Raw genomic sequence first — 106,523 nt, 5'->3', positions numbered from 1 at the left:
ATGATTAATTTTGTAGCATTAATGTGCAAAGTTGTTTTTTTTTTTTTAATGTACTCCAGCTCTTTTTGGTTCCGCACACCCAATCCCAGTAGTTTTCAGATGAAAATGTTTCCCACAAACCCTAAAAGAAAAAGATCATGTTTAGTGGAAACGAAAAATAACAATTTTTACATTCCAGTGTAATGAAGCAAGTGATGAAATACTTAAACACGTACTATCCCATTACCTCACCACTCAACCTCATTGGCTTGAAAATTGAAGGAGTGGTATTAAAAGGATGGTCAGGAAAAATAATTGATACTGAACCTAACTACAAGGGGTTTAGCTCAATTACCACAACATTGAAAATAAACACATTTACAGCACATACATTTCATTCATGGAAGGCGATTTTTGTGACAGTCCTGTGATCCTCCATTAACTGCTTTTAGAGGATGTGTGATACGATTTGTACAAATGTGTATTTGTACCATTGATTTGTTGCCTTTTAAGAAATGCCGTATGGGGCTACTGTACCTACTGTATACACAGATGCAATGCATCATGGGTTGTTGAAAAGTGACTGCTGCTAAGTGTGAAAGCCAGTGACTTGTGCTTGGAACAGATCTGTAAGTGAAACATACATTAAAATCCCTGTCTATGCATTCAGAATCTGTCTGAGTCTGAGTTTGTAAAAGGATAAAAAATAAATAAATCTTGTATGCTTTCATTTCATGGTACGCACATATTTAAAAAGAGTCAGATGCTGAGATGGAAGCTTTATTGCTAATCTGCTAAACTAGGCTAGTTACCTTGTTAGCAGGACTAGCTTAGCTTTTTTAACTTAAAGGATAACTTTCGTTTTTTACAACCTGGACCTTATTTCTAGCAGCACCAGCATATCATAACAAAAATATTGGAATATGAACGAGTTTCGCCGCAGATTATGCGTTATATAGAGGCTGCACATGGATGCCCGAGTACTCGCATTATACGGATATACACGCCGCTCCTCTGGGGCTAATTTCTTCAACACGACTCCAAATGCCACCAAACTTGTCTGGGTGAGTAAATGGGCATATTTAATGCTACAAATAAGGTCCAAGTTGTAAAAAACGAAAGTTATCCTTTAATGCCTGGATTTCACTGCTCCTTTATTTAAGCATAATAACAAATTAACGTATTGAGACTTTAATTCACCAAAATGTATTTTTTCAATTACAGGAAATGGCTATTGGGAACAAGTATATTCATCTTCAGTTGATGCTAGCTGTATCTAGCTAGCTTTAAATGTCTAAAGTTTGTAGTTGACTGTTTGGTTTTTAGCTGTGTTTTGTTGTAACTGGACATTTAACATGCTGCAGCACCCTTTGTTCCAAATTATCAATTTTTATGGCCTAAAAACATTTTATATGGTAAAATAACTATCACGGCAGATACTGGTATTAGCTCGAGTTTGTGTAGTTGCTCTCTTGTAATAGCTTTGTGGCTTCAGAGGTTTGTCATGAAATGTTAATTTCATAGTCTGCTACATGAGGCCTCTCTCGTCCTCTCCAAGGAATGCTGGGTAATTGAGGCTTGTGGTTTGGCTGCTGTAGCATTGTGCTGGAGGAGACCAGAGAGCAGAGCGAGAGCGGGAGCCCGGTGGTCAACCTCATTCAGGAGACAGTAGACAGAGTAAAAATGATGCGGTCAAACCAGGAACAAGGGACCGATTCAAAATAATGGGAGAGAAATTGCATGGATCACAAAGAGTGCTGAAAGATGCAGGCGGTGTTTCGATGTGGAAGGGTGGAAAAAACAAAGTGAAACTTGGCACAGGGTAGAAGAGGACAATTAAATCAGGGACGGACCGGAAGACAGCGGGCCACCATATTTAAAGCTAACACACATCTTTATGTCTGGTTTTAATTTCGCCAACGACATGAGAGCCAAAGCACATTAATGAAGATTGTGCTCAGTCCACATCCTCCTCGCTGCATGACTTTAGAGAGCTGTTGCCCATGCTTGCATGGAATGTGAAGGAGAGACTTGATAGAACAATGAGCCAGACGTGAAGCACACTGGTATGACTGACCTCATCCTTTCAATGTTGATTTATTAGAGCAGTGGCGGCAAAATAAACCTCTGAAGAGCACTGAAAAATAAAATGCTGATTGGAAAGTCTGCAAAGATTTATTAAGTGGTACACCTGCTGTGAATGCTGGATGCAAACTACGAGTGTCTTCACAGATTCGTAGCAGTTTGAACGGGTAAAGTGCTGCTAAAATCTTCATGTCGGAGGAAGATTTGCATATTTGCTGACACATCGTTATTGTTGGCAGAGATGGAATGACTATCATGGTTATTCAAAAAACCCCTGAAGTCATTTATATCTATCATGCTAGCAGCTCTAAAGCTAGGCACAGTGATGCTTTGAGCTAGATGCTAATGCTAGCATGCTAACGCACTCAAAATGACCATAGTAACTTGGTGTTAACGTTGGCACGCTAGAATTGTCAGGTGGATATCTTGTCCGACAGATATGCTAAGCATGTTCACCGTTGTAGTTTGGCGTATTTGCACGCTAACAATCGCTAATTAGCACTAAAGTGCAGCCGAGTCTGGTGGGAATGTGATTAGTTTTGCAGGTATTGATCCAGGGCGGAGGATGAGTGGCTTTACCCAACTGTATTCATCCAATAGTTGTTGAGACATTTCCCACAAAATCACAAACATCAGCCGCACGGTGGCGCTAGAGGAAAAATCAGGGCACCAACGCAGAGATGGGCAGGCCGACTAACTGACGGACCGACATTGCCGTTCCTCCAGCTTGTTAGCATGCTCTTAGCATGGCTAAAAAGTCAAAAACACTGTTGATCTCAGTGAGTTTCTGACTAGCACTGCTATCTCACAGGTGTCTGTCTCACTCCCATCCAAGGTGACCTCCTGTCACTGGCCTAAACTTAAACTCCAATAGTTATGCTGATAATTGATACGCTACTGCAGGTCATTGCAAATTACTTTAGTGAGTTTATAATGATGTCTTTTGGGAAAAAGTATTGTCAAATCAACAACCTCCTCATACCCATTATCCAAGGTGACCTGTGTCACCTTACGCCAAAGTGTTGAGTTAAGGTTTGAAATGCAGAGTGAGCGAGCGAGCGCACACACTGCCCTCCTGTCTGTCAGCACGAGTCTATTGTGCTTCTGTCTGTCAGTGCTCTCAGGAGGTTCACGTGCCCATTAAGTTCATGTTGTCCTTCAACATGTGTCGTAGGTGTGGAGAGTTTTCTTTACTTGTTTGAGCTTTTCACTCACTTTTCACCAAATATCTGGTAAATCTCTACTAGACCATTTGGGAATGGAAAACTGCAATTCAAAAAAAATATTTTGGAGATTAACTAAAAAAAAAAAAAAGGGTTAATCCCATTTCAAGTGAGTAGGACTCATGACCAACGAGCCAAATAAATTCATAATGATTCTGTAGTGCCAACTATGAGTGAGATTCAGCAGCATCTGCGATATGTCCACCCTGTCTCCTGAAAGATGGGTTTATATTGTGCAAATTTTTTTTGCTGGTTACATTTTGTAGGAAAATGTAATTGCTACGTGCACTGTGTTCACTGCCAACGTTTTTTTGTTTTTTTTTTTCGAGTGTGTGCAATGCTACAGTCGTGCATGTGTGGTTGCACATGTGGTTGCAATTTGCACAATGTGTTAAATAATTGTGGCATTTCATGTTAAATGGTGCATAGGAGAATAGCAGATATGGAATGTCACATAACAAATGAATGGTGTTTTTGCTATTTGCAATGTGGTGAAGGAAAAAGGAATTTAGCGTCTACACCACACAGCTCAAGAGTTATGAGTGCATACATGCAGAAAGTGCTTCATAGCGTATGTGCCTAGATGGTTTACTTGACCACTTGCATCTGTACCAAAATCAGATCAGCACTTTCTAGGCCCGTGGCTGGACTTCACAGCAAATTTCACCAAAATCTGAGTAGAAACAGACAATTGGAAACATTAGCTCCTCAGTGGAGGTAAAAACAAATTCAATGACACGCCGTGTCCATTCAGATATGCTGTTTGTTTTCATGACACGCACAGGAGGACGTCCAAAATTTAATCTCATCATGTAGTCACTGCACACTATATGATGTTTTAATTAACCCGTCTCTCGCACACACAGACGCTCTCACACAACTTACAGAAAGTGTGTAGAACAGGCCAGCATACACACACACACATCGTGGCGTGCAGCCTGTGAGCTTAACTAACAAAAACTTGTGTGGATAGATTTAGGGTGGCTTTACGAAGAAAACACCAAATAAATACACGCACACTCTCACTTTTCCCTCCTCACTTCATCATCATGATCTTTTCCTTGTATCTCGGTTGTGCATTTGTTTTGGATGCAGCGTCATACAGCATGAAGCATTTTGGCTGAATGTTTTCTTTGGACCACAACGTGGAAAAACAGACACAAATCATTAATGTAAAAAGGATTTTCCAGTTCCAGTCCTCCTCGGTCCTGTGGCCTCACATTGTTTCAGGAGTAAAATCAGGATGTTTGAGTTTGAGCAAGTCAAAGTCCCTGAGGTGCTGGAGCACAGCAGAGGGTGAGAGACCAAACTATACAATGAGGTCACCCTCCTCTTCGTGCCCTGGAGATGAGTGACGTGCAGATTATGAACAATTCACTCACTGTGAATGACTCATTTTAGCAGATCTGAGTGTGAGAGATTTGCTACAGATTTTAACGGCGAATTCTTCAAACCTGAATCTGACCCAGTTTGTTCAGTTCTGAAAAGATGTTCATGTTTTTCAGATCTCTTTCTGAAAAACACGGACTCAATCCTGAGCCTTCCTGGAGCATCAAAACAGAGTGCTGCAGCCCCTGAAGCCAAAGCACCACTGTTTATGAAACGTTGCAGACCCTCAAAGCCCGCATGACTGTGCAGACCGCAGTTGGTAATAATAAACAGGATGGAGAGCAGGATGGAGAGTATCTGGCAGTATGTGGAGAGCCAATAATTTTCCACTTTTGGGAAAATTCAGCCTGCAATTAGGGTCAAACATTGCCAGAAACTTGACATCCATGTTACTTGCATTAGTAATACATCTGATACTGGTCTGAGTTGAGAGTTTACCCCGACTCTGTCCATCACACAGCACAGTCCCCGAGCACGGCAGATGAAAAGGAAACTCACTGTCAGGAAGAAAACGTGGAAAGAGCAGAACAGACAGAGGGGAACATCATGAAAGTGTATTGCTCCTATACCTTTGAACATCTAGACTGATGCGTCATCTGGACAGGATACAAAATGGACTTCTGGGTATCAATATGAAAGACTTACACTAATAACCCAGTTTCACTCATTCACCCAGACCAGGTCACCAGTCCAACACAGCAGCTACTGCAGCAGTATTTCTGTTTCTGTTCACATTTCCACAGATTTTTATTCGCTAATAGTCTGAAATTGCCCCTTTTTAGTGTCTTGGCCCCTGGACTCTTTATTCAGATTGGGATGCTTGTAGAAATAAGAACAGCTCCTTCAGTTTCACCACTAAACAAGTTCTGCTTCCCATTCTCAAGAAGTCAGCAAACAGCAAGACAGTTTTTGATTTTCGGAGGCCCCACCCCTGCAGACTGCAGGACGGTGCTGTCGGGAACCTTTTCTCAGGCACTCATTTATGCTCAAATAATATGCTCTGCCTTGTTGCACAGGAGGACATGTTTGCACCAAAGTAGAAGGAGCACTGCTGATCAAGAGAGCTGCAAATTAAATCTGCTCTAACACGCCCAGTGACTCACGTCTAGTAAAAAAGATTATTTAAAAAAGAAGCAATAATGAGATACTGAGTATTTCACTGTTTCACCCCACACACCCTAATTAATCAGTTATTACCAATTCTCTTATTGGCATTAGTTCTCACTGTGTTCGATTCATCCAGTATCATTTCTTAGCTTTGATCAAAAGACCATAATAAAAATGGAAAGTAAATGTCAGGTGAATCTAATAATTGTGTACAGGTGTGTGTGTATATAGTCAGTATACTGCACATGATGGCACAGGGTTAGCACTGCCAGCTCCCTGCAAGAAGGGTTTGGGGTTCAAAGAAGTGCAGGTTTGCTTAAATGGTGAGTCATGAATGGTTGTCTGTGTCAGCAATGTGGCAGACTGGTAAACTGTCCAGTGTGCGCTGCCTTTCACCCAGTGCATGCTGGGATAGGATCCAGCAATCTTAATAGCCGAATAAAGGTCTTTTAAAGAACATTGGCAGAATATGGCAGAAGTTGAATCATATTCATAATTATGAAGATTATTATAATGAAAAGTCAAAAAAGTCTTGTGAAACTAAAGACATGCATAAACAATAAACAGCTACAGTTAAAGGTCCTGTGTGTAGGATTTAGGGGTATTCATTTATTAGTGTGGAATCACCCCAAAAGAAGAATTGTTGCATTTTTATTACCTTAGAATGAACCCTTTTTATCTACAGAGGGAGCAGGCCATCTTCCACCAGGTCCACCATGTCCCACCATGTTTCTACATTAGCCCAGAACAGACAAATCTTACACTGGTTCAGAGAGCACCTTGAGTGTTTTTCATAAGTTTTGTGGCCACCACCATAGTTCTCCTACAAGAGATAGGTGAGGCAGGGGATGGTCAGTTGGCTGCAATCTGTAACCTCACAGCTTGATCATTTGTTTGAATATGATGAGTGGGACTGATTTTAGTCAGTATTTGTGAGTGAGGCTGCATAAACACTTATCACTTATCTGCACACCAATAAACTGATTCTGTACCTGTAACCTGCAGGAACAGATTATTGGCCACTGAATACAATACAGATTTACAGTTGCCAGATACAAACTCTATGAAGAGATATGAGCTCTTTTTACTCTTTTGAAGTGCAGTACTGATGGATTCCAAGACGTTTCATCAGGACCTCTCACCACCACACTGACTAATGCTTTCAATCAGACTTGAAGCCCTGACCAACTCTGAACTTCTCACATCTGAGATGTGTGCAACACCTCAGCGTGTATCAGAATATCAATCACCAGTTAGCCATACAGGTGTAGCATTTACAAAGAACAGCAGTCAGCCCACAGCAGGATACTCTCTCAAAACTATACAAAAACCTCACACACAGTCCAGGATGAACTACAGAAAAGCCTCAACTCCTGAACAATCACCCTACACTGTTTACACTGTGAACATGCAGGGCTGAAAATATACCAGCACCAGATAGAAAAACAGCCTGGCAGCGCTAACAGCAAACACATGAAGTCAAATTCCTCCAGCTTGTCTTGTGGACTTCATCAGCAGCCCAGATGAGGACAGGAGTAATTACAAGTGAAGGATGGAGGGAGGAAGAGAGGGGGGGAAGGGAAGAGGAGGATGTGGGTGGGAAAGAAGTAGGCTGTTCAGGATTTTACCTTTAGCCAAACGGGAAATTGGAAGGAAGCATAAAGGCGATTAAAACAATGAAGAGGTGAAAGAAGAAAGCAACCAAACACATAAACACTGAAGCTGCTCAAGAAGTGGTTTCCAGCCTGGAATGAAGTTTGTGTGTCATTTAGTCACAAACTGTGGGCATGAAATATTATTAGCCGGAGTGAAAAAACAACAGTGAAATCCAGATTCTTAAGTATGAAACCGTGGCGCGTCTGTGTGCCATAACTGGGCCGTGGAATTCAATCTGGTGTTGTGGTCATTATTGTAAAGTAAAAGACTGAGCTCACTATTTTTGGCCTGCCGAGATACTTATGCATGAATTTCCCTCTCTTGAGCTTACAGTACGTGGCTGAGGTTAAAAGCACGGCACTGTGATTTTAGTTAGACTGGAACGGCAGAGGTCTCTGAGGGCAAACACACACATCAGTCATCCTTATTGAAACAGACGTGGACAGGCAACAATGAAAAATCACCTCATCCTCGCCAGAGTACAGCTCGTCAAGTGTAATGAGACGATGAGGAAACGTTTCCACTCAAATCGAGCCCATGTTCACGGACGTGCTGGATGACGTTCACGGCGTGAGTTGCGAGCAAGGTGCAAACTGACAGAGAGAGAAGGTATTGCTGCCCTGTGATTGGGCGCAACGCATTAACACATTTCTTGTCGTGTTTAGATTCTGGTGTTATTACACACATTCCAAAAGGGTTTTGAGACACGCTAGCAGCACGCCTCTAGGGTTGGAGAGTCAGTCCACCACTTTGGTCCAGACTGTAATATTACATGGATGACCTTTAAATTTGTGCAGACATGCACGGTGCCCAGAGGGTGAACCCTGCTGACTTCAGTTTTCCTCTGGCGCCATCAGAAGCTTTGCATTGTGGATTTTAGTGAAATGCCCGGACGGCTTTCAGATGTATTGCCATGAAATTTGGTTGAGCCGATGTCCTCCTCTGGGTGAATTAAAAACTTTGGAGATCCCCTTAACGTTTCATCTTGGGCCATTATGAAGTCAAAATTTTATTTCCCATCAGCCGCTGCTCTACTTTGGTTTGACTGCACACTGATATCTTGGTGCGCTCAGCAAATTACAGCCAATACAATAAAAGCCTTTGCTGTTTTAATATGCAAAATACACAAAACATATTTTTAGTGACAAACAGAGTTACTGTACTGTCACAGTGATAATCAAAAGAAATGAGTGGAATCATGCTAGTGTTAGCGTAACTATAGAAGTTTAGTCTTGTTTTAATGTAATAGGGGTGAATAACTCAAAACACAAAGGGCTGGATTTCTTTTCTCAAAAGGAAACACTGGCTCTCCAAGTGCAGACTCAAGTAACCCAAGGTTAGAAAGCCCAAAGTTAGAAGCTGCTCTGGTGGATTTCTTCATGCAGAGCGATGAATGACACACAATGACAGACAAAGTGTAGCTGTTTGAGAAAACATTAACAGAAAGGGGGAGAAAAAGAAAAAGATGTACTGCATTAGCCAATCAGATGCTCTGGGATCATCAATACAAAAAAAAAAGAAAAAAAGAAACCAGAGCAGCAGAGAAAGAGAAACAGCATTTGAAAACAAACATAAAACAAGGCAAAAATAAGCCATGTCCACAGATAGCCAGGTTCTGGAAGGGACCACCACTGCGCAGTCGTACTGCCTGACATCTGTTTTGCAGCTTGGCTGTGCACGGTGGTTTGTGTTGAGAAAGCAGTGTGTGTTTATCATCTTTGGCCCGGGTCCATGGGATTTTGACAGTTGGCTGCAGGCAAGGTTGTCTGATGAAAAAGTTAACCAGGAGGCAAGATGAGCTGTTCTCTGCAACACTTTCTCTCTTTGGTCAAGAGGTCAAAGGATACGCGAGAAGAAGGCCTGTGAATGTCCCCTTCACATCCAGCTTCCCTGCAGAACAACCCTGCAGAGAGGGCTCCTGACGTAAAACATGTTTGAAATGCGTCCATTTCTTGTTTCTCCTCTCGCCGTGCAAACCCCGCCTCTCATCCCATCGCTTTTATGCGACAGCACCATATGGAAGAAATTTGGTTCAGCTCTCCTGGAAATTGTGTTGAAAATTTCATCTGCCAAGATGATTTCGTGCCTGCAATTGTGCTGTGTGCTGTATGAAAGTGCACCGGATGTAAACTGAACAAATGCTTGACAGGAAGAGGTCAGAACGGGGCCAATTTATTTTTAGGATTTATGTTGCTTTTGAATTTGCACCAGTTCTTTGAAAACGCTTGATTTATTCGCACTGAATCACAGTAAAGATATTGTGCACGCCAAGAAACATTTGTCATTTCTGACTTGAATACATGCAAAGCAGGAAACGTTACAATTGAGGTCTGAAACTTTCACTTGAATTCATTAGCCCTCCGCATCGCAGCCCTCTCAGTAGTCCCTTTGTTCTGGTGTCAGACCCATTTAAAATGAATCTCTTTTCTGGACAAGTCTGGAAAAGTCGATGAGGCAAAAGATACGAGCATAAAAACATAAGTCCTTCACATAAATTCTGCATTTCTAGAATGCAACTGTGAAACAGCTTCATTTCTTTTCCCACTGTACAGATTGTGGTGCTGCACAGGAAACTGCTTTTACAACCTTACACAATTTAGATTTTTATTGTTTGATTTAGATGTTGAAACTCTCCGGCCGCAGTCTGCGCATGTATTACTTTTTATATTGAAATGATTCATTTCTTTCTAATTCTATCTCTTAAAAGTAACCTCCAGTGCATGTGCATGTTCTGAAGATGAAGTCGACTGTGACGACTGCAAACAATGACGTAGGAATTTTTGTAAAAGTTCATTTATTTATATATAAAAAAACCCCACAATAATTGTAACACAAATGATTATGCTGTTGGCAAAGCAAACCAGATGTTTATAGTTTAGAGAAAGCAAAAACATCCAGAAAAGCAAATACAAAAAGTATAATAAAAAGCGAACTTTGATTTCTGACACAGAAAAAGCCAATCGTTTACCAGGCAAGGCTCGTCGGCTGGACTTACGAGTGCTCAGCACCCTTTTTCAAAGATAAAAATTACACTTTCATTCAGTCCAGTTTGCATTAAAACGCACTCCTGGGAAACAATTCACTGAATTTAAAGAATCACCACACTTTGGGATAGTTTCTTGGGTATAAATAGATCAAACATGTAAATGAAAAGCAGGCAAAGGTAGAAGAGGATGATGCTATGTAACGTCAGGTCTTGAATGTTTTAAACTTTAGCTGCTCTGCTCTAACTATACACTAATAAACACAGTCAGAGCGTGAAGTCTCTCCACACACAAGATGTTTAACGCTCACAGCTTGTACATTCCATACTTTATTACATTTGCTGCAATTAATAACTGGACAGAGGTTGATTTAGAGCGTTTTGGTGATAGTGTTTCTGAAGTATGCAACCTAACTAATATTAACTCAATGCATAATGTGTCCCGCACAGAAAAAAAGCAAGATATTACATTTTCAATGTTTTAACATTGTCCACATGTTGTTCAATGCTGTGTCTGCCAGCTGGGAGCTCTGTCCAAAGTCTGGAGGATACTTGTGCTGCCACTGAATCAAACTAACAAAAGACAAAGGTAAAAGTTGGGGGTTAACGCAGGTAACAGCAACAGTTGTTCAGAGAGAGGGATCATATCGGACTAATGGAGCGAAATAAGAGTTCAGGAGCTTTAGATGAAGATCTCTCACGCCTGTGAAACCGTTTAAATCCTTTATCTCAGAGGCAGTTAATCCTTCACTTTAGTTCATCTGGGGACACAAAATAGGTCAAGTGAAAGCCCTCCTCTCCCGACACACACACACACACACACACACACATACACACACACACACACACACACACACACACACACACACACAGTATAAGGATAAGGATGTAAATAGGCATGAATGGTCTTTTTTGTAGTCTGAATAGCACAGGTCAATTTTACCATTAACTAAAATGGTGAAATTGTTGGACCAACAGAATGGCCAAATTTGGTTGTGGAGTTTCTTGAACTTTGTAATGTTCCTTTAGAAATAAGCATATGAGTTAGGCTGAAGACTGAAGGAGAATGTAATGACATTACAATTAAAGTCCATCACTTTCTAAATTACCACTGCTGCTTGTTACCGTCTCTTCCCCGAGCTTTCACACACAATCCTTTCAGCTTGCTCCGTCGTTGACATACATCACAGGCAGCAACATTTGGTTTACACAGAACTAAAAAACAAAAATCTATTTTTTTAGTCTCTTGGAGAGGACCTTTTTAAGTGGCGGGTTCTTCCGGTCCTGGGTCGTGTCCTGATCCGGGTGAGCTTGGGGCGTCTTTGGCTCGTAGAGCTGTTTGAGGCTGAGGGTCTGTTGCTCCTTCGTCGTTTCTCGTTGGGCCTGGCGTAGCTGACGTTTCATGGTCTTCACCTTTTCCCTCAGGTGGTCGTTGGCCTTCTCCAAGGAGCGCACCTGCTGGGAGAGAGTCCTGACCCTCTCCTCCTCCTCAAACAGAGCCTTCTGCACTGAGGAGCACAACAACTGCCAAGAGAAGAGGAACAGGTATAAGTCTTCCTATTTCAGTTTTAATGTAATCACATTTGAAATATCAGGAACAGCATGAGGACCTTCTGATTAAGTGCACTTTATGCGAACACGTGATTGACAATGACCCATTTAAACACTGACTCTAGCGATCAGCTACTTAAAGAAGGCCCGTATCGTCTTATATTCTGCAACAGACTGGAGACAGCGAGGGCATTTGAATGAAATTTATATTCCGTAACGGCTCACACTAAATACAAGTATCAGATTTAATGTTTTTGTAACATTTATGACGTAGCACCTGACAGATCTGCTGTTTTTGATGCTGGATTTCCTCTGGACAAGTCAAATGAGAGAACACTCTCTGGCATGCTCTTTGGGATGACAACAAGTGCCAACAGCTCGTAAGTCTTTCAGCATATTCCACTGTTGTGTACAAGTGAGTCAAAAAACGCAGTTTTTGGCGGCTATTTTGTGGTTATACTTTTCTTGTTGCGGAACATTTGGAAATGTACCTAAAGATACGAGCAGGTCGTTATGTACCAGCCAGTTTATATAAGCCAAAGACGACACACACTGTCGCTCCAGGCAGGGACCAAGCTGAATCTAAAGATTAAGACGGTGGTTACACAACTTCAGGCTCTGTCTGTTTCGGTGGGACGCCACAGCGAGATGAAACCAAACATGCCTGCGAACCTGCGACAGATGATCCAAAGGCCCGGACCTTTCATAGGTGAAAAAATTAGCTCCAGCTGCCTCTGACTGCATGCCTGTCTGCCTGAGTGTGGATTTCCTTCACAGATCCTAATGCTTCCACATGGGCCAGCGTGAAACACTGATGTATATTCCCTGCCATCAGATAACAACCGCTGAGGGTTTTGAGGAAATGTTAAAAATGTGCTGCTGGCTGCCGGCACACATCACTGGTTAGTACATTACCCGCTGTAATATTAGCTGTGGATTTCTTCCCATGTGCACTTACTTATGTCCCATAAGGGATTTGAAAGGGGTATGAAACTTTATAAAGCAAAGGATGAAGTTCAGGAGCAGAACAACCCACGTTATGTAAAGCAGAGGGTGTAAAACGACACATCACTCTTTCTGTGCATTCAGGTATGACTTTCACTCAAACACAAGACACCTTCAGTCAGTTCCTATGTCCACGTTTGCAGTGTTTTTGTAGGCTGAGCTGCAGTGTGATACTGAGGTAGTTGTCTATGAAAAAGTCTGGAGCTGAGACTGAGACACAGACGTACAACATAAACCTGCCTCTGACTGGTAGACGTATTTTCCTTATCATAAGCTTTTGTGCTTTATCAACGTGACATGGATATTCAAAGTAATAGATCAGAAAGGGGCAGCCATCCATCCATTCATCCATCCATCCAGCCATCCATCCATCCATCCATCCATCCATCTAGCCATCCTGCCATCCATCCATTCATCCATCCATCCATCTAGCCATCCTGCCATCCATCCATTCATCCATCCATCCATCCATCCATCTAGCCATCCAGCCATCCATCCATCCATCCATCCATCCATTTATCCATCCATCCAGCCATCCATCCATCCATCCATTTATCCATCCATCCAGCCATCCATCCATCCATCCATCCATTTATCCATCCATCCAGCCATCCATCCATCCATCATCAATCCAGCCATCTATCCATCCATCCATCCATTTATCCATCCAGCCATCCATCCAGCCATCCATCCATCCATCCATCCATTTATCCATCCATCCAGCCATCCATCCATTTATCCATCCATCCATCCATCCATCCATCCATTTATCCATCCATCCAGCCATCCATCCATCCATCATCAATCCAGCCATCTATCCATCCATCCATCCATTCATTCATCCATTCATCCATCCATCCATTCATTCATCCATCCATTCATTCATCCATCCATCCATCCATCCATTTATCCATCCATCCAGCCATCCATCCATCCATCCATCCATCCATTTATCCATCCATCCAGCCATCCATCCATCCATCCATCCATTTATCCATCCATCCAGCCATCCATCCATCCATCCATCCATCCATTTATCCATCCATCCAGCCATCCATCCATCCATCATCAATCCAGCCATCTATCCATCCATCCATTCATTCATCCATCCATTCATTCATCCATCCATCCATCCATCCATCCAGGCAGGTATGGTTTGGTAATATTGAGAAAAGTTGCAGAGTGGAATTTTGAATTTTAGGTGACTTTGCAAATTATTCCATGAGACCACTGCACTAACAGGAAACAGTCCTTCCTGCATTAGCTTTGATATATTGTTTCATAAGCACTGACGGATCATTTGGGCCGGTTTGTATGAACGAGAGTTCCAGAGCAGCAAAGATGAGATATGAAATGGCAATTCTCCAACAAGGGTTTTGTACATAAATATGTACCAGTGATTACGACGTCTGGCAAATCAATCTTATTTATCATAAAATGCTGCAGTGAGCATTTGAATGACCTCATCCCCAAACTTCAGAGTGAAAGTTTTAACAGAGTCTGACGGCATAGCATTTCAGTGAATCATATCTCCACAGTGCAGAACTGAGAGGAAAGAGAGGGAGGAAGGAGACATGCAAGTTATGGTCATCTATATCTCTGGATATTAAGAAATATACATTTTGTTTATTTGCATTAAATACAAATCTAACTAAAGGGATAGTTTGGGTTTTTAGAGTGGGGCTGTATGAGGTGCTTATGCATAGTCAGTGTGTTATCTACAGTGGATGGTGGTCAGCAGTTTGGGCACAAGAGCTACACAATGTGCTGCTGTGCACGGGGTCAGCAAAGAGCGTATGTCATCCACCTGAATAAATTTTAAAAATTACATGTTCGCTATATGAATGTTTTCAGCACATTACCTTCTAACAGACAGCACTTTCCTTTGACACAAGATTCTCAATCATGGAAGTTCTCTATTCCTACACGTGCCACAAACTGTATTATAGTGTGATCCAAACCGGTCAGCTGTTTAGCACAGAGTATCGACAGTTTATGGAAGGGATGACAAATACAATAAAGTGAAAACGAGCGATAACGACAGTGGCAATGATGAAATGTGGAGACCAGTGGACGCCTTCATGAATCAGAGGACACAGAAGAAGAGCTTTTGCAGATGGAGACTGAATGGGCCGAAAGAGAGAGAGAGGAAACATCTGTGGAAACCACAATTCTTTATGGTTGTTTGGAAAGTCATTTCATTCAATTGTATTATGTATTTAGTATTACCTGATGGTTGAGTACAGCAAGTGTCCAACTGGCTTATTTAGCCATGGTCTGGACCAGTGTGTAGTGTGTTGTTTATGGTTGAGAGAATATAGTGCCAACGGAGAGTGCTGTCTGACGACAAAGTAAAGTGGAGGAAATATAGTGCACACTTAAACAGATATTGATTAATTTACATGGGTATAACCCGTCCTGCTGCTGACCCTGTCCACAGCAGTGCACTGCTTAGCTTCTGTGAGAGTATTTAGCATTCATATAAATGGTAGTTGGTAAAGCAGACTGTCTGTCAAACATTTTTACTTTCCTGAGAGATTACTGAGATTACTTATGTGACTTACTAGAGAGTCACAAGAGTAATCTTCAGAAGACAACATGCAGCTGTTTTTACAGGCTCTGCAGCAGAAAAATGACCTTGACATTATTACTGCTCCTTCATGAAGTGGAGACAGATCAAAAAAGGATGGTCAAAATCAAAATCAAAACCAAAGGAACTTCCTGTCTTTTAGATACCAGTATAGTTCAAGCTCCAAGACCACTTATTCCTACATTTCCCACAATGCAACTCTGCTACATAGCACTCTCTTAAGACCCTTCTCGCCTGGTAAATGCCCACATCTTTTAAACTCCATATCCTCAGTATTTGACAGGCCCCAAAATGGATCCATGTGGCACACCCCCAGTATCAGGCAGGATTTTTATCAATCCTGATGTCATCCAAGCACAACTGCAACATGGACACAACAAAAGGGTTCATGTTTTATGCAGGACCGAAGCCTTTTCTATGTGTAATTTCCCATCTCAGAGGAGGCGTGTCTGAAACCATTCTGAGGAAAAACAGGTGAGTGTCTGCACATGTTGGGCAGGAAAGAAAATTTTAGTTAGAGCATGTTAACTGATGCTGAAATCTTGTGGACAGCAGTTAGTTTTGTCTTTGTCTCCAGCATCAAGTCAGAGCAGCATTCGTAGCCCCTAAGCAGTCATATTTATGCATTAGCTTTGGGAACATGAAACTGTGGGAAAAAACCCTTAGAATAATGTTTTTATTGCTGGTGCTGTTTGGTGTTAAATCTTAAGACGACTACGTGCCATTTAATTTACTGTACTCTAGTTGATACTGGACTATAAAACGTTATCTGTTCTGATGAGAGTTTGGGTCAGTTGTCCAAACAATGGTTGCGCAGTACCAGTAAAAACAATGTCTGTTTTTTATTTTGCTTGGAGGAAATCTAATCATGAGAATGATGTAAGAAAGCAGCGCTGATATCTACAAGTTGCTCTGTAATTATAATCACAGGCCTGACCCAAAAGTTTAAGTCTAATGGAAATACAAACCACGTTTTCATTCTCTTTAGCCATGGCAGAAATGTGCTTTTATGAGTAGTCAGAAAATGATTGGAAACAGACAGAGCAGGACTGACCTAAATCAGGGGGATTATGCCAAAGGTTTAGATTCATTAAGGGGGATAAAGCAGTGGTAAGTAATTGGAAACCATTTATGTACTGACACACAGAGTCTGAGACGAGATTCAGGAAACATGCAGAGTCACCAGGTGTTAGTCTTAGCCATTGGTGTTAAGGTGAAGAGGGTACAGAGGGTGCAAATGAATTCAGGTCATTTTGAAACCTGACATGCATCAATATGAGCGTTGTTAGCATTAAAGAGAGCAGTGACCTTCAGATCCTCTCATGCCGTCATCAGTCTGCATTGTCCTGTGTAATCCTGGAGCTATTTTGTGATTAAGAGTTGCAGTTTACTTTTATGATGTATCCGCTTTCCCTGGTTTTACTTCAGTTAGTGATTTTCTACATTTCCATAAATTCCTTTCATATCCCCCAGAGGATGGCCATGAAAATGTTGCGCTGGTTATATAAATAGGTGGAAAGTTTTTTCAGTCTACTAAATATTCATCATGTCTTGTGGCTGCATCTGTGTTCAGGTCGATCAGCGTTACTGTTTCTCTTTTGATTGCTGAACATTGTGTGCAACAGGACTGACGACCAAACGTACTGGTTTTGTAAGCTTTCAGGGACCACTGTAGATGCGCTGGACATGACTCCACATGATGCCACTTATTCTATGTTGGGGCTCTCGTCTTTTGGAATATTAAAATACTAAAAAGAAGGAAATGGTTTGCCTAGGAGATGGGAAAGACATGTGCTTTTTTAAATGTTTTTTTAAATAGATTTTTCCTTTCAACATTGTGAGTTTTATGTCTGGAAAAACCTCAGGAAATGTGTGTTTGGTTTCCCATGCATTAAGAACATATTTAACTTGCCAGCGCCTTCATAGTATTCCTTTGAAAACAACAGGATCCGATATTAAATCCTTTATGTGTATACCACAGTACCTCGAGCTACTGGGGCTCCTGTCTTTTTTTCCCAAGTCATTTGTGTAGCCACCATGAATACGCAACAACTGAATCAAAATAGTCCTTATCACGAACTGAGCGTGAGAAAGCCATTTCAGAAGAGGCTTTTCCTCAACAGCATGAACTGGTTTATGGTGGTGGTTCTGATGGGCTACATACCCGGCTATCCTCCTGAGCCTCCCACTCCGGGGTGTAGCGGTGGACCTGAGTACCAGACGTGCAGTTGGAAAACTGGAAAAGGCTGGCAAACATGCGGTGGACCTCGGCAGTGTCGGGGAAGATGGGGTCCTGGAAGTTCACTCCATGAGGGACAATATTGTAGTTCTCATCCATCCTAAAAACAGACGCAGATGCCACACACACACACACACACACAAGAAATTATGTATTAATGTTATCAATAGTCCATTCAAATGTAAGCAAATGGACAACTTTGACCTATTTATCCTATAAAGTCTGCAGACACATGTCAACAGTAAAAGTTTGAAAGCTTTGAGAAGAAAAAAATCCTCCATGCAGAATTGTTTGCAGGTCCAAGTTTATTTTTATGCAAATTCAAGCATTATGTGGATGAGGCAAGCCAGCAAATTACTAACCAAAGGGCTTTACTGTGCATGTTTCATATCTTCTCCTACGATGTGAAGTGTGTGAGGGTGGAAGTCTTGAAGCAACGTGTTTCCATACATCTGGATTCCATCTTGTATCCCTCGAGGGACGTCAAAAGTTTGGTTGTCCCTATCAGAGACTGTGTGTGTGTGTTTGTGTGTGCATGTGTGTGTGTACACAAAGGTATGTGTGCATGTTGAGATATCACAAAGAAAGTTGATGTTTTGCTTCAACTGAGAAGGTCAAGGGTCAGATATAAGCGACCAGGAGGTCAGAGGGAATTGTGGATGCAGAGGAACTTGTCTGGACTCCAGGATGATGGAAACATAACTAAATAGAGCACAGAAAAAATACACTGAGCACATCAATTGTGACATAAAACCCTTTTTACATTTGGTACATGTAACACAGTGCAATTCCATACAGGAGATGTTACAAAAACTGAGTGACAGTTGATTTTTCACCTGCTTTAAAGTTTGGAATCAAGTTGTGGAAGTGAAAAACACTTCCAGCGGCGAGATACAGATGGAGGTTTTTACATGGCTCAGGCAAAACGTTCAGTCTGTGTCATTTCAAGGTCCTGAGGGAGGTCCTCTGTTGCATTTTTCTCCATGCTATGCTCTGATTCGCCTCATCCTGAAGGCTTACACTCATGATTGATTGGAAAGACTATTTTGGTCTGAGATAGTGGTGTTTGTGCTTTTACAACAGGAAATAGACGTCCGCTGGAGACGGCGATGAGAACTTCTCAGTTTTGGCTTGTTCGTGCAGTGTCTGGGTCTCGGTGCTGCAGAGCGGCCACAACAGCCCTCCTTTGAAACTCTACACTGATCTGTTTCAGGTTTATGACGGGGACTCTCGTGGTTAGGGAATGCCACAGAGCAGGACATTTCCATAGCTATGTCTCAATGCTTTCAACCAACTGATGGGCAATTTTCACGAAAGTTGATGTTTGCTCTAATATTTGGGTGTGGTGTTGACAAATAACACACCAGGTAAACTTTCATTATGGAAAGTGCAATGCAGCATGACAGATCCACAGAAAATGAGTGTGATACATCTCGATACCAGTAGTTGAATAATAAATTGAAGGAATAGAGTTTGATGAGAAGATCAAACCACTGCCACATCTCTACAGTAAATATGAGGCTAAGGCCAGCAGATGGTTATCTTAGCTTAGCATGAAGACTGGAAAGGTAAAAAAAAATCTGCTTAGCAGCAACACTAAAGCTAATCAGCACGTCAGGTGTCCTGTGTTTATTCTGTACAGAAACTGATGTCTAAAACAGCAAGATGGACAGAGCCAAGCTAGCTGGTTCCTCCTGTCTCCAGTCTTTATGCTAAGCTAAGCTAGCAAGCTAGCACTAGCATTGTATGAAATGGACAGATGCAACTTAGGTATCCATCTTTTCATCTAACTCTGACAAAAAAAAGCAAGTGTGGTACTCAGATCTTATTATTATTTTTTTGTTAGCAGTCAGTTACAGGCCATAGGAGCATCATCTCCATCTTGTTAAGACAAGGATTGACAGATTGAAGATCAGGGGCCACCATGGAAAAAAGTCCTGGATTTTGTTGAGTTATCCCTGACAGTGTCTCATCCCATCCATCTCAACTATATGTGTTGTTTCCCATTGGTTTACATCCTTTGTGGGCTAAAGACTTCTGCGAATGTTGGGGGGTATTTTCAGTGCGTCGCTCTCTCCATTATTCCCCCGGTAAACACTGAGAGGAGATTACTGCTTTGGTTTACTGGAGCAATTGTTGCGTCTTAATTATAATCAGGTCTGCATTCAAACGGAGCCCTGTTCTGACTCTAGCTTCAGGAAGTTTCCGATGGTGGTCGCCTGGCTGATTACAGGGATAACGCCGGATGTTTTCACCGTCACATCGGGGGACAGCAAAGCCGTCCCTGGAGGTCTAATTAACTAGTGATTTCATCTTTAAAGTCTTTTTAGCTGTCAGCAATACACACATGTGAGTGTGACTCTGTGCATGTGATGTGTAACATATGCCATAAAGAACAGTGTTGTAGTTGGCCCTGCTGCAGACCCTCATATGGGACAGCCAAACATTACACTTCAGGAATGCTGTTCAGTGCCCCCCTCTGAATATCCAACTCTTCATCTGTTTCAGAGAAAAGGCAGAATATGAGGGAAATATCACCAGGGCCTGTCAGCACACGTCCCCTTCATCGAGCGGCACACTGGTGTGTTTCAGCAAGACAAAAGGTGGTCCCACCAACCGTCGGCGTGCCGATAACTCCCCTGAGTGAAAATTCTTTGTAGGTTTACCTTCAAGCTGTTGGGAAATGACTGGCTCTGTAATTACACTGGCTGGAATGCAATAGACGTTTCCTGAGTAACACTGTTGTTTCTGTCCAACACAGACATTTAAGAATTAACCTGCCATGTACGTTTTCGGAATCTGAGCAGAAAATTTGGCAGGTTATTAAATATGTCATTAACGTGAAATCACACGGACAGACACTGATTAAATGAGAATATGTGAGGATGCTGCCAATCCTCGGCTTTCCACTGCAAATGTTCCCTTACTGGCCGACGACTGATTCAACCCCCTTTACTGCCTTTCATGAAAGATCTCTGCAGGTCTGAGGAGTTGCTGGTTTCAATTGGAGAAACAAGCCAGACGCAGAGAGGAGGTGAGGTACAATCCATTATACTCATAGAAAATACATTCCTGGAGTGTCCTGGCCAACCAGTGATTAAGACACATGCAATACACGGTGATGACAACATCCCTGGTTCAGTTAAATGTCAGTCCTCCTCTCTCGTCCTTATTTTCTGACATCTTTCAACTCTTCACCATTAAATAAACACCTGAAAAAATTTGTAATATGACCTATGAAAATACATTTACATCACATCTGCACTGGATGTGGACTTTGCTCCAAATGTTTGGCCTTCTGGATGACCAGACTACTGATACTACTAATATTGAGTAAGGATGATTCTTAATTGCCTTTTAGACATTCCCCAATGGTTAACAACCACTTAATTGACTGATCTCTCCTGCAGTTTAAAATATCTAGCTCTCATAGATAGATGTATACTGTGTCAAAGAGGTTCCAAGCTCAGAGGGATGGACAGTTAAACCAATGATGACATAACTCAAGTGTCTCATTGTGAGATTTAGAGGCAGACTGCAGCCTTGTTTGATTTAACCCAAAATAAATTAACACTACTGTAAAATGCACATTTCAGTTCCTGGTCTTTCGTGTTCAGCTTTAACATGCTTTGCACTGAATTTGCAGTTTGATGGATGAAGTAAATAACTGGATATCTGGAGTGTGCAGCAGGGACTGATGGTGGAGCTCCATCCTTTGTGTGACATTTAGTTTTGCCAAAGACAACTTCACATCACATGCCTGACATTACTCGGCCGTTTGTTTCCCACGTTGATGGAGATTGAAATAGAGCGTGTCGTTTGCTTTTGCAGTCAGCGCCTATAAAATCATACGCTCGCTCGTCAACTTCTTGCCATTCATGGTAATGAATTCCCATAAAGAGGAGGCAGTCCTGACACTGGCCTCTTCACTGGCTCCGTTTACAAGCTGCCTTTTACAAAACTTGACAAAGCTGGTGCCAGATTCTCAAGCACCCAGTGACATTTGTGCAACATTAGCTTTTATCTGAAACAGAAAATGACTCATGTGCATGTGCACGTTGATCTGCAACAACAAAGAGAGGTTTGCTGCTGCAACACATTTGGACAAGAGCGCGCAAGCGGGTCATCCATGTCATGTCATCTCCGGGCAACAGTCACATAGCCAAAATGGACAGATCTTTCTCCTTTTAGAAATTAATAATAAAAAAGTTGTTTTTCTATAACTTTATTAACTGATGTATAAAAGTGGACTGGCTGAATGTAAAACTTAATGCATCTGTGAGAATAAATCACTTTGATGGTTGATTCGATCAATATGCAAATACCTGGGTTTCTCACCTTAGAAAGAAGTAGTAGTTGTTGTTTTTGGTGACACTGTAGGAGAAGCACGGGAAGTATCCCAGGCCGGTGACATTAAACCTGGAGCCGGCGGGGACCTCCAGCATGCTGCCCCACGCCTGGTCGCACAGCAGCTCAATCTCGGCGGAGAAGAACAGGTCGGTGTCGTACTGCCACGGCAGGTAGTTGTACACACTGTAAGACTCCTTGTGCAGTGCCAGCACCTTGGCAAAGACTATAATCTGCGCCAGCTCGGCACGGCACGCTTCTGTCTGCGGTCTCCAGTCGTGGGGCAGCTGACATCCCCAGCTCCCACCAGGACCGACCGCTGCCAGAATAAACGCCAAAGTAATCCACATGATCCGGCAGAGAGGAGACGACTGTGGGTCTGACGGACGGGGAGACGCACACGATGCTGCTGATGGAATAGCTGAGGAGAAAAAAGAAAGAAAGAAAAAGACTGCAGGGCCCTCACACCATGCGGATACTTCCACCAAAGCTGACTCAACTAATAATCACAGTAAGTCCAATTAAACAAAGGTTTTTAAACAACAAAAGAGCGCCGGACGGCTGGTGCTTTCTCTGCTCTCCGCTCCCTCCTCCAGCCACACTACCTGCGATCAGTGGACCAGCCCATTCACACCAGCATCCCCTGCAAAAACTTTACATGTCACCTTGGAAATGAGAGCGGGAGGAGCAAATTAAAAGTGTGCATTCAGGCCTGCGTGTGAAATTTCCGAAAAGTTTGAGGTGGCATTTGAGGAAACAATACAAAAAGAAAAAAAACCCCGAAGCATTGAGGTCTCTACAGCAAACGATAAGAGTACGTTTAAGAATTGAAATTTTGCCACGCATATTGCCACTAGAGGACGCCAGAGGACTGGCGTCCTCTAGTGGCAATATGCAAGTACAGTAACGATAGTGGGATGTAGCTTGAGCCGCCGGAAGTTATAGGACTGAGTTTTTATGCTCACTGAGAAATACGTCCAAACGTGCATTTTTGTTGGCGTACAGTAGGGGGACTCTGGTTCCAAAGGTCGCCGGTTCAATCCCAACATGGACCATATCTCCACTCACCTGAACTCTTACAAAGTGTTATGAATCGTTCAAAAATCACTTAAAAAGGAAAACACAAATAGAAACTTGGGTTATTTTGAATAGCAACATTTGAGAACCACACATACACACATGTAACTTTGTGTGTTTTCTTTAGAAATAGATGCAATTTAAGGATACAATCTAATTAACAACGAATGGAATAAAGCACTGCAACAATGCATCTGCCTTGTCTAGCTGACTGTACAATGTGGTACTGTTTGCAATACTTTTTGGTTCCTTTCTTGTTATGTCATTGTCTACTTGAGTTTGCAAAAAGCTTAACTTTCCCTGACTCCTATTTCTACAGATGTTTAGTAGAAATAATTCATTAGTAAATATATAAATATATTTGAAATATATTTCAAATTTATTAGAAAATATACACCTTAATTCTCGCTCTTGCACCCAATTGTAACCATAACACACACACAAATTAATTAAAGAAATATAGAAAATACATTTAATAAATAAACTGAATACAAATTATAATAATTAAAGCTAGAAAACACTGCTCTACAATATATATATATATATACTAAAACACAATATCGACACACTTTGCCAGGAAAACACATTATTTGTCAGTATATACAATATGTTATTTCTGTAATGCTGACTTTCCTGAAATACCAGACCCGTTACATGGGATGATAATTAAATTATTACAGCAATGGGCTGATAGAAGAAGCAGGCTGTGGGGCGTGGCTGTACAGGTGGGAGAGACACAGGGGCAGCAGGAATAGAGGCAGCAGGCAGGTTGACTCGTGCAGCAGAATACTACAATTCTGCCTCGTCAGTTGCTTGTTGTGCCACTGTCTGATTCACATCAAACAAGTGCAGGGTAGTGTTGTGCATGACCGACCATTACCCAGGACCAGCTGCCTGATCTTGCTGTAGTCTCTGAGAATCTGTGTCCATCTTGTCAGAGGTTAACTGCCCGTTTTTTAGGGCTCTTAATGTTACAGAGTCTGACAAAGTTGGACTCTACGAGACGACAACAGTCTGGCCACTTGGCAGGGGATCCTGTTGATGCTCAGACACAACATGTCATGCCCTCCACACCTGGTTTAAATTCAGGTTTCTTTTTTACAACAACTGAAGCGTCCTGTTGTCAGCCGCACGTGGTGCCATGCAGTGTATGCCACTCGCTGCTTTGTCAGCAGCGAGTGGTACAGGGCTTTGATGGTGGTGGCCTGCTGGTTGCTCGGTGTTTGTCCAGTTTGAGTCCTCAGCCCGATCAAATACTCTGCCAGGCTGTCCACTCGGTCCATCCCTGGGACACTGCGCTATTCCACACCCTGATAAATATAAGAGTACAGCAAAATCGAAAACACACAATATCACAGGCAGAAAAATAACACATCTGTCCGAGTGTAACTTGTCACAGCATCAGATTATTGTATTTCTGGATAAGAAAAATAACCTCATCATGATAACTGACCAGAGTAAACAGCAGGCGGCTGAAAAGAGGCCCCGCTTCCTCCCGAGCATCTCAACGCTGTAGATGTTGACACAGTGGACAAGGTCCCCTGAGTGGCTGAAAGCAGTGAGGGAGACTTCACTACCAGGGATGCAGCTTCACAGTCCTGGTTCATCTGTGGAGGCCCTCCGGGGGGATACAGCTGGAGATTCAGGCTGTTGCCTTCAGATAGTAACCATGTGATCAATAACTGTAGGTTAATTTGTTGTGTTTGGTTATTTAAAAGACATTCATTGTGTCACTATTTCCAGGATGATAATGATTATAATCATCATCATCATAAACACAATAATGATATTAAGAAGAACTGCAAGAGAACATGCTCTAACAGTATAACGTTACTGTAAGAACAATGAGGGTAATAAAACGTTATGTTTATGCATTGTTTTGTGAGGAAAACCAGCTAAATTTAACTTGACTGAAATTGCACGCTAGAAATAGGATTATAATTATGCGTCGCTATATGTGATTTTATCTGAATCTACACAGACAGGGACAGTAATTAACAGCGACACTCTCTGCACCGTCGTGCACCAAGACAGTGACGTTATGCAACGACAGTAATGCCAATAAAGCGATCGTCATATAGCGTAACAGCGTAATGAAGCTAGCTAGCTCGTCGTCAAAATCAAATAAATATAAAATACGTTCGCCAGCAGCAGCAGCTCACCTCTTTATGTCGGCGTATGAAACTTGAGAGCAGCAGAAGCGGACCGGGACACTTGAAGCGGCTTCAGACGTAAACACTGCGGCCGGCTCCCGTTGCCGGGTTTATTTTCGTACTGGAGCGGAAGCCGGCAGCGATTGGCCTCGGTGAAAGATGGAAATGGCGAGCCGCGATTGGCCGGGGAAAAGATGGAAATGAGGCGCCGCGATTGGCCGTCCGCCGAAAGATGGAAATGGTGAGCCGCGATTGGCCGGGGGTAAAGATGGAAATGGCGGCTCTCGATTGGCCGCCCCATAGTGATCACTCAGGGCAAAGCATTATTTCGTGTGGGCCAGTGGCGCAATGGATAACGCGTCTGACTACGGATCAGAAGATTCTAGGTTCGACTCCTGGCTGGCTCGACTTTTCACAGTCACTGTTGTGACTAGAATGATAACAATTTACAAATGAACAGGGGCCATTATCAAACCAACGTGAAGTACACTAATTAGTTCCTGTTCCATTATTAAACAGCACGCAGAGTTAAAGTTGCAGGCTTTACAAGGTCCAATGCTTTGGGTTGGTGGCTCAGGCCAAGGTGTTTGACGGTCTGGTGAAAGCGAAATCGCCTTTATTTGACGACCAGGGTATAAGACTCAACAACCTGCTGTTTCTAAGTGCTTCCAAAGGCAACTGGACTTGCGTGTAGTTCTAGAAGATGTTTCGCCTCTCATTCATGAAGCTTATTCAGTTCTAAGTGACAGGTGGGAGGTCTCGGGTATTTTACCTCTTGCTTAGAACCATGACCTGGACAGATTACTACCAACAATCAGCTGTCTTTTTCCAGAATCGCTTACTGCAGCCTTTAAAATTTTACTGAAAAGTCTGCAAAGTTAAAACCGGAAAATAACATGGTATCACAAGTTAGAGTGGAGCACAATAATTTTCCCATTTTTTGTATAACGCAGTAATCCTAAATTGCCTGTTACATCTCTCCTCTACGGTTGAAACATTTAACTCTCATGTGTGTGCACACTGTGTCAGAGAGGTCCCAAAGTCAGCGGCCACAGATTGAAGAGGCAGTACTCACATGATGTGATTCTGATACCGAGAAAGAGCCTGTAAGCGGGAACAAATTGAAAAATATATGAATGCGATGTTCATGGCGGGCCAGTGGCGCAATGGATAACGCGTCTGACTACGGATCAGAAGATTCTAGGTTCGACTCCTGGCTGGCTCGGCTCTTTTTCCATTTATGCAGAACGTTCACTTCGCTCTTCTATATTTACATTGTGTGTAATATCGTAGAATTCCGTTGTATTTGGTTATGATGACGTTGGGAAGTACTTGGTTAGCAATCAGCACTGTGCACTGACAGATAGCCAAAAATGCACGTCAAGTTTAGTGATCCGTGTATTTTACTTGTAACAAATCGCAGTTCTTCACTCGATTTACTTATAGGACTCACTAAACTGAACAGGAATTGGACTCTTATGCAAGTTTGAGTGCTTCAGTAACTATACTGATATACGTTAATATGGGTGATACAGAAATGGATCCCATGCAGTCACAGGTAATTTGAGATAAAAACGAATATACCTCTAGGTGGCAGCATTATCAAGCATCAAGGCCTTAATGCCTTGAGAGTTTAAGTACAGTTGGCCTCCATTACTTAGATGCTTTGATGCCATCATATCAAAATCCACTCACTTAATATTTCATAATTTCTGCTTCTCATCACTCAGTTGAACTATCACATAGAAAGCACTATTTGCAGAACATTTGATACAATTACAGGCACTGGGTGTAGATTTCCCCTGAGGCCATTCTGATAATTATTTAATTAAAATTAAATAATTTCATTGTTCAAAGTTCCATTGCTTGAACTCTGGAATTACCCACTGTACTTGAATGCTGCGGTGGCAGTTACAGTTTTTCTGTTCTGTTTGGATTCCATCATAGTGAGTCATAGTGAATCATAAATCTTCATACTGCAACAACAGTTACTTGTCACACAAAGTTTCTACATTTTGAATAGATCTTCAAAGTACTGAAACTCTTTCCAAACCAAAAGCTATTCTAGGGATTACATGCAAATGGCACAAACATTTTTCTCAACGCTCTCCAAAACCTTTCAAAACACAGTAGTGATAGTCATGATGTCTTCTCCACACACACACACACACACACATTTGTTCCCTCCCTACCGCTCAGTCCAAATCCATCCGATGGTTGTTGTCCCCTCGGGAATGTTGCTGGGACGGTGGTGGGCGTGGACATTTCTCAGGTGACAAACACAAAGTGCCAGGAGCAGCAAGGGGGCACAACACTCAAGTGTGTGAGTCTGCGTGAAGGACATGGCTGCAACACTGCTGACTGCGATGCTCATGATGCCCTACATCTGTGAGGGAGGTGAGATGCTTTTAAGACAGAGTATGACTGATATTTCAAACTCTCTGCTATTATCTGGGACATGAACATACCTGTGTCACCTGTTTATGCCATAGCACTGCTGAGAAAATCGACAGCGACAGACTTCCTTCAAAAAGTACGAGAGAAGCGTGCATCAGAGTGTTTTCCTGGAGGCTGCAGCACAGAGGTCAGCGAGGCTGGAGAAATGATAGAGGTGGCTGTTGAATATGTAAGTTCTCGGTCGATTGTACTTTCTTTCATATTTTAAAAGCATATTATAAGGATTATATTATATAATAATATATAATAATATATATATTATAAGGACAATTTTGGGGTACTTGTACTTTACTTGAGTATTTCCAGTTTCTGCTACTTTATATTCCACTTTTCTACTAGATTTATCTGACAGAAAAAAGTGTGTGGTTGCTTACAGATTCAGATGAATACAAAATATAACTAATATTCAACAACAATTAACTAATAAATTAGGATGTATTATGATTGATTATACTACCTGGCAGTATATAAACTAGTTTGAATTAGACACACTTTTAATTATTGATTTAATGAATCAATAATTATAATCCAATAATATTTGCAATTCTGAAATTGGCTATTCTGCATAATGAGTACTTTTACTTTTTACACTTTTGTGCTATATTTTGTTACTTCTGTACTCAAGTAAAAATTTTACTTGTAACAGAACATTTCTACACTGTGGTTTTGCTACTTCGACTTGTGGATGTGGATGCCCAGCTTTCACTCTGACAAACCAGAGCCTGGTCATTGTTATTTTCAAGATTCAAAACCTGGAATTGCTTAAATTGACATGAAAGTAGTCTTGATTTGTTTTGGGGTTTGGAAGAAACACAATCGTGTTGAAAAATCACTGTATGTCTTAATAATGTTTTTCCTTACAAACTTTCTATTAACTTATTATCTCTCAATATTCCACTTCGATCTAATTCAGGTCAATCTTTACTTTCTACTAAAAGCACATAAAAAATATCCACATTTCAAACCACAGATCTGATTTTTTCAGAATACTTACTGAAAATCTTCACACAGAATTCTTCTCTGCAAGTTGTTATTTTTGAAAACAAGTGTACAATGTCAGTAACTACAGAAGATATCAACAGGAAGATTTCAATGAAAAGTGGGCCATCACTCTGTTTGGGCTGCTGGGTCTCTGCACAGAGGGGGAGTTTTTCTACATGAAACTAAACATCATGAATAAAGACCATTACCAGAGACACGGAGTCACACTCAAGAGCTGAGAGGCCCTCCTCTGTTCGGCAGGGGTAAGGTGTAACTGAATCAAGCGAGTCACTGAGGCATTTACCATTACTGTGATCTTACATACCAGGCTTGCAATCTGAAGACAGAGTGAAGGCAGGCCATTAACATCGACTTTGTTACTTAGTGCACCTGCTGCAAATATCAGATGACCGCCATGAAAGCCAGCAGAGAGACGGAATGTGATCAACCAGGGTTTCTGTCATGTTGTGGGACGTTTAGGTGCATGTTGTTGCACATAAAACCGTGCTGTAGACCTTTTTAATAGAGTACTGCCCTGAAAAACACACCTCATGGATACTGCTAGCAATCAGAGTTAATATTGCTGTGCACAGTGTACTAAATTTGGAATAAATATAACAACTTATTTGTAGGAGGAGAGTTCCAACCTGCTGTATAATGGAGGTGCTGCCCAGAAGGAAATAAACTACGTAAGTTGTAATAGTTTGCTGTTGAATCTTAAGTTCATTATGTTAAAAGTCCTATTATTATTTATGAATAAAACCATCACAACAAAGCTTAAAAACCACTCTTGTCTTGCAGCAGAGCCCTGGAGGGGACGGTGTGTTGGATGAAGGATCTGGGATGTAGCCCAAAGGGAGAGCAAAAGGCGGCAATGTTGTTGTTGGCTCACAGTCAACTCGCATTACATTATAAATATAAAATATAATCACCAAGATGAACCACGGAACACAGGATTTATGTGATAAAAACATGTTTCAAGGATTCATTTGCATGCCTAATTTCCTTTCTTTTAAGTTAGCATATTAACCATAGCGATAAGGAAGATTTTTCTGTTGCCTCCATTTGTTATTGTTTTAAGTTTAACACTTGATGCTGTTACTTGGTATGACTCAGTAAGTTGGAAATAGGAAATAGAACTGAGAACATCTTGTAAACACAGTTTCAATATATATATGTATATATATATATATAGGTATATATATAGGTGTATTTAATTTTCTCAATAGCTTAAAAAGTACAGCAAAATTAGATCAATTGTTTTGTATATTATAGCTAACATTTGAATTTGTATGTTAAGTGCAAATTAACCACTCTCAACAGGGAACTTTATTTTAATAAATGTGTCATATTCATGTTTGTTCATGTTGTCTCATTTTGTAGAAAATGATAGATATAGATGGGTGACAGTTAAAAGGAAGACTACTGCAACATTAAGTGTCTTGGTAAGATGTTGGGCTGCCATGAGCCACCAGAACAGCTCAATGCTCTTAGATTCCCCAAGTCTCTGAAATCCACTGAAGGGATGAACACTGACCTCCTAAAAGATATCACCTCATTTGGTGTTTTGATGATTTTGGTATCTAACTATCAGTCCAAACTCTTCAATCGGTGTTCATTTGGGTTGAGATCTGGTTACCGTGTTACATTTTTATACTCAAATCATCAGTGACTTCTCCATTTGGTTGTTTTTTATCTGTTACCTGTCTGGTTGTTATGAAGGATGGATGTTTATCCACAAATTGACACGAGACAGGATCACTCCCTTTAATGAGTAAAACTCATTGTCAAAGTACCACAGAGTATCCACATAGGTTGATAAGCTATCCTGCCTCTTTATTGTTGCCTTCCAGTGCTCCAAAAAACAACTCATAACCCACATTCATCATTTTGAACTGTAATTACAAGTTCATGCTGTCACAGGGTGTGTACAAAATGCATAATTTGTCTCTTGGGTGTTTTCAGAGGCTTGTGAACAAACCCATGTGTAGTCATTTGGTCTGCAATCTGGACCTGTGTGTCCTGTATGCTTCGTTGATTTCTTTAGAGTTGGGTCCATCTCCTGGTTAAAACAATCCAGGGAATTTGCACACACTCAGTTGACCCACTGATTAATCGCCTTTGTGGAAAACTGACAGGAAAAACAGCAGCTCATGCCTTGACCTTAAGCCTGTTGCAGTTAAGTCAGATTTGTGAACTCTGGATGTTCTCTGAGACACAGAATGTCATTGTACTCCGTCTAGTTTCTATTTATAAGTCATCCTGTTGAGAGGACTGCAAGTCTGCAGGGGGCTGCTCCAAGCATTTCACATTTGAAGAACTAAAGCAATAGAAATCATTTTTGTCCATGTGAACTTCCTCAAGTACCAACACCTCGCCAGTTACTCCAGTTTAAATGGTGCGTCGCGTCGAAGGGCTCTTCTAACTTAAAAACATACACGTGAAGTTTTAGTTCCCATACTGTAGCGTTATGTCACATGCTGATCACGGGCTCTCCTCGCATATCTGCTAACGGTCACTGGAATGAATGAATGAAAAGTGAAATCACACAGATTTGAGGCGCTACTCTTCTATTTTAACCTTCTTCTCACATATTTCCAAGAATGAGCTCCCTTTAATGTTATTATCTTATCAAATGTTCAGCGTTAATAATATCAGCTACGCACACAGCGCGACTTGCTACTGCCTCTTTAATGTCGCGTTCAAGTGCCGACCGTAAGCTCATACGTTTACACAGCAAATAATAAATACGAGCTTTTTAATCCAATAAAATGTACCAAATGACATCAGCCGGTTTTTGGAAGATAATGTATTTGGGAAACCAAGTAAAACAGAGTCACTTTGTGCATTATTGTACAGTGAATAAGGGAAAAAACAATAATAGAAACTGGCGTTACAATTTAGGTTTTACCCGTGCTAAACGTCATTCTATATTCTATACTGTCTTAATGTCAACTGTCATCCCATCTTGATATATCGAATAGAAGGGGGAAACTCCCACTTTTACTTTTACTTGGTGCATGAATTGTCATGTGCAGACCTTTTACATTTATAATTTCCGACACCACATGAAGGCAACATAACAACCGACAGCAGTAACTGTTACGGCTTGACACATTAGCTTTAGCATACAGACAAGGAACAGCGGCGGTGTCGTTCACAGAAAGTTCATTTCACAATGTAAGTGTACTACGTTACTACCAAACGTTTTTAAAAGTCAAATGCTACTCGGTCCAACTTGTCTAACATGCCGGCCTTCCGGGTAGTTTGATGAAACAGGATCACAGAAAAAAAAGCAACGCCCAAAACTTTGCTGCTAGCATGCAACAAGTGCTAGGGCGTTTAGTTTTCGAGATTTAACATTAGCTAAGACAGCTGTCGCAGCGAGAATTAGAACTTTGCCTAACATAAATCATGTCAACGTCCCTTTGCTAGTTAATCAATAAACTGAATGAAAACAAACATGGTATGCTTGTTTATGACTGCAGCTGCGTAAACATGAATGTGGGACAATGAGCTTCATGCTAGTTTTGCCGTCTATGGTCACAAGCTAGCCGTCTCTCCGGGTCCGGCTTTTCTGTTTTCTGATCTACTTAACGTTGCCTATGTGTATGTATTCAGTTCAAATCAAACTTGCAACCGTTTGTAGTTAAGTAAAGTTCGTGGTTCTAAGTGTTGCAACTGTAATTGGAAATGTCGAGCTACAAGCAAAGTACAACAAGTGGTCAGTTTAGAACAGGAAACGTATTGATAGCTAACTTACCTGTTGTTTGTAGTCAATAATTGTCCGGTTATAGATATAGTAATTAAGGTGGGTTATATTTATTATGCAGTGTTTATTGAGCTATGGTCATGTTATAGAATAGAAATATATCATAAGCCAAATCCCTTGTTTCCTTTCCCATTAACCTCCCACATCCCCTCATCTGTTCCCACCCCACCCTGTACCACCCTGCACAGTAAGTCTGTCTAAGTTACAGGAATGTATTTCAAAATTGACAAGTTCAAATCAAGAACTCGATGTTCGAAGGTTGTTTTGCAGCCCTGATCAAATCTGTCTATAATGGAATGCTACTTGTTTGGCTGATGTTAATCCTGGCTGAAGGCAGTTCCAGACATAACGCTTTAACCTATGTTGTTAAGTCACAGTGTGGATGTTAAGGTGTAGAGAATGGATGTATGCCACAGGGCAAGCTTTAAGCCATTTGGACCCATTAATTTTGCATTTTCATCAACAAATAAGCAGATAAACATAAAAGGGAAACTAACTCCTATAACACAAATTGTAATGCAATTGCTGTGACGTTGGATTGTTAGCTTTACATCTGTGAACACGTCTTACACTTCTGGGGTTTTGAGACATTAAAAAGTCAAGTCCTGCTGTATTTACAATTAGATGAACATTTTGTGCTCACAGATTTATTTTAAATGGAGAAGTGAAAATATTTTTTAATTTAAGCACAGTGATGTGCCTCTACATCAAGAATCTGTGGTTGTCAATAGGCATTTTACCCAGCAGACATTTTGGCAAGTTAATTTAATTATTAGTTACTGAAATAATTGCTACAGTCCATTTATGTTGGCCAGTTTCAAGGCTCTGTTATTGTGCAAGGCGGCTCACCTGGCATGATTCACTGGAGCACCTGCATGTACTGTAGAATAGAGTTATCATTCATGTTATTTACACCATTCTTTGGTGCCGTGTTTTGTGTTTTTGAGGTTATTCATTTTGCATGTTTCACCTTTAAGCTAAAAAAAGATAGTGGATGGAAATGGAAAAATATTTTGCAACTGAAACCCAGTGGGTATTAAATACTCAAAAACAGGAAAGTGAATTAAAACATGTGGCTGTAAACTTGGAACTTTGCCTTCATTGGGCCTTGGGTTGGGTTTGGTGTTTGTTTGAAACACAATCGTTTTTCCTCAGGAAATGAAGTGGGTCAGGCTTACTAGCGTACGTTAGTGCAGTTTCGATAGGGTTGACCGCGATGTCGCCTTATGACATTTGACAACTGGAATGAAATGAGTTCTTGTATCTCACTCCTAGACTTATGCTGTATGCATCAGCAGCAGTCAGCTCTGAAAAAACAGATGTTTATATACTCTGATACACTGTAGCTGGTGGTGATGTTTGCACAGTGTCTCGGCCATTCTGTGGCAAGTAACAGCCAGGTTGCAGGATCAACCGACTGTTGAACAAATCTGTTTGTTTTCTGACTTTGTTATCAGACAATGTGCATCAGGTTTGTTCTCATATTGATACTATGCCAAAGCTGATAGCATGCTCCCACATCTGTTGTATGTCTCTAGTTTCTTGCTTCTTGATACCTTTTCTATCCCAGTAAATTTAACAGACTTTAGAGAGAGTGGAAGAAGAAGTTGCCTCAGAAATAATGAAACATCTCCTTTTTTTTTTACTGCTGTTTCTGCTTTCTCAAATATACAGTATGTCTAACATAAGCATAGTTTCATCTTATTGGTATAATCTTGAAACTAAAGGATGACCATCTTTCTGGAGAAAGAGAGAGACTGTCTCCCTGTCAAGAGAAATAAGAGAGAGGCTGGAAGGGTCTGAGTCCGTCAACAGTGTCCTGGTCAGAAAGTCAGCATAGGTGTTAGTTTAGGGGATGGGGTGATTCAATTTGCCAGCCTCATGTGAGAATCGGTGCAAAGCAGATCTAGTCTGCAGTGTACACATAAATTTCTACTGCTTAGCATCATGTTCTTTGCCCTTTTTTATCTCCCACTTTTGTTCCATACCTTGCTTTAATATTAATCTGATATTTTAATTTGGTTTTCAAAAAGGCATAATAAAGCTAGTGCCTTTCCTGCAATGGCAATTTATATTTGTAACCTTATTTGCTACAGGGGATGAAAAGAGATGTTTTGAACATGGTAAATGTTTTGTAGGTTTTGTTTTTGAAGTTTAGTAAGCATGGGTGTGCCCACTTGCGGTATGCAGTAACTGTTTTGCATGTTAGGGAAAAGGAGTGATCCATCTCTGGCTGTCTTGGCTGCCTTTAAATGTGGGCTGTGTCTAAGTATACGCTGTAAGCTGCCACATTTGACTCTGTTTTACTGAGTCATAATAAATCCTGTATAATCTCTACAGTTCGATGTAAACACCTTTCAACCATCTTACTGATTTTAGTTATCTAATGTCTATCTTAAGGTATGTGTGGTCAACGTACAGCAATGCAGTCTTGAGTCAGAGGGTGGCAGTAGCAAACCACTGTTAACAGAGCTGCAAGGACGAGGAATGCATATCAAATCTAGGAATCACAAATAAATTATCAATCTAAATAAACATGATCTTTTCCTTGTTCCAGTTTCCATGGTTTATATTTCTGTCATTTGTCAGAACCGTCTTCACAAGTTGTCGGGAAAGAACAAACTTAAATGAACTCAGAGACATGCTTGAAGTTTGAGGTGGGCTAGGTGCATGATGTTATTTTTATTTTTCCACATAATTTAGCTATCCATTGTCAGTTATTGACTGTTATGAAACACTGAAGCATTAATTCTGCAGCAAACCTCATGGCATCCCTTCATTCTTAAGGTATATGACCCAAAGTTCTCATGTGATTTATCTTTTGGAATTCCACTTCAGTCATCACACAGACATGAACATTTCATACTAAGGAAAGCGTACCAGTGTCCTTGATGAGTGCAGTTACTGGCAGAGGCACAAAATAGTGCATGAGCACTCAATATTTACATTAAAAAAACAGCTAGAATGCTGCGCCTCTTCCCAAGAATGGGTAATGCCAGTTAAATGACCACTCAGTATAATAGAGCTACTGTATCAGTGAGAGATTTTCAACATTATGTGAAGTTTTTGTGTTCATGACCAACTTTTTTTTTAGGTAGGTTAAGTTTTGAAGGCATTATTCTAATTTAGCTTTTGATCATCATGTAATTGTATGGGCCTCCCCATGACCTCCCTCAAAATAGAAGTTGTGTTGTGTAGCACACATTTACCTGTGACACAGAGTCAACCCTCCTTGCTTGAAAAACATCAAGATGTCCTTTTACAACAAATCTTCACATTTTACACAGTGTGGCATTTTATTTGATGGAATAATTTAATGTCCTGAAAAGAGAGGATTCTGTGTCAAGGAAGGTTGAGATGCTAAATTAGTTTACTGCCCTAATTTTTGGTTTGTTTTTTTTTTCAGAGATTTTCCTTCATACTGAATTCTGTTGCATTATTTATATATATACTGTTGTGAAATAAATAGCTGTTATATAGGTGGAACATTAGACTTTATTTTCAGCTGCAGTGTTTCTTTAACTAAGCCCAAAAAGTCACAGGTGTGTAAACATCAGTTTCTGGTTTCTTTTCTTTTTCTTTTTTTTTAAATTCTGTTTTTTTAGTTTTAGGGTTTTTTTTGACAATGGCTTTGAATTTCATTGAAAGATTGTTTAGCTGTGGGATTGACAAGAGAGTTAGTGTGATAAGAAAAAGGATTTTTGCAGTTGTGGTTAGGTTGTTTCCTTCAACTTACCATCAACTGCAGTCACATTTTTCTTAATATGATGATATGATGGTGCAGATTGAGTGACATGGTTTGCAAAATACATTTTTGGGAAATCTCACCAAAGTCTGATAATCTACGCCTACTTTTTATCATTTCACCAGGTCAGCAGCACTTGGTCCAGAAGGTTCTGGTGCAGCGTCAGGCAACAGGCGCCTGCAGCAAACCCAAGCCCAGGTGGATGAGGTATGATACATCCCTGATTACTTGCTTTCTATACTAACACTGGATAATGTTGATAATAATCCCCCAAAATGCATTCATAATAATCTTAATTTATGTGTGCCCTAACAGTGGAAATACAACACAAGTTCTTGATAATCATTTATTATTTTTAAAGAAAGCCCCCACATAAGACACCATTTTCACTCTGCCCTATGTCAGAGTCAATCGCATGTTATTTGTGAAGTCACTGGACTCTTATTATTGAAAGATTTGAAATCATGCAATGTAAGCAAGGCATGTTTAAATTCAGAGGCAGTTCTACCTGGTGTACCTTTCTCAGCGTACATCATTCCGCTCACCTCGTCTACTGTTATTATTAAACTCCAGTCTCTCCCCCCCTCTCTCTGTCTTCAGCCACTCTGTATGACTCCGTTCTTCCTTGACGTCTGCCTCTCGCAGAGACTTGCATAACACTTGGCAGCCGTGTAATGAATCACCACAATGTGGAATCAGTAGCTCTACCTCCACATGTCATATCACATGGGAGAGAACATTGGCCATTCCCTCTCCATTTTTTAGAAATTATATTAAAAACCATTTTAGTGAGGCCACCAGGAAAAAATGGCTGATGAGTCTCCTCCCTCCTGTTGTTTTACTCTCAATCCCCTAAACTGTTCTTCCACTCTCTTTCTCGGTTGTGGCCTCCTTGATGTTAGCCCCTCCTACACAGAACTTTAACCTCAGCGTGTCACACAAGGCCTGTGATTGGCTGTCAGAAGTTTATGTAATCACTAGGGTTATGTAAGGTCTGCATGGGCCTACACACTCCTCCCCACCCTGCCGCTCTGTCTGAGAGGAGGGGCAATAGTGGGGTTTGTGGATCAGTGGAACATATGGGTTATGTGTATTCTTTGATACGGCGTGTATGCACCTGTATCCCTGTCAGTAAACTCTGTTAAGCACAAGTGTGTATATTTTTTACCTTGTAAGGTGTGATCTCTCTTGATTGGTGGTTTTGTTAGGTAACATTGTTAGAGGTTACTTAACACTTAAAGCACTGATGTCATTATTCTGTGTGTACTGTATATTGGTGCATTTGTAATCCTTGTTTCTGTCCTCTATTAATCCAAAATAGTGTGCAGAATTTATGGGGATCTGTTAGTAGAAATGGAATTTAATATTCATAATTGTTTTCATTGGTGGTGGTGAAAACTTTATTTCACAATATTTTTCTGTTTTTAGCTGTGTGTCCACCTTTTGAGATGCTAATTTCTCTTTGGAGATGAATAAAGTATCTATCTATCTATCTATCTATCATCTGACATTATTGTATCACGGTATTAAACAAATTATAGGGATACTCCACTAAAAACATGATTTTGTCTTTTTACTCTAGTAACAGTGTAACAGAACATATCTTAACAAAGAAATATGATCGGATGCTGTGAGTAGATGAAGACTTATGTGTTGGTTAACAGAAAAATTGGCGTGCATTGCTCTTAAGGTTACCTTCCACATCTTATTGTTACCGGAGTCTTGGAGTTACAACGAGGAAATTAATAGTTACTGGATGTAACTCCAGTTCTATGAGTATGTGCGCAACTCTCTGGCTCCAGGTTATTGCAGCCACAGTAAAGCACATTTACATGCTAAAACTTTTATCACAGTAATGACGTTATTGCAAAATCCATATTGTGGTAGAACTAATTAGTGTATAATCACCTGAAAATAAAAATTGTTCTGTTTCTATTAGCTTAGCTCTTAACTTATAAGATCTTAATATCTACATAGGGAGTGGGTCCTGTTCCACAGACTCTGCTGTAGATGCTCCATAATGCTTGGAAAGGGAGAAATGAGCAGAGTGGTTTTCAGTTGGCTGCAATCTCTAACCTCATCACTAGATGCCACAAAATCCGACTCACTAATATTAAACCAAGTATTTTGTTCTTGTGTGTGTATTTGTATGTAGGTGGTGGATATTATGCGTGTTAATGTGGACAAAGTGCTGGAACGTGACCAGAAGTTGTCTGAACTGGATGACCGAGCAGATGCACTGCAGGCTGGAGCCTCCCAGTTTGAGACCAGTGCTGCCAAACTGAAAAGAAAGTACTGGTGGAAGAACTGCAAGGTGCCTAAACACAGTTTGATCACAAAAAAACCCCCACATCCCTTTTCCCCACAGTAAATGAAAATAACTAACTGATCTTAAATGAGCTTCATGTTAGGAGTGTCTAGGCTGGAAGTGGTCTGAATTATATTAGCCTCACAAAAGCCTTAAATGGCTCTTCATGTTCACCTAATCAATAGTTTAATTTTAGCAGCTTCAAAGATACATTGTTTGACAACATACATTATATACATACCATTTATAATAGCGAACTGGGGTGAAACAAACATGCAAAAAGGAAAAAGAATTTTAAAAAAATCTTATAAATGATAAGAGTTTTCCTTCAATTAATGTCAAGGTATCAAGGTTAATTATTTGTCATTTTACAACACAGAGCTGCACAATGAAATTGAAGCTGTAGCCTCCTCACACCAAGAACATACAGTATATACAAATATTTTAATTTGAATAGCATAAAATAAACTAGACATCTCCATTCCAGTTGATGTTTGTGGCACTGAATTTGTTGTACCTTTATCCCTTTCAGATGTGGGCCATCCTGATAGCTGTCATAGTGATCATCATCATCATCATTATTAGTGAGTATCAAGCCTGTGGTTTGAGAAGCTTGTCATTGACAGTTTTGACAGTATTGTTGCAGCTCCATCAAAAGGATCACTGGTATTTTAAATGAATTACTGCTCACAGCCCTTAATATTAAGTGTAGATTAGTGGAGTGTAGATTTAAGATATTATTGTTAGTTAAGTTTATTTAACTTAATAAAATGTAATGTTATTAAATGTATTTTAATTTATTGCTCCATTTGTTCTTATTTGCACTTTTATTGTTCTTGTTCTTCCTATTGTTCTTATTTTGCACCTTATTGTTCTTATTTGCACCTCCTTTTGCTTCCCCCCCTTGTGTGTTCTGAAGAGCTTCTGTAAGAGTGAATTTCTCCATTGTGAGATTGATAAAGTCGTATCTGATCTAACAAAGTCTAATCTAAAACATTTATAGACTTTCCTTTGTGAAATTAATTATATGAATCTTTCATCTAAAACAGGCATGTCCAAACTATTCCATAAAGGGCCGTGTGGCTGCAGGTTTTTGTTCCAACCAAGGAGGAGCACACCAGGCCAACCAATCAACATCAAGGGATCATTATTTATCAGCTGAAGACTGAGATCAGCTGATTAATTGATTCCAGCCTGGTGTGCTCCTCCTTGGTTGGAACGAAAACCTGCAGCCACACGGCCCTTTATGGAATAGTTTGGACATGGCTGATCTAAAAAATTCTTTCCTACTTAATTCACAGTTTGGAGTTACTCGTAAAACAGCAAACAGAAGAGGAGGAGGAGTGGAGGAAATGATGATGATGAAGAAGAGGAGAGGAGCAACAGCACAATTAATGTCTCAGAGGAAGGTCACACGATTACTGTCTACTGACAACATTTGTCCCCTCTTGCAGGGGATCTTCATTCTTTGTCCTGGTGTGTATGTGCATGTGCGTGTGTGTGTGTGCGCGCGTGTGTGTTCCACACCAAGTGCCAAAGAAACATACATACAGAAACGAGCTGATAATTAAACTCAAACTCAACCAAAACCCAGAAAAAAAAGTATAAATTCATCATCTTTGACTGTATGACAAGGCACACTCACTCACACACACACATACACACACACACACACACACTCCAACCTCAGGACTGGAAGTGAAGAATTGTTGTAAACTCTCCTCAAGTTATATTTGCTTTTTCATTTTTTATGTTTTATTAATAGCCATTGATTTTGTGTGCCAGACTTAGAGAAGTGCCTTTAAAGATATGCTGTTCTGTGTCAGTATCCCTGCATATCATTGAAGAGATGCCCCTTTCCAACAAATACACATTTGTACTTTTCAGAGTGCCAATATTTGGATTTTTCCCCCCTCATTTTAAAAAGATTTGCTCGTCTGTCGTTTCATGAATGCTTAAAGTTGACCAGAGAATGATGAGATCCAATGCCTTATTTTATTTATGCACATGATTGATTGCTAATTAAACTCTCTGTGTAAGACATTATTTTGGATTTAATAAAGAGGAATTTCATCAGTCACCCAACAACACAAAGCTGACCAGTAACACACTGTTGAACCACCTGATCATACCTGTCCTTGTGCATCTTCCTTTCAGGTGAGATGTGGTTACAGGAAAAACTAGAATAAGCTTGTGATTAGATAAGTGCCTAAATGCTCAGACAAATAGCCTCGCAGCTTGACAAGGCTAGAGAAACCTCTGTAAAATTCTTAAAAAAACAAAAAACAAAAAAAAAGAACAAGAAAGTGCTACACTGGGTTAAAAGTGGTGAATTGTCTCAGTCAAGTCTCAAGGATGTGCCAGACAGTTTGCCTTTGTGAAATATTCAAGTACAATATAGTAAGACAATAGTAGTAGTATATGCCTTAATAGGTTTCTCCAATGGAGAACAGCCAAAATACAGCCATGCCTTGTTGATCATATATACCAGCCAGTGTAAGAGTTTGCCTTCTGAATGCTGACTGTCCAAATACTGTACAGCTTGCTTATTCAGCTGAGCTTATTAACCTTTAACAAAATCTTCTGTTTAATCAAAATGGCATTTATCCCATCTGATTAATGTAAAGTACTTCTAGAGTGTGATATTTTAGTTACTATTCTTATAGCTAGCTTTTTAGCAATATAATATGTAGAACTAACCTTATGGAGACTGTATAGTATCTTTTGTCTAGGTGCTTACTGCTGCTGAGCATCATGTGTGTTTGAGTGTTGAGGAAAACTTTGTCCCCAGTGTGATAGACAGTATACAGTGCCATACCAACACTAGATGATTGTATTCCCTGCTGTTGCTTCCACCCGATTAAAATAAATGTATTTTAATGAGAACCACAATTTGGGATTACTTTTGACATTAATTTCACTCTCTGGAATTTATTGCTGCAAGTGGAACCTTCACAGTGCATGCATGATACTATATGAACTAAAATGAACATCGACAAGTATGGGCTCTTCAGACATCATTGTAGTATATAGCCAATCTGTAGCCATTAGGAAAATGTGTAATGTTTTCGAAGGCCTCTAACTTTAACTTTCAAGCCTCGCTCATACCTACCCTCAGAGAATGGATGTGAACCTACTATTCGGCCATAAATTCCTTTTGCTTGAATATAAATGATTTAACTCACATGTCAAAGCCTGAACTGATTTTTCTCTCTCTGATCAGTTGTGACAGAATAAATGCCAATGGTTGCTTTTCTTATAAGCAGCTGAGGGACATACTGTCTCACAGCTAGCCTTAGTCTAGCTTCATAGATTGTCAACGATTGCTCTGTTGAATTCAGATATTAGCCATTCTTTCTCACTAGGTCAATTAAAAAATCCTCTGAGCAGTTCACTGGCTGTCACCTGACTGTCACTGGCACCAAAAATATTGTAAGAAAGACAATTGTCAACCAATAAGATGCCATTTTATTGCTTGAATCTTTTCATAGAGAAAAAGGTTGTGGTCTATTACTACAAACACCACCTGTTAACCTCAGCTTTCTTCCTGAGCCTTTAATCTAAAAACTAACCAAACCCATGAGACCCACTCCCAACAACCATTCTATAACATGACGACGCCCATGAATTCAGCACTGAAAAGTTTTCTTAACTTTGCTATTGTCGCTATTATTATTATTACACTTTGTATTAAAAAGGATTAGTTGATGCTTGAGTGAGTTCGGGGCCCTAACTGACCCTTGCAATTAATCTATTTAGCACCAATATCATATGGTGAACCACCAGATTATGAAACTAACAAAACCTCAGGCACAGTCGGACTAACAATTGTGTTCAAACAGTTAATCAACGAATGGTTTGGTTCATAAAATGTCACAAATGGTAAAATGTCCATCACAATTTCTGAGCGCTTTAATTTATTAACAGAAAAAAATTACATTTTCAAGACTGGAACCAGTGACGTTTTGTCATTCTTACTTCGAAAATGATTAAAATTTTAAATTCAAATTGCTAATTGTCCCCATCTCTCTGTCATTCTTGACGTTTGATTCAACAAAACATATATTGTTATTGTGTCAGATAACAAACAATAACAAAAGTAATTCAGAGTCAAACCGGCAGCTCACACATGGCAGCATGTGTGAACTTCACTGCCTGGACTATACAGCGGCTCTGTTCATTCATCCAGTAGTAGAGGGCTGCATACAGCGGGCTTATAGTGAGTCGCTGCTTGAGCACTCGACACCGGACTTGTTGTCCCACTGTTGTGTAACATGGAGGTCCACGTGAACCGTCTGCAAGCGGATGACAGATCGTTGCGTTTAGACTTGCCCCCTGTCAGTCGCTGTGACCAATAATGCGATAGACGCTAAATTGGCCTGTCCAATCATAACGGAGTGGGCGGAGTTATCGTGCACCGGCCTCACGTTGCACAAATGTGTCAAGCGCTCCTGAGTGGATGACGATTACGTACGTGACTGGACCATAATTCAAAAAAAATACTGAAAATACGACCCGGCGATCAAAGAATTGTGTTCAATTTGTTTGGATATTGATGCTGAGACACACGTGGAGTCAAAAGGGTAAATATTCCATCAGAAGACAGAAAATTTGAGATGTCGTTAGCGAGTTGGCTAAGCTAACATAGCTAACCACCTCGCCCACGGCACCAACCAGAGAGAACAGAAGATGTAAACAAATGAAACTGAATTGTTGTCTTGTGTCCTAGTTTACTATTGTGAGTGTGTATTGTGTTGCATTAGTCGGACGCTTTATATCTCCTTACAGTAAAATATGACTTGTCTGTAAGTAGTGTGCGGGAGTGTATACTGCTAATGCTACATGACATGTCTACAATAAGTCAGAGGGTTGCAGTCAGCGAGTGGCGCTTAGGGAGCTATTAACAAACTGTAGCTGATGTTTCCCTGAGACGCTTGCATTGCGTGAATAACAAGTGAAGTTATCATATTAGTTATTACATTAGCCAGGAAGTTATCAGTTCACGTTATAGAGTAATATAGAAACGTCATCTTAGAAAAACACTTCTGGCGTTGCAGCCTTGCTTGTTCCAGGATTTACAAACGTTAATTGCCACATTCTGTATTTTTTTACAATGTTGTTTGTTACTGGCCAGATTTTAGGTAATATACACAACAGTGCAGTTTTAATAATGTCATAATGGCGGCTGTGCTTTTGCTTTTGCTTCCGGCGGAGTAGGAGCTGTCTCTCCTTTAACATTGAACCTTAAGCCATACAGTGGTTACTGGGCTTATTGAGGTTACTGGGTTCATGTGGGGAGGGGGCAGTGAACCATGAAGAGTGTCAGGTTTGTTTTGAGTGGGAATGGGTTGTGAGCTGTTTTTCCAGTGGATGAAAGCCTGAAAAACATGTATCAGACTTCCTCGTCCTCTCTTCCTATCAGTAGTGTTTGTGTATTCTTTTTAAAACTGTAGTGATAATGTTGGAATTTGGTATATATAGTTGTGCCTGTAAGTCAGCTTCTTCTGGATATATGAACCTGAAACCCATAAATATTTAACTTGTTGTCAGAAGTCAGAGCATTTTCACCTCAATCTAAGTATCTTCCCTCAATACATGTTTGGGTGTGGATGAATCATGTTTACATGTTGCCAGTCTGTGAATGTTATTATATAACATTGTGATTTCATAATCAAATATCGCTGGGCTGGAGATGTATATCCGGCCAGGCTTTTACTTCTCTATTGGCAGGAATTTGATGTGTATTGGTGTTGTATAAGGTGACATTTGAGCATGTCTGAGAGGCTCTTAAAGATAACGAGAGCTGCTTTTTAATTGCTTTTTGTCTTCATTGTTGTATTCACTTACAGACATTTGGAGACAGACAGACGACACAGGAGAAAAAACATGCTACAAATACACAAACGTGCTGCAAATATGCACTGTTTTTGTTGTGCTTTTCCTTTGTACTCTGCCTATGAGCTGAGTGACTGCTGCATGCACCTCACAGGACCTAGCAGAGCAAAAAAGTGCAATTCTATTTTAAAGATTTGTGAGGAGATAAAGTGTTTATGACAGATATTAACCTTCACTATCCCACCACTAGTGTGGAAAGATGATTTGTAGCCTGCATGATAACAATATAGAGATTGTTAGACCAGAAATGTCCCAAGGTATAGGCTACAGAAGGTCAAGCATTGTAATTATAAAGAGATAACCTTAGCCCTGATGTTTAAAAAGTTACACTTCACTCAGCATCACATTTTTTAAGGGGGAAGAGATTTTGTACTTGTATGTTCCCTCCCTCCCCCCATGGCCAGGACCACTGATGAAAGTGAGGATGAGCATTGCAGCGGTTTTGGTTGTGACGATGGTCTATGCTTATCATAAATAGAACTGATTCACCACGTTGTGGAAGACATCCAGGGTTGATCAGTATACCCTCTCACCAAGTCGCGCAGTCGCTATCTTACAGGTGTTCAATTACCAGTGAAACTGCTTTGATGACAGTGACCACAAGATGCCCCCATACAACTGAGCCTGTCAAATCGAAGATCTTTATTGTCTCTTCATTATTCATCTCAGGATAACAGTCTAAACTTCCATGTTGAAAAATCTATTATTGAGGACAAAAAATGTTTTCAGTGATTTCATCAGTGGGTTTATGCAGGAAATCTTACACACTATAGGAAACACTTTATGTGCACATGGTATTTTCTACATTCTCCAAACAGCTGCAGGATATTTTTTTCAAACTACAAACTGCTCAACTGCTGAAGGAGTGTGAACAATGGCTGGGAGCCAAACTGCAATCCTGGATTTAGAAGTTGAATAATTCCAGTAATGTATAAAAGATGTGAAATATTTGAAGGTTTGTTGAAAAGTTGATGCTTAACTGCATTGTCCAGTTTGATTTGTAGGGTGAAGCAGCTAAAGGAGTATGAATAGTTGAAAAAGCGGTAAACCGTCTATGAATAGTGCTGAAAAGTTAAGTAAATCTTGTAGTGTATGATAGATGTGCAACATTATAAGGTTTGAATTGAGTTTCTGGCTTAAAGTATGAACAAGTAGATAAGTCTTGAAAATACTTGGAAAATGAAATGTGTGTGTGTCAACCTGCTCTAATTAGCAATTCTATATCATCCATGTTTCCTCAACTGTAAACAAAGGTTGCTATGGTGATGGTAACCGCTGTTTGACTCTAGGGATGCATTATGCCAGCTAGTGCACCTGCAAGCCTGGTCCAGACTGTTAACGTGGTTTTTGTTAAGACCAGTCTTTACAGTAGACTTGACGTCAGTTTCACCAGTCAAACTTGAGCTTAGTCTTAACTACACCTGGTTTTCACAATGCACATCCGTGTGAATTCCCCCGCGAGTATGGCTGTTGCCGACCACCGTGTGCGGTCAGGATATGTTGTTACATCACTGTCTTGCAAATTTGAAGCTCATCATTTCTAATTTGTGTCAGTGTTATGGAGCATCAAAGAAAGAACAAAGGCAATTTCACGGACTTACAGCCAGCACAAGAAACTCTGACTGCGAAGCAGTCTAACATAATGACATATAGACGAAGCAGGTCCACTTGATATAAGTCAGAGGGTTGTAGTCAGCGAGTGGCGCTTAGGGAGCTATTAACCAACTGTAGCTAATGTTGCCCTCAGACGCTTGCATCGCATGAATAACAAGTAAAGATATTATATTAGTTATTACAGTAGCCGTGAAGTTCACGTTACAGAGTAATAATTGAAACCTTAGCTTGGAAAAGCACTTCTGGCATTGCAGCTTTGCTAGTTCCAGGATTTACTAAGGTTAATTGCCACATTCTGTATTTATAATGTTGTTTGTTGCTGACCAGATTTTAGGTAATATACACAACAATGCAGTTTTAATAATGTCATAATGGCAGCTGTGCCCTTGCTTTCAGTGGAGTAGTAGCTGTCGCTCCTTTAACATTAAGCCTTAAGCCGTACTGAGTGAGGTTATTGAGGTTACTGGGTTCATGTGGGGATGGGGGAAGTGAACCATGAAGAGTGTCAGGTTTGTTTGCATGGGAATGGGTCATGAGCTGTTGAAGTCTAACAAGATTTTCTTTTTCCAGTGGATGAAAGTCTGAAAAGCATGTATCAGACTTCCACATCCTCTTTTCCTATCGGTTGTATTTTGTATGTTTTTTAAACTGTATTGATAAGCTTGGAATTAGATATATGTAGTTGTAGCTATAAGTCTGCTTCTTCTGAATATATTTTTAACATGTTGTCAGAAGTCAGTCAGAGCATTTTCACCTCAATCTAATTATATTCCCTCATGAAATACATGTTTGGGTGTGGATGAATCATGTGTACATGTTGCCAGTCTGTGAATGTTATTATATAACATTGTGATTTCGTAATCAAATATCGCTGGGCTGGAGATGTATATCTGGCCAGGTTTTACTTCTGTATTGGCAGGGATTTGATGTGCATTGATGTTGTATAATCTGAAATTTGAGCATGCCGGAGAGACTCTTAAAGATAACGAGATCTGCTTTTTAATTGCGGACATTCAGGAGACACAATACACCTGACCTGGGCACAGACTTTGCATTACTCATGGCTGTTCTTCGACTCCATGCACAGTAAGACAGCTCAGTCTATTTGTCTTTCTCCACTTATGTATGCTAATGCATGAAAACCAGGCTTCCTGAAAGTTATTGCTCATCTCAGAAGTTCAATTGCCCAAAGAGTTTTCAAATGAAGAAATCTTGCCATTGCAATGTGGAATTGACTACATGTTTTGCGTTGGGGCCAGTTTTGACATGATGACCAGGCATTTTAGTGTGCAGTAAATTCCCATTTGACCTGCAGTGCCATATTTCTTTCAGAGAAATTGTATTATGATGATATGACCATATCATATTATTATCAGTAGTTTAAGTGGAAAAAAAGAAGTGCCGGTACTCCCCATATTCAACTGTTGCCAGGTAAATTAGGCAGTGGGTAACAGCAGATCATTAAGTGATGTGTTTAAATACTAGGACATTTTAATGACTTTTAAAAAGAAATTAGTTTTTATTAAATATTAAACTTTGCAGGTAAATTCTGTTTGTTCACTTGGATATTAGCTCAAGGGGGGCATCCCTCAAGTAGTTTGCATTTGTTAGCTCCAAATGCAGAGTTTAACATCTACTCCACTCATGTGACAACCTCTGTCCCTGATGTGTTTGGGTAGCAAGGGAGTTAACTTGACTACATACCTTGCACCCAGGCCTTTTGTCCTTACTTATAAGCCACTCATTCTGTGAGCAGAAATGCCTTTTTTGGTCGTTTGACCAGCAGTCTGGCCATTCTTGTTCTATGGAGTTACTGTTGACATCGCTGGCAACAGGTGAATCAGAAGCCACATTTGTGTTAGCAAAAGCACTAACGTTACTGCTAGATGGCTGCTCGTCACTTGCAAGATTAATGCTAACGTCCGTCTGTGGTCCTGTGTCATCTTCACCATTCATTGCCAGTTCAGGTTCTCTTTTGGCCTCTTTGGAGCCACGGCAACATTTGTGGGTTTAACTGGTTTCAATTTGCGCTAATGTCTTCTTCACGTCCTTTTTCTCAGACCTCCTTACAAGTGAACGCCTCGCGAGGGGGAGGTGTGTGGCACGTACCAGTGCACACTGGGTAATGTAGTATAGCCATAGGAGAATGAGTATCACAAAGCGCCAGTGAGAAATACAAGAGAGTACTATGGGCTTATGTGAAGTCCCGGTACGCCGTAATTTTGTCATCATTACACATATGGGGGTTGGTATGGTGGCTAAGAGAGCCCAATGCACTGCATGTTAAAAGGCCAGTGTGTAAGATTTATGGGGATCTAATGGCAGACTATGGCAAAAATGTAATCTAATATTGCTAACTATGTTTTCATCAGTGTATATGTATATATCACCTGAAAATAAGAATTGTTGTGCTTCGTTGCCTAAGAGTGAGCCCTTTGTATCTGCATAGGGAGCTGGTCCTCTTCCACAAAGTCCGCCATGTTGCACCACCATCTTTCCACAGTAGTCCAGAACGAACAAACTAAAAAAAAATGGTTATAGCATGTTTTGGCTTTGACATTGTTAGACCAGAAATATCCCAAGGTAAAGGCTACACATTCCACAGTATCACATTACAGGAGATTTTGTACTATGTTTTGGGTATTTGCAGAATGTTTTTTTAATGCGTCACGTGTTGTCCTGCTTTGAAACATAGTTTGTTTATTTATCCGTGATGTTGTTTTCTATGCTGTGATTACATGGTATTGGAAAATATCCTATTTTAACGTTGTTTTTAGCCATATTGCCTTTTTTTTTGTTTAAAACTTCTTTCAGTTATTTCATTTTTGTTTTGACAATACATACATACATGGTAACTGCTGCGTATGTACTTTTGCAGCTCAACAGTTTTCATAATGATAAAAATGGGACAGTTGTACTCTTATGCCTACAAACATTGTTGATATATACAGACCATTAGACAGTTTTAAAACAGATAATCAACTTAGATTTAGTTTTTTTCTTGTGATAATCCTTTTATTAAAGACTGGTCATTCAATTTGGGGGTGAGGGTGTGTTCCAGTTATCAATTTTTAGTGGTGCAACTAAGCTTTTTGTTTACATTTGAATTGCAATGTGCTTTGAGCAAAAATTCAAGTTCGTACCTTGACCTTATTGTGGCCTTATCAGGTCTGTTTGTGTGCTGTAAAAATTAGGCAAGGCCAGAGCATTATACCTACACCACAGTGAGCATGGATTTGTGTCTGTGCCCTGTACACACACCATTCTCGTATAATAGGAGGATGGCTTATACGCTCCAAATTGAGCAAGCTGGTTATGTAATCCTGCAGTGACGACCTGTTGAACAGTGCAGGATGTTTTCACTGGCTCCTGTTTATACCTCTCAGTGTGTCTCCCTCTTTCTCTGTGTCTCACTTGTCTTGTCTCGCTGCCGCAGTTTGTGTTTGTGTATAACTGACGTCATGAAGGCAGAAAAAAAGCTATCAGGCAGTTGACTGGAGATGGTGAAGACTTTACCTCTGTTTTCTTTTGTCATGTCAAGTTTGATTTCTGAAAAATACATCCTAAACCTAGCCAATTTGAGGTATAAATGCTGTCTGAATTTAAATCCATTTGTGATGTTTTAGTCTTTATCTGTACACATTAAATAAATGTGTCACATCTGAGTGTCTCCAGGGAATTTGAGCTGCATTTGACTCAATGAAAGTCAAGGAAAATGTCTCTGTGGGAATCAGGATAATCACATTATTATTGTTTACTGTTGTTGTGTAGAGAGTGATGTTGTGCTGTTAGCAGGATTAATGGATGAAATGTGCTCATGTGTAAATCATAGATGAAGGGAATGAGTCAGAAAGCGGTGAGTCAGTTGAATAGTCAGCTAGTCCAATTGTATTAAATAACAAGGCAGACTGTGTGTTGTTCACCTTTGAGTAATGAAAAGCACTGTCTTATTGCATTGAACATTTTATTTGATAATAATGCGCCAAGTATGGCTTGTTTGTGACAAATTTTAGGCATTTTGATTTGGGTTTTACCTTCATCTGTCAACACTTTTCATGGAAGACATTTTGACATGTCATAGCATGAAAAGCACACGTCTAACCAACTGCAATACAAAGCTGTGACTGGAACTGACACACCTAAACAGAATGCAGCAATCATTATTATTATCCTGATTAATCACACCTCCAATTTCCTTCTGTCTAATGATACATGCATACTTGCTATGCATCATAGCTGTGTTGTAGTATGAATGTGTTCACACTGGAAAAAATAAGTCTATTTAAAAGAAAAAAAAAATCAGTGTGCATGATGAGGAAAAAAATATTTTTGATTGTGCTGTTGATGTAAGCTACTGGCCACAATGCAGTGCACAGAGGAAAATGGAGGAGTTAATCACAGCTGCAAAATGAATCAATTTTGAGTTGTGGTAAGACGGCTCCTGAAGGACTTTGGAAAATTTCTTTTGGAAGACATTAGCTGTCTCAGTGAAGAAGTTGCATGACATCTGAAAGTGCAGTATTGTATCATTTCTTCTAAAATGATTATGCTGATTTCATTAACTGCAAAAACAATATGTTATAAAATGACTATATACTGTATAAATATATATATTACATACTGTATACAGTTCGTATGTCCAACATGTTTGTCTGTTCATGGTATAACAAAATGATCTTAATAAGCAACGTTTTACTGTCTCATTGCATAAACCAAGCATAACGTGTCTGCAGGGGTTTGAGCATGTTGCTCAGCGGGTTTACCTCACGCTGTGGTCACTACTGTACTGTTTAGAACAAACCACCTACTGTACCCCGCGTCTTCAACTGGGAAAAGATAGACGATAGTGTTGATGCCATGCGTCATAACACTTATTTTTTCCTGAAAGCCTTGAGGCTCTAGTGTCTTTAACTTAAATTCTAGGAGGAACTGCATATTATTTTTTGATTCACATTTAAAAAAAAATCTTTTGATTCAGATTTTGTCAAAATAGTATCTTTTAATGCAGCCCCACACCTCTCAGATGGATTTGCTACTGTTTTCAGTCGCAGGAGTTATGTAAGAAATTAGCTGGGTGGTCACCACCTGCTGCTTGTTCTTCCATGTTGTGAATTCAGTCCTGCTAAGTTTGCTCTGATACTGCTTCTTATCATCTCCCTGTATTTCCTTTATCTTACAGATCCTACATCCAATTGATTGACTGATTGAATGAGCGCTAATTCATCGTCACCACATGGAACCCATTCCCCTTGATGAACATATGAAGACCCTTACTGCCCACTGTGATTGGACAAATTACTATTGATCTGTGACCAAAGTGCTGAGATGCCTGGAGGTGACAGCAGTCCAGATGGGGAGGAGCCTTCGCTACCGTCAGTCACAGGAGAAGATGGAGGGGAGGAGAGGGTGTCAGCAGTGCAACAGGGTGGAGGGGCACAGTCAGAGCGCCTCAGGAGGGAGGAGAGTGGAGTTTCACATGGAGAAGTGGGGCAAGAAGATGAGGAGATGATTAGCGGATCAAATGACCTCTCTTCCTCGGCCAATCACAGCCCTGGTAGCGCCATAGGGTCCGCCTCAGCTTCAACTAAGAGGTATTTGCCTGTTTGCGAGTGCCCTGACCTCTAACCATACATTCACTACATACTGCAGTGACCTAAATTGCTGCAGTGTCTCCTCATCTCAGAAAGAGTTTTACAATGCACCACAGTGAGGGGCTTGCAATATGGCCAAAGTCTGCTATCACAGTATATGTATTTTATCTGACAGTAATGGTACATATCACAACACAGTAATTGTTGTGAATTCAATTAAGAAATGGTTTAAAATATTGATTCATTGTTATTATTTTCTTCTTTTATTTAGAACAGCCATACAAACATTTAAGTTCAAAACAAAAGACTCAAAAGAGTAAAATCAACAAATTAACATCCTTTCAAAATGGTTGTTACTTCCAAAACAGAACAGTAGTTGGCAGTTTTGAATGTTAACAGGGAAAACATACAAATACATGCAAATAAATACCAGCCTGACTTCATTCAGTAAAATATAAAAACCACACTGCTCTGTAGTTACAGTTCAGTCACTCTGTTCTTTTGTGGGAGTTTGCCACAGAAGAATGTTGAATGAATTCGTTTAGGCACAGGTGGAGTCCTGGCAGGTTGTAGAAGCACCTCAAGGACCTCACTGTACTCTGAAAATAGGTCCAGTGGAGCAACACACACAACCAGTCAGACGATAATACATCTAAACAAGTTGACTGTATAGACTGTAGTTACCGTTCCTTTTGGAGGTAAAATTAAAGCAGTGCACCCATAATGTTGCTAATCACACAGAAAAACTATGAGGGCACATAGTTGAACCGGAAACTTTGACTGTAACCTGCATTTTGAATTATTACTGTTCTATTATAAATCACTGAATGGTTTACAGCAAAAATACAATACCGCTACTTCATTATAAACCTCACAGATCGTCTGCAACAAGGTCTGCCCACTGTCACCCGAGTCAAAACCAAACACGGAGAAGCAGCATTTCAGTGTTTTTGCACACATATCTGAAACGAACTCCCTGACAACTTTAGATCTGCTGCAACTCGTCTTCTTTTGGCTTAAAACCTGTCTGTTTGCCACTGCTGTATTGAGTTAAACTTCTCAATGTGTGTGTAGCAGTGAGAACACAGATGGTGGCAAAGGGCAGGCCCACAGAGAGGTGATGATGACAGTGGCTGAGATGAAGAAGAGGCTTCCATCAGAAAAACGCAGTCGCAGCAAAGCCAGCACTGTGGAAGCCTTACATTACGCTCTCAACTGTGTCAAACAAGTGCAAGGTAGGCTGACACCTGGAAACTTAAACTGTCACCACCTTTTCTGACATGATCTTGTTTCAAAGCAGCATGTGTGTTTGTGTGTTTCCTGCAGCCAATAGTGAATACTACAAACTGCTGATGCAAAATGGCCAGGATGAGAGGAGAGATGCCAGCGTGTGCACTCTGGAAGAGCTGGACAGAGTCACCTCTGAACACACCCTTAAAAACACGGTACACACACACATAACTCACAGACAGCAACTGATGCTGTTGCTACTTAAGTTGTCATGACAATAGAGGATTTGTTGGGAGTTGTTTTATATATATATTCAACTTTGATACTGATTCAAGGCTCCATCACAGTTGTAGAGAGTCTTAAAGAAGCAAACACACTCTTATACATACGTGCATGTGTATGTCTATTTTTGCCTCACGCCTGGGCGTGTGTGTGAGTGTATGTGTGTTTACTGCTTTTGTGTGTGTCTGTGACTTGGCTCGCTTGTGTGCTTGTGTCTTTCTACATGTGCGTGCGTACGTCTCTCTGTGTCTGTGTGTAGGATTCCTTCGTGGTGGTTTTCTCGCTGTTGAGCGGCCGCGTGCTGTACGCGTCGGAGCAGACTCCCAGCATCCTGTGCTGCAAGAGGAAGTTCCTGGAGTCGGCCAAGTTTGTGGAGCTGCTCTTCCACCAAGATGTTAATGTCTTCTACTCACATACAGCTCAGCCGCATCTGCCACCGTGGAGCAACTCGCACTCAGGTGTGTTTGGATATTTTGATATTTTGAGTAGGTATTTGTTTGTTTTATGTAAGTGGTTGTTGAATTTTAACTGACGTATAATGCATTGTTTCCCGGGCACAGTATTTTTTGCAGAAAACACATATTTATAAGATGCCCAATGAGATTCAGAAGTGCTGTCAATCATGATCACTGTGATTTTTATGTATTTAGAGAGACACTACCCAACATTTACTCTTTTTTTTAACAATGATCATGATTAAATGCTAACATCACTAAAAAAGAAAGCGATTCCAGTGATTAGATTCTTAAAACTTTTCCTTTTGTTATACATCTATTTAAATTTACTGTTCATTTAAACTTATAACAGTGTAATAACTATTTGATGTGATTTTGCACATAATTGAGTCAGTGCAGGTAACTAAGAAATAACTGACAGGTGACTGACTTTTCTCTGTTCTTTGTCTCTGCAGCAGGAGTTCTGTTTGACTGTGCCCAGGTCAAGTCTTTCTTCTGCAGAATCAGGTCAGTATACACACTGTGTTTTCATTCTATTAAGGATCTTTCCTAGACTACCCCACCCATAAATCTCTGATTTCACAATAATGCAGTCAGAAAAATATGAATTTCCACAAATTCTTAGAAAACATTATTTGAAATGACCCTTAATTAACAAATCTTTACCAATTGATATCAGTGAAGCACAGCATAAAGTCACTTCTAAGCTCCTCAGACATCCTGCCAACTGTTTGGGGCTTTGTGAGCAATGCAGCTAAAGATAGAAGAAGTTCACATGTTGTAACAGAGCAGTTACTTTTGTAGAAGAAACATAGAGAGTCAGCATTTGTTTAAATCATTTCCAGTTTGACTTGTTTTTTCAGTGTTTGATATTAGTTAAATAAAACGGCTTACTGTATGTTTACTTCATAAGTCACAGTGGAAATTAAAAATTATATATATATTTTAGGGGTGGGAAGGACCGTGAGGGTGAGATGCGTTACAACCCGTTTCGGATAACACCCTACCTGCTGAAGGTGCAGGGAAAAGGAAGCAGTGGGGAGGAGGAGCCGTGCTGCCTGGCACTGGCTGAACGCATCATCTCTGGATATGAGGGTACAATTATTAGCACCAAAAACTGCACAAAACTCAAACAGCCTTACCCAGTGAATGGTAAAGAAAAAGTTGTGTACTTAAACGTGTAAGAAACGTCTCTGTGACATTGCCACTTTTCACTTGTGCAGCTCCTCGGATCCCCTTGGACAAGCGCATCTTCACCACCACACACTCACCTGGCTGTGTGTTCCTTGAAGTGGATGACAGGTCAACACATTCACCAACCGTCTTCACAATCCAAGTTGACACTGAGCTTTTTAAATGTCGGTGTGTTGATGAAGTTAATTTGATGGTTGCTGTCCACAGGGCTGTGCCGTTGCTAGGATACCTGCCTCAGGATCTGATTGGCACGTCACTGCTGACTTGCATCCACCCAGATGACCGCCCCCTCATGCTGTCTATGCACCGGAAAGGTGAGTGTTCAAGGAGGGTGTTTAAAGAGTAGACCTTATTAGTATACTGAGATGAGAATTTGTCAGTGAACAAAATCAGTGAAAAAAAATTGTAAACAATTCATTAATTTATGGAAAATTGATGGTGTGTAGCAGGACAAACACTAAGCTGTGTGTGTGTGCCGCAGGTTACTAGCAAGCTGCTGTGTGAACAGTTTTTTGTTTTTATCCTTTGGACACACACCAGATGGGGATGAAGAAAAATACTGGGAGAATTGCTGATCCTCATTTCAATAAATTTTTGACATAGAATCGAAATTGTGACAGCCCATGCTGTCTATCGGGACCAATCAGTCATAAAGTCTGCTACATCCTGCCCCCTCTCATGCTGTTTTTTTTTCTTCATGCCATGTGCAGTGTTAAAGTATGCGGGCCAGTCTCCATTTGAGCACTCTCCAGTGCGTCTGCGCTGCCAGAATGGAGACCACATCACCCTGGACACCAGCTGGTCCAGCTTCATCAACCCTTGGAGCCGCAAGGTGGCCTTCATAATTGGGCGGCATAAAGTCAGGACGTAAGTAACAATGGCACAAATTCAGACTAAAACAACAGTTTCAAAGTTTTACAATCACAAATGAAGTTTCAAGCTCAGTGGGAGTCATGTGCTCGGGGGGGTTTGGTATTTGCATGGTCTGTTGTACATCTGTCTTATGTGTTTTAAGTGCTAAAGCAGCGCTGTTATTGCTCAGAGTTGCTTATTAAATAAAAACATCATAATAACGATTATAACGTCACTGTGCTGTTGTCTTTTGCCACCAGGAGTCCACTGAATGAGGACGTGTTTGCTGCTCAGACTAATGACGATGTGCCAGTCACCCACGAGGAAATAAAAGATCTGCAAGGAAAGATCTACAAGCTTTTCCTGCAGGTCATTATATCAGTGCTGAAAAAATGCGTCATTCAATTATTTATTGTCATAGCTCATTAGAGAAAATCAAATTCTTACGGATTATTAATACTAACATTAGCTTTCCTGCTTCTGTTTCATGTAAATTTAAAATCAGTCCTTTATAGTGTTTTCTTAAGTTTGGTAAACTAAGAAAGAAATCACAAGACAAATCTCTGGGCTCTGATAATTTCAAGGCCATCATGTTTCGACACATTTAATTGCCTTTCTAAGTAATTAATAGATTAACTGATAAAAGCAAGTTGCAGTCCGAGACCACATCTATGTCCATAGGTGTACACTAGAGATGCATCTTTCGATCAGCGACTGGAATCTGCCAGTTTTCAGTGTGATTGGCCTGACCGGTGACTGGCTAATCAGTGTCACATTATCCAACCCTGTGCCAGTGAAATGTCCCCAAATAAAAGTTCTTTATTTTTTTTCTTTATGAACACACAATTAAATTTTTCATTAAGTAAAACTATGCGGTCATTTAGAATCCTCATAAAGATAGAAAGAAAATCTGAATCGGCCAAAATCTGAACCAGCAGGTCAGACTTTTGAAAACTTGGAAATTGGAATCTGCTCGGAAAATTACTCTCTGTGCATCTCTAGTGTCGACCCCTCTTAACACAGACAGACACGTACACAAGTAGGCCTTTCTGTTGCACACACAGATATACAGAGATCTCTTAATCTATCCTTTGTTTTTCTACCTGTTTGCATGTCAGAGGTGACTTCACTTCTTTGTGTTTCTTCTCCACAGCCGGTCCATAACAATGGTTCCAGTGGTTATGGCAGTTTGGGAAGTAATGGCTCTCATGAGCACTACATCAGCGTAGCTTCTTCAAGTGACAGCAATGGTAACCTGTGGGAGGACTCGCACCGGGAACCGGTAAGACATAACAGTGACCTCACAGCTCAGGATGCCAATAGTAATGCTGCCAAGGTGAATCCTGCTGATACATTGTTTGTGTGTTATTGCAGATGACTTTGCAGCAGATCTGTGCTGATGTGAATAGAGTGAAGAGTTGGGGTCAGCAGGCCTATCTGGGTTCCAGCCACAAAATCAGTCTTCTTGGCAAACCTGCCACAGGTAATGCAGCACCACACGTTGAAAATACAAAACATGAAAAGCATACTGTGTTAATATATGCAATTGTTTTACTATTGGCTAAAATGACCCTTTATTTTCCCAGCACGTTTGCGCCCCGCAGCCTCCAACCCTGAGGTCAGAGATCATGAAGAAAGCAGGAAGCAAACACACATTCCCTCCTATCAGCAGATCAACTGTGTGGACAACATCATCAGGTGTTGTAGTCGTAGCAACATCACAACACTCGTAGATCATTTTAGTTTATTTGGTGCTAAACCACCTACTTTCTGTCCGTTATTAATTGTGTGTGCCTGTGTTTGTGTGTTCCAGATATTTGGAGAGCTGCACAGGTCCAGCCCTCAAGCGGAAGAGTGATTCTCATTCCCTGGCCACCTCGTCTTCCTCATCCTCTACCTCAGAAGACGACAAGCCTGCTGGAGCCACTGACACAGCTCAGGCCAGCTCAGATGGTAAAAACACCACACGCGCCACACAATTTACTACTCGGTCACCATTTGAGTAATGTTTTGTAATATTCCTTGCTAAAGCAACTATTCATCTCGTTTCTCCTCACTTTTCAGTGGTGTTGGACAGTGGGGTGTCAGTGGCCCCTACCACAGCAGCAGTTGTTGGAGCACCTCTGACAGACATTACAATGTCAACTAAGGCCATGAGTGTGGTCTCTGTCACCAGCCAGTGTTCATACAGCAGCACCATCGTCCATGTGCCACAACCTGAATCAGGTACATAAACATGCCTTTACATCTCTGTGTCAGACCATGGGAGTCACTCAGAACGTGTGACTGCTCTGTTGATCTTAGATTTGAACAGACTGCATATGGGAGTTACGTCTTTGTTTAGAAAAACTTTGTGTCAGTGTCACAAACTCTCTGTTGAACACGTTCTTTCCTCAATGTTCTCTCACAGAGGCCACGGCACTGGAGGATGCCCCAATGGGCAGTGAGCCTACTGATGCAGCTCCGACCCCTGTCCGTCCCGCCACAGAGGAACGAAGGTTTATAGGTCTCACCAAGGAGGTGTTGTCAGCTCACACCCAGAAGGAGGAACAAGAATATGTGGATCGATTCCGCCATCGGATCCTCCAGAGCCCCTACAGCTCCTATCTGCAGCTGGACAACAGCTCTATGGCTCACTCCCACCACCCAGGTATGTGTGTTCCTATTAAAATGGATTTAGAGAGAGCTGATTATAATTTTTAAAGGCGCTTTCAATCAAACTTACTTTGTTGCCTGTGTCCATCTCACCACAGGTGACTACCTACGTCCACTGAGCGGTGGTGGGTGGAATCGCTCTCGCAGAGGAAAGCCCAGACACAAGCGCCCAAAACCCCAGGGTTCCTCAGACAGCTACGCTTCGCCACCTTGCCCCAACTCCTCTTGGCCCTCCTCTGAGTCCTCCCAACCCCAGTTGGGGGCCCCCTACAGCCAAACATCCCAACTCCAGGCGCCATTCTTCCCCATGATGGCGACCCAGCCTGGCCCGGACCAACCTCCCAGACCACAACAGCTTTCTGCAGCGACCCCTGTGGTGCTACAGCCTCTTGACCAAACCCTGCTCAGCTACAACTTCGGCATCATGCAGTCTGCTCAGAGCGTGCCAGGGATGCAACCAGTCCAGATGGAGCCCATTCAGAATCTGCAGAATATACAGAACTTTCACAACCTGCAACCCATGGCTCCAGCCCAGAGCATCAACCCATACGTGGCTCCAGTCATGGCTGTCATCCTGCCCAACTACCCAACTTTCACTCCAGGTTTTCCGTCCATTTACCCACCGTCCACTCCTTCCATGCTGCCCCAGACACCCATCACCATGACAGGCTTTGTCCCTGGCAGTGCCCCCTTCCCTCAGCCCATGTTTCAATCCCAGCCTGGCGCCCACACTCAGTCCCCAGTGGGCCCTCTGCTTTGCTCACCCAGAGCCAGCTCCTCTGTTGGGGAAGCGGAGGAGGAAGCCGGTCCTCGGGCTTTATTCTCCAGCTCTCGCTCGAGTTCTCCGCTGCAGCTGAACTTGCTGCAGGAGGAGCTACCAAAGCCGAATGAAGGGCAGAGCAGCATCGGGCACAACCATGCTGAGAGCCTCCACGAACAACATGTCAACGAGGTGAGACTGCTGTTTCCTGCCAACCTTCGCCATCAACATGCCAAAAACTTGTATTTTCTTAAAACTTCTTCAATATTTTAGCCAGTACAGCTCATATTCTCTCAGTAGGTATATTTCTCATACATACCTAGTATATGTTGATATACAGCACAGTCTGTGGCTCTCCAGTTATGTAGTTGAAGTACTTTATTTAGTCCTGATTGTCAAACCTTTGCCTTGAGCAGGGTGACAACCCCAGTGATTCTGGGAACCATGATGCCCAGTCTACATCCAGTGAGCTGCTTGACATGCTGCTGCAGGAGGATGCCAGGTCAGGGACCGGCTCCAATGCCTCTGGCTCTGGGTCAGGGGAGTCCGGAGGCTCCCTGGGATCTGGATCTGGATCTGGCTCCAATGGAACCTCCACCTCACACACTGGTAAAAGGGGAAACACACATGCATACAATACACACATTAACAAACCCTTTGCCTTCACTTGTAAAACACAACCATGAATAAATGCAGTGAATATAGCAAAACATGATCCTTAAAACTGAAATACTTCAAGAACCGTCATCAAGGCTATATCATCAATTACAAAGAATGATGGATCAGGTAGCCGAGACCCAGAGGGTATAAATGAGGCATTCGGGTAGTATTACAAATTATACATTTCAAAATGTGAGTTCAGCAGAGGTCTTCACTGATTTAATGGTTCCCACTATAAAGAGGAATGAAATATTAGATTTAGAAGCTCCTATTTGAGAAAGCAAGATACAGTAAGCCTGAAATGAACTATCCTCAGGAAAATCCACTGATGAAGATGGTTTCAGTGTTGAATTTTACCACTTTTTTAAAGTGCACTGTCATCTCTTCTCTGTAAAGTGTACAATGATATCGCCTAACACCAAGAAATGTCTGTAGCTGTGTGTTTTGCTAATATTTCACTAGTGCTAATATCTGGGAAATTTGTCATGGGAATGAGTAGTTGGCATCCTATTAACAATCTCAATAATGACTTTTAGATTTATGCAAAATATTTGGCTTTATGGTTATTGAGGGTTCGCTGATCCATCTAGACCGGACTCAATTTGTTCAGGGGTGTTTATCGTCCAGTAGCATGAGAAGGCTGTACCACATTATCTATAAAGCAAGCTCTCTTTGTAGCCAAACTCTAGCTGTGTCACTGGATGCAGAGAAAGCATTTGACAGCCTAGAATGGCCTTACCTATTCTTTGGCAATCCTAAAATTCATGTCATTTATGTCAATTAATGTCATCACAGTACAAGAACAACAGGTACACTTAATAGTAGGCAGAAGTGACTGATGCAGAGCTCTCTCTGGCTTACAGGCAGCAGCAACAGCAGCAAATACTTTGCCAGCAATGATTCATCGGACACATCACGCAAAGCCCGTAAGAGCCAGGAGGCGCCGGCAGAGCACCAGCACAGCTTCGACACTCGGGTGGAGAACTCACTGTGGAGCATGGTCCAGCACACGCCTGAGCATGTCATGATGACATACCAGATCCACACCAGGTACACGCTTAACACCTCTCTTACTGTTTCCATTCCGTTTATGGTGAACAAAAACACATTGTCAGTCCTGTCGAAACCTTTTGTTTTGGCATTACACATATAAGCAGCATGTTTCCACATTTCAGCCCGTACAGCGGTAGTAGTTAAGTGTGGATTGATCCTCATGGTGATTTGCAATGTTAATTGCTATATTTTAGAGAGAAGTGTATTACATTTTGGATTATACTGGTTACGAACTGTGATTGTTGGTGAATATAAACACACAGAACCAAGCCAAACCCTATTTAGTATCTTTCAAATGTAAAGTCACATGTAAATATCCAGCGTTAACGAGTGCATTGAGCTCAAAGAGGTCAAATCTCTTTGAAGCAGCTGGTTTTGTGACCACAGTCAGATTAGCATTTCTAAGACTTTTGAGTGTTTGGGGCTTACCGTCATTTTAATGACATTCTTTGACACAATGTGGCTGCTCGGCAGTTGTTTGGCGACTCTGCCTCTCCGAGTCCTTTGATCTTTACATTAGCATCCAAGCTACCTCTCAAACATGTCAAACTGTTTGAGACCCTTTTTTGGACAATCACTGTGTGACTTCTCTAGAGTCTACTGCTGTCTCACGATGGTAGTGTGTAAAGAAAAGGTGAACTTGAAGCTTTGAAGGTGCCCTCTGCTCATTTGATTGCGTGGTGACATTATCTATTCCTCGAATGTTAGACAATAACAACTTTTTTAAATGTAATTTCCAGAAAAATGTTTGTGCTATTTAGATTAAGATAGTAAAATTTGTAAGACCATTCCTGTCATTTAATTCTTCGTCTTTGCTTTGTATCCTGTCTTTCCTCTCCTTCAGGGACCAGACTGAGGTGTTGGCAGAGGACAGGGAGAAGCTTCGGGTGCTTCAGCCCCTCCAGCCCTGGTTCACCCAGGAGCAGAGAGAGGAGCTGGCTGAGGTTCACCCCTGGATCCAACAGCACACTATCCCACAGGAGATCGACACACAGGTGGGGATCACACACTCACCTCAAACACATTCACCTTTCTGCACACCTGAGCCCATGTTTAATGTATCTTTGTCCTTCACAGGGTTGTGTAGGCTGCAGCGCAGGCGCAGGGGTCGCCCACTCCCCTCACCCTCCTGCCCCCGACAGTTCGTCCCCTCTGGAGAACCCTCAGCAGGACTCCATCGGACATGTGGTGGACACTTGAGAGACCTGGAAGCCGAAACGACCAACCACCCAGCTCACAGCAAACCAGCCCTGCCAGAAACCGCAACAACTCCCTCCATTTCCTCCGACCGATCCAGAGGAGTGGGTCCCTGTGCTTTAGTCTGAAGTTTAACATTTTTTGTAAAGGCATCAGTGGCTGGACGAGGGCCTGAGGAACAGAGGAGGCGGGGGTGACGGGCATTTTCTCTTAGTCAGCCTAATGTGACTGCCTTTATTGGACCATAAATGTTATACCTCTCTACTTTTTGTCTTTATAGACCCCTGTAGGGGTTTGGTTTGTATTTAGGATTGACCAGATCCTTTGGCACCATTTACCACTTGATGCTCAATATATGAAGAGGGTCCCATGGTTGCTGCCGACAGAGTGACAAGACAATGACAGTGCTGTCCCAGTTTGAATATCAGAACATACGCCAGACTCTCCTCCAGAGACATGGAGGTTGTACAGTACATGTACCACATCAACTCCTTCACCTGCAGAGTAAAGTACCATGGTTGACACATGGGAGATTGTTTTGATGGACACTGAGACAAAGACACTTTTGCTGCTCTCTGTTTATAATGTTCAGATTCTAATCTTCTAAGTTAATTGTTGTTGGAGTGTATTCTTTTATTCCATTAGTTGGTTTTCTCTTGACCAGAGCATCAGTTTTTATGTGACTCTGACTCACCAACAACAGCAAACACACAGTGATCATTTAAAATTTAGTTTAGTGCTTCAACACAAGTCCAGCCCGGTGCCCAAACCTTCTGTAGCACCACCCAGCACCCTGCCTTGTCATCACCCTACAGTGCTTACCTCTAATTATAAACAGACACAGCATGGCCCCAAATGTCTTTTGATTCTGGGTTTACTTTCTGAATGAATTTCCTCTTAGGGCCAAGTCACACCTACCTTCTTTGGTCCAAATTTTCAGTTTGATCCAAACCAAAATTACAGGTGTAAAACCTCCACCAACCACCAACAACCGAACCGTGGTCTTGGTTTGGTCCAGATCAGATTGAACCATGCTTTGGTTCATTTTCTGGGATGCTTTAGACTCTTGGACCAATTACAGGAAGTTCTAGCAGGCTACCGTCAGAACAGGAGAAAGGAAAAATAAAGCAACAAAACAAAATGAGCTCCTGTAGCACATGGTGAGAGGAGGAGAACAGAGGTTTAATTGATATTTCCTCCGTCAGCTTTATAGTTGGAAAAAAACTCACAAAAAATCTGACCCCTTTCAGTTATTCTCTGTGGATGAGAGATGAGACCGGAATTGAACTGACAACATGCAACATCAGACAAAACTAACCTCAATTCAGACTTTGGTTCAAACTTTCACGTGTGAAAAGGCCCTTAGACTCTGCGTACCTGTCTGTTTGACTGGCTGTGTGTGTGTGTGTTTGTATGAGGAAGGCTGAGAGGGATTGACTAACCTATTGAAGTTCTATGAATGTTGTCAAAACTGTTCTTGTCCTGGGTTCAAATTACAGGTGTGCGTGCGTGCGCGTGTGTGTGCGCGTGGGTGTGTCTGTGTGTGTGTGTGCGTGTGCGTGTGTCTGTGTGTGCGTGTGCGTGTGTCTGTGTGTGCGTCTGCGCGTGTGTCTGTGTGCGTGCGTGTGTGTGTCTGTGTGTGTGTGCGCACTCACTGACTGCTTTCTTCGATACAGTTGTCCACCAGTGTATGACAGACCAGGGTTTTCTACCGTTTTTAGATTCAAAGTATAGTACAGTACCATGTATTTTATAGAAAAAGTACACAAAACAAACTTCACAAAGTGTATAAAAAGCCATTTGTCTTGAATTCAGGGACTGTTTGTTTGCGACACAAAGGAATGAATAAATGAACTATGACCTAACATGACTTAGAAGTGACTGTGTTCGGCATAACACACAACAAATAAGGAGTAGCTGTGCTGGTACTTACTATCATGGGTGAAGTCGTACAGCATGTTCCCCATCAGTGCTGCCAGCAGATGTAGGCTCGACACAAAACATCTGCAACAACGTGTGGATACTTGACACCACAACCAAGGACATAACTATCAGTAAGGGCAGCAGCAATCATCATGCTGATAATATTCTGATGTATTGTAGACTCAGTATTTCTATAGGAATTGGGTTACACGAAAAACAAACAAGTAAATTCAAAATGTTTTTGTGTTTTTCCACCACAATTATTTCCCAACTTTCTTTATTTAATTGACAAAATAAAAAATACAAGGCACGGTTACATTCATAAAAAACATGTTCAGCAATTTATATCTGAAATCTGTACCAATTTATTTGTTGATAGTAAAAACTGTTTTAGTTAGGTGGGGTTGTATTTGGATGCTGGACCGACATCATGTCTACTACGCAAACTGGGTAGCTGCATCAAATGTGTTTTCTTGACTCTTACGATATAGTGCTCCTGCATTACTGATTACAAAACCTTATAATTTTTTATGTTAATCTTTTTTATTGGATTAGTAGTATGGTACAGTACTACAGTACGTACTTCCCTTGACATGTAGGATAAAACATGCCAAAGGAAGAGAAATGACCAGTTAGGTAGCTGAAAGCAAAAAGCACAGCAGATGTAAGTGTTTTACAGTTGGTAGTGAGCTTCTGAGGCACCGCTGAGGTAATAAAGGCCTTTATCACTTTAGACTTTTGACAAGTCAAATTAGGAAAATCACAGGTGTAAATAAAAAGTGAAACGAATCATGGCTAAAATCCATTTACTGTCATGTCAAAAAGTCTCAGCTGGGAAAAAAAAAAACATTATCAAACATTTCTTCTGTCCACATTCAGTTAACAAGTAATATTTACTGTATGACATTCATAAGCTCATTAGAATACAAAGAGACCAAGTATCTCCTCAAACCAATCAAGCAGAATAACCAACTTCAGCTAAACATCAGCATCAGGCTTTAATACATGCTTTCTTAAAAAGGAACATTCCACAAAAAAATACAGTCTGAGCATCAAAATAAAACATTTTGACAAACGCGGCATCAGTGGTCAGCTAGCAGACAGTTAATCATAGCCTACAGGAAGCAGCACACACTGATGGCAGCACTTCAGTGGCGCTTCAGTCCAGTCAGTTAAGCAAAGATGGATATGCGAGTAAAACAGAAAAGACCAAACAGTGAAAATAAAAACATCAATTTGTTTGTTTGTTTTTTTAACTCGAGGACTAATGATCAAAGCTGTAATAACTGATCATTCAAATTCACTCAATCACAACTGAGTCAACTTCATCTACTTGTGCACACGTCGCTGCGTCATGTGGCAGTCAAGGCTTGGATAAGACTCCCCTCCGGGTGGTGCTATTGGACCGTGCACAGTGGGTCAAGTCCAATCTTTTGTGTTTGATCAGGTACAATGACAGAAAACAAAATCAGTTTTTCTTCGTCTCTAATCCTGACAGTTTGAGGCCTCGGCGTGAGCTGTTTTGGTTTTTTTTCTTTTAACCGGTTTTCTGCATTTCACAACATTTTCTCTTTTGCTGTTTCTGCTGCCAGGACAGGAGGCAGCGTGGAGGTGTTCGGTTTAGAGCGCAGCCTCTGGACCAGCCAGTGACTTCAGTTTTCATTTGTCATTTCCTCACTTAGAAAACTTCTGCATCTCTGAAAGAAGACAAATTGAGGTTAAGGAAGGAGGAAAATGAGGAAATCCTTGATAGCTGACTTTGCACGTGCATGTGTTACCTTTGTCAAGATCAATGACTTTAGGCTGAGTGTTCATGTGCACCTTCTCTTTCAGCAGGTTGTTCTTGTAGTCTAAAGCCACATGGGGAGAAAGTCAAAATACACACACGGTTGAGAGTAAAGCCCTTATGTGTTTACACTGCACCCCTGCATCTAACTCACCAAATCTTCTCTCGTCCTGACTGCACACAGTCACTTCAGCAACGTCCATCTCAAACTCCTCCGAGCTGCTCTGACTTCTGCTGGACCTATGCCAAGAAGAGAGACACCTGAGTGTGTGTTTAAAGGTAAGATTATGTGTGTGTATGTGTGTGCTTGTGTGTTCTCTCTCACCTCATGGACACCTCTGGATAAAACTCTGAAAACACAAGAAATCCAGATGAGATACAGAAATGCAAATTTCCAGTTCAGATCACCTAAAGGCAGAGAGAGGTATTGCAGGTCAGACCTTTGGTTCTACGTCTGCGAGTGATGAGGATGATGATGAGGATGATGAATGCCAGGAGAAGGAAGGAAGTGAGGACGTAGCCCAGCGGCAGGAGAAAGTGGTGTCTCTGGTCAGGCACAATAACATTGATGACTCGCGGTGATTCAGCCTTAGTGGTGTCTGAGCAGGACAGAAATCACAAGAGTCAGCATTTAGTGCCCCTGTGATCTTCATCGTTTCCCCTCACAAAGCAGATCAATGTGTCAGCTTGAGGTTTACAAATGTCAAAAAAAGAGACCAGAACTTATGCTGAACAGGCATTACACACCTCATGAGTAACACAAAAATAATCCATTTGGTGAATAACAGCTCTCGCTTACTGTTATGTCTTCACTCCCTTTTTGGAGCACTTTCTGTGGCTTTGCAGATTCTTTAACTTGATAGTGTGAAACAACGTCAAGCAAAACTCTGTCCGAAGTCTTCCTGTGAGCAGTGCGTTTGTCTCTTTCTCATCCAGCATTGTACACATTAAAATCTCTCCCATTCAACTGTCTCAACGTCTCATCGGCACAAACTTGACTGACAGTAAAAACTTTTCTTCTGGTGCAATCTGAGATCTGAGTGAAATGTCTTATTGGATAGGATGTGATAAAAGTTGGTTTGAATGTGCGTGTCCACCTCAGGATGAACTGTAATAACTGTGGTTATCCATCAACTTTTCATCAAGCGCCATTTGTAATTTGTCAGATATTTCAGTATGTGACCAAATGGCTGCAAAACTGAGGACATTTCCATCAGCCTCAGCTGAACTCTGTGTTTAGTGTTATTAGGCAAACGTTAGCAAGCAAACGCCCTGAGCTGAGATAGAAACAGTGTCAACGTTACGTTACCTTGACCAGGTTACTAATGTATGAAATGCTTATTTCTTTAGTAAACAAGGAAATCATTTAAAGAGGGAAAATATCCTCTCGCTCCATATTCAAAAAAAGCAAAGGACAAGTATTTTGTAATCAGCCCACACTCACTTTGTGTCTTTTATAACCTCATTTTGGTTATTTGTTTTGAACACTGAACACACTAGAGAAGTGGACTTTTAACCTTCTGCTAAAATTAATCTTGTCTTTGTTCCCGGGGCGTTCACTGGACTTCTCTCCAAGTCCGGCGAAAATCATTTTCGGTCTGTGCATGTGCTGCATGTGTGTGTGTATTTCTTTTTTGCACATGTGTGTGAGTGTTTGTGATGCCACGTAGCCTACAGGAAACACCTTACAAGTTGTTTTACGTTACTTTTTCTCTTTTTTTTTAACATGTGATGACATATTCTGGCTGTTAAAAAAAAAAGCTAAACGCATTTCCAGGGCAGTAAGGAATAATTTGCTGCTCAGCATTAGGTGATATGTGCAGTTGTGCAGAGTGTTGAGAAGCAGAGGAGCAGGGGAACGCCTGGTTTCAGTTTGCCTCATTAAAAAAAGTGCAAGGCAAGAAGCAGCTGTGGACCTCAGACTCAACATATTTGAGCCAAAATGAGATCCAGACAGAAAGTCGTGCTGTGATTTACTTTTCCTGGCAGTCAAACACAGAGAAGTGAGGAGAGGAAGAGGAGTGAAGGAAGGACGGAGCGGGGTGGAACAGAGGAGGAGAGCCAAGGGAGAGGAAGGGGACGGTTTCTCTAGGGGCCAGCCTCGCAAACCGATGCTTGAGAAGACCTCGCCTGGCGGTCCCAAACACAACCTCCCAGCACATACACAGCTGCAGCGTACATGAAAACAACATGTTCATTAACATTATAAATCCTCTGATCCTGTTATTTAGTTTCAAGCCATTTTCTCCTGAGTCATGCCCAGATGGGAACATGTGTGTTTGTGTTCAGACTGGCTGCCCCGTCCTCCCCCTTCCCGAACTGCACTGAGAAATAACTCTGATGGCAGGGAAGGAGGGGTGACCTACATCTCAGCTACCCCTTTTCCATCAACAAACTCCTCACCCCTGTCCTCCCCTCTCTCTTTGTATATCTCCCTCTATGTTAAAAACCTCTGTCTCCACCTTTCTGTCTCTCTGTTGCTCGCTGCAGCACAGATGAAGACAACATCCTGTTCTTGTCCGCAAGCTTTACCGAAGACAGCTCACTGTCTTTATAAGGAAAGGCAAGAAGAGAGCGGGATGATCCAAACAAACCTGAGCATGTGGGATCCTCAGAGCAGGAAAAAACAGAAAGACGGCGGGACAGAGGGAAGGGGAAGGTGGGGTGAAGAATGTCTGCAGAATGTCAAGATGGAGCCAAAGTCAACTGGGCAGCGGGCAGTCAGAGAGGGCAAAACAAGAGCCGATAAGAAGACTAAATGCTGCAGTGGGCTTCCGATGCCTGAGCGCCCCATAAATCAGTTATGCATCTTGTTTCTAACCAGTGAAATTCCCATGGTGCAATCCTACTGTATTATTACAGCTCCGGGAGTGAAGGATTAATTGTGTGGGCAGAGCTGGACTTCAGTCCAAAGACTGTATCCGAGAGATTCCACTGAAATGAGAGTGGACTTGGCACGCTCTTTCTCTCTCTCTCTCTCTCTCACACACACACACACACAGATGGACTCAACCACAGGCATTTCTCATTTCTAAACCTCTCTCAATGATTTTCCCACATTGATGCATCTGCCATTGTCGGCTTTGCTTCAGTTACCTACTGGAAACACATGCAGCAGAAACTGTCTCATTCTGCAAGAATTTGAGGTAGGCAGCTGGCATGCCAGCGCACCAGCCCTCTAATCTGTCTGCTTCTGCTTGCCTCTTCTTCTATTTTCTTTTCCCCTGTCTAATATGCACTTAGAGAAAGGATTTTTTTATGCAGGTCAAAGCACTGAGAAATGACAACCAAGCAACTGAGAGAAGAGAAACTTCGAAAAGAAAGTGGATGGATGACGTGCTAAAGACAAAAACACAACATATACAACCACAAACACACAGAAAGTGTGTCCGGTGGTGCCATAATGATGAAGCAGTGCAGAGCGGCGAGTTGAGGAGAAGGTGAAAGGCGATGAGTGGTTTGGAGGAGGTTGTGAGAAAGTGTGTGTGGTTTCAGGGGTCTGGCGTCAGACGAGCTGACGGTGCAAGAAAAAAATCTCTCATGAAACAAACAGAAAACTTCAGAAAGAAGCCCCCCGCCCCTCGCTCCTCTCGCCCCTTCTTCTTCCTCTGCTGCTACTTTGCTCTTTGGAGAGTCTGAGGCACAGACCAAACACAGAATGAGACGGAGTGAGGGAAAGAACAGATGTGTGTGTGTGTGTGTTTTTCTCCTAATTGCACACATGATAGTTCAAATCCACTAAGCTATAAAACATCCTCTCTGCTAAGGCTCTCACACTCACCTATAACTACTGTAGAGCGAGTTAGATCTGTATTTGTATATTTTTGTGTGTGTGTGTGTGTGTGTGTGTTACCCTTGTCTGCACTTGGCAGGGCTTTGGCTGGCAGGGTGGTCTGAATCACTGGTGGTTCCACTGTGACCTGAAACACTCTTCTCTCATGCAGACCGCAGTAATGATGGTGGAGGTGGCAGGAATACATCCCCTGGTCTGTGGGCTGCGAAGCACACGCGTTCATTACACTCTGTGTGCCTTCAACAAGTCAAATCCAAATGTGCAACAACAACAACAATAAATGGGATTGAATGTGCACACTAACACCAGACAATAAATAAATCCAAGTTATTAAAGGTTTGCGGCACTGTTCTGTCACACAGTTCTTTTGGAGGTGGTCTGCCTAAATTAAAATGAAATAAATATAAGTTAAAGTGACGCTAGCAGCTCTGTGAGCCTGTACTGCACTCTGTGCTGTGCCAATGCTAACCTTAGCATGGGAACATGCTAACAGTGGCAATGCTAACGTGCTGCTGTTTCATGTTCTGTTTGCTAAGTTCACCATCTTGGTTTAGCCTGTTAGCATGCTTGCATTCACTAATTACAGCTAGCATGGCTAAAAATCTCTAAGTTACAACAGATATAAGTTTCATCTACGGTCTAACATGTTACATGTTAATGTAACTTTTCATGAACTAACAGCCTGAAATTTCCTACAGGCAATGGAGTAAACAAGCCTGTGTTGTTAACTTTACAAACACATTTGCTTATTTTTAATCATTGACTTAAAGATATACTATGCACAGACTTGGACAGCGGGTGTGTACCCCCCCAGCCAATAACATACAGGTGAGGCTGAGACTTAATAAATGTACTGCATTGTATTTCTTTAAATCACTGTTTCACTGTTGCTATATAATTTATCAAAACATGTTACTACATGTTTGTAGGATTGATACTCATTTCTGTAAAATACTTTAACCTTCTGATATCTCAGAAAAAATGAGAAAGAAATGTCTGTCTTGCCAGGAGGATAGATTTTGTGTCATGTAATGTCAGCTAATTAATTGTGCTTTTACATGTATCTAAATAAAACAACAGCAAAGTTGGCCTGACTGTCCAGGTGAGCGCTGGCTGTAGCTGACTGGAAAACTGGCCCTGTTCCACGGTGTGGTCGTAAAGCCCCAGAGACTCCTGAGCCTCTTTAACCTAAATGATCTGATTTATGAGCCCTATCAAACAACACCAGGACCCTTGAGATTCCTAAAAAAGGACTGTTTTAACTTTCTCTGCTTGCTATTAGTACAAATGGCACAGAGGGACTGGTGGGAAGTCCTTTTGGACAGGTTTTGTATTGTTTCTTATGGCAGTGTTGTTGAGATGTGATCAGCGTAACTAACTGTGGCTGCCAACCTCATTTTCCCAAAAGAATAATACAGTTTTACTTGTCGAGAGTTACATTACTGATGAAACTGCCATGTGTTCTGGAAACACTGTATGCGTGCACACACACAGCCGTAAACCCTATCCAAAGTGCATGGGGGCACACAGTGAGAGTGACCCCAGTGGGAAGTGTACCTCTTGCCATTCCAATTTATTTTTACTATCAGGCTCCTGTGGTGTTTTCTGCTGAGCTACTCTTCTTTCACACACCTGCAGATCAGATATGGCAAGAGAAAAGTCTCCCTCTGAGAAGGCGTGGTTGCTGATGTTCATCTTCCTCTGCAGGAACAGTGGCCCATAGCTACGCTGCTCCCCAGAGGCGTACAGGTCCACCAGCCGGTCAGCGCGGTCGTGGTGGACCCCTGGGGACTGGCGATCCCAGTGGACCACCTGGAAGCCACCAAGGTAGGGAAGGGAGTTACATTTTTCATTCAATATCATGCAATCCCTCTAAATTAAAAGTAAATCTAGACTGAGACTGATTGTCTGAAGGAGACTGACAAGCAAGCTTGTACACTGCACTCACCTGCTGGTCCTCCTCCTCGTCGCTCCAGTCTGTCCACACGTTACGTCGGTTGATGCACGGCAGCACCACGGTACTGCCGAGCAGCACCACGTACACCGCCTTTTGTCCATCCCAGAAGCGCTGCTCCTTGCGGCCTTTATGGTAAACGTGCAAAAGAGACAAAGCCAATCAGCTTCACAGTTGCTATGAGTTGAACATGCCGACGGTTGAGTGTGATACATACGTGACTTAGTGACGTTGAGCTGTACCCTGACTGTCTCGTACAGGTTGCAGTAGAGATGGTGGAGGTTACAGGAGTACAGGCCCCTGTCATTCATTGTCACATCTGTGATCACATGCAGAAACACAAAGTTGGCAAACATGATGATAATGTTGGGTAAAACTGTTTGCTATTCATGTAAAAGACTGTACCAGCATTGTAAACTACGCTTTGTTGTAATTTATTAGTCATAAATCATGCATACTTCAAATTAATGCCAGATTCAAAGAGGACCATTGTGTAGGCTGTCTAACTGGGATTAGCATGAGGTGGAATTTCTTTGGGGAAGCCTTTAGCTGACATATTTTCCAACTGTGTTACCGTGGTAATCATGCAACTTATACTATCTTATAAATAATTAAGTGAAGTTTATTTTATGGTCAGTGATGGATAACCTGCCTCAAGCATAATTTCCCACATTTTCACTCACGGGTAGGAACTGAAGCTGATGGCTGGCTGGAGGGTTAAAACAGGATTCTAAACCTAATTGTATGGTTTGAAAATGGCTGACAAATAAAAGAAATTTAGCACTTTAAAGGAGATCACTTATATCACTTAATAAAAGTAGAGCTGAAATGAATGACATACAGCAATGTATGAGTGACCAATTCACCAACAGCTACAGACATGACAGTCATAGAGTGTGACCTTTGATGACCAGAGAGAAGTTTCCGTCCCTGAAGGCTGTTGGGTTGAGGCCGGCCCGGCCCAGGTTGTAGGAGTTGTAGATCCTCTGGTCCCCTGCAGAGAACATGTCCAGCACCCTCTCCATGGCGTAGTCTGGATGGGCCCGGTACAGATCCCAGTGGACCACCCTCTGTCTGTCCCTCACCCTGTCCCTGGTCCACACCATGCGGCCGCTCACACACTGCAGCACCACCCTCGACCCGGCGGGACCGCTCACGTTGTACCCCGCCACCACCACGCTGCTGCTGCTGTCCGACTGACCTGACACTGAAGGACAAAGAGAGTGCAAAGCTTCACAAACTTTCTGCGTTGACTAAGTCCCAGATTAGAAATTCATAGAGATGCATCGCCGTACACACACACAAAGAGAAACATACCTGCAGTGAAGAGGCAGGCCACGGGAACTGAAATACAAACAATCAGGACAGTGAACAGGATAATCACTCTAACAGACCCCCTGCCACTGCATGTTGTGTGTTGTGTTTGGAAGTATTAGTGCTGTTGGAAGGTAAACTCTGTAAATCCAGATTAAACTACAACTGGATTTTCTTCATAAAATTATTCAAGGTTAATATAGTAGCAAAGGAGACCAGCCAGAGCAAAGTTACTGCAGCTGCTTTTTTTAAAGACTAAATATGCCTGGTTGAAAATAACAGTGGAAAGCCGACTCTTTGACCAGTATTCATCATATGCAGCTAAGATGTTTTTCACTGTCTTGATACTGACTCAGTAAAACTCATCTGACAGGAATGTGTGTGTGTGTGTGTGTGTGTGTGTGTGTGTGTGTGTGTGTGTGTGTGTGAAGCAGGGGGTGGAGAGGAGGAAAAGCATGGAATCTGACTTTAATATGAATCTGAAAATACTCTAGTGTCTCTACATGTCGGCAAATGCTGATATAGCTGAACACTTTAAATAGTCATTTCAAAGTCTGAAAATAGGAAGCTCAGTCAATTCAAAGAAAAAGAGAAAATTACGGGGGGGGGGGGGGGGGACTGACATGAAAATAATATACATTTAAATCTAATTATTTAGAGCAGTGGAGCAGATTTTGGCTTTGGTAAGATGCCATTGCACTGATGGTAAATTATGTCACGCACCTAAGATATGTGTAAAACAATGCTGCAGCAACCAAACTCCAGCTTACTTACTGTGGATCAAGAGGAGAGCCTGCAGAATGATGTCTTCCCTCCTCATCCTCATGATGACAACGTTAATGACACGGAGACTGGTCTAGGCTGCACACCGACGCTGAGAGACGCGGAGAGGAAGAAGGTAAGTGATGTTTATCCATCCGCGACAGCAGCAGCAGGACTTTATTTGGTCAGATTTCAGAGTTTGAAAACAAGCAGCGCCACGTTCGGACTTCAGTACGGAACCAAAACTGAACTGATCCCACCCGGGAAATGAAACCCGACACCACCGGCCTCTCCTCTGAATACTCCTGTTTGTAACAGTGCAACATCTCAAGAGAGAGATCTGCGAGTGGAAGCTGTGAATGTTTCCGGTGATGGAGAGCACGTTTCTTACTCTCTTTCTGTTGTTTTGCTGTCTTTCCCTTACTTATGACAGAGGAACTATACCCATCAAAATGCTTTTTAGACAGAGCGCCAAACAACAACAATAATACTAATACTAATATTAATACTACTACTACTACTACTACTACTACTAATAATAATAATAATAAAAATACTACTACTACTACTACTACTACTACTAATAATAATAATAATAATAATAATAATAGTGATATCTTATGTAGGTGTAGGTAAATTGCAGGTCATACATCAGTCATTTTAAAAGTCCTTTACAAAGATCTAAACTTTAAAAGGATGTGAAACTACACATTAAAAGTTTGAACAAAGGAAATGAGTAACATTAAAGGCAACAATATAATATAACAGACACGAGACTTTCTTGAATACTTTTGCTTTGAATACTTTGAATACTGATAGTATTCCTGAATTTTTAAAAGTAAGCCTAACTCAAGTTTCGAGTGCAACACAAGGCTACAGCTTGGTACTTAAACATCATCATCTCTCAGGTTTACTTTCATAAATCAGTCCTCAACATATGTAACCTCTCCATATACATTTATTGCAACCTTTGGCCCATTTGTCCAGCAACTGTTACTGCCCGTACCTCTGCTAAATCAGCTCAAAGACGACACACAGTGGCTGATTCTATAATATGACATGCAGAATCACTGTACAGTCATCAAGGCTGTGTTGTGTGTGCATTTCTGCCTTGTTTATTGTTATTGAAGGTCTGTTTCCGCATCGTGTGTTTTTACCAAGAAGGTTGACTGAGGTATCAGCAGGATTGGCTACTGAATGGGTCAATATGGGCGATTCTTCCGTGTGGGGCTGATTGAAGACACAGTAATCCTTTATGTGTATAAATGTTTACGTGATTGCTCCCTTACCTTAAAAGGTAGTTCCCATACCGGGAGTCGAACCCGGGCCGCCTGGGTGAAAACCAGGAATCCTAACCGCTAGACCATATGGGACTGCTGCGCAACATATCTGACGGCTTACCGATGGAAATGTACTCTTTTTCCCGAAATATTGCAATTTGTACGTTTTATTTGTCCCGTCTGTGATGACATTGTTGCCTACCCATGCCAGTTAAAATAAATTACATCATACTTTTTGAGGATACTCCCTCCAGCTGTGAGGAAAATGTGATTTATTGAAAATATCTAACGTTAGGCTTTATTACAATAACACCATATCAATATTACATGATCGACTGTGTACTTTCAAAGTGAGTGTATGTTCTGTAACAGTGAAATGCCTGTTTTGATTTTCAGTCGGGATTGTTCTTATCAGATTTGCAGAATTTGGATCTGTTCTTGATCAAAAGTAAAAGACACTATAGGTAATTCATATTAAACCCCAGCTACTGTTTCTGTGCAGATGTTTGATTTCCAGCTAAATTGCTAAACACTCTCCGGTATTTTCCGTTAACAACTTTGTAAACAATTTTCATCCCTGAATAGTCTTTGTTCTTTAATTGTATACCTTATCACAATAACTTCTCCTATCATGTGAAATTCTTATTTATGACATTTTTAGAATTTTATTTCAAATCAGTATCAACTTATTTTAAAACATAGAGCGTAGCTTCTCCTTGTTGCTAAAAAAACAAAAAAAAAACAAAACAAAAAAACAAACCTGATATTTAAAATGTAGTGACTAAGTGCTGACACCATGGATGCTCAGGGGCAGCTCTGCACACGCGGAACTTTCGTTTCCGATTTGTTGACAACCGGGGCGTTTAAGTGTTACACCCCAGACGGTTCCCCTGAAACAAGCGAACTCATTCAAGGGTTTGTGGCTGGAGGTAAATGAGTCTAACAAGTGCATTTATTTAGAAAGCTGTTGCGGAATTATTGATAGATCGTCTCGTAAATAATATTATAATGTCCGAACACTGATGTGAGACTTCTATGAACATTTTACGTGCAGTTGTTTATGTGATCGGCCGCGTCTGTTAGCTAGCATGCTTGCTCGGTTTCGCAGCTAACCTTAGCTAGCTAATCACCCGGTGTCACAGCAAACCCGATGCGAAGAATCGTCCTTATTTTTAAAAATTACTTTAACTCAGTCCAAGAGTCTTACATACAACAATCTTTTCTTTTCCAGGTCCTGTGTCAAACGTTAAAAGATGTTTTTGACAAGATCGGAGTATGACAGGTAGGTGCAATACAAACTGCTTTGTCATTTATTGAGCGCTTCTCAGTGGGAAGGAGCAAACTTCAGAGAGCACCGTTATATGAAGTTGTCTGTACAGGCAGTTTTTTATTTTATTTTGACTGCTCAAGGAAGCCTGGAAGTACTTTTGTTTCCAGCCATTGATATAACAGTGCAGCTGTTTGTTGCTGGTAATAAGATAATAGCTAACAACTTCGCAACAAGTTATGTGCTTTCACTTTCGTTTTTTTTTTTTTTTTTTAGAAACCTTTATTCAACCACGAGATTAAAATATCTTGAACCCAGCTTAATGACAAATACATTTATTTGTTGGTACCACAAAGTTTTCCAGCAACATTAAAGTGATAACCATTATTAAGGATTATAATTATTCATATCTATCTTCCAGGGGTGTGAACACATTCTCTCCAGAAGGAAGATTGTTCCAGGTTGAATATGCCATAGAGGCTATAAAGGTTAGTATTACGTGCTGAATCATTTCAGTAGATTAATGCTTTTTCTGTGTGATATTTTATTATGAAAGCAAAACTCATATGTTTTCTTTGGTCTGGTCTTGCTTTCCTAGTTGGGCTCCACAGCCATCGGCATCCAGACATCAGAGGGGGTGTGTCTGGCTGTGGAGAAGAGGATCACCTCTCCGCTGATGGAGCCCAACAGCATTGAAAAAATCGTTGAGATTGACAGTCACATCGGTAAGTGGAAAGACTACCTGAGCATCAGCTATCAGATGTGCAGATTAAATTAACTTCAAATTTGGATGCTGACTGGAGATGAGTGCTTGAGTGTATATTCTGTAAGTTAACTTGAGAATGGCATTTGATGGCCTCTGTAACCACAAAATAGTTAACCAGTCAGATTTGATGAATAATCTCTTGCTCAGTTAAACTTTATTTGTATTGCATGTTTAGTACAGCATGTTGCACTGAGTGAAAGAACGGGTGAAAAACTAAAAGTAACATTTTGGATGGCCAAAACTAAAGGAACACAAGGGGATATTTAAAAGATAAAAGCAACAAAATGCTAATGAGAAGTAACAACTAAAAAGTAGAAATAACTACAATGGAGTGAAAGTATTAGTAATTCTAAAAGGGTAAATATACCAAGTAGCTCTTGTGTATCTTTGTGTTTTAATTTTGAAATTCACTGGCTCTGAGCTTTGCTCCATCTAAAACTTAGCATTCAGTGTGAGTTGTTATGTTTTGGTTTGACTTGAGGGCATCACATTACAGTAGTTGAGCCTATACCTATCAAAGACACAGATTTCTCTTTTAACATTACAAAGAAAAGGACTTTGTCATGTTGTTTAATTATAGGATGCGATAGTTAAACAACATGACAAAGGCATATGTCCTTTCAGACACAATATAACAATACCACATGTCCCATTATGTCCGATGGCTTGCGCTGCACCACAACAGCTTTTCACTACAGTTGTGTGTGCAGCCCAGCACCCAAAGTTTAACTAGGTTGAATGTGACTTCAGAGTTTAATCAGGCGTTATGAGCATAATAATGTTCCCTCAGATAACATGCAACAACATAACAGTTAGACCAAGCTAACTGTTGTTTTGGGCTACAGAATGTGCAGGAACTGCGGTATCTTAATTTTCTTTCTTTCCACCTCAAAGGTTGCGCCATGAGTGGCTTGATAGCTGATGCCAAGACTCTGATTGACAAAGCAAGAGTGGAAACACAGGTATGAATGCTGAGCACACTGCAATATAAGCAATTCACTGGCCTTGAGTGTAACCTGCCGTTAAATTGTGTATATATTCGTCAACAGAACCACTGGTTCACTTACAATGAGACGATGACAGTGGAGAGTGTGACTCAGGCTGTGTCCAACCTGGCGCTGCAGTTTGGGGAGGAGGACGCTGATCCTGGTGCCATGGTCAGTCATTTAGCTCATCTCCATGCTGAAACACTCATGTATTCAAACCTGTTTTTTTTTTCATTGGCATAATGTTTGATGGCATTCAATGAACTAGCATAACCTGTATTCTTCTCTCTCTGCTCCGTTCCTCCGTGCTGTCGTCTATACAGAGTCGACCATTTGGAGTAGCACTTCTGTTTGGAGGAGTTGATGAAAAAGGCCCCCAGCTGTAAGGAGAGATTACTGTTTGTGCACCCTACATATTTTAGATTTTAAACAGAAGCATGTTCACCGTTAATTCTGACTTCGCAGAGACTTAACTGTTATTTGTTTGTGAATGCAGGTACCACATGGACCCATCAGGAACCTTTGTGCAGTGTGATGCCCGGGCCATCGGCTCAGCATCTGAGGGAGCACAGAGCTCTCTGCAAGAGGTCTACCACAAGGTACGACTGTTGCATCTTGTTTTTCAAAGATTTAATTGAACAAACATTTTCAGGGTTTTCCAGCCTGTTTAGGCATGAGTTGTCTAAAGTAGAGGAAAGTCATGCAAATCAACCGGATTGAAGAGTTGTGTCTTTTCTTTTTGACCCTCTCTCCCTGGGTGACTGACAGTCCATGACATTAAAAGACGCCATCAAGTCGTCTCTGACCATTCTGAAGCAGGTGATGGAGGAGAAGCTCAACGCGACCAACATTGAGGTTTGTTCCTCATTCCTCACCCAGTTTCTGAATACTTGATTTTAGTACAACAAGGTGCTCGATGACATTTTAAGGTTGGCTTTGCATCGTTGTAAATGTCCAGAGCAAACCACATCAGTAGTTTTATTTTGACTTTTGTTTGAAAAAAACACTTCAGCACAGTAGTTTTAAGTTTACACAGGACTGCCAGAGTTGAAATCCCCAGGTTCCATGCAACCCTTCTTAATCCGTGTCTCCTCTTTAGCTTGCAACAGTAGAGCCCGGGAAGACCTTCCACATGTATTCCAAAGAGGAGCTGGAGGATGTAATCAAGGACATCTAGAGCAGAAAAGACTTGGAAGTCTTGGTTTGAGTTCTGGGCAGGAGAGAACGTGAAAGTACACCTGGGCCGAATGTCACAACACAACCACAACTTTTCCATCAGCACATTCTCCTTGCTGCATTCAGAATTTTTTGGATCGCTAAAGAGGTTCCTCTTTGTAATGTGCTAATTTTTACTTCTTGTCTCTCGGTATCTGTACTACTCTGTACGGGAGTCTGACCAGCACTTACAACTGAGTGGCAGGAGAACAGTAGGGATTGGGGGGGGGGGTATTTTTTGTTACGAATCAGTACTACAATTAAAGTTGTATTCAGAAAGTGGTCTGACTCTTGCTGTTTTTGTGTATCTCTTGTGTTATCTTACTGTTTAAAGTACGAAAGTTGAAAGCTGGAGGATTGTGTTTGTTTTCACAGTGGAATCTGAAAGTCTGTCCACTGTCAAAAAAAGATAGCATGGTTTAATCAGAAACACACACATATGTTTAGGGGTTTAAGATGCTGACCATGTTGTTACAGAGTAATTGTTGCATGTCATCCCCCATCTCTTTCTTCCCTTGTTTCCTGTCACTAATAAAGGCAAAAATGCCCCCCAATAATATTAAAAAACAAACAATCAAATATGTACATTCACAGTTTTGCTTTTATCATCAAAACACCACTTATTTTGCTCTATGCATCAATGAGTAACTCATTTTTCAACTTCCTAATTTTCCTCATGTTGGCACACATTAATAATCTATTTACCGACAAAAAATTTCCTATCTTCCTCATCACATCTTCCATGTGTTAGAAATAGTCATTTGTAATTTATTAAACAAATTTTATTTTTGCATTTGATTATGACTAACTGACAATATTATATATGATCTTAGAGGCGATCAGTTGTATTTTTATCTTGTCTGATAACTGTTTGCTGCCTTGTGTCTGCATAGTCAGGACCTGATAAAGCTTTGACTAAAAAAACATCCAGTATTTCAAAGCTTTTTAAAAGTGAACTCCTATGGGAAAAAGCTGATCCTCCAGACTATTTGTTCTCTTTCTTGGAATCGCTGACAGATTCAAAGAAGAGAATTTCTTCTTTGAATTAAAAAACAAAGAAAAAAAGTTTTCCCGGTCGTTGCGCGGTCTGTCCACCAGGGGGCAGTTCGACACCAGAAAATGCTTGACATCTCAGTTGGGGAAGATTCCTGCCGTCCAATGAGATCGCAGGTTATTCTGGTCCTGACCAATCTTCTGCCGCGGTGGATGAAGATGCATTTGATGATGAGGGGGGCATGCGGAGCCAAATGTTGGGACAGGAGAGTTGCTCGCTGAGTCCAAACTTGGGCAGTCTGGTAGTAAACATGAGCCCTGTTTCTTGCATCTTGGCGCTCGGCTTGGTTTCGTCTGCGCTGGCCGCAGATTTTCACGAGGGAGAGAAGTTGTCGGGTTTGAGGAGGCTGCAGAGGGAGCTCGGCAGTGATGAGGAGCGACGTAGTTTAGAGAAGTCGGAGCTGTCGAGACGCAGCGTAGGACTGAATGAACAGACATGCACAGCTCTGGCCGGAGTGGAGGCGACCCTGCAGAGCAACACCCATTCTGTGAGTGACTTCTTTTACATTCAGCCCGCCATGAAAACACGAAACTCTGTGCAGAAGTGAAGCAGTCTTTGTTTTCAAGAGTGTGGCTGCTGTGAACTCGCTCATGCGCTACTTCAGTCTGTGTGTGTGTGTGTGTGTGTGTGTGTGGTCACTCTGCACATGAAGCTGCTCATAAAGTCCAGACTGTAAACAACTTCCAGCCAGTCAAACACATCAGCCTCTCAGAGCATTTAATGCAACATGTGACAGTGGTTCTTTATAAATAAGAGGCGACACGATTATTCGATTAATTGATCAACAGAAATGTATCGTGCAACTCTTTTGATAATTGATGCTTTATAATAGTCGGTTCAAGCAGAAAATGCCAAACCTTTGGTGGTTCAGGCCTCTCAGATGTGAAGACTTGCTGCTTTGCCTTGTCTTAAAAGTGCTGATTTGACTGGATTTGGGTTCTGGACCAAAAAAAGCTTCTGAGGATGGCTTCTTAGATTCTTAGATAATTATTTTTCACAATCATCTGACATTTCATCAACTAAATTATTAATTCATCCTGCATAATTAATTATCTTGATATACTTCTACACTTTGTTATGAGGGTTTAAAAGAATGAAGATCCCCCCCTTCTCAGTCATTTGGTCTTTAAAATGTAAGAAAATGTTTTCCCAGAGCCCAAAACGTCCAACTGACACATCAGCACTAGAAGATATATAATGAAGAGTTGCAACTATGCGTTATTTCCATTCTAGATTAATCTGGCAGTTGTTTTCTCATGTAATCGATAATTGCTTGTTAAGTCTATAAAAAAATTCTCCAGGCCGTGGTGGCATCTTCAGTTTGCTTGTTTTGTCTGACCAACAGTAAAAAGCACCTGAAGATACGCAATCTGTCAATTAGTCCTGGCTGAAAGCAGAGAATGTTTGGCAGTTTTAGATGAAAAATGGCTAAAACGATTAATCGATTCGAATCAAAAGAGTTAACAATTACTTTTCTCTCTCTTGTCCAGGTTGAGGCTGAGGCTCTTAACTAGTTTACAATGATACAAAATAGTGAAAATCAGCAAATATTGGAGAAGATGGAACGGGCAAATATTTTGCCTGAAAAATAGCTTAAATCATCGTTTGTCAACAACGATGGCGATTCATTTCCTGGCGATCCGAGTATTGTTTCTGGTCTGTTGCACTTGTTTTAATTGATCTGCATTAATGCAGCTCGTCAGTCCGGGTCAAACGCATTAGGCCTGCTGGCTCGGAGTTATCGCACTGGGTGAATGGCGATGTAACGACAGAGACTCATAAATGTTTAGTCGTGTTCTTCCTGTCCGGTGACAGCAGGAAGAGTCAGGTGACGCCTGCGTGTTGATGTCGTCTTTCATAGCAGCTCCTGCTGTTTCTCTTGCGTTCTCTTACTGTGATCAAATCAAATCTTTCTCATCTTCGCCCCGATCCCGCCTCAGAATAGACCAAACGACACCTTCTGTTATTTTAGCGCTGAACATGTTGTAATAGGAAGCACAACAAGAACAACCCAGATGTCCAGAGGAATGTTGAAGAATAACAACCCTGGTCCAAAGCTACAGAGCTCCACAGGACAGTCTTCCTGTTGTGTGCTTGTGTGCGTGTGTGTGTGTGTGAGTGAGTGAGTGAGTGATGGAAGAAGTGGACGTTACATCATTTCTGTGGCTCAGACACCTGGACCGGCTTTTGAGCATGAAAACGATTCGGCGTGCTCACAGAGAGCAGACTCCTCCCGTCTCTTTGGGCCTCTCCCTCACAAACATTCCCCACGTTTTTTTTTTTTTTTTTTTTCTGCTGGACTTGATCTGAGCGCCAGTGCAGACGTAAATCTGAGCGTTCTGTTGTCAGAGCTGCAGGGCGAGATCAGACGAGGTCGTGAGTATTTAGATCACTAGTACACGGTCTAAATGAGCAGATCAGATAGGTCTAAGCCTCCCCTGTGCTTCTTTTTAGGCTATTTCAGGACTGATAGTGTACACAGGATGTGTTTTGTCAGCCAGCCCAAGTTTTGCCTAATTTTCTCTCTTTTTTTTTGATGTTTATGTATCCTAAGGTTCATTTAGCTGAATCTGTCTGGTTTACAAACTAGCTAACCATCCTGTCCTCTATCCCCTCCGGCCAAAAAAACGTAGAGAAAAAACACGCTCTGTTTTCAGGGTGAAGCGTAACTGGGTCGCAGCCAGCTGTTGGAGCACCAAGAAAAGCAGCAGAGTTGATGTTCCACATGGTGAGAGAGAGAGAGTTATGGAAAGTATGGGTTTGTTGATGTACAGGGAGAGACATCCATTGAGATCAACAAACCAGTGAAAATAAAGAGGCGTTTGTAGGCTTGAACTTGGAAGTTCTCATCTTTCGTGTTAGTTTGTGTGCACGATCTGCATTTGCATTTAATCGCGTCCACACTGTACAGGTGCAAACAGTTGATCGGCGTACAGAAGATTAAAAGCAACACTTGTGTCAAATGTTTAAGTCAGCTATCGAGCAAAAACGCCCAAACTTTGCTGGTTCCAGCGTCTCTAATGTGAGGATTTGATGCTTTTCTCATTCTGCAGCCGTGTAGTTAAAATAATGAAGACTGAGAGTCCACAGATACGCCAGCGGCTCCATGATCCTGCACCTCTGCTCGGCACGATGGTGCTAATGTCAGCATGCTAACATGCTCACAGAGGCAATGCTAGCAGGTACAATGTTTACCATGTTCACTATCTTAGTTTAGCATGTTAGCCTGCTAACATTTGCTAATTAGTACCAAACACACAGAACAGATGACACTGATGGGAATGTTATCATTTCTGCAGGTATTTGGTCATAAACCTTATCGATTATCAACTAATCAATTAATTGATTAGTCGTCAAGTATTTTGATAATCGATTAATCAGTCTGAGTGATTTTTTTTTGTAGATAAAAAGTCAAAATCCTTTGATTCCAGCTTCTTCAATGTGAATATTTTCTGATTACTTTGCTCCTCTATGACAGTAATCTGAATATCTTTGGGTTTGGACAAAGCAAGACATTTGAGACCTCATCTTGTTTTGGGAAACATTAAGCAACGTTTTCCACCATTTCCTGACATGTTGTAGACCAAACAACTATTTGATTAATAGAGAAAATAATTAACAGGTTGACTGACAGTGAAAATAATCTTTGGCTGCAGCCCTAAATCGGACTGTGATGGTCTTGACATGATGATGGCGTGAGCTGAAAAATTGGGAAGGATAGTTGATCTTCTTCTTTACAGTACGATTACATGTTAGCACGTCAGATTTACCGTCCCGCTCGCTGCCCTTGTGCACGAGCAAGAACGCCGCCTTTGCTGATTGGCTGGAGCGGGTGCCTTGATCCGAGCCACTGTTTGTTTCCCACTTACAGAGCCAGGGCCGTGTACAAAAACCAGATTTGTCTTCAGGCACGCACAGAACCGGCAGCTAGCAGACCGTGAGGAGATATTGGCTGAATTTCAAATTCAGTGACTATCAACAGGCTTGACTCGCTCCAGCTTTAAGTAATCACCTACTTCATTATAATTGATCCTGACAGGAACACGAATGCGTGTGCCAAATTTAACGGCACTCCATCCAATGGTTGTCAAGACATTTCATTAAAACTACAGCTTACCACAGGAAAAGTCAGGGGGTCACCAAAAGTAATAGTAGTACGATTCATCCTCTGGGCACCATGAATGTCTGTACAAAATGTAATGAGCTCTATCAGTTTGTTATATTTCAGTCTGGAGATGAGTGGTGGACCGACAGGCTGCGAGCATGGCTAAACACTAATAAATTATGATTATTACAAAAAAATCCTATTTTACTAAACTAATCTAATGTAATTAATTACAGTAATCAATCAATATAGCAATCAAACAATTAAACAATAATCAAAATAACTTCTGCCGATCGACTAATTGATTAAGCAACTACTCATTTCAGCACTAGATTGTAATTATGATGGATTATGATGTTTTCCCTTTTTTCTAACATGGACTGTTCAGTCAAATCAAATCAATAAATAATCAGCATGATTAGTCGCAGTCCTCCACTTCTGTCGTGGTTTTCTTGAACAATAATACTCGAGTAATACACCCCAGCTAACCTCTCTGCCCACAGAACTGAGGATTGGTCCACACAGATCAGAGGCATTAGTGTTTGACCTCCTCTTCTGAAGTTTTATATGTACAAACAGGGCTGCAGCAGAAAGGTTAAATCCCAGAGCAGAGGGAAGAAGGAGCTCATTGTGTTGGCGTGTGACCTCTGAGAGAGGACTTCACTGTGCTCCCACCCACCAACACTATGTCGGGCCGATCGAAATGTGTGTGTGTGTGTGTGGGTTCATGCACAGCAGTGTGTGTGCAGAATTGTTGTTCACCTTTGAAAATTCACTGCGCTCATGCACCTTGAATGCCGAATGCTTCGTGCTGCAAACAGATCTAAGAGCAGAAGTCAACGCTGGAATTCATCACGTGATGGAGCATGAGGTCATGTCTGGTTTGGGAGGCCGCGTCCGGCTGGGTCAGACATTTATCTCTTGATTTTTTTTTGCTGACTAATAGTGTCTTTTCTTCTCTTCTGCGTCTCCTTCTGCCCTTCTGTTTTCCCCATCAAAGAACAGCACAGAGTCATCTGTAGCTTTACATCGCCTCCCTTTTGCTTTCCCAGCCACATGCTCTGGCTCTGCCCTCCTCCAGTTGGATAAAACAGCAGTTTTCACTCAGCTTTCTCAGCCTTTGCTTCGGCTGATCTGCTTGTGTTCTAATGCATGTGATTGTTTGGGTTCCAGGCTGGGTGAACTGTAGCCGGTCAAGTCAGCGTTTGCCCAGTCTGGAACAGATGTGGAAAACACCCCGCTGGTTATATTTAACACAGGTGTACACACAGCTGACTGAAACATTTGCAAAGGTCTGATCCTTAAACAGTACATGACATGAAACCTGCTGACCTGCACGGACCTGTTGTCTCTGGGACCAGACTTTCAAAATGGGTTTTTAAAATTGGATTTCAGGAGCCCATGTTTCTGTATCTGTACTCTGTACTGGCAAAACAGCAACATCATTCATTGACCTAATAAACACACTCATAAAAAGCCAGTTAAACTTTAATGATACATAATATTAATCATGATGAAGCACAGCTAAGCAGGCTGAGACCAGGACAAAGCTTTGTTTAATGATATAAACCTGTTTGTTCTTCCTCTCAGACTGATGTGATAAGTTTGATGATTACTGTAACACATGTATGCGTGTTTAGATGGGAGGGCAGATGAATCTTCATGGGTTACCAGGGCACAATGACCACTGATAGTTCTGGTGTCAAACAATATGTATCATGAGTGAAACTGTTTTTTTGTACATCAAGTGCTGCTAAATAATATGCTTTATTATGAGATTTTTTATTTGCCAGTTGTGCCTACATTTCCATCAATGAATAGGGAGAAGAGCAGGAAAGCTGCAGAGAGAGAAAACTGACGTGTAACAATGCTCCTAGGACACATTTGAAGGCAAAACCTTGTCGTTTAAAGGTCTGAGACTGTTGGAAACACCATGCTGCAGGTTTTTTAACTGATCAGCGGTTGACTGCAAAGGCCGGGTGGAGAATTTGTCGAGCGGTCAAGTGATCAGGAGCCGAAAGAAAAGATGGATGCGGCGAGGGTGCGATGAAATGATTAATGTAGAGGAGAGATGGAAAGTTGTGTTCACGCGCTTGGACGGCCAGTTTCCTGAGGACCTATTTACAAGGAGTTTCCAGCAGGCAGACCTGGCCCTCTCCTGTGGCTTTATGGAGCTGTGTGCAGACTCTCTGGGGCAGGGCTCACCTTGTAAACATCTCTGCCCTGCCAGTAACAGGGAGGAGGAGAGAAACCCTCCTCTGACTCCAGGCAAAGTGAGCTGTGGCGAAATACGTTGCTGAAATGACCAAACACTTGAACGTCACTCTGAATAAATAGACTGGAATGTTGTTTGCAGTCAGTGTGGTTGTGAAACAAAAGTCCAGGTCTGAACTCTTTCTGCCCGTTACCGCTCATATTATGTAGCACTGAGTTATTTATTTGAGCTCTTATGTTGAATTTTAGCGTGTGGTATTGATAAATGTGTGAAACGTAAGAACGTTTTTGCATTTGGTTTATTTGTCAGAACAGAAAACTTCTAATCCACATTGAATGCGTGTGTGTGAGTGTGCATGTTTCTGCTGTGCTCGGGGCATCGGTAATTGTCTTGTTCTCTGGCCTCAGCTTTGTCATCTCGGCAGGAATGTAGGTCACACACACAGAGTGCATCCATATGGCCGAGTTACTTTGGACAGTACGGACAATTCATTCTGTCCTCTCGGCTGCTGTGTGTACTGTTCAGCGAGTGGCGGAAACGCACACACAAACCCTATATTGTGTATTTAAAAGTCTGGACTCTTGTCTGTGTGTGTGTGTTGATGTCCACACACGGTATTAAGCAATTTCACATTTCAGATAATCGTCTGTGATGATAAAGACTCATTGATTGATTTCTAAAACTACTTTTCTTTCCTTTTTGTTTCAGTTTACCTTCAAAGTGAGGACCATGGGTTCACTGTCGCTGGCCTGGGTGGGAGATGGATCAGGGGTGAGTGAAAATACGTCACTGTAAATGGAAAAAAAGATCAATAGAGTCCAAACTGTTGCACTGATGTTGTTTCATCCCCGCTCTGGTCTCCCAGGTGCTGCTGGTCTTGACGACCTTTCAGGTGCCGTTGTTCATGATGCGCTTCGGCCAGTCTAACCTCTACAGGAGGTGAGGAACGCCTGCTGGTTGTTGGCACACTAAATCGGCGCGGAGCGGTAAATGAATTGTCACAGCTGTGGTCTAACTGCACCTTTGTCTCTGTGTCAGTGAAGACTATGGGAAGACGTTCAAAGACGTGACTCACCTGATCAACCACACCTTCATCCAGACTGAGTTCGGCATCGCCATCAGTCCTGATCACTCTGGCAAGGTGAGGTGTTTGTGGAAAGCGGAAGCGTGAAGATGTAGGCCTTTCACACACAGACCCTGCTTATACCTTACATGGGCATTTGTGTGTTTTTTTGTAAAAGCACGTACATATGATCTTCCCTTATGGCTCCTCTCTGTGTTTCAGGTGATGCTCACTGGTGACGTGTCGGAAATCGGGGGGTTTCGACTGTTTCGCTCACAGGACTTTGGCATGACTTTTGTTCCGACTGACCTGCCGTTTGAGCCCCTCATTCAGATGCTGTACAACCCTGGAGACTGCAACACGCTTGTGACTCTCAGCATCACGGTAGCAGCATACATGCTTAAAACCAAACCACACCAGAAAATCTCAAAAGATTTGTGTCAGCAGCTTTGAGTTTTAGTAAACTAAACTAAACTAAACTGTACTTACTTTCATCTACGAGGTTGAGCTCTGGACTTCTGTTTCAAGCTGCAAAAATTTTGATCAGGCATAACTGCACGCTCAAAAGTCATTGAACACTTTTTTTTACTGACTAAGCCTTTTCCCTTCAGTTGGACCTGTGGCTGTCTGAGGACTTTGGCGCCACCTGGAGGAAGATCCATGACAGTGTTTGTTTGGTCAGATGGTGAGACTCGTCCTCCACATCATCTGTCAGTTTTGTAATAAATTAGAAATACCCACAAGACATGTGGGCTCTTGTTGGAGTTGAATTTCTAACAGATGGCATAGTGAAGAAACGAGACAAACATGAGGGACTGCAGGAAGATGATGGAGGTGGGGAGGGGGGCTGAACCTAACATAGCCCAAGTCGCACAAGTGGAATTAGCAATTGAAAAAGTTATTGTTAACATAACAAATGGTATGTTTGATTGAGATAAGGTGTAAAAGATAATTAATAGAACAGGAAGAATAGCAAATTACCATCATTACTCATCAGCTTCATTTCTTTTTGTAAATATCTGCTGATTCTGCTGAATTTGATGCAGCAACACGTTTCAAACAAGTTGGGACAGGAGCAACAAAAGACTGGGAAAGTTGTGGAATGCTCCTAAAACACCTGTTTGGATCATTCCACAGGTAAACAGGCTGATTGGTAACAGGTGATAGTATCATGATTGGGTATGAAAGGAGCATCCTGGAAAGGCTCAATCGTTCACAAGTGAGGATGGAGGGAGGTTCACCACTTTGTGAACACATGATTGCTACTACATGGGCTCAGGAACACTTTGTAAAACTGTTGTTAGTAAACATGGTTTGTGATGCATTTAACTTAAATCTAGTTCTGCTATAATCCACAATAAAGCAAAGGTGTTAATGAATTACATATTAACTAATGTAATGACGCACTCTGTAGTGAAATAATTGCTCACTATAAAGTTCTTCATCTACTGTTTGTCAAAACTGCCATATTGGTCGCATTAGCAACTAGAAAATAAGTACACGAGAAGTACACGATTGTTGTACTCTGAATTTGGCAAATGCATCTCTATGATCGATGGCGCACACACTGTAAATCAGTAAACAGTAAGTCTCGCAAGAAAAGGATGAATTAAATATTTATCTGAGGTATTGAAAAGTTAAAGACACGCTCCTGTTCAGACTACCCTCCCTTCAACAAAAGAAAACACACAACCTCCCCTTCGCTTCTTATACATTTCATACAGTCCCTTAATGTTTTACTACCTTTTGTGCTCTTTCAGTTACAGTCGAGCAGAGTATGAACCCTCTGAATCCTTTCATATGTGAGTGAACTGTGTGTGATTGGTTTAGAGTGAAGAGGAGGCTGTCAAGGACATAAAACACTGTCCATCACTGACAGGGTGTGAAACAGCTTTGTCCATGTTTGTTTCTACACAGCCTACATGTGCATCTTTGTTGTTGCTAAAACAGGAGTGTGTGTGTGTGTGTGTGTGCGCGCGCGCGCATCCATTGTTGTTATTCCAGCTGTCTTTCTCACCACACTTCGGATCACTCTCCTGACTCTGGTTTCCTTTGGGCACCGGAGTTCACATGAGGTTGTGGTGTGAGCCTGCGGTTGTTAGCGCTGCATTGTGGGAACGCTGTGATAGCTCTGCGTGACCACAGCTGTCATTTAGGCCCCAACCTAAATTGACTGCAGAGCCAGGGAGCTGAGGCTGCTGTCAGAGTGAATCATGAGTCAGCAACGGCATTCTTATTCAGCCCACAGCCCTTGAACCAGCAGAATCTTTGCAGTGTGAAAACCTTCGTCCCGTTTGGCAGCGAACAAAACCAGAGAGGGCTTGGAGTGCAGCCCGGGGGGGTCGACGTGCTCCTCGCTCACACAGCACTTAGAAGGAACCACAACCATAATCTGTGATCTGTCTATAAATTCCACAATTGGATTTAAATTTGAACTCAGACGACTTTCAGATGTTAAAAAATGTGAGCACAATTAGATCTTTCCTTTCTCCAGATTCATTCTTTCATGGTCTCTATTTCTCGCGTGCAGGGGTCCAAAAAACAGCATCTACTTCACAACAAACTTCAATGGATCATGCAGTAAGTGAAGACAATGTGGTCACCCATATATATCAAACTCAGCAGCACGTCTGGTAACTCTTTTTCTTTCTGTTAGATGACAGAGGAATGTTGGAGTTAAGGAAGACGGCAGATTATGGTCGAAGTTTCCAGACCATCGCAACAAGAGTTTACTCCTTTGTACTGGGAGGCCGCTTTGTTTTTGCCTCCATCATGACTGGCATGGTATGTGTGTGTGTGTGTGTGTGTGTGTGTGTGTGTGTGTGTGTGTGTGTGTCTGCCTGTGTGTGTCTGCCTGTGTGTGTCTGCCTGTGTGTGTGCATGCATGCATCTGTTTGCTTCTTCACCTTTATTGCTTCAAAGAGCACAAGATTTGCATTGTTGTGAATTTGCCTTGCACTGGTTTTCTGGTGCGTGCAGTAACTTTTTCTTTAAGCATCCCTGTATGTGCATGTGTCTTTATAGAGCTAAATGATAACAATACGTATTTAGACACCCAGTAACAATTTTATATAAATATTACCTCCTTCTTTAAAGAATCAAAGAGTGAGTTCACCCAAATTACGAAAGGCGTATTACCTCGTTCACCATAAGTGGTATCCATCCATTCGGACCCCATTTGACCCCATTTAGACCTGCCATTAGCAAGCGATCTGTATCTGGATATCCTGTCTGGATAAAGAAAGACGCATGTTACCGCCAGCTGTAAATGCATGCAGTATGCTTTGCGATCAGATCAGCCAGACCACATGAGGGGGTGGTCTGGCTCACGTTGTGATCAGATCTCAGCCAGGTATGAAAGCAATCCGTACAGTGTGACCGCTTTCTGAAAAAGGCTGCTGGCTTAAGATGCAAGGCTAGAGCTGCACTAAGTAGCTCTAGCAAGTGTTCCCTTGCAAACGGCGATTTTAAAAATGATCAACCCCTGCCGATGGCATTGCTTCTCCTGACCTGGGACAAGACCTGTTTGTTGAGTTGACCAGATCCTCTTAGCTAATTTGCATATTGAGATGTGATCACAGTGCAGGCTCAGCACAGACAACAAGAGCACAATACACAATACAGATCACATGTTAATAACAGCTGTGGATTTTTACATGCTTATATGTTTTGTGCATATTAAACCCTGTTATCAAGCAGGGGGAAGGAAGTCTCTCTGCTCTTTCCCAATTTAGGTGTGCTGACCCTTTAACATGCAAGTAATGATCTGCATCTCTGACATTTTTGTGTGTTGGAGTAAGGAATGTATAGCAGATCCTTACTTCCTGTCATCACAACATTTTGCTCTAATTATTATGTTTGTGTGTGTTAGGGTACAGAGCGCATGATCCACGTGTCGGTGGACGGCGGTGAGGTGTGGAACATGGCCCAGCTTCCGACGGTCAACCATGAGCAGTTCTACTCCATCCTGACAGCCAGTCAGGACATGATATTCATGCATGTGGACGACCCTGGAGGTCAGAACCAGTGACAGTGTCACTGATATTGATGATTGATGTGGATGATGCTGATGTTGGCAATGTTGGTAATTACACATGATGCTAATGATTAAAAATAACAATACAGAATAACCTTCAAGCACACAGCCCGCTCAGGCGTCCTTGAAAAAGATCCTGAAACTGCAGAGAGCTGCACTATGTTTTTTGTTCATGTGGCGTGCGCGCGTGTGTGTGTGTGTGTGTGTGTGTACTGTGTTGACTAGACTCCGGTGTTGGAACCATCTATGTGTCAGACGACAGAGGAGCTGTGTTCTCCAAGTCTCTGGAGCGCCATCTTTACACAACCACAGGAAGTGACACTGACTTCACTGCCATTACTTCACTCAGGGGCGTCTACATGACCAGCGTACTCACAGAGGGTGCGTTGTAGGAAATATTTTGGAAAATTGTTCGAAGAACTGTTAAGTTTATATTATATTGTCTGCAGTCTATAGCCTAAGCATGCCAAAATATCTGCTGGGATCCTGATAGTAACTGAAGTGAGTGTTACTGAAGTTTCATTGTGTTCATTGCAGACGGTGCAGTGGAGACAGTGATCACCTTTGACCAAGGAGCAAAATGGCAGACGCTACACAGACCACAGAACAGCCACTGCGACACTGAGACGTCCACTAACAGACCTAATAGAGTAAGACACACATGTACACAGATTTATGAACAATATATTTAAATATATCAATTTTTTTATTGCATGTGCTTGTACTTTTTATTATGTCTGATGTGTTTTATGTAATTCTGATTACAAAAAAGTTGGGATGCTGTTTAAACCATTAAAAAATAAACAGAATGTCATAATTTGCTAATTGAAAACAGTACAAAGACAATATATGTAACGTTTGACCTCATGAACTTGATTTTGGTAAATATATGCTTATTCTGAATTTGATGCAGCAAGGATGTACAAAGTATGTTACTACATGGGCTCAGGAACACTTCGTAAAACTTGCATTCTGTTTTTATCTATGTTTTATGCAGCGTCCCAACTTTTTTGCAATCGGTGTTGCATGTAATGAGGCTGTTTTAGCAGATGCACTATTGTTTTATCTAACATTGGACAGTGTGGGAGTCTGAGTGAGCATTACTCTAATGATTGTGTCTTTACAGTGCAGACTTCACATCCACGCCTCCTACAGCACCACCATGAAGATGAACGTCCCCATGCTGCCTCTCTCACAGACCAGCGCTGTGGGCCTCATTCTGGCCCATGGTAAAAAAAAACAAAAAACACGAAGATGCCCTTACCCAGAAATCATTTCACTGCATGGTTGAACATCTCATTAACACCATTGCCGTCTATTTCTCCAGGCAGCGTTGGAGATGCAGAGTCCGCCCTCTCCCCTGACGTGTATGTGTCTGATGACGGCGGCTATTCATGGCTGTTGGCTCTCAGGGGCCCCCATCATTATGCAATACTGGACTCCGGAGGGCTACTGGTGGCCGTAGAGCACACCAACTCACCTGTCAATCAAATCAAGTGAATATAACTGAGTATATTAGGCGATTTGTTTATTCTAGTATTGTTTTTATTTCTGTTTTTTTTAATCATTTGTCAGCGTTAAAGTACATTTTTTTGCCCCCAATACCGTCAGGTTTTCAACAGATGAGGGGCAGTGCTGGCATGTATATAACTTCACTGGCGACCCCCTTCACTTCAGCGGCATGGACAGTGAGCCCGGCTCTCGCTCCATGAACATCAGCCTGTGGGGCTACAGGAACGACTTCAGTAAATGGGTGGTGATCACCATTGACTTCAGGAAGCTCCTCACCAGAGACTGTGAGTATGTGGGAGAATACAGGTGGTGACTGGTCGGGGTAACACTAAGCACTACAAGTCTGTGTGTGTGTGCGTGCAGGCACTGAAGGGGACTATGTACAGTGGCTGGCTCACTCTGCAGACCCCAGTGGATCTAATGACGGCTGTGTGCTGGGCTTTAGAGAGACCTTCTTGCGCCTGAGGAAAGACTCTGTCTGCTGGAACGGGAGGGACTATGCTATCACTAAGAAGCTGTCCCCCTGTCCGTGCACAGTGGACGATTATCACTGGTACGTTTTGTGAAATACCAAAACAGATCACGTCTGTTTTTATCCTGCATTTCTTGTCTGAGTAAATTTGTAAAAAGGCCATATGAGCTTCTGCCTTGCCCCACAGTGACTTTGGATATTACCGTCCAGAGAACAGCTCAGAGTGCGTGGAGCAGGAGGAGATGAAGGGCCGTCCTCTGGAGTTCTGTTTAAACGGGACCACCGAGCAGCTGCAGACCAGTGGGTGAGGATGCCCCTTTTCATCTCGGATCTTTCCTCAGCTGTACATCAGGAGACAAGAAAGTCAAACTTAAACAACATATAAAAATTGGACGCTTAGTTATGGTCATGTAGGGTTGCAAGTCTTAGGTTACGGGTTATATGATCAGCAAACTAGCCAACAGTAGATGTTATCAAGGACTCCAGCACGAAGCCATTGTTCTGTGAGGATGTAGTTCAAGAATAACTAAGGAAATACACGGCACGTTACACAACACGATTTAAGGCTTTCAGAGTTTAATCAAAGTTCAAATCTAATATGAAACATCAGTGATATCGTCCTAATTCATGAAACAGGTGAGTGTGTTTCCGTTTCTGCAGCTCCTATGATGAATATATGAATCTTACCTGTAGTTAATCAGCTGTCCCTTTTTTGTGTCCTCTCATGTCTCTCTGTCTCTTCTTACATTTAAGATACCGGAAGATTCCAGGCGACCGGTGTGAGGGAGGTTTCCAGCCAGACAGGAAGGAGACAGACCTGAGGAGGATGTGCACCAGCAACGCCCTTTATCCACATTCTCTGGTCAGTTCTGCTCATTCTGAGAAACGGGCTGTGTGGGCTGGAAGTAGAACGTTACCTGCCTGGTTACTGCATATTGAGACATTCTGGGAATCAATAGCAGACCCTCTGCTCTGACCTGGAGGTGGAGTGAACAGGTTATCTAGTAGCAGTGCAACATGAACCAAGTCTGCAACCTGTAACCGAAATTCTATAAAATCTAGAAAAGAGAAAAGTGTGATTTATAGTTTCCATCCTCTATGGTTATGTTGCTAATTTTGGTCTCGTCAGTGGACATTTAAGTCTTACGTAAGTTGTGATTTATAGATCTTTTAAGTGTGTTTAAGTGAAATGTAATCATAAAAAAAAGTGGACAGATGCACACTTTCTGTTACAATTTCAACCACAACAGTGATGCAGTGTGTTTTCAACTGTCGTTTCTTCACATTTTCATCCCTTTCTGTTTCTGTAACTCTTAACAGACTGTAAGCAGTTCACCCAGTGCTGCTGTCATAGTCATGGTTGTCATAGCGATCCTCCTGATGAGTGCTGTTGCAGGCGTTTGGCTGGTTAAGAAATATGTCTGCGGAGGACGGTCAGTTAACTGAGTTTCATCTTTCCACGCACACAAATAAACTGTGTACATTCATCTCTGTTTGTAACATGCACTTCTGTCCTCACCAGGTTCCTTGTGCACCGATACTCTGTGATGAGGGAACATGTTGAGGCGAATAAAATAGAAGGAGTGGATGATGTTGACACTCACTACATGGAGACAGGAAAAGCACAGTACAACGAAGACTCGGATCAGGTATCTGATACTTTGTAAAAGGCCACATTTGTAGTTCAGCTTGATCTATTAGCTAATATGCGTTGTTGTGTCTCCCCACAGGACCTCTTAGAATAAGGTGGACATTTCTACCTACTCAAAGACTCCTCAAGACTAAATTTAATGCAGTCTTTCATGATGCCCGGGCACTCCTGTTGCTCCCTCATGCTGATTAACATCTTCTTCTCACTTCTCCCTGTCCCCTGGTGGCTGGAGGACTCGGCAGCAACTTACATTGCTTCCTTGTGCTACTTGAGTCTCCCCCCAAAAAAAAAAGGCGCACCGGCGGTTTTGGGGAGGGGGACAGACCCAGCGCAGAACAGAAGACAGGCCTCGGGGTCCCTGGAGAGCTTTTGTTGTTTCTGTCACAAAGAGTTCTGTAAAGACCATCAAGTGTGAATATGTGCTCTGTTGTGCTCTGCATGTTTCCTTCCATGCTGACCTGAGAAAAGATGGTCTCTCATATTGTGATGCACTGCAGAAGCACCACACAGAGACTACAACTTGGACATGTAGAAAATGTTACAAAGAGTTAGGGAACAGCCAAGCGCCAGAACACAGGAAGTAATAATCAGTGTTTTAGATTAAAGTTTACTGCTGTCAGTTAAGTCATTTTTGTACTCGGTAAATTTGAAACTTGCGAGATCCAGTCCTGTTGTGCATGGTGGCCGTTTTATCATTCATTTTGTCAGTTTTACCAGTCACTAAAATTAGGCACTTCCACATTTTAAAGACTACTCCGTATGAGTCACTTGTTAGTCACAGTTTGTTCCTTTCAATAGCAACTACTGAGAGCAGCACTGCCTCCTTTAATGTTTCTGCTTTTATCAAACACACACTATGGTTTGTTCAAGTAAAAAATGACCAGAATTTAAACAGAATCCTATCAGGTGATGCACTTTAGACACAAACCTTTCAGTCAACTATGCCTAATGCCTTTTTCTTAGCAAATGCATAATAATTACAAATATGTTAATACTCTGATATTACTATTTTTTCAACATTTTTGTTTTTTATCATTTTAAGTATTATGAAATAGTTTCAATTGCTACACAAGTCAGATTAAAATGTAAAAATTACCACAACATAAAGATAAAACACTTTTAGACATTTTCTATTAAAACACAATGAAAGTAAACAGTAAAAGCCAAATAAGTGACCACTAGTGCTTATTTTAGACAAATTTGTAACTATTATTAGCTACCAGATAAATTTTGACGACTAACAAAAAGAACAATGAATGAAGTCACCAAGAAATAAATGTCTTTTTAATATTTAGTGCCTTGGGAAACTTGGGAATAGATGTTTAAAGGGCCTGCCATTGTTGTGAAGATATAAGATGTATTTTTTGAATACGGTGCAGCTTCATACAGCCAATCTCTTCTGCTCCCCTGTATGTGTGGTGAAAATGAAAGACTTGAATTATTGCCAAAGCACTTTTATCATGTAGTTTTCTAATCTCAGAGGTGAGGTTGTAGAGGTGAAACCTAACCTTAGCCCAGCATTATATGAGTATGAAGGTAATGCTAACCCAAACCCTTTACTTGAACTTTCTGATATTTTTGCTTAACAGGATGCACCAATATGTTGCTGTCGTATTTGTTTGTTTGTTTTAGATTTTTTTTTCTTTGGCTGATACTTCCAACCCATTAATCAATACCGGTATGCATTTGTCTAATGATCTTTGTGCAGGTATAATCATCGAGATAATCAAGTGTTTTTAGAGGCCATGCTGGCTTGTGTCTGTTACTAATGTGACAGCAGAAAAACATTCACAAAATGCTTTTTGTACAGCTAAATATTGGCAGTATAAACATTTCCAGAACTATGCTGATACTGCTTTTTGAAAGCTACTATTGGCCAGTATCGATGGTCCTCTGAGATACTGGTGCATCCCAGTTTAATAATTTCACAGATGTTGCAAATATCCACAATAACAGAACTAATTCATCAGATTAATGTGTCTGGTGGTCATAAAGAGTGTAAACTGTATTAAATTAACTGAGTTGCATCTAAGTAGACACTTCTCTGTGTTATATGAGTTGTTTAGATGACATGTTGACTGGCTACCATTTCCATTATCTGCAATGTAAGAGCTGTAACTTTTGACACATGCAAGGCTCATGGCCAATGCTTGTTTACTCCAACAGACTCAATAATATCCCAGCAAATAAGCTATTGTAATAAGCTGGCCTAATATAGAGGCATATTCTCAAGGACTGTTGGGTGGACTTTGTCAGATATGAAAGCAGCTTTGTATGCTTGATGCTTCTTTATTTACACAACTGTCAGTAAGAACAAACCCATATTACTGGATTCATTGATTTATTTTTGCACTGTATCTACAGATCTGTGAAAAAGTTTCATTTGTGCCTCCTCATACATCTAATGTTTGTAAAGTGTAAGGGCCATTGGTTGTGATCTTCATTCCATCTTGTTTTCTTTATTGTTTGCTAGGACATCAGAGATGAGTAACTCTGAATTAAACTCTTCTCTAGCACAGACATTTCATAACAATGTGTGCATTTATTGAATGAAATAACACGTTCCCATTTACATCAGCTCAGTTGTCTTTGGAGTTTTTTAATGCACCATGCCTACAAATGGAATGATAATAAAGTCAAAGCCCTACAGTAAAAAAAATGATATAAAGTATGTTTACAGCAATATACAGCCTACTAAAATGTAAATACTGAAAGTTGTTGAGAAGTATTTCAGTTGGCTTACTGTTCAGTACATTGCTGGTGTTGTTGTGACCTTGAAGGAGGGAAAATACTGTGCAAGGACACAGTGCCTTCCTTCCTGCAGTCACAACATATGATGGAGCTACACCAAGGTGACAAACATGATCAGACAATCACTATGAATTAACAAGAGCAAATTAAAAGTATTTGCATTAGTTGCATACTGAGTCATAGTACTACACTAGCAAATACCTACAGAAAGTGAAATTTTAGAGCCACTTAAAATAAGGGACACTTTATAAAGGGTTTATTACGTTGTACCTAACTGGCTTTATTCGTAATTATTAATTTGTAAATAATTTACTAATGCTTCATAGATCAGATGCTGTGGTTAGCAAGTTGTGAAAAATCTCTTTGTTATAATTAAGCATAATTACTGATTAAAGCCATTAGCTACAGCTATATATTTATGAACTATAAAATGTGGAACTGACATTTATAACTGCCATGTTTAAATTGTGACAGGGCAACATATTTAATAAAAAACATCATATAAAACTTGGAAGCAAAACAATGTCAGAGCTACATGTTAAAAGTGAGTAAAAAGTAGCTTGTGATATCTCTATTGGAGTTATCAGAACATTTCACTAAGTTAAAATAGTAGAAATATACTAAGCTATAGTTATTTACCTGTTACCTTCACCAGGCACTTCCCACCTCTGTTAATGCTTTAGGAAATATTTGTTTTCTTGCGTTAGTGCTCTCAATATGAATAGTCTGTATTGTTCCACTGGAAGCCCATGGTGCCAGCGTAAGTACTATTTCTGACAGTAGGGGGCGCCACAGTCTCAGCCTATGTAGCTGTACATCCGGAAGATGTGTAGCCGTATTCGTCGTTTTGAATCTGTAGTTTAACTAGCATAACTGCATAGCTACCTGTTAGTAAGCGTGAGCTACTTTTGAAAACCCCAAATTTATAGGTTCCATATATATTTATATGATGTCGGCTGTATGTTAAGGCAATTGTGCGTGTGGAACAATGTAGCGGCTGTGAAGTAATGTCAACTCAACACGGTGAGATCATTGTCAACGAACGCATTGTTCAGGAAATAGCTAGCCAGCTAAGTTAGCTAACGTTAGCTCTCTCGTTGCATTAGCTAACACGTTTGTTAGTAGCAATAGCAGATTTCTCACCAGCCAACATTAAGCAGATGCTCCATTTCACATGCCAGTGACTAATTGTGGCTGCAGTTGGCCTTTATTTGTACTAATGTTACATTCGTTTATTCATTTTTGCGCGAGCTCGGGCCTGCCAGAAATTTTGGCCTTATTATTTTAAGGAAAACAGAAAGTAATGGTGGAGTGGTGGGTGTAAACGTACACGGCTCCATCCAGGCAGCTGTCTGTTCACATTAGCTTGTTTTGGCGCAGTGTGTTTGGCTTCAGATAAATTAGGCCAAAGACATTTGGCAGAAATTGTATGACCCCGTACACACTTCTGTTAATGTTAACGTTGTCAAACAATGCAAGATAACAATTATTTGACACTTGTACGCTGTTTGCCCTCGTGGGCGTTGGTGATAACGTGTAACGTCTAAGTAAAAGGGTTTGTGATGATATTAATCGGAATTTTTAAGGCTTGTCTGTCTTACGTGTTAAAATTTTGGATTTCAGACTTTGTTTGTTTACTATGAGCGCCCTATCAGCCCAGGCTCCAGCATCAAGCTCATCATGCAGGACACTGCCTGGAGAGGGAAATCAGGTACAGAAACTATGACGCCTACTTTACCTGTACAATTATCCAACATTGCATATATAATTCATGTTTTTGTACTGTCTTTCCCTCAGGTACAACCAAAGGCCCCTCTCCTGCAGATTCTGCGTGTTGCCGGAGCCCAGGAAGAAGTCTTCACACTCAAAGAGGTGAGCTGTCAGGTGAAAAAGTAGGTTTGTCAGTATGCAGACTGATATACCGACTCATAACGATGTCCTACCAGGGAAGTGGTCCACCGTTCAGTAGTCCTTTGTTCTTGGCTCACATAGGTAAAAATGTACCCTGTAGGTGCCTTGTGATATTTGATATCTAGACCTTTGTGTAGGTGATGCACTATTTGGGTCAGTACATCATGGGGAAACAACTGTACGATAAGCAAAGGCAGCACATCGTCCACTGCCAGGATGACCCTTTGGGAGAGCTGCTGGAGGTGGAGAGCTTCTCTGTCAAAAACCCGAGGTATTCACCCACACCATAGATGGTCACCACTCAGTAATGCTGGACTATGCATCTAAATTCATATATCTAAATAAGGAAGTCCATTCTAAACTCTTATATTCTCATTTTACAGCCCCGTGTATGAAATGCTCAAGAAATACTTAGTTGTGCTTGGTTGTTCTGGTAAGTGACATATACATTAAATGTTTTATTCATTCTTTATTTGAAAAAATGTTTCTGTCTGGGGAATCATCAAAGAAATAGCAATTTATGAATATATTTTGTACAGCTAGTACATTGTATATTTGTGATGACTCTAAATTCAATTTTGTCTTTTTTCTCTTCCCTTTGTGTTTGATGAATTCAAACATCTGTAACATGGTGTGTTTTGAAGTGAAGATTCCTGGTAATATGGTGATAATCTTGGCATCATATTCCTCCTATATAGTCTAAAATCAGATTTTTTTGTTGCATACATTGTGAGTGCTTGTGATGGTGCATCTCTTGGGGATGCGGGAACCAGAAGAACGCCTGTTTTCCAGCTAGTCCGACAAAGTCGCAGCAGAAGGCCTTCGTGAGAGAGTGTATTATGCTATAATTAAAGGGTGGGGGTGTCCTTTTTTCTGTTACTGTGTCTCATCTGAAATGCAGACGCTGCAGAGAATCTTTCTGTGGGCCGTGAATGTGTAGAGGGCGGAGTGGAGGATCGTGGTCAGGTAAAGCTGAAGCATGGTGCTCAGGAGAAACAGAGACCCCCAACCTCTCTCGCCTCACTACACACAACACTTGAATACAGTACTGGCGGGCTAAGTGCAAAGCTGATAAAAAGTAGATAAAAGCATAAAAATGTCTTGCTATCATAAAATGTGATATGCACTGATCACAGTTAGTTTGTTTTGTTTATTATGCTTTTGGATATTCTCTTTGTGTCCGTGGCAGCTGTCACACAAATGTAGCCACACAGAAAAGACATTACAATGAAAGACAGACCGACACAACAAACATCACCAACGATTAAGAACAACAAAAAGTAACACACACCCCATATAACCAAGACTGGTTTTGGTTTAGTCCAGTAGGCCTTGGTGTAGCATCAAGTCACAAAGACTATAGTGAGCTGCCATCTGCGTGTGTGTAATGAGGAGAGGAGGTAACGTCTGCTGTCTTCGTTAGTGTGCATTTGTACAGAGTGGCACCGTCTCTGTACAACCCCATCCTTGGTTTAGTCTGGTGGTATTTCAGCACCTTTGTGTGGCCCACCAGCACCACCCAGTGGATGGGGGGGCAGAGTCACTCTCTCTGTCTGTCTCAGAGTTCTCTTCTCTGCTCCGAACTGGAGGATCACAGCTCTTCTTTCAGGCACAGGTCTAACAATAACCCTAAACCTTTTCACCCTTCCCCGCATTCCTACACCCTTCTTTCCTATTCCCTCCAAAATCCACCGGGAAGCACCTACCGAGTGCCCACTTGCTTGAAAGACTTCGTCTCAACATTGTTGACCATTGTTGAGTCTGATTTAAATTTCTGATCAATGTTTTTCTAAAGTACATATTCAGTCTGTCAGCTTTGATTGATAGCGAGTAATGTGAGACCTTAGATGCCCTCTTTATGATTTCTTGCTGCTTCTGTTTTCTTTCTATTCGGAAACATCTTTTCCATAGATGTACACTATACAAGACAATTTATATTGTACTGTATATATCTATGGATCAGATCTGAGAATAAATGTCATCACTTAAATCCAGTGATTTAGTTTACACATACTACATATTAAAACTATTCTAGACTTTTTAAAGCATTGACTCACTAGTTTCATGCTAATCAGAACACTGGCTTTGCTACCTGCCTTTTCTCTATTGTCTATGCTTTTTAACCCCCACACATTTTCAGTGACTCTATTATCTCCCTAAATTTGATTTACCCTCCCTCCCCAATGGCCCGTACCCTAATTGCCCAGCCCCTTGTTCCCTGTACCACCTACCCATGCCCAGAGGCCATCTTGAAAAGGAGCTGTTAGTCCTCCAATTACCCAGTTGAGGCTCTGTATTCTAATTTTTGTCCTTCCTCCCTCTGTAGATTTGTGGGGGTGTGGTCAAAGCAGGGCTGGAGGCTGTCAGTGGTGGGCCTCTCCTGCAGACCCCCTCCCAGAGACGACCTCGGGAGCCAGACGATGGTAAGTGAAGAGTCTGACATGTGTTCAGTAATATGCCCAAAACAAGACCTGCTCAACATGCTGGATTTAACTGGTCAAAATCTCTTCAGATTCCCTTGAAGGCCTGCCACGGTCAGCCTGCAAACGGCCCAAACTGGATGTTACTTTGGACGAGTGGGACCTCTCTGGCCTGCCCTGGTGGTTTCTGGGTAATCTCCGTAGTAACTACAGCCGCAGGAGCAATGGCTCCACTGACATCCACACAAACCAAGTAAGAAACTTCATGTGTTGTTAGAAAGTTAATCTAATAAGAAAAGTAACAGCTGGTTCTTCAAGCTCAAAAAGGCCTGACACAGACATAATTACTTGTTGGCAAATGGCATAAATTGGAGTGTAACAGTGGTGGTCTGACTGATATGTCAGCTGTCTCCTGCACAGGAGGAGGACACAGCCATCGTGTCGGACACTACCGACGACCTCTGGTTCTTGACTGAGGGCGAAAGTGAACAGGTGAGCGTGGAGATGAAAGAGGCTGCACTGGAGGAAGGGAGCGGAGGAGAAGGGGAGGCTCCACCTGAGGATGATGACGGAGGAGGGAAGGAGGAGAAAGCAGATCGAGAGGTAGAAGTTTGTTTTATGTTTCTGTCTTCATTGGTTTCAGACAGGCTCATACTTACCTATAAAGTTATTAATGATTTAATTTTTTTTATAATTATTTGTTTATTATTATGATGTTTGATCAAATGTCTTTTCCCAGATGCAGGAGGAGCCAGATGAGGACTCGCAGTGTCTGAGCGACGACACTGATACAGAGATCTCCACACAGGTTTGTATCATCTGTTTCTTACTGTTACAGCTTTAGGTTGTTGTAGTTGTAGATTGAAAATTAAAAAATGTTGATTTGTTACTTTTTATCTCTGTTATCCCTCAGGATGCGTGGCAGTGCACAGAGTGTAGGAGGTATAACACACCTCTCCAGAGGTACTGTGTTCGCTGCTGGGCTCTACGTAAGAACTGGTACAAAGATGTCCCCCGACTCGCCCATTCCCTTTCTGTTCCTGATATCCCAGCATGCAGCTCTCTCACCGCCCATGATGAGGAAGATGACAGCGACACAGGCATTGATGTCCCAGACTGCAGCAGGACAGTGTCTGACCCTGTCATCCTGCCCTCCCACTCTACAGCTGACCGACCACTGCCCACCATGGTTAGAGGGAAAGGCAAGGGGCCTTGGCCTTCCAGCTTCCACAAAGATGAGCAGCTGTCAGAAGGGGAGAGTCAAGAAAATCTGGGGATGGAAGTTGAAGAAGTTAGGCCAGAGGCACTGTTGGAGCCTTGCAAGCTGTGTCGAGTGCGACCGCGCAATGGAAATATAATACACGGGCGTACGGCTCACCTGCTAACCTGTTTCCCATGTGCAAGAAGGCTACACAAGTTCCAGGCTCCTTGTCCAGGATGCGGGAAGATCATTCAAAACGTTATTAAGATATTCATCCTCTAAGAAGCAAGCACACATCTGTCAGGCTCTGGGGACCTACACAATAAATAATACAACAAACATTTTCCACCACAATCAACCACACAGCTGCATGCACTCTGGTGCGCACACACACACTGCTTGTAGACACACAAAAGACATGCACCTTACCCGTAAAACCTACACAGATATTCACAAAGTATGGCACTTGCTAAAGCTTGCTCTTGGTTGCATGGTTTATTTTGCATCACACTGCCTCTGAAGTATTGTTTGACGAAACCTAACAAGAGTTTGCCATACCAAATGTTTGTTCTGGTGCCACATTTAAATAAGGGATACACAAAGGCAGAAGTATTTATTTATTTATTGGAAAATCACATAAGAGTGCAGTTTGTGTGAGCTGTTATTGATTTCATGAAGGCTTGTTTTTCCAGGCTATGTGAATTTTCTCGTTGGTATTTGCATTGCATTTGTTAAATGTCCCATTTTAAAAACTAGTATTGCTTGCTTTAGTTCTGGTAGTTTTGTTTGAGTTTCCTTCTCCATAGATTCACTTCAGTCATCTCAACAAAAATTGGAAAAGCTGTTGCAGGTATGTAGCTACAGTACCACATCAAGCATCTTCAAGGCAATTTTTTTTTTTTTCACCCCTGTTGTATCATTTTAGGTATTGTGGCTCCGAGATTTCAGTTATGAAGACAAGACTGAAGGAAAAACAGTCTTAAAACTGCGACTTTGTTGTCAGCTGCTGCAGCTACGTGAAAGTATCCTCCTAAGCCTTTCTTATTAAAAAATGTGTTCTCGCAGCATAAGTGAATGTACTGTCAAATACAAATGTGGTGGCTTTAGTCCTGTTTCTCTCAAAGTATTTTAAAATGTAGAGTTTAATTTAACCTGCTTGAGAATGCACAGCTGAAGTATTTACTGTAATTTTCTCTCATGGTAGTAATTTGATATTAATATGTATTCAATATTTACAGTTGCCAAGCCTCTGACAGTTATGCCTGCAGTACCTTAATTAAGTCATATAATTGTTGGTTAAAGTTTAAATGTTATCATTCAGAAAGGGTACTTTACCTCTTCCTGAGCTTATTATAAATGAACAATTTCTGTATATTTTGTATTTAATTTATTTATGAATCTGTTTTAATTGTTTAGCTGACCACCTCTAATGAAACAGAAAAGGCTGCATTTGTTACAGAGTTCTAACATGTAATTTAGAGCTAAAATGCTTTTGAAAGTTCTACAGAAAGTCTTTAAGGAAACAGGCTAAGTTACCAAATGTACCCTCAGTGAAAATGACTGCGTAGTACTTATTTGCAGGTGGGGGAGTTTGATTTAAGCGTTACACTGCCATGTAATGACTCTGAACTTTAATTTGTATATTATAGATTTTATTTTGATGGTTCTGCATTATTTGAAGGTTGTATTGCTGCAGCACGTAGATGCCTAGTTCTATCAGTGAGTGTGTGAGCTGTCTACAAATACAGTATGCTCTACAATACTCAAGATTTCCAGCGACAGAAAGCATTTAACTCTTGGCTCTGCTTTGCATAGAGGGAATATAGTCGTTCTTTGATCTGCTCTTTACTTGCGCTTAATCTTTCTGCCAGCAGGTGGGGAGAAGTCTCAATATTGTACCCGGTGCCCACAGAAGCTGTACAGTACCAGTGATACCATGTAATGCGTATATAGAGCATGCCTCCTGTCGTGAGTAGAGCCCGCCCTGAGCTGGTGTGAGAGCTATATTAGCTAAAAGCTATAAAAGATTAATGTAGCCTGTTGTATTTATCACCACCATTGTGAATCGAGAGAGACAAACTTCCTCTGAATACAGACCTCATAAGAATGGCTTAGTACTTATTATACCATTAATACTGGTTCAGAATGACACGTAATTGTTGCAATTATTGACATTAAGACTAATGTACTCAAACATGGTACAGCTAATATGGTTGGTTTTTTTTTCTACTTGTTATGGAATAAAAAGTTGTTTTGTAAAGCAATAAAAAGTTGGGAGTTAATTGTTTCACTTATTTCATTTGTTGACCACAGGGACAGTTGATGTACAGTGCTGGTGCAGAGAGCCATGTGTGGGTGTGGTGTGTTTTGGCTGAAGAATAAGTCATTGTATGACAGGCCAGCTGTCACGTCCTCTCTTTCTTGACTGGACTCCAGCACCTGCAACTCTTCTCTGCTTACTCACTGTTCTACTTCCTTGTGTCGGCCTTATTTTTGTCCTCTTGTCTAGAAGTGGGACAGACACCCTACCCTCTACAGTATATGTTGCTATCAGACTTCTGCTCGCTAACTTGTGCATAAATACTGCGGCTAATGTTGCCAATACTCATTCGGGAATATTGTATGAGTGTGGAAAGTCCCCTGTGACGCTGTCCACCACCTGAAACTACACAAGGTTCCAAAGAAGCCCACAGAGGAGCTTGTACATGTCCATAAAGTATTAGTACTTCCATACAAGTGCAGGCAAAATGTAAATAAACTTTAGTTTTATCAGGAAAAGTATCAAATGTACAAGTACTCAATGCAGTGAAATGGTCTGTGACTTAAAATATTATCTATCATTAAATGATGACTACTCATGTATTGATGGTTAAGCAGCATTTTACTGTTACAGTTGGTTGAGGTGAAGTAAAATTTGACTGGTATCTAATGAATATTTCTATTATTCATTAATCTGCTGAATATTTCCTCAATGAATTGGTTTGGAAAACATGACAAAATG

At 41.4% G+C, this 106,523-nt stretch overlaps 6 protein-coding genes, 3 non-coding genes and 1 pseudogene across 15 annotated transcripts; 7 read left to right on the top strand and 3 right to left on the bottom strand.

Moving 5' to 3' along the window:
* Positions 1 to 10,223: 10,223 nt before the first annotated feature.
* Positions 10,224 to 32,723, bottom strand: ccdc3b (coiled-coil domain containing 3b). The gene is made up of 6 exons (XM_041951098.1): positions 32,586 to 32,723; positions 27,853 to 27,978; positions 27,577 to 27,770; positions 22,146 to 22,575; positions 17,733 to 17,907; positions 10,224 to 11,946 (listed from the first exon to the last, which is right to left on the bottom strand). Exons 3-6 carry the CDS (start codon positions 27,647 to 27,649, stop codon positions 11,653 to 11,655), a joined length of 972 nt encoding a protein of 323 aa, XP_041807032.1. The 5' UTR covers positions 27,650 to 27,770; positions 27,853 to 27,978; positions 32,586 to 32,723; the 3' UTR covers positions 10,224 to 11,652.
* Positions 25,719 to 25,791, top strand: trnar-acg. The gene has a single exon. It is a non-coding gene; the product is annotated as a tRNA-Arg (tRNA).
* On the top strand, positions 26,537 to 26,609 carry trnar-acg. Its single transcript has one exon. It is a non-coding gene; the product is annotated as a tRNA-Arg (tRNA).
* vamp3 (vesicle-associated membrane protein 3 (cellubrevin)) lies at positions 31,890 to 40,962 on the top strand. The gene is made up of 5 exons (XM_041951110.1): positions 31,890 to 32,002; positions 36,465 to 36,546; positions 38,495 to 38,653; positions 39,180 to 39,231; positions 39,949 to 40,962. Coding segments are annotated over exons 1-5 (312 nt in total). The 5' UTR covers positions 31,890 to 32,000; the 3' UTR covers positions 39,966 to 40,962.
* A 2,128-nt stretch (positions 40,963 to 43,090) lies between these two features.
* On the top strand, positions 43,091 to 63,950 carry per3 (period circadian clock 3). Of its 4 annotated transcripts, XM_041951054.1 has the most exons (23): positions 43,091 to 43,230; positions 47,174 to 47,242; positions 51,336 to 51,747; positions 52,822 to 52,982; positions 53,074 to 53,192; positions 53,519 to 53,717; positions 54,170 to 54,221; positions 54,664 to 54,809; positions 54,938 to 55,016; positions 55,116 to 55,222; positions 55,619 to 55,775; positions 56,021 to 56,129; positions 56,914 to 57,042; positions 57,135 to 57,243; positions 57,347 to 57,458; positions 57,574 to 57,713; positions 57,825 to 57,986; positions 58,171 to 58,410; positions 58,514 to 59,367; positions 59,592 to 59,784; positions 60,699 to 60,885; positions 61,733 to 61,883; positions 61,966 to 63,950. In XM_041951054.1, the coding sequence occupies exons 3-23, from the start codon at positions 51,482 to 51,484 to the stop codon at positions 62,086 to 62,088; spliced, it is 3,795 nt and encodes a 1,264-aa protein (XP_041806988.1). In that variant the 5' UTR covers positions 43,091 to 43,230; positions 47,174 to 47,242; positions 51,336 to 51,481; the 3' UTR covers positions 62,089 to 63,950. The 4 variants fall into 4 exon arrangements, with proteins under 4 accessions (XP_041806988.1, XP_041807003.1, XP_041806996.1 ...); XM_041951069.1 differs by lacking the exon at positions 47,174 to 47,242 and having other exon boundaries at positions 52,825 to 52,982; XM_041951062.1 differs by lacking the exon at positions 47,174 to 47,242 and having other exon boundaries at positions 54,173 to 54,221.
* A 303-nt stretch (positions 63,951 to 64,253) lies between these two features.
* Positions 64,254 to 73,850, bottom strand: LOC121616340 (matrix remodeling-associated protein 8-like). Of its 2 annotated transcripts, XM_041951079.1 has the most exons (12): positions 73,630 to 73,850; positions 72,859 to 72,885; positions 72,443 to 72,748; positions 71,759 to 71,860; positions 71,536 to 71,669; positions 71,220 to 71,399; positions 69,648 to 69,789; positions 66,235 to 66,393; positions 66,120 to 66,144; positions 65,949 to 66,034; positions 65,787 to 65,858; positions 64,254 to 65,705 (listed from the first exon to the last, which is right to left on the bottom strand). In XM_041951079.1, the coding sequence occupies exons 1-12, from the start codon at positions 73,679 to 73,681 to the stop codon at positions 65,683 to 65,685; spliced, it is 1,308 nt and encodes a 435-aa protein (XP_041807013.1). In that variant the 5' UTR covers positions 73,682 to 73,850; the 3' UTR covers positions 64,254 to 65,682. The 2 variants fall into 2 exon arrangements, with proteins under 2 accessions (XP_041807013.1, XP_041807021.1); XM_041951087.1 differs by lacking the exon at positions 72,859 to 72,885.
* Positions 73,851 to 74,918: 1,068 nt separating this feature from the next.
* Positions 74,919 to 74,990, bottom strand: trnae-uuc. Its single transcript has one exon. It is a non-coding gene; the product is annotated as a tRNA-Glu (tRNA).
* Positions 74,991 to 75,774: 784 nt separating this feature from the next.
* On the top strand, positions 75,775 to 79,696 carry psma5 (proteasome 20S subunit alpha 5). The gene is made up of 10 exons (XM_041954662.1): positions 75,775 to 75,826; positions 76,129 to 76,179; positions 76,586 to 76,652; positions 76,763 to 76,889; positions 77,825 to 77,892; positions 77,980 to 78,087; positions 78,240 to 78,298; positions 78,413 to 78,515; positions 78,685 to 78,771; positions 79,016 to 79,696. Exons 2-10 carry the CDS (start codon positions 76,151 to 76,153, stop codon positions 79,091 to 79,093), a joined length of 726 nt encoding a protein of 241 aa, XP_041810596.1. The 5' UTR covers positions 75,775 to 75,826; positions 76,129 to 76,150; the 3' UTR covers positions 79,094 to 79,696.
* Positions 79,697 to 80,343: 647 nt separating this feature from the next.
* Positions 80,344 to 97,772, top strand: LOC121618004 (annotated as a pseudogene).
* Positions 97,773 to 98,828: 1,056 nt separating this feature from the next.
* mdm4 (MDM4 regulator of p53) lies at positions 98,829 to 105,804 on the top strand. Of its 3 annotated transcripts, XR_006007594.1 has the most exons (12): positions 98,829 to 99,013; positions 99,614 to 99,701; positions 99,788 to 99,862; positions 100,039 to 100,172; positions 100,285 to 100,334; positions 100,803 to 100,867; positions 102,228 to 102,324; positions 102,414 to 102,574; positions 102,727 to 102,924; positions 103,061 to 103,129; positions 103,235 to 104,372; positions 104,448 to 105,804. XR_006007594.1 is itself a non-coding variant. In XM_041956976.1 (11 exons), exons 2-11 carry the CDS (start codon positions 99,630 to 99,632, stop codon positions 103,802 to 103,804), a joined length of 1,476 nt encoding a protein of 491 aa, XP_041812910.1. In that variant the 5' UTR covers positions 98,829 to 99,013; positions 99,614 to 99,629; the 3' UTR covers positions 103,805 to 105,804. The 3 variants fall into 3 exon arrangements, 2 of the variants coding, with proteins under 2 accessions (XP_041812910.1, XP_041812899.1); XM_041956976.1 differs by having other exon boundaries at positions 102,742 to 102,924; positions 103,235 to 105,804; XM_041956965.1 differs by having other exon boundaries at positions 103,235 to 105,804.
* The last annotated feature ends 719 nt before the right edge of the window (positions 105,805 to 106,523 follow it).

The sequence above is a fragment of the Chelmon rostratus genome, chromosome 2 (assembly GCF_017976325.1).
Source record: "Chelmon rostratus isolate fCheRos1 chromosome 2, fCheRos1.pri, whole genome shotgun sequence".
NCBI classification, from domain to species: domain Eukaryota; kingdom Metazoa; phylum Chordata; class Actinopteri; order Chaetodontiformes; family Chaetodontidae; genus Chelmon; species Chelmon rostratus.
This window is presented reverse-complemented; position numbering and strand designations above follow the sequence as displayed.

What these genes read in the sequence shown, in the direction of transcription:
- ccdc3b (XM_041951098.1), bottom strand. Translation starts at nt 27,649, where the DNA reads ATGTCCACGCCCACCACCGTCCCAGCAACATTCCCGAGGGGACAACAA. An exon ending in AACTACTACTTCTTTCTAAG is followed by an intron (nt 17,908 to 22,145) that starts GTGAGAAACCCA and finishes GTCTGTTTTTAG; the next exon opens with GATGGATGAGAACTACAATA. An exon ending in AGGCTCAGGAGGATAGCCGG is followed by an intron (nt 11,947 to 17,732) that starts GTATGTAGCCCA and finishes TTCTCTTGGCAG; the next exon opens with TTGTTGTGCTCCTCAGTGCA.
- vamp3 (XM_041951110.1), top strand. An exon ending in CCCAAGCCCAGGTGGATGAG is followed by an intron (nt 36,547 to 38,494) that starts GTATGATACATC and finishes ATTTGTATGTAG; the next exon opens with GTGGTGGATATTATGCGTGT. An exon ending in ACTGGTGGAAGAACTGCAAG is followed by an intron (nt 38,654 to 39,179) that starts GTGCCTAAACAC and finishes TATCCCTTTCAG; the next exon opens with ATGTGGGCCATCCTGATAGC.
- per3 (XM_041951046.1), top strand. Translation starts at nt 51,482, where the DNA reads ATGCCTGGAGGTGACAGCAGTCCAGATGGGGAGGAGCCTTCGCTACCG. An exon ending in GCCTCAGCTTCAACTAAGAG is followed by an intron (nt 51,748 to 52,821) that starts GTATTTGCCTGT and finishes ATGTGTGTGTAG; the next exon opens with CAGTGAGAACACAGATGGTG. An exon ending in CACAGGAGATCGACACACAG is followed by an intron (nt 61,884 to 61,965) that starts GTGGGGATCACA and finishes TGTCCTTCACAG; the next exon opens with GGTTGTGTAGGCTGCAGCGC.
- LOC121616340 (XM_041951079.1), bottom strand. Translation starts at nt 73,681, where the DNA reads ATGAGGATGAGGAGGGAAGACATCATTCTGCAGGCTCTCCTCTTGATC. An exon ending in TCGCAGACGTAGAACCAAAG is followed by an intron (nt 66,145 to 66,234) that starts GTCTGACCTGCA and finishes TTGTGTTTTCAG; the next exon opens with AGTTTTATCCAGAGGTGTCC. An exon ending in AGTCATTGATCTTGACAAAG is followed by an intron (nt 65,706 to 65,786) that starts GTAACACATGCA and finishes GTCTTCTTTCAG; the next exon opens with AGATGCAGAAGTTTTCTAAG.
- psma5 (XM_041954662.1), top strand. Translation starts at nt 76,151, where the DNA reads ATGTTTTTGACAAGATCGGAGTATGACAG. An exon ending in TGAGATTGACAGTCACATCG is followed by an intron (nt 76,890 to 77,824) that starts GTAAGTGGAAAG and finishes TCCACCTCAAAG; the next exon opens with GTTGCGCCATGAGTGGCTTG. An exon ending in ACGCTGATCCTGGTGCCATG is followed by an intron (nt 78,088 to 78,239) that starts GTCAGTCATTTA and finishes TCGTCTATACAG; the next exon opens with AGTCGACCATTTGGAGTAGC.
- mdm4 (XM_041956965.1), top strand. Translation starts at nt 99,630, where the DNA reads ATGAGCGCCCTATCAGCCCAGGCTCCAGCATCAAGCTCATCATGCAGG. An exon ending in TGCCTGGAGAGGGAAATCAG is followed by an intron (nt 99,702 to 99,787) that starts GTACAGAAACTA and finishes TCTTTCCCTCAG; the next exon opens with GTACAACCAAAGGCCCCTCT. An exon ending in ATACAGAGATCTCCACACAG is followed by an intron (nt 103,130 to 103,234) that starts GTTTGTATCATC and finishes GTTATCCCTCAG; the next exon opens with GATGCGTGGCAGTGCACAGA.